The sequence below is a fragment of the Erithacus rubecula genome (genome assembly GCF_903797595.1).
Source record: "Erithacus rubecula genome assembly, chromosome: 3".
Classification (NCBI taxonomy): Eukaryota; Metazoa; Chordata; class Aves; order Passeriformes; family Muscicapidae; genus Erithacus; species Erithacus rubecula.
This window is the reverse complement of record NC_136689.1, coordinates 15,968,835-16,075,073: the sequence shown is the minus strand read 5'-3', so window position 1 is coordinate 16,075,073 and position 106,239 is coordinate 15,968,835. Positions and strand designations below refer to the sequence as shown.

Here is a 106,239-nt window from a genome sequence, read left to right as displayed (position 1 = left end):
AACACTAGCATTTCCATCCTAAATGGTTCTGTGGTTGTGTAATTTTGTGAAATATGCTGCAAGACTGACTACAGAACAGCATTTGTGGCTTTTTTCTGCTGTGAGTGATAAGAGATTATACAAAGATCTTTAAATTCAGTAGTCATGCTTTCTTAAAAGTCTTTTATTACTAATCATATGTATCTTCTGACCTTTAATCTGCACAAAGCAAATGGTGTTAAAACCAGTGTCTGTACAGAAGTACTATGTAAATCTGATTTAGAATCAAGACGCTGGCTGTATAGTGACGAGTCCCCTGGAAGAACTGCTTTTTTCTTGTTTATGCTATTCTGGCACTGTTTTTACATTGATGTGTTAGGGTCCTACTGGGAAATTTCTGAACTTCACCAGTTGCTGGCAACTTTCCTTGTAAAACTTCTTCCTGATCTCGAGCTCACACTCTCAGTCCCTAATTTGAAGGCACAACTCTCCTCCTTCTTGACAGTGGGAGAGACAGTGGGAGTCAGGTAGTTAAAGGGATTAAAGATCTTTTCCTTCCACTGAGGAAAGAAATCCTGCTACCTGTATTGTGTTGTATAAATGGGCATTGGAATATAAAGCCAATATGAATTTGGTAATGTTGAGTTGAAGCTGAAAGTTAGAAATCCCTTTTTTTTCGCTGTGTTTACTCTCCTCATCAAATTTTACTTCATTAATTGCAGTTTTGTATTTCAAAAGAAACAAAAATTAGCAGCTGAGGTCCAGCCACTAGGTTTTATTGTGTGCACTGTTTTCACTTGAAATCAAGTCACCTTCTTAGCCCATTAGGCTGAGGTGTAATTTGGTTCTGAGTGCATTCTGCAGTGGCAGTCTGTTGATGTGCTTGTGATTTCACCTTGCTGTCTGCTGAATGGGCAGTTGATACAGTTCAAAAAGGAAAGCTGATTACATTATGTCACGTTCTCAGGGTTTTTTGCAGAGAACCTTACACTCAGATCCAATCTTTGTGCACTGTGTGTGCTCAGGAAGGATGTGCAATCCCTAGGCACAGAGTGGAGCCCTCCTGAAGTCTCTCCATTGGCACTGTTGTTCCTGAGCTATTTTCTAACTCTGAGGAGTCATGAGGGCTCTCAGAACCTTCCCAGTGTTGTTTTTCTAGTGAAGAGGAACCAAGGCTGAGGTTCTGCATTGTACTTCATCCTCTCAAGAGATGGAAACAAGAGGAAGAGAGCTCACCAGCCATCTGACTAACCAGAAAAGTCTCAATTCACACTGATAAATCTTTAATCGGCAATGTGCTGCAGCCTGGCTCCAAATTTAATCAAAGTGATAGAAGATACCAGTGGTTTTTCAGTAGCCTTTGAGCAGTGTTCTAGCACTAGAAAATTTTGAGCTACTCAAAACTCCAAAAAGCATAAATACTAGCAATGAGCTTCATTAAAAATTCCACTTTTTTACTTTGAGTAAATGCAGTATATTTTTCTCTAAAATAATCTCTTTTTTTTTCATGCTAAAATTATCTATTTGCAGCTTAACCTTTCCTAGCTCAGAACTCAGGCTGAAATGACAATGGGAATAGCAGGAGAAAATATCCCTTGATACATTAATATTTTCTCATAGCATCCTGACTGTAACATCTTTAAAATCTGCTGCTGGGAATGATACATGAGCTATATATCAAATATGCTATATGAGATATGCTATATAGGATAAATTCATGTTAGAGAAGAGGTGAAGCAGGCAAAGTTGCATACTAAGTGCAGTTAATTTTGATGGGTTTTTTGTGAGAGTCACTTTCAGAACAGGGGCCCTAAGCTTGACAAAAGCTTTCAGTATAGCAGTATAGCTGTTAAAATTTATAATTAGTGATGAAAATAGTTATTAAAAATGAGCACTGCAGCATATACCCCAAAACAGTACTAAAAATACACTTCTTGCTCGGCCAAGAGAGGGAAAAAAATCCCTGCATTGTAAAGAATTTTACTCTGCAACAGAAATAGCTGTCTTTGAAACAACCTTCAGAACTGTCGCATCTACACCTGACAGTCAGGCTTGTAAGGCTTCTATCTTGAATTGTTTGGCTGTCTTTTTCTTGACTGCTTTTACAATGATCTCTGTAGAAATACACAGTGATTAGTACATTGTGTATTTCCCTGGAATTGTGAGTCATTCCAGAATGAGCTGTACATATGAGGGATATTCAGTGCACCTAGATTTCAGCATAAGACTCTAGCCCTCAGATTGAGAGTCATCTTTATATGCTCTCTGAGTAATTATGGGAAAGAGACCTCTTCTACTGCAAAATGATGCAAAGTTCTGAGTGAGTGGAATTCTTTTCCTGGGAGTTTGTCCTCCTGCATTGGCCGTATAGGGTTGGCACTGAAATTAGTAACAGAATACTAAACAATTGCTGTACTTAACTGTTTGGAAAGGCTGGGGAGGTAATTTCATAGACTTTTATGTACAATGTGCTCAAAGGTGGTTGTCAATTTATTGATCCCTATTAAAAGCAGTAGTACCATAAAGTTTCCTTTTGTTACTTTCCCTGATTGCACGGGCTTGTGTTGCTCATTTTCTGGGTGTTCACTCTGTCCCAGTCTCTCTGACTCATCCTGCCAGTGGAAAGCAGCTGACAGCAATCCTTCAAGCTCAGCTCTGCAGGGCAGGCTGTAGGAGAGAGTGGGAAATCCCCATGCTGACTTGAGAAAAACAGTATGAGGAGCAGTACAAGACAGTACCCCCAGTCCAGTGCTGCCTTGGCCAAGGTGCTCCAGATGACATCTGGATGGGAGTAGTGGTTTATATGGGAGGTTTTGGAGTTCCAGTTCCATCTTTTATCCCTTCAGGCCAGTTCTTCCTCTCCTGAAATTCAGTGTGTGCTTCATTATATCAAGAAGTGTGTGCTTCTGCATTGAGGACACTCCTACATGGGATGGCTCTGCTGCAAACTTCTCTCAGGCTGTAGAAGCAGTAGGGACATCTGGGAACAAAGGCCTTAGAATAAGCAGATCTCCAGTTCCATAGCTAATACACATCTTTATATCTGAATAATGTTCTTCATATTACACAATGTACAACAGCAATGCCTGAATGAAGAATAATTTACCTTCTGAAGAAAACATGAGGAAGATGTTCTCCTGTATTCAGAATTCCTCAGGAGAAATGCTCTACAAGTGGAACTTTACTTTTGTAGCAGTCCACTTGCTCAGCAACTCATTTTCCCTGAAGGTGGGACACTTCAGCAGGCATTTTGTACCCTTGGATCTTCTCCTTTATCATCTCACTATGGCTGTGAGCACAATGCCTGGGCCTGGCTCATGAGAAACTAATCCCAGAATGTCCTTTTAGAGATCTCCTATTTGCTCAGTTAAGAACACATACTTCCTCCTGACATTTGTCAGGGATGCAGCTGTTTCTTGAGGCTGTTGTGGAGGAATAATAATCAGCTTTGTTTACAGGTTATGGAAAAGCAGCACAAGCTTTGTCAAACAGATTGTGCAAAGCTGGGCACAGGCCACCTCTGAATCAAAATCCCATAGCTCTGCAGGGCAACAGTGTGCTCTCATAAACATTGAACAAGCTGCAGCACAGCTCCCTGAGACTGCAGCCTCTAGTCTCAGTGCTGTCAATCATTTAAGTACAGAGGGGAACTCAAGTTGGTCTGCAAAGCATTGTGCAGATGCAGCTGGAGGCTTATCACTGAAGTCTTACACTTTCTAAAGTCAGATTTTTCATAGATAGCAGACTGTGGTTTTAGTTAAGCAGATTTCACAAGATACGTTGGTGAAGAAAAAAATTTGATTTTAAGTGTGAACTAATATTGCTTTGTGCAGCCTCCAGAAAAATACAATCACTAGCAATGACAGATCCTGTAGAAGTTTCTCTATGTTGCTTCTTTGTCATTTTACTGCTGTTTGTAACTGCTAGGAGGTGTGCAGCTGTTTCCACCTTCACCTTATAACAACAGTTATTTTTAGTTTCTTCTTTACACTCAGACTAAGGCCAGCCCTTTACCTGTCACTTCTTAGTCTGTAGATGATTCTCCAACCAGTTTAGGCAGAGAGTTCAGCAGGGCATCATGAGTCACACTTTCCTTTTCATGGTATTTTTGGAACTATCAGAAATCTTTTAAATACATTCTGACAATTTGAAGAAGAAAAGCTGCAGTTGCCTCATTTTGATTTAACTGAATCTTGAAAGATAAGTTGGGGGAGGGGAGCATTGGTGTGAAAGAGAATGCACAGAAACAATGCTGCCTTAACTCATTTTCTTGTCCTTTACTGCATTGATGTTTCTGGCCTTTAGCTGCCTGAATTGCTTGTAAAATCCAATGCCTCCAACATATTTTTGAGCAGAACAAAGATACATGGTTATTTCAGTTCACAATGTCCATGTGCATGATCTTAATGAAACTTCAGCACTGATGTCAACAGCACTGATGTGTTTTTTTTAACTGGTTGGAGTGAAGCAGTATAAGTGCCCTTGAGGGGTCTGTGCCCTTTGACAGCAAAGTGGAAAAATATTGTGTTCTGCAAATCTGCCACTCTTATGTACTCTGGAGAATGTTGAATATAATCTGGTCCAACAAGCGCTAGTGTTCTCATAATGTCAGCTGAAGAGGATTACAGGAGGATCGATTTTATGTAATTAAACTTCCCTGGCATACACAGAGATCTGTTTCCTTAAAAGAAAAAGAACATAAAAAAGAATACAGAAAAAGAAAACTGTCCGTGACTGGAGAATTCTCCTCCCTTCCTGCAAGGCAATTGTTATTTCTTACATTAAATGAAAAATGGTAATTGAAACTAATCCTGGGAAATACCACTCTCTCACTGATATGCTGTAGCATATAAGAATCTAACATATTTTTAAAAATGTGTTCAATGTGTAACAGTTCCACAAGAAATGGAAAACAGAGCTTGACAAAGCTTGATGCTTTGTTTTGGGTCTTTCTTCAGCAGTGGAAAAAATAGAACAGTAGAGCTTGACACAGTCCTGAAACTCCCACATCTTTCCCTTGTGTACATATTGATAGCTTCTCTCTCAAAGTCACACTGATATTAGATGTGTCTTCTGAACACAAAATGATATTCATACAGGTACAAAGGAGAAATTATTTCATGTGTCCAAATCTAAATTTCTTCCAATGAAACTTTTAAAAAGAGGTATAAACATGAGTGCGAATTATAGAAAGGATGAATTTCTATTTCTATTGAGAGGGTAGGATATTGTCTACACCTCTGACTTTGGATTCAGTAATGTCCTTTAGCTGCTACATGCAAATCAAACAGCAGCAGATTATGCAAGACTGAGGAGTTAATTTAAATCATAGCATTTCCACATCCTATTTAATACAACCTGGGGGTACATGCTACCAAAAATTGTCTCATACTGTTATTGCAAGGATAGTACTATCAGGTACTCTCATGGTAAAACTGGATTCCAAAGGAAAGGGAAGAATAGGTGAAACCTAGGATAATGTAGATCCTGTCAATCCTTCAGTTCATTGTGCTTCCTAGTCACTTAGCCTCCTCACTGGATACTGTGCTGTGATTTTGACACAGAAACTTTGCAACTATGGTAGGTCTTGCAAAGAAGCCTTATGTGTTTATGTCTTGGTATTAAATTTGCAGGATTGGACCAAATTGCCTGACACCAGGATGGTGGTACCAGGATGAGGACAGGCCATTCTGTCCTCCTCAGGGAATGATTGTTAGAGACAAGAGAAATTGAAAGGAGTGATAGATGAAGTGCACTCCTGTCTGGATTTCCATCATCCAGATTGTGATTGCACTTACAGTTTGGGAGGGCATCATTTGTCCATTTCTTTCAGTCCCTTTTCAGTCCTGGCAGTTAGTTATTGCACCAAGCTGGTGCCTGCTTGAGTTTGTGCACTTAGACCTGTCATCAGTGCACAGCCAGCATGACCTGAAGCAGCACTCTTGAGCTAGGTGATGTTCATGCAGGTACAGCCCATTAAATATGCAATAAATTGGTGGGTGTTCAGCTTTTCTCATAAGTGTGATGTTCACTCACTCTAACTTTCCATCTTGGGGTTTACCACACTCTTTCTTCTGTCATTTTGTCACTGTATATCAAAATTCTTGCCTGTGTAGACACCTGTCTGCTTTTACCTATGCCATATATCCAAATATCAAAATGAAGTAAAGAATTTCCCTAGTCTTGTCTGGGATCCAGGTAAAAAGTGAGTGCTTCACACAATAGTTTCCTGGCTGTCTCAGTTTACCAAGGTAAATGTTCCTTGTGTTTGAGAGGTGCCTTCCCACCAGTGGCATCAAAAGGAGTGAGGTCATATCAGGAGATCAGATTTACTTAATATCTTTTCTGGGCTTGTGCCTTATTACACATCTGAGCTTGATTTAGTTTGTGAACTCTGCTGTTACTTATCCAGTTTCCCTTTCCCTTATTTCCCCTCATCTCATAAAATGAGTATAACTGATTTGAATTGCCAATTTTGCATTCTCTCCTGCATTTGCTCTATTTAGCAATGCCTTTACTCTTGGATAAAGAATGATCCAAGTCTCTGGGAATTTTCTTGCTAATTAAAATAAGACTGCATAAAGTTGGGTTTATGGTTTGATTGAAGGGGAAATCTGACTTTAAGACAAAGTTAAAGTTTAACCCAGATAAAAAGATATCTGAAATTTTGTTTCCTTCTCATATACAACTTTTTTTCCTAGTGGATCCAAGAAAATTTGGTCAATATGTATTTCACTAACCCCAGTGGTTCTGTAACACTTTGCTCTATAGTGTGGTCATTGCAGCCAGACTTTAGTGCACTGTTATTACTAAGCTAGAAATGTTTCCATCCTGAATGCTTTGTCTGCATCATCTTTGCCATACTATTTCATCATACACCCCTGGTTTTGTCCTATGCATAACTCTTAGCAGGATCTTTTTGCATATTGGTGCCAGTTTCACTGTTATATGCTTTATAAATACATTCTTTTCTTTGTTATTTGTTATTTTGTTATTTTATTTGTTATTGCCAGTGTTGCATCTGATGTAGGGGTGTGGTCTAAGCAGGGATCTATAGAGTGACAAAGTTCTTCATGGTAGCTGTTCTGGCACCAAATAGCTTTTGAACTGTCAGGTACAGGTGTGCTGTACCAAGAAATTGACTCCTGTCCTGCTATTCAAGCATTTGTGTGTTTAAATTCAGAACAATGGAAAGCTGGAATGTTTTGGCCTTCAAGATGGTTGCAGATGCAAGATCTGTTCTGTTTCCTTAGTCAGGAGATTGTATCTCTTTCTTTTCTAGATTCGAGCGTATTCACACAAAGAAAGGGAACTACAGTAAGTCACTAGTTTCAAACCAAGAAGAGGTAGATGATTTAGCAACCTTGGAGGTACTGGATGAGGTAAGAATCTCTTTTTTTGTGTTTTCCTGAAGAGGAGGAATCACATATTAAATCACAATGGTGTGCTGTTGATTTTCAAATTCAACTGTATTGTCACACTTCAGTTGTGTAAGTGTACTATACATTTCACCACTTTATACCAAATATTTTGGGACAGGATTTACTGTGTCAGAAAGGTTCCAATCCAAAGCTAAAACAACCTCTGGAGTTACAGCTGTAGGCCAAACAGTATTATAACACTATTGACTAAACTGGATTTATATCTCTGGATTTTATTACAGTTAAGTATCCAGTTTCCAATGCTATGTTAACCTGAAATTGGTCTAGGTCCAAGACCTTCCATCCCTGTTGCTTGAACACCGAGGGTTGTCTCCCAGACTGGGTTCTCACTGACTTATTTTGGTGTGGAAATGCATGAGGGTCACTTTATGTCAACTGAACCTCTCATCTGTTAATGCCTGCTGGTGAACCTTTGACCAAATTACTGATACAAATACCTCTGGTTTGTCAAAGTTCAAAAATTAGTCCACTGGGTGCAGGGGACATGGCATAAGGGAGGGAGGAAGTCTGCAGTGTTTATCCTTTCAGCTTCCTAACCAAAAAGAAGAATCAGGCTGCAGCACTGATTATCTGCAGGTCTTGGAGGCCATCAGTGGTTGTAAACAAACTGTCATTCTTCATCTGCTGGACTGGGCATAGACTATAATTCACATTCCCTTATCTGTAAAACTTCTCTGGTATATTGTATCTCTGTCAGTCCAGAATATTCATTTTGGCACTAGTGCTCGTAAACTGTATAATGCTGACAGCTCACAGAACATCTTCCATCCTCCCAAGTGCTTTGTTATGTTAATTGTAATTGTAATTGAGCTAACCCAAACTTCTTCTGCTGAACAAAGTTTATGTTTAAGCATATTTTTAGTATTGGGAAGAGTAAGGCTGTTGTGAGGTTTTTTATCTTTTACCATAACACATATTAACAACCCAAGCTACAATTCAACAGACAAACTTCAATATATCCCATCTCCTCGGAGGTGGAGAATTCTCATGGAAGTCCTCAGGAAGCCTCTATCTAAATGCATTGTTTGACTATGTAGCATTACTAAATCAAATGTAATTTAAAACCACTTTCACATATGAATGGCAGCTTCTTGGAACTGTATTCTTTCTTCTACTCAAATTTTTCTTCTAGTTTAGATAGCCCCATCATCAGAGCAAGACAAGACACCTTCTATTTGAGCAAGAAATAATTTCAAGAAGGGCAGAAGTTCCTCTAAAATAATTCCATAATGTGAATCTGGTTGTGGCCAAAAGGAAAGAGCATTGAAAATCAAAAAGTTTATCAAGGCAATGGAAAACCAAGATTTTCTCTTTATATTTTCTTATGAAGGAAATATAACCTCTACAACTGTTGGGAATTCAGCTTTTAAGTGTATTAATCAGGACAACACTCTGAATAGATAGATGAGGAGGGAAGGCAATTCCTTCTGTAGTCCTCTGCTGCCAGTTGGTCTGTTCCATGGGTGTGGGACCTAAATATTTTCACATGTACCTCAGATTAGTCTCTAGGCTGGTTTGAATTTCTTTATTCAGCTCTGTGGCCTGTTTTGATTGGAAACCTACCCAGGCACTTTCTATACCCAGCTGTGTATGCAGAAGAAGCTGAAGGAAATTGCATCAAGAAATTTGAATTCCACTAATGGGCTCTTCTTTTTTGGGGGGAACTGGCTCTGCAACAGCAAAGAACAATCACAGCAGACACTTCTTGTTAATAGGAAAAGAATCCTCATTGTTTACATTAATGGCAAGCAAACAGTTGAACATCTGTGGTGTATCATAACTGAGAGTGATGTTAGAGCAGCTGTAATGGCAGTTATGGACTCAATCAAATGGCTCTTGCTTGATAAGTTATATGAAACTTCAGTAGTAGAAATGTAGACAAGACTGTCTCATGGAAATCTCTGATGAACTGAATGAAAGCAGTACTTATTGACTCCTTTTTCTACAGGTACTTGAGGATCTGTAAGTATATATTGTTCAAAGTGTGTTTGGACACAAAAAAATAGAAATGCTTGTGTGTTTTAAAGTATTACTTACTTCTAATCATGATCCATTGTAGAAAATAGAAATGCTTGTGTGTTTTAAAGTATTACTTACTTTTAATCATGATCCATTGTACTCCTAACTATAAATACCTTCCCTTTGCATCTTCACTCATTGAAACAATAAAAATATTTTATGCATTTTCTTAATATTCTTTTTTTCCCCATGTGATTAGTTGTTCCTGTTCCTTCTCCATTAGAATACAGTAACAGAACAGCTGCAGAAGGGTTATGCCAAGGACCAGATCTATACCTATGTTGGGGACATTCTCATCGCTGTCAATCCATTTCGGAACATAGATATTTATTCTTCACAGGTGTGAAAATTTAGGTTTTATTTTAAAGTAGCATCGAATTGCAGTAAAATATAAATATTTGTGTCAAGTATGAGATTCATCTTAGCTTACTCTGAAAAGTAGAATAACCAGTAGAGATTTTCTTTCAAGTGCATATTGACATACATTCTTAACACTTGCTGAATTTCAGCACAGAAATGAGAAACTCCAAAAGAATTAATTTCTATTGTCTTTATGCCTACAGTGTAGATAATGCACAAAGCAATCCTGTAAAATGTTAACTTCTGTGAATCTGTCTCCTAATTATACAAAAGGGAATTTGTCTCCATATTATACAAAAGGGGAAAGATATTAAAGTTGGATCCTACAGTAATTTGGGGTTATTAATTATCAGATACTACAGGTATGGAAAAGGTCTCAAGTTTTAATATCAATATCATGCAGAGATACTAATAGGAAGGGAAGCACAAATAAATTTAAATAATTTGGAACTATGATGCAGTTCTTATAGTCCTAAGTACATACAGATTCATGGTATAGTGAGTGCAGTAACAGAGTAACATCTTCCTCAGAAAACATCGCTGCTGGAAACCTCAGCATGCTATACACTAATCTAAAAGTAAAAGCAAACTTCAATTAAAAAAGAAAAAAAGTTTTTAAAGGACAATGATATGTTTTTATTTCTCTTACACTTAGCATTCCAAACTGTACATTGGAGCCAAACGGACTGCCAACCCTCCTCACATTTTTGCAGTTGCTGACATTGGCTATCAGTCCATGGTGACGTACAACTCCGATCAGGTATAGATGAGGTGTCTAATTCATCCTCTGCCAGGCTGAGACATATGTGATGAGCTCAGTCTTGCTCTGTTCTCTGCAGTGTATTGTTATTTCTGGAGAAAGTGGAGCTGGCAAGACGCAAAGTGCCCATCTGCTGGTCCAGCAGCTCACTGTTCTGGGCAAGGTGAGTGGCAGAGGGGATGTCTCTGTAAGGCTTTGCTATCCTGGGCCTGAAGGGCTCAACCTATGCTCAGGGCATAGGTTGTGGGTGAGACTGTTACACATTTTCCAGAGAACATTGGAATGTGGTGCTGATCTATCTGCTCCTTTCTCCCTCCTGAACTAGGGTCACTTGAAAACATGCTAGGGTTTCCACAAGGAAAAGTACTCACTGCAGTGAGAACTGTCACTTAGTCAGATCCCTGTTTAATCGAGTGCCTTCAAGTCCTCCAAACAGTACCAAACAAAATCCCCTTCTAGCTTCTCATCCTTCCACAGCTAGATTGCTGTTAGTGGTACATAGTCATTCTGGGAAGTGGCCCATCGTAACTGTCTAAATAAAATGGGTTTTTTTGCATGCCCCAGGAGTGATGGAAGCAAACTAATGGATTGGTGGGGTGCAGTGGAGCAGTAACCAGATGCTAACAAGGATCGTAAAAGTAGATTGACCATCTCAGAATCACAGAAACCACAGAAATTCATTGATAGTATTGTTATCATTGTGTGTGCTATCTCTTCCAGATGGTCTTGCTTCTGAAGATAGCTATATTCTGACAGATTTCATTATATATATATATATATATATGTATACATATATATATATATATATATTTATTTATATATATATTTGCCTTTCTCTCCATATAATTCCCATGGGAATGGCTGCCCTGATTATGTCACACTTCACAATACCAATGAGAAGATCAAAGAAACACCTAAAAATGTAGGTATTTGAATAATTTCTCATAATTAGAAGGAATATCTTCTTCATATCCAGGCTAATAACAGGACTCTGCAGGAGAAGATTCTCCAGGTGAACAACCTTGTAGAAGCCTTTGGGAATGCAGGCACCATCATAAATGATAACTCAAGCAGATTTGGAAAATATTTGGAAATGAAATTCACTTGTGGTGGCACTGTAGTAGGAGCTCAGATTTCAGAGTACCTCCTTGAAAAATCCAGAGTTGTCCACCAGGCAGTGTAAGTATGAAAATTGTATTTGACCTAATTTGGGGGTTACAGAGTCAGCCTATGATGCAGGAAATCACCTTCATTCAAAACACAAAAATGAATAAGGTACCCGGAATTTTTTTTCTTAAAAATTATATATGAATAGCTTATGAATTTGTAAGCTACCTGAAAACTACTTCAGATTTTTTCAGATTTTTTTCAGATTTTTTTTTCATTGCCCCCTGGCTTATTTAAACAAATCTTATAAAAATGCCCATGTGATATATAAATGAAGAACGTGCAAAGAGTTAAAAACTTTCTAATAGTTCAGGTATACATTTCTTTGTGGGATTTTGGAGTACTATGTTAAGCATATCACTTATATTTACTTCCTCTAAATTTCCTCTAGTAATGTAGATTATTTCTTTGTTTGCTCATTTTCTGTTTTGGAACATCTAGTAGGATTTGTATATAGAGAGTTATGGGTCAAAGATTTCTGCCAAGGAGGACTTGGGGGTGGATGGGAGGCTGGACATGACCCAGCCATGTGCACTCCCAGTCCAGAAAGCCAGATGTGTCCTGGGCTGCATCCAAAGCAATGTGGGCAGCAGGATGAGGAGGGAAATCTGCCCCTGCTGTGGTGAGACTCCACCTGCAGTGCTGCATCCAGCTCTGGGGTCCTCCCTACAGGGAGTACGTAGACCTGTTGGAGAAATTCCAAAGAATGCCACCAAGATTATTAGAGGGATGGAGCACCTCTCCAGTAAGGAATGGCTGAGACAATTGGGGTTCTTCAGCCTGGAGAAGTCTTTGGGGTGACCAAATTGCTGCCTTCCACCTGAAGGGAGCCTGCGAGAAAGATGGAGAGAGACGTTTTGCAAGAACATGTAGTGACAGGACAAGGGGCAATGGATTTAAACTAAGAGAGAGTAGCTTCAGATTAAATATTAGAAAGAAATTCTTTAGTGTGGGGGTGGTGAGGCATTGGCACAGGTTGCCCAGAGGTGGTTGCCCCATCCCTGGAAGTATTCACGTCAGGCTGGATGGATCTGTGAGCAGCCCAGTCCCTGGGACTGGGCAGTGGCAGTGGCAGCTGTCCCTACTCATGACAGGGGAGTTGAAACTAGGTAATCCTTAAGGTCCCTCTCAACCCAAGACATTTTATGGTTCTATGATCTAATGGTGCCCCTGTGACATACATCTAAGCTCATGCACACAGCAGGAGTTTGAACACAATTCCTTTTTGCCCTTCAATAGTGACTGACTTGGGCATCTCAGGGATCAGTTGTGGTTGCAAATTTTCACCTAGTTCTTTTCTCATAAAGCAGCACAGAAACCTGGAATGTGTAATAAACCTCTGTCCTAAGTTTGGGCATCTAGCTTCTAGACAAAGGATGCCAAGTTATAAGACCTTTTTGCTGAATGTCTGCTTCTTGTTTCAAGGTTAAAGGACAAAGCATAGGACATACTGCATTTAGTGAACCAGGAGTGTATACCTCTCCCACAGTCAGAAGGTTTTTTGAAATAATTGGAGTTAAGCAGCCCATTCAGTGTGGGTGGGTGAGCATTGTGCAAGATCTCACACAGCATCTATCAACTGCATCAAGGGCAGAGCAGGACTGAGCTGCTTTAGCACCAAGCAGCCACCCTGGCAGTGTCAGGACAAACACACAATGAAAAGGGTGTTCACAGGAAGTTCTGTTATAAATCTTCTTTCAGAGTCCCCCATCAGTTTGTGTGAGTCTTGCCTGTCATTAAAATAGCATTTAGTAATACTATGTGCATCATCAGTTAATGTAGCATGGTTGGTTATATTACTAAATCAGTTTGTTGTTTCTGTTGTTTCAGAGGAGAGAAAAATTTCCATATTTTTTATTATATTTATGCTGGTCTCGCTGAAAAGAAAAAACTGGCACATTATAAACTGCCAGAATATAGACCTCCCAGGTAATGCAGTTTATTTTTGCTTAAATTGATTACTAAGAAATGCCATGTTGAATTCTCAGCCTCATTTACATTCTGACTCTGTATCCATCAATTCTTTCAGATATCTGCAAAATGATCATTTCAGAATAGTGCAAGATTTCATGAACAATAGCTTTTATAAGTCCCAGTTTGAATTAATAGAACAGTGCTTCAAGGTCATAGGTTTTACTCTGGAGGTGAGTGCTAATAAACCTTTACCTTTGTGAACTTTACTAGCTACCTCAGGAAAACTTATATAAAGCATTTAAATCTTCCTTTTTATTTCCTTTCTTTAGTATTGTGTTTATGTATTAGGATCTTGCACGGTCAACTTACTGTTGTATAGTAACATTTAAATTTTTAAGGTTTCAGTGCATTGACAAACCAATAAAATGGTATTAGTAAACAAGACTGAAATAGTGAACACAGCACAGCTGAGTAATTGGGTGGGGAGGAGATTTTAACAAATTTGATGCATAGAAAATGCTATTGTAACTGTTTATTATCCAATAATTCAATGCCTGTGATTATGAGCCTCATCTCAGTTTTAAGAGGAAGTCCATGGTGAGAGTTCTAAAAATTCATTGAGTTGATTTGAGTATTGATGAACTCAATACATTTTCACAACTCCAGGGATGAAGTTGAATGAAGTTCTTGAATCTCTTTGGAGATTAATCTCATCACTAAACATTAACTGAACCCATTCTTTCTTTATGATCTCATATCATTGCTCAGGCAGCTGTTAAACCCCTCTCCTCAGTCTGTCTTTGGTAGAATTAAAAAATAAGGACTGGATTTATGAAAGAAAAAAATTCCATCCCATGACCTAGTTTTACCTTAGTAGAAGTGGTGCATCACAGGTGACATTTATCTCGGACTTAATTATAAACAATATAAATAGATGTATGATCCATACAGTATCTGTGAAATATAGCACAATGCTGCAGAATGGAGGTATGTTTTAATTTCTCTGACAAAACTGTATGTGGTAAGGAGCTTTTCACAAATAATTGCTCACTTCAGTTGACTATTTCTGGCTTCTCTCTCTGTAAATATTTGAAATAGCTAGCAGAACAAGTTTATTCACCTATTTTGTTCCTCTATAGTCACTTTGCATTAGGTTGTAGTAGCAATGGCATTGACAGTCTCTTTCTCCTCTACATGTTATTCACAGCTGCATTTAGTAATATCACACCTGTACTATCATCCTTTCACTTGTGCTTTCACCTTTCCAGAAGCAGCATGAAAGGACATTCATGGTTCAGCGCTGATAGCAGTTTTGTCACAGCACCAGAGACCTTGATAAATCCTAATTTAAAGCATGAAAAGCAGCAAGGCTGTTTTTGTTCCTAGTTCTTTTGTTCACTTGGACGAGTGGAAACAATAATCCTGATCATCCAGAAGAGGCCTTCCATACACATTGAAGATGCAGTTAGAACCAGGTCACTGGCTGCATTGTGTAGTTCTAGCACGGATATTCACTTGATTAACTCAGCAAGGCACTGGGAGCTCAATCTGAAGAATTATCTACCTGTAGAACCCTGCAGTTTCTGAAGCAGGCTGAGTGCCATAGGCAATCTGCTTGTGGCTGCTTGTGAGCCCCAGCCATGTCAGCCTGCCTTGCATCCTCCTCAGGCTGAATTAGCCTGTCTGAGGCTGTGCTGCCAGGAGTGAAGGAAGAGTCTTCTTCCTCCACTGAGGTTCTGATATCAGATACACATGCAAATACAATGTGCTATCCCATAGGACATTGAATTCTTGACCTGAATTCACTTTTTAGTAATGCAGCCTTAAGCTCTGACATTCATCCCAGTGCACAGAGGAATTTCTATATAAGTGTGTTCAGTGTTTTATTAGCAGAAGGCCATGGACAGATGTTGCATTTTACGCTGTAGGTGAGCAGTGAAAATGATAATGCAACATAGTTCCTCCTGCAATGGAGAAGCAAAAGAGAGTTGTATTTAAAGAGACACTACACTTTATAGGGTAGTAAGTGCAAAACAGAATAGAAAAGACTCATTGGTCCAAGAAGGCAGCACCTCTTTGAGAACTTTCTGCAAAGTGCCACAAGACGCTCACACAGCTCTCACGCACCCTGCAGGTGCATAACCATTGTTGTAATTCCTTGACCTTTTTCCCTGGTTGCCAGCAGCATCCAACAACAGACAGAAAAAAACCTTCAGTTAAAATTGAGGCCTAAATAAAGCTTTATTTCTTTGAAATTTGTTTTTAACTGACTGACAGATTTTAAAAGTAACTACTGTCAGTACTCCCTGTCTTAAAATCACATTGTTTCATTTCAGGCTACACAGCCAAATTAGTAAGAAAGGACTGCCTGAGGGGAGCAATAATTATGCTGTATGAGGCAGATCAGGCCAGATTTCAAAAACACTGGAAGAGGGCACAAAAATGTCAGCAGATATACATATTGTACAGCAGAAGTATGATGGCAGAAGTTCAGCTATCCATTTCTTTGCATTTCAACTGTGTCCCTAAGCTTAAAATGAAAATGAGTGCTTAATCCTAAGTAAACTGTGTGCAAATTACCTTCAGCATAATTTTTTTAGAGTGAGCTTATTCAGTTTGTCTTGCTGTCACTGGAATCACTATTTATTAACTGCTAGACTAACTTCTGAAAGTGTTGAAAACAAGCTCAAATAGTCGAGAGCAATTAGAGATTTTATTTAAGTAAATGATGCCTGACATGGTACCAGCAAACTATTGAATAATATGGGTAAAATGCTGTGCATTATAAAAAGTTCATCATTATAAAGTACCAATCAGATTTGCAAAACTCTTTCATATAAAACTACTACAAAAGTTTTCAACCTACTATTTATAAAACATACTATTACTGTATTCCTCAAAATATACAGTGTCACAGATTCCTAGACTGCTTTATGGGTACACTTAGCATTTTCTGAGCAAAAAACACTCTGATCATCAGGTATAGTGAGAACATTTACCCTTCAGGTGAAAATTTGCAGTTAAAATCTAAATCCAATCTGTAATGAAAACATTATTTTACTAATTCCAAATATTATTTGGAATTTATGTATTCATGTATAGGTACTTAATTTACTCTTTATATCACTTCACTGTCCAGGGTAATAACAGCCTTTTTCAAGATAGAGTCCCTTTTCACAGAATCACAGAATGAACTAGGTTGGAAAAGACCTTTGAGATCATCAAGTCCAACTTATGAGCTAACACCACTTATCAACTAAACCATGGCTGAACCTCTTAAATAATGTGAAATCTAAATTTTTTTAAGCCAAGTCCATATTAAGATGCTTTGGTGAGTTCCTAACTGATATTTTGAAGGCTAAATGCTTTGCCAGATCAGAGATGTGAGGCCTCCCTCTTCTCCCAGTGAAACTTTTTTTGATAACATTGGTGGGAGATGATATAGACCTATTATTTGGAGTACCTTTGTTTCCATGATGCGAGAAACATAAATGCAGATTTTTTTATATTATTGTATATCTAAGTATTAAATCTTTAGACATGTTTGCACCTGCAGACACAGTGAAAGGTAAATGGAAATAACCTCTGAATTTTTTCTGTGTAAGAGGGTTTGCACACCACTGTTTTTGCTTTTCCTACTTCATGTCTATCCTGTCCTGTCAACAAGTATGGAAGAGAGGTTAGGCTATGGTTTGTTACCCTCTTTGACTGTCTTACTCTTGAAACACTTTCCTAAATACAGAATAGGAATAATTGTTGAGAACAGCACTCCTAAAAGTAGTGGGCACGTGGCAAACAGCAGGAAAAACACACACACATATGCCCATCACACAAACCGCAGAGGCAAATTACCTGGCTACTGATTACTGCATTTTTAATATACTTTTCAGGAACTTGGAAGTGTGTACAGTGTCCTGGCTGCCATTTTAAATGTGGGTAACATTGAATTTTCTGCAGTAGTATCTGAACATATGATTGACAAGAGCAACATTTCCAATCCAGTGGCCCTTGAGAACTGTGAGTAGTTTTTTCTTGATTTAATGTTTTTTTCTTTGCTGTTCTCAAGCAAATTTATTTTATTGTAAGAGAGGTATCAATGAAAACTGTTTTCACATGGAAATTTTGCGAGAATAATTAAAAACGGAAGATAGATTAGTTCTAAGCCCACCTGAATTCAAATGCAAAAAAGAAAAAAAATTTCCATATTATGCATTTATTTGACTAACCATTTCACTGGCATACAGGAAACATGACTAATAATGCAGATGCCTGAAAAAATCTTTGGAATTTTTCCAAAGTTATTTGAACATTTGATGGAGAACCTCATTAACACATTGAATAATTTTTCTCCCAGTTTCTTTCTCAGCTGCTCATTACTTGTTTTCCACAAGTGCCTGTGGAAATACAGCTCACTAATTCCTTGGAAGGGATGCCTTACATTATAAGCTGCTGGGAGGTACAGGAGGCAAAGGGGCAAAGATTATCCAGGAATTTGCTGCACTTTCTCAGTAATTACACCTGGGGAGATAACGAAGTCTTCACACAATCTTCTTGCATGTTTTCTAGCCATAGAAAAATATTGTGGGACTGGGAAAGAAGCACCCCTCTTTTGGAGCAAAAGGAGAACTGCAGTGACTTGAATGTTATAACTGAGAGGGGCATTCACACCTCACTACTTAGGTACTTCTTACAGAGTCACCTTCCAAAGTGTGTCTCTGAGCTATGCCTGTGACCTTGCTTCCCAGGTGCATCCCTGCTGTGTATTCAGGCAGATGAGCTGCAAGAAGCCCTCACCTCTCACTGTGTAGTGACTCGAGGAGAAACAATTATTCGTCCCAACACAGTGGAAAAAGCCACTGATGTCAGAGATGCCATGGCCAAAGCACTGTACGGGCGCCTCTTCAGCTGGATTGTCAATCGCATCAACACCTTACTCAAACCTGACAAACATCTGAGGTAAAAGGAGATTTTGCAGAATAAAGAGATATTTTTTCTGAGAGAATAATGACTATCTTACATTAGAGTGTTTAGTGTAGGCAAATTCTTTTTCTTTGCCGTGTTTTTGTTTATGATCCCACCATGTCAAAAATGGTTTGTGCTGTTCATAGTATAAAGTGAAAATACAGTAGGTATAGTTGGCAAAAGCATCTGCTGTTTTCCTGTTGCTCTGTACTCATTTAACCCTCACTTCTTCATTTGTATTTTTAACCCTTTTCACTTTTAACCCTTTTTCTTTTGTATTTTGATATAAACATTTTATATTCATCATGTTGATTACATAGGTCAAATTCTGCTCTTATTTACACTGATGCTGTTGCTTTTGTCACTGTTGTTATGAGCAAGGTTTCATGTATGTGTGGGAATAGTTTTCAAACACATTTACTGAAGGTATTGTCCACTTTCCACTTACAAGGTGACATTTTAAATGCCATATCAATAACAAATAGCTTTGGTTTGCAGATCTGAATTACCTGGAATTTTTCTTCTTAAACATCAGAGAGCAAAGGTTGCAATCCTGAAATTTGTATAAACTTTTAAGTATTTGGTTACAGCAGAGGAACAACAAACAGAACTTTAATCAGTAAATGATAGGATAAAATCCATGATAGTTGGGGCAGCATTTCTAGCCTGTGTGCCTCTCTCACCTGTCTGTCACAGAGCCCTTTTCAAACTGAATGCTTACTTACTATGATGGTGAGGAGGGAGAAAATTCATCCTGAAATGCTCACTTAAAAAAAAAAACAAACAACTTTTGTTTGATTTTGTGAAAGTAAAATAATTTGCATTTTCTATTTTATGTAGTTAGCTCTGAAAAGGAATCCTAAAAGGAATGCTAAAATAAATTCTAGCAGTCTAGTCATCAAAAATCTAATTTTGAGACAGATTAAATAGTCCCTAAATTCAGATCCCTCCACAATGAAACGCTTTCTTTTTTGAGATGTACTTCACAAAGAGGTTTAAGTACTATTCATACTATTCATGAGTGTCTTGAGTCTGATTCTTAATTTCTGATTTCCTAAATATTTATTTTTAAAATGGTTACAGATAGGTCACCAAATAAGTTTTATAGGAAAAATGGGATTTATATTTTACTTGCCTAGAAAAGACACTAATGTCAGCCTCAGTATTTTATAAAAATATATCCCTTTAAGTTCTTGCTTCAGCAAATAAATATTAGAGTTTTTTCCAGTTGCAGAAGTGATCACATATCTTCAGTATGCTCTACTTAAAATATCAAACCAAAGTTTTTCCAGTGCTTCTCTGGAATTTAATTGGTAATTTAAATTCATGCCACATCTCAGTGCATAAAGTAGTTATTCAGCTGCATAAAAGGTCTAGATAGTCATTCTTTTTACTTTAATGTTAAACGAAGAAATTTTAATTGTTATGAGTAAATTATATGAAGAAATAATACTTAATGACAACAGTCTTTAATTTCAGGATGCTGATGAGTAAAGCCTTTGTTATTACAAGAGAAACAAAAAAAACCCTGTTCTTTCTGTACTGTCGAGTGTTTCTTAAAATAATTACTTACAAATATTAGTGTAAGAATAAAATTGTAAATCCCATATTCACTTATCAGTTGACTTGGTTGTTGTGTGATTCAGTAGATCTGGTCTGCATTGCAGTAATCTTTGAATTGATCAGCATTTATGTATTTCAAACTAACAATTATTGTCATTTTAAGAGATATCTGGTACAGCAAAACTTATCCTGTGTAACTGGTGTACAGATTTGGCCCATGATTTCCTCTTGTGAAATAGTAATGAAGATAGTTAATGTAAAATAAAGATAGAACAGTGAAAAGTATATTTCATCTTTGCAGTGAAAATGATGATGGCTTGAATATTGGAATTCTCGACATCTTTGGCTTTGAGAATTTCAAAAAAAATTCTTTTGAACAACTGTGTATCAACATTGCCAATGAACAAATTCAGTTCTACTTCAATCAACATGTCTTTGCCTGGGAACAGGTATTTGCTGGTTATTTTGATGAACATTTAGTATTACTGAACATATAAAACCTTGTCTCAAGAAACTACATTGTTCCTTCTCCATAATAGCTTTTAAATAGCAGATTATAAAAAAGGTTTTTTGAGTATGTTTTCCATGAAGCAGTGCTTGCTATTTGCAAGTAAAATGCCTACATAAAATGCATTAAACTTGAAATTTACAGTAACTAAGCAACATAACACTGTGCTAATCTGATTGATGCAAATGCAATGTTGTTTTCTTGAGGAATAATGAGTTTTGTAAGGTATGGTTCTCTAGAAAAAAAAGTAAATGAGTGGCAACAAAATTTTGAAAGTGCAGTGTTCATAATAGTTTACTAATAAGCTTAATGAACACTGAGATTTCATTATTAAAACTGCAAATCTCACAATTATTTTGTTCTTCTTGAGAAACTAGATTATCTCAGCTAAATACAGGTTTAATCTAAATAATTGATTTTAAAGCAGAGAAAAGGAATAGCACTGTAAATATAAAGTTTATGAATTTGAAGAGAAGAGGGAAAAACCTCAAAAAAATCATCTCAACTTTGTAAATAATTCCAGGAGAATTAAATTAAATTAACCACCATTAAATCATTATTCAATATTTTTATTTGAAGAAATAACATGTCCAGGAAAAAAATATTATCTTACTGAAAATGGAAATATTTCAGAATTCTCTATGGCAGAACAGTTGGAGTGCAAACCATAGGTTTGAAATTATATTTTTTCTGTTTTGCTGAAATTATTGGTGTTTATGATGCATGGATGAAAATTCTCCTGAATGGTAATTTTAATTGTCAGTAGAAACAGTCTTTTGTCAGTGTTAATCACTGTTTGTTTTAAGGGCAAGGCAGATACAATTTTGGAATGTGTCCATGTATGCAGGTGTGTACATGCTTGTACATGCATGTGTCTGTCTAGAGGTGTATATATTTATGTGTAATATGACAATTTTTTTTATGGCTGAATGTTTTATCCTTCTCCCAATTATTACAGGAACTGTAGTCTTGCAGATTTGTATCTTGTAGTTGTTTTTATAAATATATGTTCAAGATTATCAACACAAGTGTTTCCTTGGTTTTAATATCATCTAAAAGCCAGAGAATATTTAGCTAGATCTACTATAATTACTTAGGCATCTTCTTTCCAAAGTACACAAATTCACAAAAGAAGGGCACTTCTGGGCTTCTGTTTCTAACAGTTGGGAGACAGAAATAGCACAGACTGCAGCAACAATATTTATTCTTGTCCAATTCAGGCACTGACCAGGTCTCATGGAATTGCATATGTCCTCTTTGCTTAAATGTTCACTAACTTAATCCTCCCATGCTAAATTTAAGTCTTTCTTGCTCCAGACTTCTCCCCTGGTCTCAGGGACCTGGGATTATCAGTCATGGCCACTGCAAAGAAGGCATTGAATATCTCAGCTTTTTCCATGTCATCCACAAACTTGTTCAGCAGCAGGATCACATTCTCCCTAGTTGCCTTTTGCTGCTGAGGGAGTGTCTTGGCTTCCCTAGCCCTATTCCTGTACACCCAAATATTGTCTTAATATTCCTCCTTTTTTAATTAGTCAAGTTCATTGTAATCTGTCTTTACTTGTTTCTAGGTATCCTATTACAGAACTTTTTGGCCAGATCTATATTAATGCAGGGGTTTGTGGTGTCATCAGGCAGTAGGAACAGTTTGCTCTCTAGCTTATGCCTTGCTGCACCATGGTGAGAGTGTGTTTATTCTGCTACTGAACAGATGAGACGAAAAATTATCTTCTTATTTTGACAATATACAGTTTGCCCATTTTCCCCTGTGGAAATTAGTGCAGACTCTGTGGAAGGGGAAGGTAATCTTTATTTACAGAATCTCTAAGTATATCAATTTTACCCATTTCCATTCTCTCTCTCATAGATTTCATTGACTCACAGATACATAGAATGCACCATGGCTTGTGTGGGTAGGTGGGTGTGTGTTCAAATGGTCTGGCCAAGAAAATTTGTGAGTGACATATAGAATAATAGACACCAGCTGGCAAGTCTTCATCGTGTCTATTAGGTTCTTCTTGCTGAAATAGCTTTTGGATATATATTTCGCAGCCTTTAGCAATTGTTCTTTGCCTCAAACCCTTATCTACTTCAGCATCTGCAATCTTTAGGCAAGGTCATTATCTGGCTTTTCTTGTTTGGAATATATACATTTTTTATGCCTACAGTCCATATCCTTGGTGGGCTCATAGAAAATTGTGTGTGATGTGCTATAACCTCACAGTCATGCTCCTGCTGTCGGGTTTACAGGGTGTTCTGCTCATTAACTCTCTGCACTGTGTTTTTAAGTAAGTGAAGGCCTTCTGTTCTTGATGCTAGAAACTCTTTCCTCAGTTTTATTGTTATCGTCAAATGTTCTTCATTCAAATTACAGGCCATAACACAGCTATTATTTTAAGACTATTTTTTTCTGGTGCTTATATGCACATTCCCATTCATATTTCATTTGTACCAGTCCTAATATTTCTATTACAAGTGTCCACATCCAGTCTGAAATACCAACCAAGTGGCTGTCTACCTTAATTTACATCAAACCACTACATCAGATTATATCAAACTCCATTATCTTGTAGCAGTCTCCAAAGATATTACTACAGCAGTGCAGAAGGAGTTATATAGATTAAGTTCATGTAAGTGTGGGTGTAAATCTCCTCCTTTCAGAGATGGCAAATGAGAATTGTGTTATTCTGCATTACGACCAATGGCACAGAATGATTTGTGGTATGATTCATAGTCATTGTAAGACATCACTTTTCACTTATTTATTACATGACTGTCCAAGTTTTACATCACAAAAACAGCCTTTGAGAAACCAGGTGGCTTCAGAATCTTTTCTGTTCACTGTAAGGACTCTCATGTGTTGACACCAGTAATGTACTTCAGTTGTAAATTAAAATAAAAATAATCACTTAGGTAAAAAACAAACATTAGGATGACTTCTGCCTTTTGCTGATGTAGCTGCCTGACATTACAAATGGTTTTATACACAAGGGTTTGTGTCATAGGCTCTAAAAGACCAAAGTTGTGTTTAGGAGAAGTCTCCAAGACCTTTCCAGTAGCCCTGACTGTTGTGCTGCTGGAGCTGTCCTGTCACTGGGGACCCAGACTAGTCTCTTCACAGCCCTGTGCAGTGCCAGACAGTCATCTCAGATTGCCCTGTGCTACCTTAGAAATCTGTAACACAGAACTGCATTGAGCCCTGTAGAGCTACCCAAGGAAGACTGAAGAACTTAAATTCTGTTACACTTCCCTTGAGAGATGTAAAATGCACAGATACATTGCTTTTCCATCCCTGTTTTGCCCTGTTCACATATCACATGCAATTTGATAAAATTTCACATATCTAGTGGGATGTTGAGGCCTAAATCAGTTGATAATAGTTTAGTTCATCATTAACTCATGTTCACCTACTAAGTAGTGATTATGTCATGAGAGAAGGTGAATCATATTTTGGCAACTTGACCAATGAACCAAGTAGTAAATACACTCAAAAGGTTGAATTGTACTTCCAGTGTTGCAGGTGACGTTGTTTTCTCATTGTCAGTGGTCCCTTTTCTGTATCTGAATCTGAAAAGTGTTCACAGTTTTGCTTTCCTTGGAAGTGTGGTCTACAAAAAAAAAAAAGGCCACAGCAGTGGCAGGGGTGTAAAAAAAGGAGCAATGGTACTTTCACAACCTGAGGCTCAGGGTGTCAGCTAGAGTGGAGTGTCTGTGGGCCAACATGGAGAACTCAAGTCAAAATTAGGAGAATTTCTTCTTTATTGTTGACTTAAGTTTGCATTTGAGAATAAAGAATTTTAGGCCTGGATGCCACCTCCTTTCACTAATTTAACAGAAAGACTGAAGTGGGTATATAGTTTAAGATACAGATAGTATAAATTCCCAATAGTCAATGGAGACAAATAGATATATCCCTATCTCTACTGACTGGGGAGAGAATGTGGCCTCTCAGCTTAGTCACTGCTTTTAGTTTTGCTAGCACAAGGGGGGGGGGGGTTTTTGGTTAATATAAAGTAAAGCAGAACTTTTGGACCTTCAGTCCTGTCCTTCAAGGTTTTCCTCTTGCCTGTTAGATACTGATGTAAGTTAATTTCTGTCAGCTCCATGATCTGCAGGTCATGTTGTCCAGCAAGACACCCTTCCCATTCCTTTCTCATTTGTCATTCCCCCATAAGAAGTAAAAAGTGTAATGGCAGATAGCTAAAACATTTTGGGAGGTAGCAAGTTTGCAGTCAGTTGGAAGGATGAAGCTTTTTGCATTAAATGTATGCAGTGTTTATTTTACATTCTCATGACAATTTAATCTTCTAGTTTCAGCTGGAAACAGCTCCTTCTGAATAAGTCTCTGGTGTCCCCATTTAAACCAAAGTGTCATCATAAAATGTACTGAGCAAGATGGCATTACTTTATTAAATGTGAAGACCATTTCTTAATGCATTTAGTAATTATTTTGTTACCATTGAAACCAAGTGGTACAAGCTAATGTTACATAGTTTTGATCATAGGAAAGATACCATGTAATACTAAGATGAGATGGGAACCCAATTAATAGTGTAACTCAATTACTCCTTTTGACATCCCATCCACAGGAATACTTTCTAATGGATTCTGCTTTAGAATTTCAATAAGTAGCTTTTTTGAGGAGCTTTCTTGTCATAAAACATCATGGGGGATTACAAAATCCTGTGGCTGATTCATCTTACTAATTCAAATAAGACCTATTTCATTTCATTTTTATGATGTCCATCGTTAAAGCTTTTATTTTTGCTGCTTGTGTCCTAATGATGCAATTGAAACCAGCAGTGCCTCAGAAAATGTAGTACAGTGTCATTTCTGAGTCATCTGTCACAGTGGTGCCTGGCTTGGTCATCAGTTGTCCTTCAGCAGCCCGTGGGAAGTGATGGAGTGAATTCCTCATATCCTGCTGGGGGGGTGGCAGCATTACCAAATGCCAGGGCTGACCCTCGTTCAGTTGTGGAGACAAAGGACACAAACTGAGGGGTCAATGCACTGCAGGTTGGAGCTCAGGCTCTGTGTGCTGCCAGGGCAGGGAGGGGAGCAGATGCTGCTCTTGTAGCACAGTAGTACAGTGACTAAGAGTTCCTTTCTTTTTCAAGGGGAGCACTTTTATCAGCTCTCTAACCCAGCCTCTCTCAGAAGCATTTGAAGCTGGAAAAGGTTTATGATCAGACAGGTTGGTTGTGAGAGCTTGTTTGAGGATCTCTGAATGCCACAGAAACATTGTCCTCTGATAGATCCATCCTGAGCAGTCTCTTCCCCTTGCTCCCTTGATAAGAGTACTCCAGATAATCCTAAGCAGTAACAGCTGGTTCCATGAACATCTGTGTGTCAGTGCAGCTGGAGCCCTCAGTTAAACTGTCCCTACTCCCATGTTATCTCTGGGAGATAACACAGACTTTCTGCCTTTCTGCCACCTGCTCCTACAGGTATATAATTAACTTCTCACCTATATCAGTGATACATTTATTACTCTCCTGTCTTATCCTGCTATTCAGGTCGTTGATTAAAATAAAAAGCAAAACTCCCCTGTCCACTGCTTCAGGGGAGACACAAACGAGGTTAATGTTACTTGTCTCAAATGAGGAGCCCTCATAGGGCTGTAGGCAAGATTCTTACTGATTGCACCCTTGTATGGCATATAAACTGAATTATAACCTGTCCTTAGTGTGAAGAGTGTCCTGGGAAATTACATCAATCTGGATACTGGAAGGGTTTAGGTATCTGTTTCATGTCCTCTTTCAAATGGATCAGCTGATTTTTATTTGTGCCATACTAGTCTTACTGATTTTATGACTTTTGCTGTTTTTCTGAGATTAAGAGGTATGAAATAGGTGCTTTTCTGTTGTATATGAAAGTGAACTTCTTTTTTAAATGCTCAATATGTTGCCTTCTTCACTCATTTAGACTCAAGTCAATGACACTTCAGGAGAGGTCTTCCAAGGTTAGAGGTCTGTGAACTCATTAATATTAGTCATCATTCATTTTTGTGACACTCTTCTCACAATGAATTCTAATGGCAAAACTGTGATGTTAACACCATACATGAATACAACACTTATAAAGTCCTATCCTTTGTCAGAAGGAGGATTTTTAAAGTAGACCAAAAGCTCTGTGTTTCCCAGTACAGCCTGCACAGGACAGAAGGCAGCCCTGGCACAAACAGGAGCATTGTGTAGTAGATAATTGCTACTGCTTTACCTAATGCAAGCAAAAAACTGGGGGGGTGGCAGTCCCTAGAGCAATCTTCTCTTGGTACTGCTGTCCTCTGCCTTGCTAAAGGATTAAGGGAGGTCATTCTTGTGTTCTCTGGCTATAATCTAAATTATATTCAAGATAAAACCATCGCAACACACTGTAGACACATTTGTTATTTGTTTTTTATTAGTCTGGGAGGAGTCCAGAGATATTTGCAGTCTTCAGGAGAAAACCAGACAGACCAAACCAAACAAAAAAAAAGCAAACAAAGAAGTCCACCTTACCAGCTTTTCTGTTGTTCTTAAATCTTGGGGAATACCTTTCCCTGGTTCCTTAAAAGGAGTGAAAATGTGTTAGAGGCAAATCAGAGGCAATTTATTTAATTCTTAGGAAGCACAAAGGAAAAATTCTTAAATTTTTAGGAAGTATTTGCACTTTTCTTCTCCACACAAGAATTTTTCCAGGTATTTGAGGAAGGTGATGAAACATGTAAAGCCAATGGAACCTGTAGTCACGTTTGTCAATCTTAGCTATCACTTATATCTGAGCAATGAATTGGGATGTAAATATAGATCTGAATGGTTAAGAAATTTTCTACATTTCAGTCCAAGAAAATAAATAGACCCCAAGGTCTCTATTTGCAAACAATATACTTTATCTTCTTTAACTCTGTTTCTTTAATTCTTGCTATTCCTGTAAAGTATCTTACTTTACCAGATATGCCATAGGAATATTGAACTTACATATTCAAAGCCAAAATCCCAGCTGACATTTGTTTCTGCAATACCTTGATGTCTTTAGCCCTGAGGCATACTTTCTCAATGTAGTTTTAATTTGTTACAATTGACAGTTTGTGTATTGTGTTCTGGAGTGGTTCTGTATACAAAGACAAAGCATGCCTTCTGTTTCTTGCTGCAGAATGAATACCTTTACGAAGGTGTTGATGCAAGAGTTATAGAATACGAGGACAACAGGCCCCTCCTGGATATGTTCCTGCAGAAACCAATGGGTTTGTTGTCTCTGCTGGATGAGGAAAGTCGATTCCCACAAGCAACAGATCAGACACTTGTAGGTAAGTAAATGATAAATTTCACAGTTTTACAGCTTGTCTTCTGTTTGGTTTCTGTGCGGCATGTAAAGTTATAACTACATGCTAGTTATGCTTTTAGTGAGCCCCCATTTCAGTTAGTATGTTTGAGGGAGACATGCATGCTGGGATGGTTGTGTCCTTGAAGATAACAGAGAAACATCAAGAGTACAAATGAACCTAAGCTGCTGATCCAAGTTTCAATTCTCCTGCCTTCAGGAATTTTTCACTCCAGAGCATGAAAAGTAAAGATGAAACTGAATCAAAACTCAAGGTTCATAGACGAAGAACACTTTGCAGAGTTTAGTCGTGTTGAGCTCTGAGATTTTTGATGAGCAGTATATCTGAGCAAGAAGTTTAATGCTTTTTAAGAATAATGATTGCAAACACACTTCAGTGCCTTTCAACAAATTATGCTCTCTGGGTGTTTTCTATTCACAAATTAAAATTAAAACACCTAACGTCATTGTTATTCAGATCCTGTATATTTCAGTACTGTTGAGTAGCTGTAATTACCATGGACTTCATCATTTCAGTGGTTTTTCTGTACAGATAAATCCTGGTTTTATTCATTTTTGTATGTGCAAAGTGTCAGACTAGAGTTTTAACCAATATCCAATCAGAAAACCTAATAGTGTCCAGTAACGATGCCCATGTGATGTTAAAGCAATTATATGAACTTGTTGTCCTTTTATCCTCATGCTTTTTAGTCTACAGTATGGAAGCACTCAATCAATCAATCAATCAATCAGTAAATGTTTCCTCACAACTCCTCAAGGAACCCTTAGGGAAGATTTCTGTATTGTTTCATATTTTTAGATCAAAAACTTGGAAAGGCAAGTCCTGGAAATGTTTAAATCACATGTGGATGTGGCACCTGGGGACATGGTTTGGTGGTAAACAAAGTGGCGCTGGGTTAAGGGTTGGTCTCAATTTTCCTAGACATCTTTTCCCACCTTAATGATTCTGTGGTTCCATGAGGTCACACATTAAAAAATTGGAACAAAGTAAGTAACTTGTTCAAAAACTCCCATATTCTCTATCCAGTGTCTTTTGTAACAAGACCATTATGGTATCTCTGTTCTTGAAAACATCAGTGTCTGTTTTGTGCCTCTGCATTTGCTGAGAGGTCAGGAAACATCCTAGAAGGGAGCTTCAGAAAAGAATAATTCTACAGTAACTCCAGTAAGATAAGCTATGTCTTTCCTTTCAGAAAAATTTGAAGATAATTTGAAATCAAAATATTTTTGGAGACCAAAAAGAGTAGATCTAACCTTTGGAATTTATCATTATGCAGGAAAGGTAAGACACCTGATGATGTTAGTTGGGGATTGTGGAATGGTAGGGCTGGAAGGAAGTAGAAGAGGTTAGCTGGGTTGGTTCTCAACAGTTGTCTCTTCAGGCCAGACATGAGAATGTTGGTAGTGCCTTACATACCAAAAGTAAAATGAAAAGTTACTATCCCTCATTAAAAAAAAAAAACAATAGCAGGAATGTATTTTTCTTAAATGTCACCAGGTAAATAAACTGACTGTATTCTAGAAGACCCAAAACATAACTGGATATGTAGTGCAACTCACTGCTCTTCCCTTTAGTTCCTCAAAGTCCTGCACCATGCCTGTTCTCACTTTTTCTAACCATTCTTTCTCTTGTGCACACCATCAGCCTTTCTTAGTTCTGTACTTTGTCATCAGCCAGACAGAGAGTGCAGGCCCTGCTTCATTCAGTGAGCAGCATCCTTCCTTCCCTCATGGGGTGACTGCCTGCACCTGCTGTGCAAGCACAGGAGGAGCTGCTGTTGCACTGCAGCAGGATGGCACTGCACTCCTGAACCTTCCCTTGGGAAAGCAGGAGCTCCCCTTCCTTCTGAGCTCTTTTAAAGGGTTCAGAGTGAGCACTGATATCTCACATGGGAAACCATGTTGGTCTGTGTGGTGCTAGAGCAGCTGGCCTGGGAATGGACAAATACTGCCCATCAGCTGATGGAAAATACCTTACCCCTTATGTAAGGCAGCCTACTGCAAAGACCCGCTTGTAACTCCTCTGAACCTCATCTCCAGCTGAGTTGCACCTTACCAACATAGGATAACACACTGCAAGGAGTGGAAAGCCAGTTCTCCCTCTACCATTCCTGTTACCAGCCACTGAAGATGGGGAATTACACCACTGCCCCATCAGTGTTCAACAAATTCTTTCATTAGGAAGTTTATTCTGCTGTCTAACTTATGTGTCTACTCTGCCATGTATTTTCATTATGCCTAGTCCAGTTTACTGTGGAACTGGAAAACAATTTATTTCTTCTTTCTTTACAAATCTTTTTCATAATTTAAGACAGTTGCTGAGTTGTTTTGTGATGGGTTTTTCTAAATTATGAGTCCAGTATCTTCTACCCTTCTGGACAGGCCAAGAATCCTTGTGAATGCTTTAGACTATCAAGATAGAACCCTGAACTTATATTTTGAATTAGGTACACCATTCCTGGAATTTTTAGAGAGATTTCAATTGCCAATATGCAGCTTGTGATTCTGCAAACTTTCTCTACGATTAATACAGAGATCCCTAGGAAGAGTGTTAAATCCTGGGTCCAATACAGCATAATATGAATAACACAGAAAGATTGTAGAGTCATGTGGATAATCCTGTGGGATGGGGTTGAAATCAAGTGCATTGTTAATTGTGGATGAGCACATGTATAGGTGTAAAGAAGGACTGCAATACACTTGTCCTGGTCATAGATCCACATGGGTTAAAACCACTACCTGCATTAGGAAAAATAAATGTCTTAAGTTCCTTTGGAATGATAGATTTTTCTTTTAGTGATTTGCATCATATCTCAGTATTGAAATGGTAGAACTTCCAGTGATCAAAAAAAAAGGGACTAGAAGTGGGAGTGAGACTCATGGCTGAAAAACTGTTTGTGTATCTTGAGACAGTAAAAGGCCTGTTCCAGAAAGCCTAAGTTTACAATTACTTTTCAAAACCCAAGAAGATGCATAAATGCACTTTTTAAACAGGTACTATATAATGCAAGTGGATTCCTAGCCAAAAATAGAGATACTCTGCCAGCTGATATTGTGCTGCTGCTGCGATCATCTGAAAACAACCTGACGCGACAGCTGGTAACTCACCCTCTCACAAAAACAGGTATTGCTTTGTGGTGATCTTCTTAGTTTTCTCCAGCCTTCATGGTGACCACTTCTAAGTTTCATATGACCACTTATTGATGACATTATACACCTTATGGCTTCACTTTCCAACATGGAATCTATGCTGAATGGAGCCACAGCCATCTCAAGCTGCAGGGGAGGGATTGGTCTGGTCAAGTACCAAGGAAGTGGCAGAGACTTGTTTTGGGGTCCTGTGTTCCGGGTAGGGCATCAAGACAGGGAGTGGAGTGCATCTCTTCAGTTGAGGACTGAACAGGAATGATCAGGTAAGTCACTGGCCTGTTTTGGACAGGGCATATGTAAATTGCCTCAGGTAATCTATCTCTAAGTGATAGAGAACAAAGGTTGGAGCTCCTAATATCTGCTGCAGAGACTGAGAAGTCACTCCTCTATTTTCAGTCTTAGGGTTCTTTACAATAGATAACTGATAGGGTCTTTGTAGTAAGCTCTTTATAAAAAATTCATAGGTAGAGGTGGAGGAATAAAACTAGCTCTACAGAAATTACTCCAAAATTTCACCTTATTTGGACTATGTTCTTGCAAAGTGTCCTACCTTTCACTACAGGATGATGGGTAAGTCTCCTTACAACCAGTTTGTTATTGTGTTGTAGTACTCCCTATGTGATGGCATTGATGCCATACAGTAAGTACTTTACAACATTACTTTCTTGTACAACTACATGGGAGACATATTTCTAGCAGAAGAGAAAAGCTAAATTGGAAGAGCCTAATAGAAATGAAAATGTTATCATGACTTACAGAGGCTGGGGTTTTGGCAAGGCTTTCGTTTTTACAAAGGGAGCTTTGCTAATAGAATGCAAAATTTGTTCTTGGAATTTTATTTTAAGTGAGTGTTCCTGGGAAAGCACAGAGCTCAATGCCCTTGCCTGAGCTTTTTGACTTGATGTCTGCTAATATACTAAACAATCATTTTCATAGGGTCCAAGTAAGCATCCAAATGGTTCCAAGAACTGATCCTTAGTCTTAATGTTTTGCAAGATAACTCTGAAGGCTGCTTTAATCTTCTTGTTAAATATTGTGAAGCACTTGTTCTAGCATTGCAAAACTGACCCAAACCATCCAGCTATAGCCAACTAAAAGTTAGGTTTCTGATCCTATTTATCTAGAATCAGAATAACTGTAGAAGTTTACCCAAAGTCCAATCCATCTTGCCTTTCTCAGGTGTTTCTCTTGGGATGGGAAAAATCTCTGAAGGTGTCTCTCTCCACTGAATATAGCAGGGATCCTATAAACACCTCATTTTCAGATAGCTAAAGTTAGCTGTTAGCTGTAATCCTCTCTTTTTCCTTCCCACCCTGTGATATTCAACTGAACCCCAGGGAAGCTTAGGCCTTGATATCATCACATAATACCAGATGCATTACCATGACACATATTTGCAGCTGTTATTCCAACTCTTATCCACCTCTTCCTGATAGCAGCTGAGCACAGATAGACTGTCCCTGTGGAGAGGGAGATCCCTGAGGTGTTATGTTGTTAGCAGAAGCAGTGGCAGCATGCAGAAATGGTTAGAGTTTATCAACACAGAGAGACATGATGGAAAGCTCATCAGAATTTTCATTTTTCCTTGAAAAGACCTGTGTAAAGCATGCCAATGCACCTAGTCCTTCAAAGTCATCATAATGAAGGTGTTTCTTGACTTAGAATTGCAGAGTTAGAGCCTTTAGATGTTGTCTGTGCTAGCAAACCAAACAGAGCCAGAGAACAGTAGCTGAAACATTCCTACAGGGCTGCTCATTCTGATTGATGGTTAGCATGCTTCCCTGGGACAGTTTGGTCCATGTCAGCTAGTAGCCTCCCAGGAATACCCAGCCACTCTTCAGAGAAAGGACAGGCCAGTGATGGTTTCCAGCAAACTCTGTGGAAAAGTACAAACTTATTTTTACCAGGGCATTGAAAGAGTAGTGAAGAGTAGAATTTAGGTGTATAATCTTGGGTTATGCCATGTCTCTTTTCCTCAGGGCCAGAGGATATTAGCACATTTTTCTTTAACTAATATGTAGCATTAGAACTAGAATAGTGCAATAAGATTCTTAGGGGAAAACCACATAGATGCTCTAATATTTATCTATCTTATCTTCTACAGCAGTCTGTTTATTTTTTTATCTAGTAGATGATGTATGAGCTGAAGGAGAAAAAAATAATAATGTTCATGCAACTTCTTCAGAGCTCCCAAGGGTTAATAGGGGAAATGAGGATGTGCTCTGAAAAGGTCAATGACCTTTATAATCATGTGGGGGCATGAATAAGGTGGTTCAGCATTGTTCTTAGTTTAGATGAGATGTAAGTTACTTTCTGTCATCTTCCAATAGGTAACCTGGCACACACCAAAAGCAAAACTACAATCAGTTATCAAATGTGGACCTCCCAAAAATCAATCAGTCATACAAAGGTAAGAAAACTGATTTTTTGATTCTGCATTGAAGCCTAACTTAAACTAGAAAGGCAGTAGTTGTTTTGGTATTGAAAGTAAGCAAGTAACCCCTCCTTGGTTTTTCTCCCTCTCCTATTTTCTTTTCTGTTTAGCTGGATATCTTTGTGTTGTGCAATTCATATTCCTTCCGTGAGGTAAAAACCTAACGTTTCCCTTCTTTCTGGCTATAGTTTTATAACAACTTCAGGGAAAAAAAAATACTATTTCCCACCTTTATTGTAGCAAAAAGAGAAATTGAAATATTGTTGTGAAGTATAGCCACATTTCTTAGAGAACTATCAAATTAGCAGTGATGAAATAACAGACAGGACCTCAGAAATTGTCTGGTTATTTGTGGCAGTTATTAGATGCTCTGTTACCAACTTGTGCCCTTTCTGTGAATGTTTGTGTATTGTGAAGCAAAGTATTGGTGTTACTGGCTTGTGCTAGTGATCATGCTGTAACTTTTGCTGTTTAGAATACTTTTTAAATTATTTATGTTCTCTAAGGGATGCTTTCTTGGGGCATTGCAAAAGGCACTACAGGCTAAGTAGAGATAAAAAGTGTAAATTTTTTTCCTTCATCTTTTTAGAATGAAGCAGGAGATACTGGGCATCATCCAAGAGAAACAACCAGCATGAAAACACAGACAGTTGCTTCTTATTTTAGAGTAAGATATCAGATCTTTTAATATTTCTGGAGTACAACAAATATTTATTATTTTACTTTTTGAAATGCACCTGTTGAGTCAGAGTCAGTAGTGATCTATTTAGAGTTTGTGAACTGCATATATGGTGCAGAAGTCTGTGCAGTACAAGTATCTTGAGGAGATTGTGATGTTTCGTGTTTAGCTGTACTTGATTACGCAGCCACATTGTTGTCATGATGATATATGATAATCAATATTAATCTTTCACTTCCTTGTTTTTCCACCAAAGAAGATAAAGGGAGATTGGGCATTAGTGGTGCAGCATTTCTTTAAGAATTTAAGAAAGAGGGCAAAGTTAATTGGAAGCAGGAGCTCCAGAGAAAGTTCTTGATGGTCACTGCACAGAGGCTGTCCAGAGTTCATGCCTGTGGCTCCTTCAGCAGTGCTCTGGACCTTCCCAAGCACTGGCTGTGCTGCTGGTCCTAAAATTGCAAATAGCACTGAAGAGCATCCTATCCTCTGCAGTGGCACACAGTCACAGAGTTGGTTCTGCTCTGAATTTCCAACTCTTGTTTAGTCATGTCTCCCAGCAAACCATAAAGTGGCTGAGGGGATGTCCATGATGAATTGGGTGCACAGCTCAAAGGAATACCAGGTTTGCTGATGACACTAAATTGGGAGGAGCTTTCAACTCCCTTGAGAGCAGAGAGGCCCTGCAGAGAGACCTCAACAAATCAGAGGGCTGGGCAATCACCAACTATATGATATTTCATAAAGACAATTGCCAAATTCTGCACCTGGGATGAGGCAACCCTGGTTGTGTGTAGAGACTGGGCAATGAGAGGTTGGTGAGCAGTGCCAGATGAAGGGACCTAGAGGTCCTGGTCCATGGCAAGTTGAACATGAGCCAGCAGTGCCCTGGCAGCCAGGAGGGCCAGCCCTGTCCTGGGGGGCATCAGGCATATCTGGGCAAGGGAGGGGATTGTCCTGCTCTGTTCTGTTCTGGGGCAGCCTCACCTCGAGGGCTGGGGGCAGTTCTGGGTGCCACAGTATGAAAAAAGACATTAAAGCAAGAAAGAGCATCCAAAGGAGGGCCATGAGGATGGTGAAGGGTCTGGGGGGTGGTCTGTGTGAGAAGCAGCTGAAGTCACTTGGTCTGTCCAGCCTGGAGGAGACTGAGAGGAGAGCTCACTGTGACCTTCAACAACCTCACAAGGAAGGAGAAGAGGCAGACACTGATCTCTTCACTCTCATGACCAGTGACAGGACATAAAGGAAGGGCACAAAGCTGAGTAGGGGAGATTTATGGTGGATATCAGGAAAAGGTTCTTCACCCAGAGGAGGGTTGGGCCCTGGAAACCACTCTCATAGGAAATGGTCACAGCAGCAAGCCTGACAGGATACCAGGAGCATTTGGACAATACTGTCAGGCACATGTTGTGATTCTTGGCGTGTCCTGCGCAGGGCCAGGAGTTGCACTTGACAGTCCTGATGAGTTCCTTCCAAGTCAGTATATTCTATGATTTTATGACATGTAAGAATTCATTTACATTTCTGTCAGAACAATGAGGAGCCAGTTCTCTCTAATTTTTTTTAGATATAGTTGCACAGCTTTGTGGACTGTGAAGGATGATTTTGGTTTAGGTATCGTGGTGGTCCAAAGCTATATACTGTTTGAATATTTGAGATGGAAAAAAATACTGAATTTCATTCAAATTATTGTCTCTAGTTCAGTGCATTATCAGCACTTCTAGCATCAGAGGCTGCAAATGAGTTAATTATGTTTACGCTTTCCTGATACTATTTTCTGTAGTGGAAATCCTTGCTCAGATCATGATAGCTAATGCTCTTAAATGAAAATGCACCTTCAGCCCCACTGGTTTATTCCTACACAGAAATCTATGGGTGACTGAGAAAAGCATATGTCACCTCAGACTGCATGGAAAAAAAGATATCCATTAGCGTGTCCTACTTGTTTGTGTTCAGTTGGCACACTGGTGATGGAGCTAATTAAGCACTTTGCTGCATGGTGCAGCTTCTGTCCAGAATGGAATTGCACATTTTAATAGGAAACATATGGCTCTTGACGTCCTACACTGGTTTCATGGAACCAACCTACTGCTGAGCTGCATTACCTCCTGGCTGCCTCTTTCTGTTGAGTCAGGTTGAATCTTGAGGAATGAGCCTCTTCATTTGTGTTTTAATAAGATCATCCTATGAAGCAATTTTTCAAAACACCAATCAAGATTGTTTACGGTCAGATTCCCCTCAGCTTGCACGGGGAGTGCAGGCTGCATCCCCTCTGCTAGCCTGGTACTCTGGTGAGGTAGAAAAAATGAAACTTTGGAGTTGTGATCTTCTAGCTTTGCCCTCCTCAGAAGTTTCCTCTTGGCAGGGCAGTTATGGTATCACCATCAGTCTGTACAATGAACAGGACACACCAAGGTCAGAGAGATTCAACCAGCCCTTCTTATGGGGTAGCCTTAGTTTCCTCCAGTCTAATGAAAAACTGAAATATTTACTGGCTTGTTGCTGTTCCACTTCCCATCCATAGATGGATGATTTACTCTCTGGGTCAACAAGGGTCTTCAAATAGATAACAACAATAAAAAGAAAAATGGCTGTAATTACCTAACAAAGCTCCAAGATAAACAAATAAAAGAAAGGAGTATAAGTGTTCTGTCATATGTTGGACACCATGGAAATCTGTGAGAATGTCCTGGATGAAATTTGGTACATTTATTTGGAATCAGTGTTTCCTTTAAGTAGTATATACTAGTAGGTTAGAAAAGCTAGCATTATTTTTGGGTCATTTACTGCACATACTCTTAAAGTACCAGCTTAAAGAAATGTAAATGGTTTTGGACATGATTCTGATCATGTGAAATGAAATTTCAACTACACATGGACCAACATACGAGTTTCATAAGTATCCTGGTGACAGATCTCATTACTTTTTTGCAGTATTCCCTGATGGATTTGTTATCCAAAATGGTTGTTGGCCAGCCTCATTTTGTCAGGTGCATCAAGCCAAACAACGACCGGCAGGCGAACAAGTTTGACAAGGAGAAGGTGTTGGTTCAGCTGCGCTACACGGGGATTCTGGAGACGGCGCGGATCCGAAGACAGGGCTATTCACATCGCATACTCTTCGCCAACTTCATAAAACGGTAACAGCCACCTGAGGAAGCTCCTTTCTCTCCTCCTATTGCCATGCAGTTCTGGTTAAGCACCAGCAGTGCTTTTGGCGTGGTCTTTGAAAAAAATTACAAAGACATTTCCTGTGACAAAGAAGGTTATAGACTGGATGACCAAGAGTAGTTCAGGCACAAGATTAGTGACCTGTTTATGGTGGGTGGGGAAAGATGATGAATCCCAAGACGATTTTTCAGGTTCTCCGAGCATTTGGGTAAAAATTTACTTGCTTATACTCTTCCAGTTTCCTCAAGGACTTGAGTTTTAGAAATACATGACTTCATATTAAAGCCAAGAATTTTCAGCCACAGCATCCCAGGAGCACCACAGTTCCTCTAGCTCCCACCCTTCAGCACAGTATAGCATCTGCTTGTGCAAGGTAGACATCTTGGGATTCTTAGTATAGGGCTGAAAAGTTCATTCAGTGCAAAGTGTGGTTTAAAATATAATTCCTTAGTATTAGTCACTTGTTAAGAAGCAGAGTAATGAACTCAGTGTGGTTTTATTATCCATTTAACTACCTTCCTCCTCCACCCCAAAAATCTGTACTTCTTATACTTACAAATAAAGACCTTGAGTATCTGCCTCAATCAGAACAGAGGTGTGTGGAATGGAGATCAAAACTGCGAAGAAACAAGCACCATCTATTCAGACAAAAATACTTAAAAGAAATAGTGCACTTGAAACAGAGAGCTAGCAGCAGAGTGCTGCAGGTGCATGAAATTAGAGGAGAACAACAAAGGCATGTTTTAATAGCCCTGTTTCTTGAAAAAATATCCTAGAACTGTTGCTCTTTTGGAAGAATGCAGCATGGAAAAAGATCGTTATCACTAGAAGATGTGCTGTAGCTTTTGGTGACATCTTTTTATGAAAAAAAAAAAAATAAACCAAACTTAACTGTTCAGGTAAAATAAATAAAAGTAGTAAACATAATGGAGTAGCTCTCTAGACAGCATGCCCCTGATTACAGTGGGAATGTGCAGATCTCTGGCTCTGAGGACCTGGACCTCAAAGGAGAAAGGATTTTTATTAAATTTATGTATTTTTTTGGGTTTGGATGTTTTTTAGTAGTTGAGTGTTATAGACAGACCTGAGATTATGGCTTGATTATTTGGTTATAATAAAAATAAGCCAATTTGTTGTGTTTTACGAAAAGGAGAAAAAAGGGAAACTGTAGGTGAAAAAGAAAAAATCAACATTGTCTCTTTCTTTCTTATTCCATGAGCAAACTGTTACCATCATTTAAAGCTGGTAAACCCAGGCTTTGTGTTTAAAGGCTGAATAACAAGAAAAAAAGCAGAATGTCCTGTCAGGAAGCACACATAATTCATGTAATTTTCTTAAATTCAAAAGACCCAAGATAGAAATGGTTCATTTTGTTATAGAGCATTTTGGAAAGTCCTGGAACAAACAAGTGTTTTCTACCCAGCAGCTGAACTGGTGTATCACAGGTAATTTTCATGAGTGAGCATCATGACCTCTTTTCCTAGTCAGAATTAATTCTGAGTAATGAGTTTGCCAGATTCAAAGCTTACAGATGATGTGTCACAATGGCACTTACATGTTCCAAGAGGATCTGCAAAACTGATTTCAAAGAGCTAACAAGGGCTGGGATGCATCTCAGATTATATTAAGTATGGTCTAGCACCATGAGATAAGATAGGAAATTTTCATGACATTTCTTAATATGAAATAATATAATTTAGGCAGAAAAGCTTTCAAAATACTTGTATTTTATTTTTCTATTACCTCTGAAATCACCTTCACAGAATGTAGTGAGCAGGAAAGGAATGGTGCACTACTGTACTCGACTTGACTTCTTTTTAAAAAACTTCTGGTGTTGGTATAGAATTAAAAAACCCTCCAGGATGTCCAATATGTCACTCATGCACTTTTGATTGTTTCATAGTACTGTGTATAAATAACTGCACTTTCTTTCATATGCTGTTTTGACTTTTTCAGTGCTATGTTTTCTTTCATGCAGTTTTTTTTTACTTAAAAGAATGGTTTAAATGTATTTGCATATATTACCCTCCATTATTCAAATAAAGAACCATGCATTTGTCTTTAGGTATTACCTCATCTGTTACAAAACAAATGATGATCCTCCAGTCAGCCCGGAGACCTGTGCTGCCATCTTGGAAAAAGCCCACCTTGACAACTGGGTTCTTGGGAAAACTAAAGTAATTTTTTAATACACTATGTCTTCATCATTCCTGTATGCCATTGTTAATTCATAAAACAATTTGTTTTCTCACCCATTTATAGTAGCTCTTGTTCTCTACTCTTTTTAAAAATCAAAGTCCTTACTATACACCAGGAATGTGTTGGTGATCCTTGTGCTGGGCTCATTTTTCAGGACTTATATGAGTTTCATGCTTGATAAAATCAAGTTAGTAAATAAACAATGTTTTAGGTTAAAACTGGGAAATGGAGAAATTGAAGGTTCCAGATTTGGATCATGTTTATGTAAGGTACTTTAGATTTGTGAGGTTAACAAAACTGTCAGCCTTGTAGTTTTGAAAACAGATTTATAGTTACAGACTGAAGGCTTGCACTGGAACTTTAAAAAAATCTTGCCATAAAAAAAACTACTGAGCAGGGACTGACTAAAGATGCTGAAGAGAAGAGTAAGGTTAACTAATATCCCAAGTAATGGAAATGCTATCTCTACAAACAATCCTTTAGGTACTACAGCTGAAGGGTCTGTTCATTTGAAACCAACTTGTAACTCTTGTTGATGTTAAAGGAATCAAGTGAATAATGGGCTGGGAAGGTAACTAAAACTTTTGTTTGTTTTTCTTTTTAAGGTATTCCTGAAATACTATCATGTGGAGCAGCTTAATTTAATGCGGAAGGAGACAGTTGACATGATTATTTTGATTCAAGCTTATGTCAGAGGGTGGCTGGGTTCAAGGAGATACAAAAAGATAAAGGAACAAAGGGAACAAAGTGCTATTAAAATACAGTCAGGTAATAGCTTTAATACATTTAACATTTTGCTTAAAGCTAGTGCATGTGTACAGTTGATAGATGAATGTGTACTGGATGTCGATTTTGCTCTTTTCCTGCTGTTAAATTTCACAAAATATCTTATACTTGGTCATATCTGTCCTTACGAAGAAAAATGTCTTTTAACCAGGTTATGACAATCTCTTTACTGAAATTACATTTATCAGTGTTACATTTAAAAGGCAATTTTAAGAATGAAAGGGTGTGATTGCACAGATAATACTCTTATTAATAATATTCTGGCATGCACTGACAAGGTTGTATAATGCAATAATGAAAATAAAATATATTAACTGTCGTAGATAATAAGGCAAATTACCCTGTTGATGAAGGCATCAACTGATTTTTTTAATACTTTCAAACATAATCTTATTTTACATTCTGATTATCTTGTGTTTTATATTAATTTATTTCATAATAACTTTATTCACCAGAAAATGTATTTTTTTATGTAGATTTACTATTTGTGCTTGTTTGCCATGTTTTTTGGAAGATAAAGCCTACAAAATGTTAATGAGTATTTTAATAGACATCTGTAATTCCAGAATATTTTTATTATTTTTTGTACCTAGTATATTACCTGTTTTTCTACATCTCTTTTCAGCTTACAGGGGGTTTGTTGCTCGTAAAGAATACAAAAATGCAAAGCATAATAAAAAAGTGGAAGAATATATTACCAAATTTCAAGCAAGTAAGAATTGTTTCTTGGCTTTTAATGTGCTATCCATAGACAATATATTGGTCCAGATTCTCACTTTACTGATTGACTATGCTCATTTGCATGTTCTGAGGTATAACTTTTATTTTGTACATCTATATACAGTGGCTGAAATGGGTCAGTGTATTCTGTTAGCTGTACCTCAGAGTGGTTTAGGCATTTTGGACTGCTTTGAAGTGAGATGCTCAAAGCAAACCTTGTCACTGCTAGTCTGAGATATTGAAGTACTACAGCTGCCCAGCTATGGGTGGTATTGAAACCCACACGGCACTGTCTGCACATTGTGTGTGTGGGTGCTGCTGATTAGGAATAGGTTTGCTGTGTATCAGTAATGGTTATATTTGGGAAGGCTGCAAGCTGTAAATTCACTCATGTCTCTTTTTCTTTTTTTGCCATTGCTTTGTTTCTCTTTTGCAGTCATAATGACCCTGGGTCCAGGTGTTGCTATGGGACTCCCTTTTTCCTCCCTGCCCTTTGGTCTCCCTGTCCCTGCAGAGACATCCCCAAGCTAGACACAGTCTAGGCAGCTCTGAAATGAGGTGCAGCACAGCTGGAGAGACACAGGACTGAAGGCCAGGTTGGATGGGGCTCTGAGCAGCCTGGTCTAGTGGAAGGTGGCCTTGCCCATGGCAGCAGGATTGGAACTGCTGATCTAGGTTGGAACTAGATGATCTTTAGGATCCCTTCCAACCCAAACCATTCTATGATTTTATGATTCTATAAAAACAGATGGCTCAAATATGCACAGCATTTTCAGTAATTTCAAAGGTGGCAACCCAAATACAAGCTAGTGTTGCCAGTACCCAGGCTATCTAGATTTAAGCAACCTCAGATACACCTTCATGAGCATATACCATCACCACTGTTGGTTTTAATCATTGTCAGATGTCTGTTAATTGCACTGGCCCAGTGTATACTGAAGATCACTGCAGCTGGTAGCTTCATCAGTGTAGAAAACAATCTAAAACCAGCATAAAATCCAGTAATCCAGTGCCAAAAAATATTACATCTGAATGCTGTCAATTATATTAGGATATTTAGCAAATGCAAAGGTGTAACACTTCTCTCCGTTATTGTTCCAAGTGTTTCTTTTGTCCACCTTCTCTGTTGTGTCTGCAGTTTCAACTTTTTCAGTGCACAAGAAGCCAAAACTAAAATGAACTCCATTTTTACTTTGCTCTCTCCATTTTTTCCTCCATTAATTTCTAAAGCAATACAAAACTCCTCTTCCAGTTTGAAAACAAAGCTTAGACAGCAACTATCTCATAATAAACTTCTCAGAGAACCTCAAAAGTGAACAGAATAGTCAAAAAATAACCAGATGCAGCTCATATTGGCATGTCCATTGATGATTTGTTTCAACACTACTCCTGTTGAGTTGTTTTTATATGAAAATGGAAAGAGAATTGTCTCAGAAGTCCAAGAAACTCAAGAAGTATTCCAAGTGCTTTTCAATTTCAACTTTTCTAAGACTCTGTCAGACAGCAATATAAAATCCAATTGTGCTACCTCCAATAAGTATTTGTGTTTCTTTATCCTATATCCAGTTATCAAAGTGTAATTTTTCCCATTTTATATGGTGCTTCTTACATTGCTGCACCTAGTGGTGCTCAAGCTGGTCTAAGTTATGAGTGGGGAATGCTAAAGCACATAAAACTTAGCACTAAGTTATATGAATGTGTTGGAACAGACTGCTAATTCTCCGTTGTTATTTTCAAGTGAGCTTGACCTTTTCACTGTGATGCAAAACACTCTCAGCAAAGCTGAAGAAGAAGTACCCTATTTACCATGTCCACAGAGTATTGAAATCACCTGAATCCACTATCCCCATACTCTTGGTACTGAATTTGGAATTAAAGTTCAACAGAACTATTTTGACAAAACACTGGGTTCTTTTTATTTTGCCAAGGATTAGCGGATTTGTGCTGAATCTCTGAAATTGCAGATTTGTCCAAATCACAGCACTGTGGAGACTGTGCCAACTCTCATTATGAAATTATTTGCAAGTTCAAAAATTTTTGAAGCAACATTCTGAATGTAATTCAGTTTCTGATTAGAACACTTCAGTGTAGATGTCTAAATATGATTTAGGTGTCTAAACTGCTGTTACAGTCAGTAGAGCCTAGGGTTTGAATAACTGTAATCAAAATCAGCAAATGCTCAGCTCATTTGCCCTTATATTGGTATCTCGTGTCATTTGAGGTGCCCTGGTTATCTTGTCTGGCCTCCAGCTTTCTTTCACCTGGTATACCCAACTTTTCCTGTCCAGAAAGTCCCATCTGTCCTGTTCTTCCCGCCAGCACCACATGGATGCCTTGCTATCCTGGAGCACTTCAGATGGTACCAGATACCAACGTGCTGGCAACTGCACCAGGGCCCCAGTGACCCATCAGCACCTACATGGCTCAGGGAAGGCTCAAGTTTGTGTCCTTATTTCTGGTTCAGACCAGAACATTCACCTTGTGCCTCCCACAAAGCACAAGTAGGGAGTTTCTCTGCCAGAGTGCACCTGGTTACTGTGGAGCACATCTTCCATGATGAGCCTTTTAATTTTGAATAATCAATCTTTGCAGAAGGAGCATGAGCTAAATCTTCTGTAACTGCTGAGCTATAAAATTCTCAGTTTCTCTCTGATCTGTTGAATGTTCAGCTAATTCCAAGCCTGTGCCAGTTGACAACCTGGTAATCTCTATAGGCTGATAATCAGGTATTTCCTATGGAAATGAAAGACAGAGTCAAATCAGTTGCCTGAATCAGGCAAAGCAGGTACATTAAGCTCAGAGTAGTGTGTTCTGGAGGCACTTCTCTAGCTCTGTTCTTCTGCATCTTCCTATATTTTCTTGAGTCCAACAAAATATGAGGGAAGAGCTGTTTGTGTCCTCATGTAGAATAGATACAGCTTTCTAAAATCTCAAAAAGGTTTTATGGGAACCATTTCAGGTGAAACATAATCCTAATAGGGACCCTGGTCTGTATTTCCTTATTAGCTTTTGTTTAATGCTGTTAGAATTTGACTGTCTGAAATGTGTGTGACACCCATTGCTTGTTGCCTAAGGTTGTTTTGCATTACAATTTGTATCAGTTGCCAGAGGATACTTATTCAGGAAGAAGATAAAAGAAGGAACTGAAACAAGAAACAAAGCAGCAATAACAATTCAGTCTCACTACAGGGGATATAAGGAGAGGAAGGTCTTCAAAAGCAGGAGGTAGTGTTATTTTCTCTTATGTCTCTCAAATGTGTCCCTTCCTAGTAATTACAGTACTGAATAACAACATTATAAAATATGAGTGAAGCAAATTAGGATTATTCTAGATATGTATGCAGAAGTAATGTACATTTATGTGAAAGTTTTTAATGGCAGTAGCCAATTTTCTCATCTTTTCAAGCCCAAGGAATAAAAGCACATTTAGGAGAAAGATCAACAATACTGTACCTACCTGTAATGTTAATGTAATCTATAGATTAGTCTCTTTTTTGAATTAGCTCATAATAAAAAATGTTCAGCCAAGAGTGAGTTATATATCTGCAAGGAACTGTTCTCATTTTAAGTCATTGTTCAAGATAAGCAAAGGTGATGACAGAAGTACAGAATACTTTTAGGATTGTGTATATTTATACATTCTTGAGATGCCAAAAGGTTTATGCCTTATGTTCTTTGTTAACATTTAAATTAATTCCTTACTGTTTTATCAGCTCTCACACAACCTACATTGTCTTCCTGGCAATTTTCCATGAAGTTTAACAGGGATGTCCCTTTGAACCTAAGAGATTATTATGTTGGTGATAATAATGTAATATCTTTTCACTTTAAGAGACAATAGTAATAATAATAATAACAATAACAACATAAATTGTTATCTTTAATTCCAGCTATGTGCACTAAATCTTTCCCATGTTGCAATGTATCAAATTGCCAGTTAGCATACGAAGACCACCAAAGGTAGTTGTAAAGTTGTCTCTATTCTTTATCTCCTTCAGCTGTAATTTTTGCCCAAAATTCTGTTCCATTCAGGGAATCACTTAGAAAGCAAGAAATTGAAAATGCAGCAACCATTAGCAAGAAGGAAGATGATGAAGAACTTCAAGATCCTGAGGAAAGTCCAACTGAAGTGGAGAGCACTGAACCTGGAACAGAAGAAGCAGCTACCATAGCAGAGGATGAATTATCTGCTGTGGAATTCCTTGAAGCACAACTGCAGCCAGCTCAAAATGATGCACTGGAAGAAGTAGCAAGTGAGGAGACTCAAGAGGAACCTGATACTGTCACTGACAGCAAGTACTCTGGGTACAGAGACATGGGGAATGTACAGGAGCAACAGCAAACATCTACTGAAGGAGAGGCAGTGTCTGTGAAGCAGAACCTGGCAGTAGAAGAGGTCAGTGAGGGTGAAGAACAGGACTCTTTGGAAGAGTTACCCAGCAAATCTTCTGTCAGAACCTCAGCTGAACCTAGACCCCAGCAAGAGCAAGATAATCGAGACACACTCAGTGCAGACTGGCAAAATCAAGAATCTGCTGTAGTCCAGCACAGAACTGACAGGGATGTGGAAAGAAACCACCTAAACCGTGAAGCAGTGATGCCTACAGGAGGCAAAGGAATCACAAGGAAAGAGTCGCTAAGAAGAGGCTCATGGAAGCAAGTTGAGGCAGAAAAACAAGGTTCAGAAGACAAAGAGAAGGCAGCAGTGGTAATTCAGAGCAATTACCGGGGTTACAGGAGGAGAGGACAACTCAGAAAAGAAGGGAAGCTACCTTGCAAAAGTCAAGAGAAAACAATAAAGGAGCCAACAGAAGCAAAACACGTTCAAAATAACAATCCCCAAACAACAAAAGGCAGGGAAAGCACCAGTACAGAGGCTGAAGACTCTAAGACACTGAAGGGAGACTCAGAGAAAGAGGCTTGTGATTTGGCAGCCTTTTCACGACAGGTAAGAAGCTTGTAAGCAATGTATGTGCAACATAATATCCTGAGCAGTGAGGGAATGGCCAAGTTATTTTACTGACTTTTATGACACTGAGGTTTTGCTCTCTAAAGTAAGGCAGAGATTTTATAATGTGTGTTTTACAAAAATGCATACTTTGATTTGCAAGAGAAAATAGCCTTTTCAGGAAGGAGGAAAAGTCAAAGAGTACTGGCAAAAACAATGTTAGTATGATTTAAGTTAAATGCAGTAACTTTGCTTTTCAAATGTTTGTTTACCCATCAAGCTCCCTAATTCAATACACTTGTGAAACGTCCCTGTAAATAAAACTAAACTTGTTGTGCCAATGTCAGAGACTTGCACATGTGCAGAGAAGTATTCCTACAGCTGTAGGAATACCTGCATCAGCAAGGCACCATCTCCCCACGTGTGTGAATCAGTAAGAAGTAGCTGTAGGACTGATCTGCAATGTTGAGTTTCCTGTGTGTATTTTTTTCTCCCATCTTTTTTCAAGAGATGAGGAGGTAAATGTGATAGGGGTGTGCACTGCAGTCGGTGAAGCAATACTTTTTAAATTAATTCTCTAGTCCGCTATTTTACCTTTGATTACCTTGGAACATGTATACTTATTTCTATAATAATGTATAAATATGTTTTTCAGATATCAAAATTATCTGAAGATTACTTAGCATTGCAGCAAAAACTGAATGAAATGATATTGTCCCATCAGCTGAGACCTGTGATGATGTCCAAAGATAAGCAAGCTAATGGCCGGCTTTCTTCTCATGTTTGCCAGTCAGGTAATGTTTAACATCACTCTTGGCAGAATTTTCATTTGTTAAACAGGACTTACAAGAAGCTACTCCTGGTCATGTCAGGGAACAAGTAGATGAGTTAATTCCAGCTGCTCATATTACTCTGGCTGCATATTTTCCTACTAAGCTCCATATCTGGAACATGTCTGGAACACAGTTTCCAGGGAAACACCCAAATCTGTTTGGGATTTATGTATTTGCTATTTTTCTTTGTATTTTGTTTCAGTGCTGCTTAGGATTGCTGAATGAATCTTTGTGAGACCTAGACACACGATCTCAAGAATGCTTTTATTTGGTAAAAAATTCTATATTGGCTCTTGTTAAATGAGGTGTCACTCAACTGTGTGTGTTATTGGTAGGATAAGGGACTATGCTTTCAAAACAAAACAAAAGTTTTTGAGGTAATACGTCAAACATTTTTCTAAAGTTTATGACATATGCTGAGTGAATTTTTAGCATCAAAATCTGTAACTCCTACCCATTTTGGTGGGTATGTCCTTAAAATTGCATGTAATGGTTTATTAATTCAGCATCTGTTTAACTCATGCACTTAAGAGGGTGTGATCTCTAGAGATGCAGTCCAGAGGTCCTGGGCTGGAGATTTGGAGGAAGATGAGGGCAGATGTGGCAGATAACTGTGGCTGTGTCTCCATTTGTGTGGCTGGGCTTGTGTGAACTCACTGCTCTGCCTCTGGGGAAGAGCTGGGATAAGATCTAGGACTGTCTCTCACTGCCTAGAGCTAGTTGTGCTATTTTCATTGTAACACTGTGGATTCAGTTGTCATGTGTGATGGAACTTCTTTCTGTTCACCTGACTACATTGAAAAGATCTTGAATGGGACTTCAGTCCCACTTTGGAGTCCTCTCAAAAGGGCAAGCTGCTAAAACAAGGTTTTGGTGTCTACACCTCTAAACTGGGTTGCTGGTAGGTAATCTGTGTAGTTCAGCCTGTTTACAAAGTCTGAAAAAAAAAAAAAGAATTGGGAAAGAGAAAACTAAGTGCTATGACCTTTCATTAAAGACAGAGCAAGGTTTGTGATTGTCATTAATAGTCTTGTATTGAGTTCTCTACTAAATGCTGCTGATTTTTTTGACAAGATAAACCTGAAAAATTAAAAATGTATGCTTTGGAAAATACCTCATGGTTTTCCAACAGAAGCTAGAGGAAAGAGGTAGATAGAGGGAAAGGGAATATACAAATCCCTGTTTTATCAGTTAAAGATCTCATCACTCACATAAGTGAACCAGGTGAAAATGTACCAGCATGTTCCTGCCATATGCAAAATGCAGTGAAGTCTACCCTTCACACTGCTGTTAATTTAAGTAGCTTTACAGGAGACAAAAGCTTGCCAGAGTTTGTCACCTGTGCACCCAGCCCTGCCAAAAGGGGTGACCAGTCATTCACTTCACTTCCCTTTATCTCTGAAAATGTTGTGCTCCTGCAGTGTCACAGTGAAGTTTTCCAGTAGTAAATTGTGCTAACCTGTCCCCTGAAAAACCTTTCTTGCTATGGAATGTGAACTCTCTTTCTACACTTGAATGTAATTCACATGATAGAAAAACTGTTTCTTTTCCATGCACAAGACAGTGAAGACAATACACTGCAGTAATTCCACAGTTTGCCTTTAAGCCAGTTGGAAACTGGCTTTATCACAAACCTGCATTGTCTTCAGTAGATATTTATTATAGCAAATGTGATCTAACTTGATGCAGAGAATATTGAAGTAACAATTTGCCTGTGTTCAGTTCATTTAAGCTGTGCTGTCTAAAACACAGGAGTTACCTACATTCTGGATATATTTTCTTCCTCTATACAATATAGTGAAATATCTACAAAACTCACAAAGATTCAAGGTAAGTCCTGCAGGTGGTCATGCTAAAGTGCAGCAGGTAGATGAGGTGATCCACTGCCTTATTAACAGGGAGGAACCTTCCTGTCTACCTGCCTACAATACCTGTTCCAGTAGGATTTATACATACTCATTTACAGAAGGATATGCTTTTACTGCAGCTTTCCCTCCATGGCTAGTTTTTTTCTCCTCCTCTTATGAAGGCAGGGATTGTTGAGCTTTAGGTGTTCTTTAAATCATGTGGTATTTGCCTATTTGTAATTACGTTGATAATTTACATTTATTTACACTTTTTCATCAGCTTCACTAGTTTTATATGTTGTTTTACAACTATAGCACATGAATTTTATTTTACAGCTAGATAGGAGAGTTTGGCTGCCTTTGTCTCTGGGTAGGTGGCCATTGTGCAATCACACAACTTACCACTTCCTCTGATAAAATATTTTATCACATTTGCTACCCACTGAAGGGGAGGAACTGAGGGACAGCTGATGGCATACTGTGATAAATGTTCAGATTTTTTAAATGCTTTGCTTATTTGTTTGTTTTTTAATAAAAATGCAAAGCTTGCAGTTCAAAGAACATCGGAGCAAAAGGTTAATTTAATCTTAAACCCACAAGGTTAAGTTGTTCCTAAATGAGTATTTATAAAATGCATAAAGCAAGCTGCACAAGGTTCCTGGAATAAACAAAGTTCCCTGTGGCTAGAATCTCTGAGTAGGTTATATTTGCTTCTTACATGCTTTCAGCCAAATGTGATGGCTGCACCCCTGAACTGCACTCTTGGACTGCTAGTGAGTTTGGGTTGCTGTAGTGTCAGAACAGATGCACAAATGGCTGCTGTCAAGTTTTTTGAGATCAAAGCCTGAAGTGAAGGGAATTTGGTCATTATGGGAGGAATTATTTTTTTTCTAGATGAATCATAGTGCTCATCCCTCTACTTATTAAATGACAGTTCAAGTACAAAATCTCAGGAAGAGAATTTTCTATATTTAGAATGAAATGTATGTGGTATGAGGAACCCCAATGCAGCTGAGGACATTTGCAACTAAATGAGGCAATGAGACAAGCAGGATTTTCATCCAGGATTCCTCCTGCTGTAGCCTGTCAAAGCACTATTTACAGGAATTTAATGGGCAGCCTTAGCAAGGAAAGAGGAGCCTGTGTAGCACTGGGTGAGCAGAGCAGTATTCACCAGCCAGACTTTCTTCCTTGCAAGTGAGTAGTCAGCCAGGGAGCACTGAGGCATGGGACTGGAGAAAAACAGGGTAAGCAGGCACTACTGGCTGGTGGTTCTTGGCTACAGGAATGCTCCTTTGAGCACCACGCAGCCAGGATGTAAAGATCTGTGTTAGGAGTTTCTCAGATCCATGGCAGAGCATAAGATCTGGGAGGTTGTGGAAATGGAATACAGCCATTTTCCTTAAATATCCTCCCTTAAAAAGCAGTAATCCCAGGTCACCAGAAATGAGAGGTGTTGGAGCAAGTCCAGAGAAGGGCAACAAAGCTGGTGAAGGGGCAGGAGCACAAGTCCAATGAGGAGCAGCTGAGGGAGCTGGGAGTGTTTAGTCTGGAGAAAGGAGACTCAGAGGTGACCATTGCTCTCTACAACTCCTGAAAGGAGGGTGCAGCCAGGTGGGGGTTGGCCTCTTCTGCCAGGCAGTCAGTGACAGGACAAGAGGACTGCACCAGGGGAGGTTCAGGCTGGACATCAGCAGGAATTTCTTCACCTAAAGGGTTGTTGGGAATTGGATTTCCCAGGCAAGTGGTGGAGTCACCATCCTTGGAAGTGTTTAAGAAACAGCTGGACATGACACTTCATTCCATGGTCTACCTGGCAAGGTGGTCAAGGCTGGACTTGATGATCTTAGAGGGCTTTTCCAATGCTTATTATTCTGTGATTCTGCATTAGTGTCAGCCAGAGTCTGAAACTGCTTCCCTCAGTGGGGCTGTGGTACTTAGGTGTGAGAGATTGAGCACTGTCAACCTCTGCTGTACACAATCTGAAAGTTATCAGCCTCTTGCAGTTTCTACTTCTAGATTTGTGCCAGAATAATCCCTCTGTTTTTTTCCAAATTGCTAAGAATTTACAGCCATCAGCTGTAATTTCCAAATCTGGCTGTGTTAAACATCCCATGAATTAAAAATACCTAAAAGTTATTAACCAGAATGTTGAAGAGCAGTGCTTTTCTCGGTGCAAATTCCAAACTTGAGTTACATCCTCATGCTGTCTATAATTAAAACAGTAAAAAGGTATGCACATAAATGTTGTAAGCAGTAATACCTGTTAGCTTCTCGTTATCAAGTCCTGAAATTCCAGTTGCTGTATTTCCATTTGTAATGATGACTTTCAACTCCTTCTACAAAACCTGTACAATTACTGCTTTTCCTCTTGTTTTCCTTCCTGCTTAATTCTGAGCCTGTCTTTGTACTTCTGTCTCCAAAAGATGTGGAACAGCTCTAAATCAAGCACGTAACATTTCACTTAAATGACCTAAAGTTGGCTTAGTCTGTTTCTCTGGGTGGCTTAATAAATAGAGACCTTTTGTCCCTTAGATATTTATCACAGCTGTACCCACACTGTTTCTCCAGTGTTCAGTATCAAATCTGTTGTAAGTCATCGTTAATTTACATGAGGCTCCACGGGTGTTGATTCCTCGAGGTTGCTGTCTTCCAAGCTTATCATTGTATGTCAGAATGTACAGACAGTTCAACCTAAAGGGCTGTTGATACTGACTCATCTTTATTCAAACATTTCTTGCTCATCCTTGAACGTTTCAAGCACATGCAGCTCTCCTCGGTTCCTGTAGTTTGTGGTGGTGTTCAGGATACACATACCTTACTGTGTAGTTTGGAGGCAAAACTCAGAAGTGCATTTTCAGCCCTATATTCAATTTTAAAAAGGAATTATGGAGGTCCAATCTTAGAAGGCTGCCTGCCCCAACGTAGTATTTCTTTCCCCTCAATTCTTTTGCATAGCTTACACATGTACAACACAAGAGCTGAGATGAAAAGCCTTTTTTTTATTGAAACTGCTATCATTGTCAAAATGGTATTTTTGAATGTGTAACGCAGTCTTCTTTGCAGAGCACACACACAAGAAGTATACAAGTAATTTCAGTTGGAATAATTGTAGTCTAGAATACAATAATGCTTTATCCATTTGACAATGATGAATTAAATCATGTAACAGCATACACAGTGATGAATTCTTGGGGACAGTAAAAAATCTTTAGGCATAATGAGAGTCTTTTTATTGGAATTTTCCTAGAGCCCCCAAAATGGGGGAGCCAAATTGGCTTCATTTCTTTTTTCATATTTTCTTGCAGTCATTATCTCTGACAAAATTTTTGCATGTTCTACAGACAGGGCATAAGGTGTTTCTATTCACCAGCACTGAATTTTAAGGGATTTTTTAAAGGTAGTGTTTCCACTTTGGACTCCTGTTGTGTTTAGATGTCCCTCTTCTCTCAAACAAATGGAAAGTCTGATAACTCCAGGTGGCCCATTTGAAATACAGCAAGGTGGCAGCAGTCCACATTAAGAGCCCAGTCAAGCCTGCTGTACCTACTAAAATCAAGGAATCTCACTTATATTTAATACAGGTTACTGAAATGAATTTATTGCATCTAGAAATCATTATTTAACGTGAGTTATCTGTAACTTGGCTTAGAAAAATACCATTGCTCTCTTAGGTACACAATGTTAAAAAGATAGTTGTTCATTCATTCACAGAAGAAGCAGTCTGCATTTCAGATAAGAAACTAAAACAGTAAATGTAATCATTATGCAACTACAATTTAAATTAACATTTTTCATTCTGGCTCCTCTGTATACCCATGACCTTTACAAGCCTTTATTTATCACACATAACAAAAAACTTAAACAGCTAATTTTGCAGGAGTCAACACTGATGTATTACTGATCTTCTCTCATTTTAAATTAATGTGCTACCTGCTTAATTTATAAGATGTCTGCTGTACCTAAGAGAGTTTTTATTTTTATCATGTAAAAGGGTTTCTGATGGTCATAGGGGAACAAAATAGTATTAAAGTCACTTCATATGGAAGTGGATTATATCAGCAAAACACACTTCAGTAATTCACTGGTATCTAGATCCCCATTCCAACCTCACACTATATTCATTTATGAACAAGGACATGTTTAGGGCAAGATCAAACCTCACTGGATAATGCAAGATACCTTAGCACTCAGTTCACTGTGCAGTGACTTCATTCACCACCCCATGTGTGTCTCTATGACCCATCTCTGCCATCAATGTTCTGCTGCTGTGCAACCCCCTTTTTCCTTCATCATGAAGGAATCACTGTCACTGTAAACTTTTTGTACAGGTGAACCTGAAGGGAAGGAGACCAGGCTGACCAGGCTGTACATTTGTGGTCTCTTGTCCCTCCAGAGCCAGTTCTGGGGTCTTCCTAGGCATTAGGAACCCTGCAGTCAGTGTTGTGACAAATGACCTATGAACCCAAGCAGCCCTGCATCTTAGCACTGTCAGAATTGCATATAGATTTTCAACAAGCAAATAACTAGTTCTCTATGTGCCAGCCAATGTAATCTGAAAGTCAGTATCTAACTCTGAATTGGAGGACTGCCAGGGGACAGTAGTTCCATTTTGTGTTAAAATCTTGATTTCATTTCTGTTATAGTGAAGGCATTTTATACATGTTTGCAGAAAGTTTTTGTAGAAATAGAGACCAGAATTTGAGTACATAACATAGACTACACTGGATGTGATGAACACGGCCATGCTGTGTTGCCCAGTGGCACATGATTTGGCTTGAAATTAAAAGCCTCAGCAGGACACCTGGAGGAAAACCTTCACTGTGATAAGGTAGAGGGCAACGTTTGAAACAGAGGTCTAATCCTAGTTCCCTCATTCAGGACCTTAAAAATTGACTTGAGTCTGAAAAATACATCACCCTTGCCACACAGGTCCCTGTTATGAGGCAATGGCCTCACAGTAGCCATTACCCCTCAGAACCCTTTTCTGAATATGGAGCATCAGCCCTTTTCAGAAGGAGAGGCCTGTGCCAGTCAGACCTCCAGGCTGTTCCAGCCTGGCATTCATTATGTGCCATTTGTCCCTATGGGCAGTCAGGACTCAAGTGGATAAACCCATTCTCTGCTGATGAAAATGTCCAAACCAGTTGCTTACTTGAATTACTGCGAGCAGTAAAAGTGGCAATGTGAATTTTTCTCTCTCTCTCTTTGGCAAAATTATCTCCTGTTTTTTCCAAAGGGTTCCAGTTCTGTGAAGAAGTAAGCATTACTATCTTCTGGTTTTTTACAGTTGTGGCCAAAGTAGAAGACTCTCGCCCAATGCAGAGACCCCCCAGAAGGCCACGGAAGCCCAAGACATTAAATAATCCGGAAGACTCTACCTACTATACTCTAATACATGTGAGTTTAAGAAGCTTTTCTGGGCTAAAACTTTCAGATAATTCCCTCCTAAACTATCTTTCTAATTGCCCAATTCCCATTATTCTTTTCCTATGCATCATAAAACCTGTGTCCTGCTGAAAGGAGGCAGGCCACAAACTCCACATTTCAAATGAGACTTGGAATGGAAGTACAGAGCTACCCAGACTGGGGAGCTCTGTCAGACCAGTATTTACTCCTGTAGCTAAATACTTTCACTGTGTGCATAAGTAGCATTTGCATTTTCAGTACCAAATCAAGTGCCCTGTCTCCATAGTTTCTTTGTAAGTCACAGGAGAGAACCAGGAGAGGCACCGGTTTGTTTGGAGCTATTTTGAGCATCTAAATTAGTGCTTGATCTTGCAGAGAGAGCAAATATTAAAATAAGTTGTATTAGTATGCACACTGTAACTTCCTTTACAAATGTGTCAGATAGTGATTATGAAGGCATTGGCAAATACCAGCAGCTCAGGAGACTAATGGATTTGAGTGTGGCTATATATAGCCTTTAGTCCAAGTTCAGATACTGAGTGCTGCTTTCCCCTCTTGACCTCAGTGCCCTTAAATATGGGGAAAAAGGCAGGAAAGTAAGCAGAGAGAGTGAAAATGTAAAAGCAGCTCAGAAAGCACTTCCAACAAAAAAAGAGCAATTAAACTGACTTGCTCGAGGTGCCTGAATCTTAGTGACCTATTTTAACAGCCGGTGAGAACCCAGCTAATAAACTAACCATGGCAATTGCTTCTCCTTTCAACAGAAGGTGTCACCAGGGCCTGTAGGGACGGTTGTGTCTGGCATACCAAAAAAAGACAAATGCAGCTATGCTTTATTCTGGGGCTTTGAAATAACACAGCTTTGGAACAGTGATATTCTGAAAAGAAATTAAATTCTTAAAAATAAATTTTCATGTAAAAATAAAATCCGTTTTGTGAAAGCAAGATTGGTGAGATAAAGGATGAAATGAAAGGCATGACACAGAATCTGTATTTGGAAATTTCTGAGAAGGGCAATTCTGAAGTAAATTACTGTTTAGGAAACTAAGACTGTAGGGTCAGGAACATAGTATTTTCTGAAAGCTGATTTGTTACATGGCCAGCTGCATACCAGATAACAGCCACAGCATCAGTGCAAACAAAAACTGCAGTAGTGCCAAGAGATTTTTAATCAATTTTTTAGCAACAGCTTTTGAAGGTATTAATCAATATTACCTTCAATGAGTTGTATTTTCAAGAGGCTGTGAAAAAGAGAAACCTGTCTTCCTGACATGAAGTTCACTGATCAGAGACAAGTTCTATGTAAATATCTGTGTACTGAAACTTAGAAAGGAAACCTACTAGTTGTTAAATTCTTAGACCTTAGCTAAGTCATTAAGCTCTAACTTTAGATGGCAGTCAGCTTTAGAGGGCAGTCAGCTTTCCCAGCTATTACAGATTTTCTACCTTATTAAAAATCTCTGTGACCTTCAGGAATTCACAGATTATTATCAATCCCAGATCATATGAAAGTGAAGAAACACAATATGAGTGCATTAAAAAAAATTTCTATCTTTTGCAAAGTCAGGTATTTCTCTCACATCATACTACAGACATTAATTAGACACCTTACATTCTCACACTTCTCTTTACATATCAGATGGCCTGAAGGGGTATACAGGTGTAAATGAAGCCTGACAATAGCCCATTATTCATATAAGGCAGAAGAATTTTATTTTGGGGTATATTTTTTAAAAATCAGCCTATGATTTTGAAATTGCGTCATACCGAAGTCTATCAGGATTTCTGATTCTCAGTGACTTTACAGTCCCTTTTCTTGTTTTTCTGTTCTGATCATCATTACTTTGGCTTTTTTTTCACAGTATGGCAACAAATTTGGGAGCAACAATCCTAATCTAATTCTCAGTCTCAAAGGTTCTTAAAAGAAGTTTCCCTGGAATATTTGCCTATTTTCTGTTATTTTTTTTACTGAAAAGTATACAACACACTCCTACCTAACACTGATGAATTTTACGTTTGCATAAGCTTTCCTTTTAGTATTTTTAATTACTTTTTATTTTCTTAGAAATCAATACAAGATGAAAAACGGAAACCAAGAAAAGAAAGGTAATTTTTTTCATTATCTCACTATTGTCACTCCAGTACTCTAGAATAGTCTTTAGCTGTACTTCAACCAGGAGAATAAAGCATTGAAAAAAGAACGGTAATTTGGTGATTCACAGGGGGACATATATACAAAGTTAAAATGCAGTTTTCATTGACTAAAATCCATTATAGAATTCAGCCATTCAGTTTTCCTAAAACATGGTCCTTTACCATGGTAACACAGGCAATTATAATAAGATAAGGTCCACATCAAAGATAGTTCTGACACAGAAAATAATTGAAGGCATTTAAAATTCTAGTCAAAGCAAAAGGGAAAACAGTTCTTTTTTGTCAGCAAAAATACAAAGACTGTCAAAATTTTCTCCTAAAAATATATGAGTGTCTGGAAATAGATAATAAAAAATTAAAACAATAAGTATGAATAACAGTTAAAGAAGAGTAGCCCTTGAAATTTGAACCAGAAGTGTTTTCTTCCCAGTGTAACTAACCTATTTTGATGGATCTCTGCAGAGAAGAAGGAAGCAATAGGTACATTCTGTCCTTCTGTATCTTAGATCCTTATGTTGCTGCAGACCTGGTTCACAGCTCCTGACATACATCATAGCTACATTTTATTTGTGTTTCTGTACTGAGGCTTTTCTGCTGCCCCCTCAGTGTCACTGCTTTGGCATCATGTGTGCAATGCCAGCCTGCCCATAGCTGCCAGATGAATGGGCTCCCTGCACTGTCCTCGGCTGAGGTTGCAGAATACAAACTCTGTGGCTAAAATATGTATCTTAGAGGATACATATGACATGACATCTATATAAAACGTGCTCACAGCATTGAGCTTCACTCAACTGCAATTTAAATTGCACTTGATTATGCTGCAGCTTAAAGGATTGACCTAACATCCAGGTCCCCCATGTTTGGTCTCTTTCAGCTTTTTTTTCTCATGTCATTTGGATCCTAAAAATTTCACACTTATTGACTTCAGTCTAGGAGGAAAAAATAACTAAGACTCCAAAATGTGGTGTTTTCCCTCATTGGCCTCATTTAGGTTTCACTCATCTTAAATCTAGTTAACCAGTTCCCTGACTGCATCTTCTTTCATGTGCTGACTCTGCATTAGTGGAACATAGCAAGTAAACAAATTAGTTACTTCTGGTTTCTAACAATGTGAGGATTGAAATCTGAACTTCTCTATTCAGATTCTTTTTTATGATATTATTTCTTTCCTTAGCCATACTAAAATGGATGTTTGGATTTATATTTTTCTGACAGTATTCACCTAACAAAATAAGAGATGTCTGCATTATTGATACTCATATCTGAGCTAGTTGCTTTAGACTCTCTTCTTGTACTCAGAGAAAAAAAATAGTCATCTTTAGGAAAATTATTAATCTCTTGCTCAAAGAGATATCTAAAACAGACCAGATAAATCATACCATAAAAATGCCTCTCCACAATACAATCCACAATACAATACACAATACAATACAAACAATTTCAGTAATCTATGTCTCCTTTATGAATATATAAAAGTATTTAGCATTTCAAAATTCTCAATATCTACATTTTGCAGCAGTCATACTTCAGAGACTGATATATTTTTTTTGTGCCTATATATTTCTCCTTAGATCCTCAGCACATAAACAGAACTAGTAATGATATTTTACTACCTTGGGTGTGTATGTTGAAAATAATACTGAAATTTTAAACTGTTAACTTAGTGTTCTTATTTCTTGACAGTCTGAGCAAAGTGCTAGATTTAGATATCTACTACCAAGAAATTTCATCTACTGACTCCAGCTCCAAGGACAGCAGTACTACCACAAGAAGGAAGAGATACCCGATTGAGCGCAGGACTTCCATTTTACGAGCTACTGAGCGGTAATTCATGCAAAATAGTGATAGAAAAAATAAATATTATACTTGTTGGCATATTCAAAATATTTATAACAATAAATGCGTTTTCAAATTACACATAAATATATTGGTTTAGATATGAAATTTTGCCAAATTATCCTGCAAAATATACAGCTAACATTTCCCATCTCAAAATGGGAATATTCCCCATTCAAGAGGGATAAATGCCAGTGTGATTTGTGCTCAGCCTACCTGCCAGTTTTTGGTTTCCCAAGGGCCAGATGGACAGACATTCTGCATCTCTGATCTAAAGTAAAATTAAACTGAAGCAGAACCTAAAAACTGTATTTCTGATTAGTTAGGTTTTAAATGGTGTGCCGGACTTTCTCCATGTTTTCTGCAGCTTGACTTCCTCCTTCTCCTGCTGTCCTGTAGCAGCACAGGTGCCTGTAGCCTGCATGCACCTCACCAAGGTGGACACCAGGAGAAACACCCCAAAGGGAGGGTTCACTCACCCTCCTCTCTTCCCAAATAGACTTCATAGAGGGTGACTAATGCCAGACTAAGGAATTCATATTCTCATTCTTGCCACTTCACTCATACACACTGCACATGCAAACACACTTCTATATATCTTAATATAATTGTATCTTCTTGCATGTTCCTAAATGTAAGAAAAGTTTGGAAAACTATCTAGGTCAAAGTCTTAAGGGAAATGCTAAGCCTGGGATGAGCCCTGAATTTGAAAATATATCTGTAGTAATAGAGGAAATGTTTGTAGAACATTTAGAATATAGAATGTTTTATGTGCCTTATGTAATTCATATCCAGCCTGTTTTTCATGTAGGATCTAAATTAGTTTCAGGAAAGTGAAGATGTGTAATTAAAAGTAATAAAATCAGGGAATTACCATATATTTTACAACCATTAGAAAATGTTGCATTTCTAAATCTCTCACCCTGAGGTCTGGTTCAGGTGAGTGAAAGTTTTGCTACTGAGCTTACTAAAAGGAATTTCTTGCCCTTTACTCTTTGCTGCTCTGATTGCAGCTTAAGTAGCCACAGTGAAACAAAATATGTGTAACTTCCAAATTTACAGTTACCTCAGAGGGCAGATACATGCAATTAATAAACATTTCTGCACTTCGGTATCTCTTGTATGGGGCCACCAGGATATAAAGACTGTGCAGCCATTTCAACCTACAGAAGTGAAACACTGAGTTCTTTTATTTAGCAGTTTACCTTTGACATTGGTATAGAACCAGTGGTGGAGGCACCTTAAGTGTAGAACACTACAGATTTTTGTAATTAGTTCAGAGTAATTTACCTTTTCAATAACTGTCTTTTATTTTTAATCTTGCTCCATGGTAACAGCTGATGCCACATCATCATTCCAGCCTGTCAGAGGTGGCATCCAAAATGCATCTTGCCATCTGAAAAAAAAAAAAAGGAGATGGACACTTACAGTGAACTCCACAGGCAGGTTAAATAGAGAGCAAACAAATTTATGCCAACTGAAAATCTGGTGCAGTAACCATCAGGCAAATGCTACTGCAAAGCATCTCCTTGCTCACAATGTTTTTATGTCCTTTTATTATGTCCCCTCCATAGAAGAACATGTTGTTCTTCTGTGTTCATCTGCTTCTAGCATATAATGTGTTTGTTCCGAGGTGCCTGTTTTGTGCAGCACAGGAAGAGGCCTGGCAAAGTCAGCTGGTTTTTTCTCTCCCTCCTTTTATTTTTCCCCTACAAGGGTGGAGGTTAAGCAGTCGATTAGGAGTGTTTGCCAAGGTAAATGTTTTGACTTTAATTTCTAAAACACTTCTGTGCATAATCCCTAGGTCGAGGGTTGCAGAAAGACCCCTGGAAGAGAGCAAAGCTGAAGATAATCCCTATGACTACAGACGGCTGCTGCGGAAGACCTCACAGCGCCGGCGCCTTATCCAGCAGTTCTAGCTGCTGCTGCTGTTCCTGCTGCCATTTGGCTTTTATTAGCATAATTTTTTTTTTTATCATTTTATACCATGTGTTTCCTTTTTTTTTTTTTTTTAATCCTCAATTTTTCAAGCTTATGTGTGTGTTCATGTGAATATGAATTACTGTGGTTTACAGCCCAACACTATTGCAAAGGGACACTGTCAGTCACAATCCATATTCTTCCCTAATATAAAGATTAGGGTTTTGTGTACCGTTGCTACATCCTAAAATTATTAAACAGCTTAAATCTAGTTTACTTTCCTCAGTGCATATTTATTTTTTTCTATTTCAACAGTCTCATCCAATCAAAATAATAATTTACTTTCTAGTTCCCTAGTTAAGCTTTCAAATTTTCATGTGCACCTTCAGAAAACCTTAGTTATTGTTTCTAACTGTTTTACAGGAAAAAAAATTACAGGAGCACCATGGAGGAATTTCTGCTTATTTTAGTTTACATTGTCTAAATTTTGGGATGACCTGTTTGTGGCAAGTGTCCCTCTAATGAAAATTAACGTATACGATTAATTGGATAGCATACTATGGCAGTTTATTTCATTATTGACTTTACTGTAAAGCTAGTAGCCAGTTTTAAAGGTCAATATTGTGTGTATAATCTTTATGTTGGAAATGTCCATTTATGGGAAGTATATCCAGCCCTCACCTCTGCCTCTGAGCTTTGTGACTAAGTGATGAACTTTTAAATCATGTTTGCTTTGTTCTCATTTGCATTAGATTTTTAGGAATCTTAATCTCTGGGGTACCAAGAAAGGAATAGACATACACTCTGGTTGGTTGCTGCTGAAATGTAATGATCATTCTTAATCAGTTCCACTAGAAATTAAATGAAAATAAAAGCAATAGCCACAGCGTTCAAATTTCCCCCTGATTCCTTATTCAAAAGACCTTATTTCACAGAAACCACACAGATAATTGCAGCACTTCCTTTCAGGACTCATAATTGCGTGTTCCCAGCTGCAAAGAAGAGAAGGCAAATTTCATGATGCGAGCATAAAGGCCTGATCCTACTCCATTCCACAGCTCTCCTAAACGTGACAATTGGCGGCAGCACTCAGCCACAGGGGCTGGGTTTTGTCCGTTCCCCACGCACATCTGGCCTTTTCCCCAGAGACAGATAACCATGGCTCCCTGATCTGTAACTAGTTACAAGGCTGTGCATCAGGTTAAATTGTACTGCGATGTAAAATTTGTGATAAATTGTTACAATTTTGAAATCTGTTTTAAAGTTGCTTCATCATGTATCATTAAAATGGTAAATAAAAATGTACAAAGCAGTAATATGCTTGGTTGTGTCTTCATTACACCCAGAATCGACAAAGCACTGTGGACTGGGGCATGAGTGAGCAAGGGAGGGAAGGGCTCACAGCAGCCTCTGGCCGTGGAAAGCTGGAGTTATTGTCTACGTGCAAGCCAGTGTGATGCAGCAACTGGAGCAGACTGCAATTCCACACAAAATGATGGCTGGACTGGTTTACTTCTGCTTTCCCACCACAGAGTGTTTTAAAGCATTGGGACATTTCTGCGAGGTCTGATGGCAGGACACTCCCCATAACCGTGTGGGTGCCTGCAGAAAGCAGAGATGCCCGGGCTGAGCACAGGGCCTGGCTGCGAGCAGCGTGGGGTCTCTTCGTGACCAGAGCTGTCGGCAGAGCCACATCCTGACCTGGTGTGGTCCCGCCTGCCTCCCTCCAAGGCCAGGGCTTGAAATCCCTGTGCCAGAGGAGAGGCAGCCGCGGCAGGGAAAGGTGCCCGCGGAGGCCCGGCTGGGTGGCAAAGGGAGGTTTGGTTGCCTTCAGAGACGTGAAGGGAATGGGAACAGTTGTTGTCGTGCTCCTCCCGTCTGGCCGCCGGGCCCTCTGCGTCCTCGGGGATGCAGCGGTTCCACCAGGGTCCCCAGCTCGGAATGTTGCGGGAATCCCCCGGGAGCGCCCCGGGGCTCCAGGGACAGGCGGGGGAGCCTCGGGGCAGCGCAAAGCTCCCCCCTCACGTCCTACGAGCCAGAATGCCCCTGCCAGTCCGGGAACAGGAGGGACAGCGGGACACCAGCTCCGTGCGGGCCCCTCCACCGGCGCCAGCCCCGCGGCGGCCCGGCCCGAGGGGGCGCCCGCCGGGCCTGTGGGGTGTGGGCTCGCCAGTGGGATGGCCGATGGGACAGCGGGGACTCGAGGGTGTCTCTTCCCCATCCCGGGACAGCCGGCGGCACGGGCTGTGCTGGCCTCGGCCCCGCGCCCAGGAGTGCCCTGCTCGCACCTGCGGAGATGCCCCGGTGCAGAAGTGACAGGTGTGGTGGGGTGATTTCCCTTCGCTTGCATCTTAAAGGGCTGAGGACACTTCCCCGTAGTCCCAACCTTCTCCTCGAGGTACCAAGCTGGACCACCGCGGCCGCCCGCACCAAGACCTGGAAAATTACCATTCCACTCCGCTCAGCGGCACCGGGCGGCTCAGCGCTCCCCGCCCGCCCCGCCGGGCTGCGGCCGCACGGACCGTCGGTGAAGACGGCGCAGGCACCCTCGCTCGCCTTCGTCCTCCAAGGCAGCAGCAGCCCCAGCTCAAGCAACGCCTCGGGTCTGCCCCGAGCCCTTTCGTCCTCCCACCGCCGCCCCTCGCTCCGCCGGCGCAGAGTGCGGACACCCCTTAGAACAGCCGTGGCCGCTGGCCGCCTCACGGGCACCTCTTCCCGCGGAGCCGCCCGCCCCGTCCCGGGCAGCAGCGCCTACGGGGAGCGGCAGCGGCGGCTCGGCGAGAGCGCCCCGGGGGCGCCCACGGGACACGCTCCCACCCACGGGACACGCTCCCACCCACGCGTGCCCGGGGCGCTCCCGCCCCTCCGCCCGCCGCCGCCTGGCGCAGCCGCGCACTTACACACCGCACACTCACACTCACGCACACTCGCTCAGGCCGCCTGGACTGCACATCGCCGCTCCTCGCCCGCCCCGCCGGTTCGCCTCCGCCATGGCAAGCCCCGGCTCCGGCTTCTGGCCCTTCGGAGCCGAGGAGGGCTCCGCAGCCGCTGAGACCCCCGGCACAGGTAGGGGGACGCCGAGCGGCCGGGCGGGATCGGCCCGACGGAGCCGCCGTGACAGCGCTGCCCGGTCGCCGGAGTCCCCTTTGTGACAGCTCGAGCGGCGGGACGAAGCGGTGCGGGCGGCGGGGACCGACGGCGATCGGAGCCCGGGCCAGCTCCGCGGGGCTTTGCGGGGCAGGGGGCTCTTGGGGAGCGGGGCGGGGGGCGGGCGAGACGCCCCCAGCCCGTGCCCGCTCCACGGACCCTTCGCTCGATTTTCTCTTACAGCCAGAGCTTGGTGTCAGGTTGCCCAGAAGTTCACGGGAGGGATCGGAAACAAACTCTGCGGTAAGGGCAGGATGCCCCGGCAGCCCGCGGCGGGGGCGCGCCGCGGGACCTGCCCCGGGCCGGGGGGGCGGGGGATGAGGGTCGATGCCCCGGTAACGAGGCCATGTGTCCGTGTCGCTGTCAAGCTCTGCTCTATGGAGATGCCGAGAAGCCCGTGGAAACCGGTGCCAGGGCAGCAGCCCCGGGGGTAGCGGAGCCGAGGCCGACCTGCACCTGCGACAAAAAACCCTGCAGTTGCCAAAAAGCGGACGTGAATTACGCCTTTCTGCACTCAACAGGTAACGGCGCTCCCGGGCGCGCTGCTTCTCTAAAACTAACAAAAAACCAGCGGTTCGGTCGGGAGATTGTCTCCGCTCGCCTTGCGCGGACGCGTGGCGGGTCCGGCGGTGCGCGGCGGAGCTCTGCGCCCTCAGCCCTGGCCCCCGCCGGGCATTTCTCAAATCTGCGAAAAATCACTCAAACAACAAAAAATCCCGAATAGAAAACCCCAAAGCAGTAAAATCCTTCGTACTGAAGCCCGCGGTTTTTTCTTTCTAAGGAGCACTGATAGTATCGACCTCCTCATCGAAGACCCTGCGATGTAATTAAGCTTGGAGGGGAGGAGGGAGATAGAGCGCTCTCCTACTCATTTGCTTTAATTCGAGATATTTTTGCACTTCATTTTTTCTGACCTTGGAGGCAGCGCCTCCGCCAGTGAGTAGATCCAGGTCCACGCCGATATGTTCTGGCCAGGAGCTCTCCCGATTGCTCGGCAGCCCGGGACTCCAAATTAGGGGCTTCCGCTACATTGTGGCTTTGACTGAGCCATCGCTCTTAAACAAAAAAGAGCTTTGTGTACACCGAGAGTCCGTGCAGCATTGCCTCAGAAAAAGGCGTTAAATTATCAACAAGTCACTCGCATAGGAAAGTCACCACCAAGGTATTTTATTGCAGGGCAAATGACAGTTTTTAAGATGTTGCTTGTAGCATTTGTTGCTCAGTCTTTATTTCCTACGAGATTCGTTTTCCGTTTCTTCTTGTTTCCCTGCTCTCACTGCCTTATAAATTGGTCTGAAATATACTGTGCACAGAATTGGCCAATTTGGATAGGATATTAAATCTTGTTATCTCTCAGAACATTCCTCGAAATACAACCTTGCCAATTTGCTTATTAAATGAAAACAAAACGTATTTTTATTGACTACAGTATAAAGGTTTTGTTGACATAAATAGGAGAAGGCTTTGTTCAAAATCTATGTATGTCGCCATAAAACGAAGTGAACTTTTAAATTTCTCCGTTCCCAGATCTTCTGCCGACATGTAATGGAGAAATAACTACTATGTCTTTCCTGCAAGACGTTGTGGACATTTTACTTCAGTATGTGGTGAAAAGTTTTGATAGATCAACAAAAGTTATTGATTTCCATTACCCAAATGAGCTGCTCCAGGAATATAACTGGGAACTGGCAGACCAGCCACAGACCTTGGAAGAAATCCTATTGAACTGCAGAACAACTCTGAAGTACGCAATTAAAACAGGTAATAGCGATGCTCGTTTTCTACCCTGTATGGTCTCATCCATTGATTAAAGGTGTCATTTCAATTTAGCTTGAAACGTTAAAGATTGAAGCAGCAACTGTATTTTGTCAGCTCCAAACAATTTCTAGCAGAGACAGAAATCGTTTTCCAAAATGATAAGCAGCTCCATCTCTGTAGCTGTCAGTGCAGCCTCGCACACCCTCTCCGATATAAAATTAATGTGTCTGGTGCATCGGAATTGCAGAGTGTGCCACAGAGCAGACGTGGCAGCACCTTCACCAGTTTCTGGCGTTCCTTTTCACCCATTTCACGCGTGGTGTCGGCGATGGCCCCTTGCTCCCTGCAGAGCGGGTGCGGCGGGCGCGGGGCAGAGGGGAGTCCCTGTGAGGGGACAGCAGGGACCAGCCCATTTAACAGCCGAAATCGCAGTAAACGGCCTGTGAATCCGAACTCTGAGCGGCCATTTGCCATGTCTCTCACTTCGCCTGCAGGACGTAAAATAAAAAGAGGATTTAGCTGAACCTTACGCAGAAATATCGAGGATTTTGTTTCAACTTTAGGCTCAAGCAGTAAACCCAAAGTCCGATTTGTTTTAGCAGCCATTTGTTGTTTTTCACTGGGGGAAGCAGGGATGGGTTGGCTCCTGCCTGCCTGGGATCCCCCGATGGTCGTGCCCCCCTGTGGGGTTTGTGGAGGGAAGGCAGCACGGGGCTCGTGGGGAAGCGCCCGATTCCGCACCGGGGCCACCTTAAATAAACTGCGGCGGAGCAGGCAGAAAGCGGAGCCGCAATTACCGCTGTCATTGGGAATAATAGCGAGTCCGGGGAGCTCTTAGTGGGAATTTGAATTACTGAGAAATTGCTTAAAAGTAAATGTGAAGCAATTACTGAAAGAGACAAAAGGCTGATTTGTGACTAGAGGTTGAGTGGAAAACAAAAATAATCGGGTTTTGAGAAGAGAACAGAACAGACCGATCCTGGTAAAGATTGTGAGGGATCTGTGTAATCCTCGTTTAGGGGTGGAATGACCATCCGCATGTTTTGATGCATGGTTCGGGCATTGTCAAGATGTTTGTAAAATATTGGATTTAATAGTTAGGTAAATGATATCCAGAGGAATAAAGTCGATCAGTGCAGTAATCTATGTGATGTGTCTGGATAGGGCATAGGAAACGTGTTTGCACAGAATGGTGTAGAAGGTGAGATCTATGATTCTGGGAAATCAAGAAGTAGGCTTTCTTAGATGATTTTCATTAATCGTTTCTTGTTACAGTCTGTGTTCACATAATAGACCTGTTTAATTTTGCACATTAAAAAAAAAAAAACCCTTTAAAACAATGTTACCATTTCTCTTCCTCTCTATAAATATCGGAGGCTTTCCCATCTTGGCATTTTATAACATATTTTAATGCTAGTAATGTTTTTGAAGTCTGCAAACGGGTGCTGGGCGGTTTTGTGAGATGTGGTGGCATGGCGGAATGCAGCCCAGGGGGTGCAGAGCCGCCTCGCTCGGCTGCTGCTGCTCCTCAGCACCCTGGGGTGGCAGCCCCAGCCTGGGGAGGGGTTCCCGAAACACGTGGGGTTTACACCTGGAGCCTTTCGGCATGTGCTTCGGAGTAGAACGCTGGAATTGCCCTCAGAGGAAGGACAGTGTGGGGAGGTTTCTGGCGGCAGCATCTGCCTCCTCTCCTGCAATAGAAGCCCCTCGGCCACGGCCCCTCCTGGGCGGCGTTTGGCTGCAGGGGCCCGGCAGGCTGATTGAAAAATAAATTGTATTGCATAGATTAGCCTCCCAGCTGGTCCAGGGATCGGGCGAGGCAGATGGCTGAGTTTTCGGCCGAGGGGCAGGTGTGGGCTGCTCCCAGGTGTTGTCTGCATGCCACGGCTCACTGGGAAAGCCAGACTTTCAGGCCCCGTACCAGCAGAGACGGGATTCTTGCTGAGAGGATGTAAAAGGCAGTGACCGCGCATGCAGGGAAAGATGAGTGTGAAATTCAGTAATTGTGCGCAGTACGATTGAAAATGGGCAGGGGGATTAAAATACGAGCGTTTGGAAATGGCTTGGGAACTCGGAGCCGTGCGAGGAGCCGGCTCTGGCCCAGCCTGGCAGCCCTGGTGGCGACCACGAGCGCAGCGAGGCTGCAGACACGGCCGGACCCGCTGCCAGCCGTGCCTTTATCCGTGCCTTTACCCGTGCCTTTTATCCCTGCTGTCTGGCCGTGCCCAGCCCTTCTCGTCCCGTCCCTGTGGGGCTGTGGAGGCCGAGTGTTCACGCTGGACACGCCCGTGCCTCAAAGCAGGAGCGTGTGTGACACGGTGTGTGGGGCAGAGGCGCGCCCTCTTAGGGAAAGCCACGTCTCGGGTGTCCCTGTGCCTCGGCCCTGGTTCTTGGCCATCATCTCCCGGTTTGCTCTGGGATATCTGTGAATACATTGTGTATTCTGTGAATACATTGTGTATTGCTAAACAAACCATTAAGTAATAATCGCCTATTTTCACCTCTCGACCAATTCTTCACCCTGTCACAGTCTCCTTTGTAGTATCTCTTTGTTAAGGAGCAGCTTCAACAAAGGATGTGTATTTCAGGCAGAGGCAGCCGGGTAGAGATTTTTGAGCGCCTCTCACAAACTCTTCTCACCTGGCCAATGAAGCCTGTATTCTAAGCAAATCCTCGATTTTCCATGGCCATCTAGCCCAGGGAAGAGTACTGAGTATTGAGTATTCATATATTGAGGTCGCACGGACAGACAAACCCCTGCAGCTGGGGCAGGGGTCAGGCTGGGGCAGCGCATCCCCTGCCTTTCGCTGTCACAGCCGTGCTGCAGGAGGGAAGGGCACGGAGTGGAGCGGGCTGTGTCTCAGGTGTGGGTGCTGGGGGCTCTCCCAGCAGCAGCAGCTGCTGCTCTCCGTGTCCTGACGTCTCTCGATGCAGCTCTGCTCCCTCCACCTCGCTGGCTCCAGGCTGCCAGACCCCCGCGAGTGCCCGGGTTTGTTCTTACGGCGGCTCTCAAAGCAGGTGGTGTGCTGGGAGGTTTGCTTGGAGAGACGAGCAGTGACAACAGGGCTGTCACCCGGGGCTGAGTGTGGGGCTGACAGAGAACTGCTAAGACACTGCAGCTGCAGATATGAATTCTGCTATTGCCCAGCTTTTCAGTGTGGATTTATTTTCAAAACAGGAAATTTTGTAACCTCCTTTGAGTCTTCTTGTAGCCCTGATCCACTAAAGGCTTTTAGCTTCTAATTTTCTGTTGCTTTCAGGTGAAATTTGTCATCCAGCTGTGATATGGAAATTAAGCTATAAATACGGAAATCTTCAAAATCCCTGCATCAGGGGAGGTGCAGTTCTCTGCAGGCAGATACCCTTGAGCAGGATGGCTGAGGCTGTGGTGATGGGGTGCATGTCTCTTAGGTCCACCAACCTCACTCAAGAGTGTGAAGAGCAGGGAGCAAGACCCAGTTCATTCTGCTGGATCTGAGTACCATTCCTTGGTGCTCAGGGGCTTTGTCTGCCTGTCTTTGGCAGCACAGACTGAGGAAAGGTGATGGTTCCTGTCAGCGAGCGGGGTGAGCTCTGTGTGAATGTGATCAGGCTGGATGGCAATAGCACAGGGCTGGTCTCAGGCTCAGGGCACAGGCAAGTGGAATTTGCACGTGTGTCTCCTGCCCCATAGCCTCAGCTCTGCTCTGCCTGCTCAGCTTGATTACTCTGCCTTTGTGTGCTGCAGGGTGAGAGCTGGGGAGCAATTCCCCGTGCTGCTCTGCCAGCCATGTGTCCACGCCTGATAAGAGGCCACAGGAGACCAAAGATAAGTTTTCTCTCAATGCTGGGTCTGCATTTCCTCAATCATCTTGCTCTATCTTTTATTTTCTCTGATGGCAATAACAGTACATCGTCTAAGGGTCAGGACAGGTGTTTTCCAAGCAAAGGCTCCCTTCCTTTGAGTTGGATGGCATTTAAGTAATTGTGGACCATCCATAATTTTTGCCAGTAATTATGCCACTTATCAGGGGCTTGCGGGAAGTAACTAGTAAAAATGGAATTTTAACGCTTCCTGTGTTTAATGGCTCTAGGCACGTTTTTAAGGAAATCTCCGGGAGGATTTTAGAAAAAAAAATAGGAGCCAATTAGATTAACAAAGTAAAAAGACTATCAGCTCACTGAATGTAGTCCTGTGCATCATTCTGCTGGGGCAGCAGTGCTGGTTTTCATGGCATTTGATTAAAATCATAATTGCAAGTAGCCGGGCTATTTGTAATTGCACTCTGACAGTGAAGAAATTACAAGGACCACCACCTTCCCTGCCATCTTTGTACAATCATCAGCCATTGAGTCATGTGCAAAGCAGTCACCAAAATACTCCATTTTCTCATTTCGCCCTGTCTATTACAATCATTAGCCATTCATCACTGATGTTATATGTCCTGGCAAGCTTTTCAGATGGTGTCTCATGTGTGCCTTTCAAACCTAGTCAGGCAAAACCATATCCAGTGACAACATGTGACACACTAACGGGAGCAAACAGCTATTTTTGTGAGGCAGCAATGTGCTAATTTTCAAGGCATATTGAAAGGATAATAGGGAATGCTGGAATTCATTATTCTGCTTTGAGTATAATTACTCTGATTTTACTGACTTTGGAATGAGAAAGAAGAGAAATTATCCTGCCTTTTTCAAGAAATGTATTTACTGCCGTTTGCTTTGTTTCATACCTTGAAAGCGCTTCCTTCTCTATAGAAATATGGAGGTAAATATACTGTTCAGCACTGAATAGTTTCATTCAGAGTCATCAGCCTTTTGATAACATTTTCCATCTTATACAGGGCACCCTAGATATTTTAATCAACTTTCAACTGGATTGGACATGGTTGGATTGGCAGCAGACTGGCTGACATCAGCAGCAAACACTAATATGTAAGTAGAAGATTTTTTATTTAATATATAGGTATTTATTATAATTTCACAGTTATACTCTAAAATGCTAGTTGCTGTATCTGAGTGAAATAAAAATTTTATGTTAAAATTGCTGGGGAAAAAATTACCTGCTTTTTAAAGGGTTACAGCAGTTATTTATAGAAAGATTTTCAACATTGTCCTGTAGGCTGTCATTTATAAAATTTCATAGTTGTGATATCATGTTGGTTGTGCTACCTCCCAAAAGCACACAAAAAATATATACAGATCAGCATTTTGCATGCATAAATATGTAAAATGAAAGGGGTGCTGAGTAGCAGTTGCATTCGTGTAGAGGGGTTATGTACAATCCATACCCAGAGCAGGCAAAGCCATTGCTTTCTGTAAGAAAGAGATGCAGAATTTATGGTGTGGGGTTTTATTGAGATTAGGACACATTTTTGTGTACTTGCTTAGCTTCACGCACTGTCTGGCCATTATGAATAGGACTGCTGACATGTGCCTCTGGACATGCACACGGGTTTGTGCAAGGCCAAGGGGCTCTGCCCAGCATCTCTTGGATAAAGGGCAAAGCCCTGAACCTGGAGGAGGTGGGCAAGATTTTATTCACTGAAGTGGGTGGAAATGGATTCTGAAGTGCTCCCTGCATTTCTCCTTCTAGACATTTGATGTCAAATCAGAAGGAAGACTGTGGAAAATACTGTGAAACAGAACACTGCCCAGTATAAGATAGAGTATATTGTATCTATAATGTAATGTAATATTGGAAAAAAGATGTGTTAGTATTGTAGATGAAAGCATTAAATATGGACATTACTACATTTCAGGTTCACCTATGAAATTGCTCCAGTGTTTGTACTTTTGGAATATGTCACACTAAGGAAAATGAGAGAGATGGTTGGCTGGCCAGGGGGCTGTGGCGATGGGATATTTTCACCTGGTACATGACATTTCAAGCTTTCTCTATATTTTCAGACTGTGGTATATGACATCCCCTGTAGCTAAAGAGTAAACATAATTAAATATGCATGTTTGAGAGGACACTTGCTAGTAAACACCAGTGGCCTCTTTGAGATAAAGTACTGCATGTTTATGAATTTCAGGGATGTGATTATGAGGGTCTGTTTGAGCAAATTGCACTGCATGATGAGCAGCTGTAATGGCACATGGGAAACATAATGAGAAGAGACATTTGCCTTGCAGTTTTGCTTTGTCCCCACATTTTATGGATTCCATGAAATAGAAACACTATTGTATTAATAACAGAGGAAAGAAACACAACAAAGCTCTGTATCACTGCTGGGGAAATTGGAGCAAACAGGGGAAGATGTAGTATGCCTTCCAGCAATTTTAGTAGAGTCAGTAAGACCCTGCCAGCATTTACAGCATGATGTTAGCTTTCCATGTGAAGCTGATCTGTTTTTCTCAGTGGGGTACTTGGGTGGCTACTTAATCTGAGTGCTTAAAGGCTAAGAAGCCTGGTTCCTTCAGGGCAAGTCAATAAGACAAAAAAGTGTAGAGAAATCATTGACAAACATTGTTAAGACTTCCTTCTTTTTTTAATCATTCCACTTAGTCTTTTGATTTATCCTCCTTGTCACCTCTTCTCCGACTCTGTAATTTCATTGCTCAAAAATTTTGGCCTGTCTGTCTTGCAAAATTGCAAAGAATTTCCATTGGGTGTAATATCTTGGCTTGTCAAAAGAGAACAGACTGTTAGCTGTTGCAGAAGGAGCCTTTCTGGAGGGGAAGTTAGCTGACCTATTGGAGAGAGATAGAGTGCACTCCTGAGTAGAGGAAAGGCCTCATTGATGAGAGCCCAGGACATTCAGCTCTCTGAGGCCATGAAGGTCTGGCAAGGCTCATCTTCAGCTTCTCACATCTGGATGTACTCTTGGGAAGTGGTGTGGGACTTTTATTCTGGCCCTTTCCACAGATGTAGAGAAATAGATGAGAAGACTTGTCATTGCTTTTTCATGAGTTCTTACTTAAAAAGCCTGAGAGCAAAAACTCTGACAGATTTTATTGTGGTTCTTAGAGATCCCCTGAAAACCTTGGCCTCCATCACACTGTTTATCTAAGCATGTGTCACGAGCCCAGGAACAAAGTGAAAGCTTTTGGAAACTGAGCAGTGGTTGGTTACCAGCCCTGACGTGTCTCAGTACAGCTGCTCTCAGTTCCTCACCTTCCCAGTGGGCTGGTCAGGGACCTGCAGGGTGAGAGCAGAGCTGCAGCAATGCTTCCCAGCCAGCTCTGGAGGGCAGAGCCAGTGTGGCAGCAGGCTGGGGAAGGGCTCAGTGATGTGCCAGGTCTGCTCTAGCCTGGCAGGTAGAGATGGTGTGAGCCAGGAAAGGTGTGTGCCTCAGGAGGAGCTGCCTGGCATGGGGCCAGGTCTGACACACCTGCTGGTGGGTCAGAGCTCACTTAATGGAGCTGAAACCTGTGTGGGGACAGGCTCTCTGGCAGGCAGGTACCTGCACTGGCACTGGCAGGATTGCCTCCTCTCATTCTTTCTTGCTCTCCAATTTCTGGTTTGTGTAAAGTGCATATTTCTAATTTTCTCCCTTAAGGCAGAAATACTCAGTGTGCAGGTTCTGCTTTTTTAGGCAATAATCAAAATAATTTCTGTGCTGTCTTCTCACTTCATGGCTTTAGCTGAAGACTTTACTGTTGTAAAGAAAAGGTTCTTTCTGCATTCTCTGGAATGAAATATACAGTATAAATACATGTGAAGCATGAAAGCCTGACTATTTTTTCAAAATTCTGTAGGTGTATTTTGTTAGTTGCAATTAACTTTGGATGTGAACACAACAATGAAATTAAAAAGCATAATGCAGGCTTATGAATAAACTTAAGGCTAAATCGCTGGGTAATAAATACTAATAGGAAAGCCTGGTACTGAAGAAACTTAGCATTTCAGTCTTGATTCTTTTGACACTGAGCCAATGACTTTGAATAAGATAGGCCAAATTACTTCAGCCTAGTTCAGTCACCTAAATCATCAAGAGCAGCTCTTCCATGACATCTGCAATTTTTAGGGACAGGTACCTCAGCATTTCCTCTTTATCTCTCCATTTTTTTTTTATCATTTCTGAAGAGAGGTGTTGAAATGCATTCATATATCTGAAGATAGTTGAAAGGGGAAGAAAAACCCTGAACTGTACTGACCTGTATGCCAGAAGTACCATTCTTCTGTGGCATTTTCCCTTGGGTTCACAGGAGGGCCAGTGGGGTCAGGGAAAGCCCACAGCAGGGCAGCCTCACTGCAAGAGCAGAGCTAGGATACTGATTAGAAATGAAGGGCACAGCTTGTGTGGGCTGTGGAACAGCATATATCTCCAGTGAGATTAAAACAAATCCTACAAAAGTCAAAACAATGTCAAATTTGCCAGCACAGATACCCACCAGTGCTTCCTTCATCTGCTCAGAGGGTGGATTGCATCTTATCTCACTTTGGCTGTCCAAGCACTGGGTGTCTATCCTGGGCTAATTACAGCAGCTCCCATGTATTTGAAGGAGAGTGGGGAATGCATCTGCATGACAAATTCCACCTGCCACAAACAGCTGCCATAGGATGAGCTGAACCATCCTCTGGAGGTGCACATTTTGAGCTCTTCATTATTAGATGGATGAGTGTTGCAATAGTTGAACTCTACCTCACCGACATTTCAACCTGTTCATTTAAAACCTTTGCTTTATATAAATATATGTGCATAAACATAGATATATAATCAATCTTTGTGTATATATACATATATATATATACACACACACACATATATATGCAGGATCAACCTGATGGATTTCATGTATACATGTCTGTCTGTGCTTGTGTGCATACAAATGTAAAAGTTCTCAGCTTCTGCCTCAGGTACTGTGTTATATTCCCATAGTGCTCATGCAGCATTAATGCAAAGCCAAATATTGCCCACTGTAGACACAGAGACTGTTTGTAAAAAATCTCAAAAAGGAAAAACAGACCACCGCAGAGCTGTAGATCTGACACCCAGCTTGAAGTGGGTTAAATACCCATCTTGAAATGGCTATTTTAAGTGAAAGTAAGCCTTGATTTTAAGGCAAATGTTAGAAGTATTAAACCTTTTCCCCTTGTTTCCATCAGAGGACAATTAAAATGAAAAAATGTTTGATAGAATGACCCTTTTTCCATTGGCTTCCCTCTTCCCACTCCAGTTATCCAGAAGATAGTGGCTGTTGGGTCTCAGTGGGTGGTTTTGCTCAAAGCTGGGGCATGAAACATCACCCTGATTTAGGAGGAGAGAGCACAGATTAGCTGGCACTTGAAAATCCCTTAGGAAGTTGCCTTGTGGGGGCATCTGCTTAGGAGATGGAATAGTGTGGGGATTATGTGTTGATGGCACATGGGAAGCTAAGACTGGGGACTGAAGGAGAGATGGTAGCTAGAATGAGGTGAAAGGAAGCACCAGTCATTTTTTTGCAGTGGTACTTTTTGCATAAGTTGTTATTTGTGTGTAGTAGATCCTGTTATTACACAGCCCAGCTGTGAGGAGCATCAGGAAGAATCTGTGTTTTTGCCATGAGGCAGAGACATTAGCATTGCAGTTAGAAAAGCTATAGCAAGACTTGTTTGTTCTGAAATGCTATTACAATGAATAGAAAAAGTAACAGTGTATTACTGTGGACTCCAGGTGGTGCCATATCTAACATGTATGCTATGTTGATTGCACGTTTCAAGATGTTCCCAGAAGTTAAAGAAAAAGGAATGGCAGCTATTCCCAGACTGGTTGCCTTCACATCAGAACATGTATGTGTTTATGTTTTTTCCTATCTGTTACATCTGCTTGTATGAATTTAAGATTAAGAAAATAGCTGAACAGAAATTTGTTGGCAACTGTCTTCATTTCTGTTATTCCTTCACTGGGAATAAAAACATGGGAAGAGGTTTTTTGATCTATAGAGGATGATCTCTCCACTTTTGTGTGGCTGAAATCCAGGCAGAGCAGTCTCTGCAAGCCACTGCCATTTCTTTGCTCTCCCTTGTGTCCATATAAATGTTGATGTGAGTGGTAAGGACCACATCAGACAAGGAGAGCTCGTCACTGGGCTCCAGCACTTTCTGCCAGGAATGTCATCTGTTTGGGTCACTCTGGGGCAACAGAAAATCCTTTTGAGTCAAATTCTTTCTCTGAAATCACTCCTGCTGTTATTTATTGAGAAGGTGATAACATACATGAAGACAGTCACATGGCAATGCTGTGTATGTGGGTGTGTGTGTACAGCAGAGCAGCTGCAGTATTTGTTGGGTAACAGGGCTTTGCTGTGAGTTTCTGCCTGTGAAAAAAAGCTTCAGCACCCAGGGGTCATCACAGGCACTGCTGGGACCTGGCAGTGCCAGAGGAAAGGTGGGCACAAGAGAAACAGGAGTAGTCCTTGAGAGAGAGTTCTTTGCTCTTTGTACAGCCAGACAGAAGTCTCTGTTGGGGGGATTGGTTTTGGCTTTACGACCATTTAAAACTCCTTAGAGTGGAGAATGTGGATGCAGGAGAAAAGGAAATAGGAGGGGTTATCCTCAGGAGGGGCTGTGAGCTGTTTTCAGGCTTTATTGTCCACTTTTGAATTTCTCTCCAGCTGTGTGGATTCATTTGTGGGCGAGGCTCAGCAGGACACTGTCCGTGTTAGGTAACAGTGTCCTCCTGGTGCCTATTTTGACTTGCCACAGCTTCCATTCTATGCAGTGTAAAGAACAAAATACTCTAACAATTGAGCACAAAAGTGAAGGAGGAAATCTCTCCAAGGATGTCTTTCATAGCAATAGGATGAAATGAGATGAGATGTGATGCACAGCTGTGGGCTCCATATTGCAGAATTACTGTCCCCATAGCAGTTAAAGAGGACAGTCTATAGCTGAGTAGCAACTTTCCAAAGCTGGATGTACAGCTAGAGATACATTATTCCTATGGAAGTAACAACTCTAAGTTGTGCAAATAAGGTTCAGCATGATTATTTAAAGTAACAAATCCTATTAATCATTAGAGAATTTAATTGTTTTACTAGCGATGGAGTGTTAAACAATGACCCAAATTGTGCTATCAGTCTCAAAATAATGAAATGAGCTTTAATAATTGTGTTTTCATGCCAGGGAAGAAGCAGCTCCCTTAGCAAATTAAACATTGAAAAGTCAAATATACTGGAGAATTCATAGGACAGCATCTAAAATCCATTACATTTTAAAATTATCTTGAAATTGCAGGTTTTTTTCTCTTCCTCAATCAAGCTCTATAAAAAGTATATTCTCATCTTCTAGAGAAGTTAAGAAGCTGCACTATGTGAAGACAGGACCCTTTAACCCTTAATTGCCCAAAGGATATGGAATCTGTTGTAGAAGGAAATCAGGTTTGACAAGCAGGACTTTCCCTCATGAAGTGATGCTGGCTCTGACCAATGACTGTGTTGTACTCCAGGTGTTGTGTTTCAGTACTTCCCAGAATAATCTTTTCTGTGAATTCACCAGCTACTGAAGTAAACTAACAGGCCTGTAGTTTCCAGGATCCTCCTTCTTGCCCTGCTTGGAAATTAGGATGACGTTCCTGATCTCCCAGTCAGTTGGGACCTCTCCAAATTCCCAAGACCACTCAAAAATCAGTGAGAGAGACTTTGGATTACTTCAGCAAGGTCTTTGAGAATTCAGGCCCAGTAGATTTGTAGGGATCAGGCCCTCATAGATTTGTAGGGATCTACCTGGAGCAGCAGATCCATAGTACTATTTCCCCATGCTCTGCATGCATGGTGTGAGAGTAAACAAACCTTAAAGTAACTGTATTTGCTGTATTTTAGTGGAATTGTTTAGAAACCCAGAGAGTTTGGTGTTGAAATTTTCAGTCAGATGCAAAGATTCCAGCAATTCTCAGCAAAGAATTTCAGCATCCCAGATGAGACTCTATTTTCATTACTACCAGTCTAGAGCTTCCTGTACTACAAATGAATGAAGCTGTGTCACAGTTGCCACCACTACTACTGCAATCAGAATCTGGCTCAGTCTGATGCTGTGATAGGTTCAGCAGCTAGTGGGGGAGAAGGGTAGGGAGGAGTAATTCACAGCTTTTAAGTAATTACCTCCCTAATTTAGGAGTGCATCATGTTCCAAAATTAGGAGCCTCATTCTCTGCACAACCAGTGAAGAGAAGCACCTCTGGAGAGAAACTCAGAGCATCCAAATTAGGAACCTAAATATTCCTTAATTTAAATGTTCTAAATCACCTCTGGGAGGGCTTCACCCACTTCTGTGCACTGACCATAAAGAGGCTCCCCATATACACAACCTACATTTGGTGCCTAAAATAGGTTATGTGATTATTCCAACTGTGCACATTCCCAGACAGCAAATCTTCCCCAAGCCACAACGTAGCACATTCTGCTTCTGTTTGTTTCTGTTTCACCAGTGATGGTGAGGAGCCCTGCAACCATTTGGGTCGGTCTTCCTCAGGTTTAATTTCTGTGAGACACACTTGCACTCAAATTTATTCAGTCCCCTCTATTCCTCAGGACATCATCAGTCTTCTTTCATTTGCACTGATGCAACAGCAGTGATGTCCTTCAGGGCAGCTGTTCTGGACTGCACATGATGCAAGAGCCCTTGACTCAGAGGGGAAAAAGTGATGGATGCCAGTTGTAAAAAGCTATTTCAGTCCATCATTTCAAACACAATGAAAAATCTAAAGTGAAGGCCTCCTCCTGTGTTCCCGCATATCAGCATTAGGCTGCTGAAACTGTTCAGAGGAATCCATCCTGTTTTCAGCATTGAGAAAGCTGCTGAAAGGGATAACTGCCTTCTCAGAATATTTTAATTGTTCCATTTGTGTACAAGGCAAGACCTGTTAAATTTTAACCCATTCTCTATTATGATTTTGACCTGCCCAACCAGCACTGCCTCACAGCATCTAATAGTAGCTGGAAATATTATGGATCAGGGATTACACCTAGCAGGCAAAAGGACAGAGTCATGCTCCCTTAGGAGGAAAAGTGTGCAAAGGGAAAGTTTAGCTGTAGACAACTAGGTGAGTTCAAATCACAACACAGCAGATGGCCCTTTTCATTGGAAAAGCAGGAAAATAGCCTAAAGAATTTCTGTGGACTTGATCCATTAGGGACTATATGGGCTTAATCTACAGTTCAGAGAATAAAAAAAAAAGACTGGTCATTATTGGAAAGACAGAATTTTTTCATTTTCTTTGTTCAGCAATACTGTTCTCATGTAGGTCACAACAGCTTTCTTACTTTTCCACTGATCTGGAAACCCCCTAAGAGGGAACATCTTGTCAGGTGCTCAGTGAGGGAGTAGCAACACTCTTCCTTACCATAGGTTTAGGAAACAAAATGCAGAGTTAAGAACTGGCAGGTGGTTGAGTCTGATCTGACAATAAGGGGCCTCCTCATCCAGTCAGAGACCACAGAGGGCACAGGGGAGGTTCTTTGCCTCTGACATCTCTCCATCTGCACTGCTCGTGTTGAAGTAGCTGCTGCTGAAGACTCCTCTAAGAGTGCAGCTCTGGCAAGTACCCACTGAGGGGGGGGGACTGTTGGCTCTCCAGGTATCAGCATTGCAGACAGCTGGACACACTTGGATCCTCTTGCTCTGGGTGAGCACTGGGAGAGGTGGCAGGTCTGGGGTGACAGGGGAGCACCCTCCCAGCAACAGTGCACTCAGCATCCACACAGCAGCCAGAGCAGATTCAGCAATAAATCACCTCTGCAGCTTCGTGCATGCTCCTTTCTCTTTGTGAATAAGCCCCATTATTTGCAGGGAATGTGTCAAACAATTCTAGTACCTGTGGGACAAAGTGGCTTTGGGAATTTTTATCTGAACAGTTTCAGAAGGTTACAGAAGCCGACTATGAAGCTAATTGGTGCTGATAGAGAAGGACATTAAAAAGTGACTTCTGTATCTGTAGCTTAGACCATGTCACACATGTGGAAGATTTTGGGTTGGTTTCTCCATAGAATTCATGAAAATCTGATCTCTAGCTTATCACTTCCATGATACATAGTGTTGCCCTCTGTCCCTGCTACTTAGGAGACACTTTGCAGAGCTGCCACCTGCCAGAAGCAGTCCAAGGGGTGTTGTGTGAGGTGCTGCTTCCAGAGAAAGATTTGAGGAGCCTGGAAGTCCTGTATTTTATTTGGTAGCATAGATTACAGGGCTGTAAATTACACTCTGGGCACACAGAGTAATTAGAAATTAGATTTGTTTCCACCTAAGGAAACTTAAAATCAAACTGATGGGTTCACACATTTTTTTCTTTGCATTACTTACTGCATAATAACTAGAAAATTATTTTTATGGTATTTGAAGCCGGGGGGAAGAGTGAAAACTTGGTCTTATTTGAGGAACAACTTAATTCAGGTAGCACCATTCAAATCAAAGTAAAATAATTTTCTAGAAAAGTAATGCTCTAATGCAATCTGTCCTAAAGGAGAAAAATCATCATTTGGGTCTAATCCTTCATCTGGTCAATACCTTGTGGCTTTTACATTGCCACAGTATTGCCCTGATCTCCATGCAACATTTCTTATCACATACAATGCTGCAAAACTGTCTGCACTAGAAAAAAACCAAATGAGTCTTTCTGATTAAAAAAGCAGCATGAAGTTGTGTGTTTCAAAAATGCCAAAGATACTAGAATGTTCAGAACCATTAATATCCTCATTTCTCTCCTGATACTAACAATTAACTTTAAAAAGGGAAGAGCAGTAGGTAAATGAAACCATAGTGAATATATCCCTCACTACAGTGTATTTAAAATTTTGATAGGACCCAGTGTTGTTCTTTTTGTAGGTAATTGAAGGAGAAGTTGTAGCTTGAAATTAGATGACAAAGATAGGATTCATGTTGCTTAACATTAACCACCTCAAGTGTAAACATTTAATCTGAGTTAGTCTATGCCTTTTTATGGCCAATAAAAAGTGCAAGATCTACAGAAGACAATTCATCTTAAGTCTAAAACAGTGCCAAAGCCTTAGAGATCAGTGCCTTCTGGAGGTACCTTTTTTCCCCACTTTTGTGGGAGCCCAAACAGCAAGCCTGGACTAGCCACACATTTTTAGATTATTAAGAGAGAAATAGCCCAACCTACACATCCAGGAATCACACAATGCTTAAAGCCCAGGAGAGGTGAAGATGAAAGTGTGTTCACCTTATTTGCTAGTGAATAGATGATGGAGTGAGGATGAGGGTCTGGATCTCCTGGGCACCAGGCTGCCAGTGATTGACCTCAGGGGAGTTTCAGCTGCAGGATGTCTTGAGCTTGCTCAGCATTTGGGACCTGTTTACTGATAAGCCACCTCCACAAAGCTCATTCTCCTCTGGATTTATGTAAGCAAGGGAAAACAGCAATCTGAAAAAACAGCCATGCCCTGTGGGGCTCATGGCATTAGGATGGTTCTTTGTGACAGCTTCAACCATGCCAGTGATGAGCAGTGAAAATAGAAACATCTGTATATTGAAGCACTTTAGATAACAATGCCGTACTTTTCAGCATCATAACATTTTTAATTATTCTAATTCTTAAGTTTTTCAGAGGGCCTATTTGTTATTGCATGTGTAATATGCAATGTTTACACTGTCTCTGCCTTACAAAGCTAACCATGTAAAAATGGCTATCTGGGGAACAAACCTATACCTAACAGTATTTGAAATTTTAGATAAAGGGAAAGGTCCCCCAGATCAGAATCACTAATTAGTTTTTTCTGTCCATCAATACTCTCTGAGTCACTGATATCCATTCTTTCTCCTTCACCACTGAATTTTACCACATTTTTTCCATACAGAAATTAGATTCCTCTCTATTGGGGATGTATTTTCAGTCTTCCATGCCCCCTTTGCAGTGCAGGAAGAGAGGGCAGGGGGAAGCCAGGAAGCTGAAGTGACAGCCCATTCCCACCTGTGTGTGCTCCTCTGTCTGCAAGCCCAGGACAGTGGTGAAACTCCAGACCTTTCAGCATCTCCAAGCCTGGCTTTTCCTTCAGGACTGGCATCAGGCAGCCTGCACCTGTCCTCCCTTTGTTCCCTGGTCCTCCCACCATAAGGTTTCAGATCTTGTGACTCTTACACAGCTGTGTTGTGAAAGGTGTTCAGGCTCCCTTCCTGAACCTTCCTCCAGTCCGTAGCCCTGGTATTTGCAAAGGGGTCACATTTAATGTCCTTCCTTGTTAGCCCAGTTAAATCATCTGTGAATAGTTCTGTCTGATCAGGTCTGCAAGGCTTTTAATCTCTTTGACCTTTATAGTTTTCTGTGTTTACCATTATATTACACAGACAGCACCATCACAGGAATATTAAATCAAAGTTTATTATCATTGTGAAAGTTTTCTTTGGTCCTACAATTATATTTTTTCTATTTTGCTTTCATTCTTGATCTTTCGGAGCCTCACAAGCTTGGAGTAATTTCTGTGGTGTTGCCCTAAAACATGAAAACATAACAGCAGTCATATATCTGTGACTGTGTACACAGATTGAGCCATTTCATATTCAGAGTTTGTTTAGAAACTGTAATAGCATTTGCCCTTCTGTGTGCACACTTCTGTATTTCTTCCCAATTTATCTGTAAACCAGTTTTGGTTCCTGACCACTGAATTCCCTTCAGTCTGTAAAAAGCCTTCAGGCAACAGAGCTATCAGTACTACATTCATTTTTTTTCCCCAGTGCTCTTTTAGGAGTGCCATGAGACTTCTCTTAGCAAGGCAGCAGAACTTGGCCATATTCCAGTAGATGCCTTTGAGCACATGGGCTTAATTTCCTTCCTCATAGTAGACCATTTAAATCTGTCTCTTCTTTTTTAAGACACTTTGAATAGTTCTGTTTTCTAGTAGAAAAACAAATTGCAACAGTAAATCTTTTTTTAACTAGAGTGAGTAAGGAGCAAAATTAATGAATGTAATGTCATCAACTCAAACTCCAGTGAAATATATCTGTGACTCTTCACTCCTAAATCTTACCTACATTTATATATTTATACCACCCAGTATGTGCCCATCAGTTTGTGTAATACATGAATAAAAAACAGATTAAATTTTTTTAAGTATATGAATTAAATTCTATCTTCGTATACCATATCAGTGAACTGTCATTGTGCTGGCAATATTTTTGCTCTGTTTTCAATTTTTGTGGAGTTCCAAGATACTTTCCTAAATTTGGGAATGTTTTATGAGCCTCCTCCTGCTGATAGCCATTTCATGGCCTCTTCTGCTCCCCACTCTCACAAAGTTGCACTGCTGGCCCACAGAGCTCAGGGAGGCCCAAAGGGCTGGGAACAGATTTTTGTACCTTTGATATTTAGAGGTTTGTGGATTGGTCACAGTCCAAGCCTTCATCTACAGTGCATTTGTGCTGGGGAAAAGTCCACTGAATTTAGTGAAGCTGATGAAACTCACGGAAGTGTGTTTGCTCAAAAATTCACTTTTGTTAAGTAAAGAACATGCCAAGAAAAATGTCAGTGTGATGGCTGAGCTGTGATGTTCAGTGTATAAATACTTCCTAGCACCTTGTGAGTTCCAGCTAGAAAAACAACAAACTCCCTCTCTAATGAACATACCAGTGACCAGTGGCTTTCTCAGGCTGGGGGATGTCTGGGAGTTAAACTCGTGCAGTGTCTGGAGCGCTGGTGGCTGCAGATGCTGTGCACTTCCCATTCTCACAGTAGATGTCACAGGACTTGGTTCAGAGAGAAGGGGTAGAAACCTCTTCACCTGATGTCATTCTGCACCCCCTCCAACCCAGCCACCCTTGTGCTGGGTGAATCTTTTCCTGGAGGTGCCTGTTTCCCCCAGGATGCAGAGGAAGCCTAGTTGATGATGTCAGGATACCTGCAAGGAACCAGCAGGTTCTGCTAGGACAGCAGAACACTTCACCACAGGCATAAATCCCCTGTGGCTCCTCTAAGTGATGAGTATGCCTTTCATTTATCATTCAGTTTATGTGAATCAGTCCAATGTGTGTATGTTTACCTTTCAGAGTGTGCTTAGCTGGGACTGGGGTGGTTTGCTGTACTAGCACTTCAAAAACTGATTTTACATCTAGGCTGCTCAATGCACGTTGTTTGTACATATCCCATGGGGAAAAGCTGTACCAACCCAGTGTATTTAAAAAAATTAATGAAGTACTAAAAATATTTACCTGAGGAAGTATTTTCAAATTGTCCATATATCATCAGTGAAACACGACTTAACATGATTTCTTCAAAATCTCTGGATATTGAAAAAGTCAGCAGACATCATGAAAATGTTAAGAATTTCAGCCAAAATGGGAGAATACAACATATAAAAAAAGGAATTTGTGCTGTAAACTCTTAACCATAGTAATCTTAAGCACAGTACTCAAGACTCAATGAAAATTTCTCCCTGAGCAATTTTTAAAACACAGAAGTTTTTACCTCTTAAGTTGGTGCTGCAGTTCTTCTACTCTTCTTCCTCTTTCATTAAGCTGGTTTAGAATTACTGTAATTTCAAAAGTGTTCATTATGTTTAGAGCCCTGCAGTGAATCTGTGCCCTCATGGCCTTTAAGTGAAGTCCACACATTAAATCTCGTGCCAGCCTCTTTCCCTGCAGCTCTCTGCTGCTTGCAAACACTCCCTTGACAAAGCAGAAGTGATTGCCTCTCCTTTGTGATCTGCAAACTAGGTCTTCCTTTCTTCTTTAACACTCTGGACACTGAAAAAATCCTTCTTAGGTTTTTAGCTTCTGGATCTTTCTTACAGTGTTACATCCTAAGCTAATGGCACTGTTGTATCTAAAGAATTTGCAGATTTTTAGTGTTTAATAATCTGTAGTTAAAATTACTTTGGACAATATTGTTAACAGATAGGTTTGAGTTAATACAAAATCAGATTCTTTGGGCTATAATTTGATACAAAACTGTTGCATTATCATAATCACTGGGATTACATTTAGAATTATACACCAACACTAATTTGGGAGTTAAGAGTGAGAGAAAATTAGGCCGACCTGCACTCCAATAACTTCCACATTTTATTTTGAACATATAAATTGACTAATAATCTTACTATAATACTAATACTAATAGCCTTATTCTGATTTTAAACTTCAGTAGCTCTGTTTGTTAGTAGGAATTATTACTGGCTTTCACTGGCATGAGATCACAATTAGGCTTCCTATATTCACTTCTCTCAGTGTATTATTTGGGCAGCAGATGCATTGTAGCACATGACTCTGGACATCACAAACTAAATTAATTCTCTAGGGAAGACGATTTTGTTTCAGTAAATGAAGATCATAGCTGAATCTGTACAAGCAATAGAAGCTGCAGGTATGCATCAAGGTCCAGCATTGGCCAATTGGGTATGTAATATTCCAGGAGTAAACCCAAATTAGAGTGATTGCTGTTTCTCCAGTTGATGGTAGTGACCTGCTTTGAAGCCTCAAATTACAATGATCAGTTTCCAAGAGGGCTCTGAATGTAATTACTGCCTTGTGGGACTTCTTGCTGAAGGGTTTGCAAGAGAGTAGTGTTTTATATTAAATTAGATAATAAACAATAAAACCAGTAAATAATAATCAATGTATTTTTTTCAGAGTCACTTTTCTGTGAAGAAGGGAGCTGCAGCCTTGGGTATTGGTACAGATAGTGTGATTTTGATTAGATGTGATGAAAGGTAAGTAAAGATGTCAAATACAGCTTTCTTTGTGGTGCATAACAGAGGATCATCAGGTGCTCATCTCAGAGACAGTATGTAGGATGTGGTCAGCAATTGGTATAATTTGTCAAAGCACTGTCACCTTCAGCAGCTTTACACTAATTCATCCCACTCAAGGAACTGGCTCTGTTAGTAGTTTCGTTATGGGTTCATTTTAGGGGTTCATAAAAAAAATCTTAAAAGTTCCTCTCCTCAGAGGTTTCTGGTATTTTTTTTCTTTTGTTCTGATGTGAAACAGGATATCAAACTAATATAATTTAAGTTCTGTGCTAAGAAACCAGAAGGAAGCTTGTTTTGGCTAAATCAGGCTCTCATGTTTTGATCCATTAAAATGAGATGAAGTGAGGCTTTTATAGGAATAAAATATTTAGGAGCATTTGCTAATATAATTCTGTTACTTCATGCCCCCAGCCATCTTTCTCAGCTGGATTGCATTTCCCTCCGTGCTCTTGACAGGGATAAGTTGTGATAGGATGAGAAGGATTTTGGCAGCATTGTGGGAAGCATGAGCTAAGGAGGATGGTGAACCTTGGAAACCAACAGCACAGGAGGCAGAAAATCTGCAGTTCACACAGGCTCTGAAAAAGGGTGATAGATAACTTCTTGCTTAACTCATCCAATTAAAAGGTTTCAATTCTCTGTGAAAACCCATTTTGTGAAAAAAGTATATTGACAAAATCAACATGTTGTGGTAAAATTTTTCTGGTTTCAGGAAAACACTTTCTATGTGACAAAAAATTATTAGAACAATTCTTACTGATTCTGTTGAGAGTCTTTCCAATAGAAAATGCAATTTGAGTCCCTCATTGTTACAAGGTATTGAATTAATTACGTCTCTAACAGAAATGGAAGACTTTGCTGCTATCAAAATAATCTGCTCCCACATTAAAAAACAAGCATCAAGTAAGCAATTTACAGTGCTAATCACAGTGCCTGCATATTGACTTATGGTCCTATTATCTCTTTATTAACAAAAGACTGAACACACCTTGAAGAGGATTTAATTACGTCAGAACAACCAACACACATCAAAATAAATTCCCAGATGTTTCTATTCACTAGAGATGGATGTGGATCAATGAAGCCTTGTCTTCCCTTTCTTCTTGTGCAAATTCAGCGTGGTGGTTTTCTGTGAAGACCACAATGGTTGGCCTGCCCAGCTGAAGGAAACAGCAGGATTCCTGTGTCTCACAGGGACAGAGCAGATTGTGTGCACAGGATCTGGGCTGGTGTGGTTAGAAGATATGGGGCTCTGGCAGGATGAAGGAGCACGTTGATATCTTTTTGATGTTTTCAGAATGACCAAGCATACTTCCTGGTGGCTCTTTCCCATTCTGACCCACACCTGCCAAGTTTGCCTTGTTTAGCTGGCAAACCTTGGCATTGCTTGGATATTCACTCTCCTGGCCATGAATTCCTGCATCTGCTTGATGTGACATGGGGCTGGATAATCACTTGCTTTGTTAAAAAAAAATTGGGCAGTGAAAGCATCTGCCCAGTTCTGTGTATGTTTCTATGCACAAGCCCACTAAATCAGAAACTATTGAAGATCAGCATCTAAATTATGTTTTGAGGAGGAACTCATTGCCCTTCTTTGACTTGTTTTTATTTTCCTTATTCCTCTAATGATCCCAGGTACATTTTTTGAAGATAAGACAACTACTCCTTTTCTGTGAACATGTACATATGTCTGGGAGGAAGAAACTGAATACTCTTTAGGCCTTCCTTGCATTTCTGCAAGAAAAATCTAGGTTAATTTTTTAGATTTTTAGAGCTTTTTACTTTTTAGTTATTCTTTCCATATTTTAGTGTTTTGAATATGCAGAAGAGATTTTGCAAAAAAACTCAGCAGTACAAACCCGCTTCTACTGAAATAAATACTGTCTTATTGTAAGCTACATGAGGATGAAAAGGTACAAAACCAAGAGCATCTTCTTAAGCATCATATTACAATAAATTAATAATTTTTTAAAAAGGACATGCATCCAAATGTCATGAAAACAGTTCAAGGGTTTTCATGCAAAATGAATCTACAAATTAATGAGTTTATTAGCTTCCATATAACTTCATTTTGAGCTTTAATTAAGGTTCTTTTTTTATAGCAGTGGGAAATGAGGGCCTACTTTAAGAAAAAATCTGAAAAAGTCTTTAAAAATGTATATCAATCTAAATGTACAACATTCAAAGCCAGTGAAGACTTTTTTTCTGAATCATGGGAATCTATCATGTTTGTATTGCTGTATTCATACTGCTCTTCCTCTATAGACTTGCTTGTGTCTAAAGCAGAGAAAACCAAAGCCTTAATATTGATATCAGCACTGTTTTACCTTGCACCCAGTTAATTTACAGGATTTCCTAAATTAGCCTTCAAGCCTTGCACGACTGAGTCTGAACCTGAGGTAGATGTTCATACTGGAGGAGTTGCAATCACAGTCAATGCAAAGAGCCTGGCATTGCATTTAGTGAGTCTAAACTGGCAGCTTCTCATATCCAGCAAATGCAAACATGTAATTCACTAAACCTGGGAAAAGTCATCCCTGGGAATGGAACACAGAGACTGCTCAAGGCTGTCCAGCTCAGCTGGCATTTTGTCTGCCTGCTGGGAGAGGACCATGGGATTTGGCACCCAGTGAACTTCTTGGGATGCTGGGCTGAGCCTCCCCCTGGGAGACTGAAGCTAATTCCCAGGACTGTAACTTCAGACAGGACCAAGAGGCTCCAAGGAACAGCATCAGTCTTTAGTGGAGGTGGCCACAAGATACTTTCTCTGTTACCATCACCATATTGATGGAAATATATTGACTAAATAATTAGTCAAAAAACTATTTTGGTAAAAACTCAGACTAATAGGCAGAGTCCTCTTGTGCTCTTCAATGTAGCATAACTCTTGGGCAAAAAGTCCCTTTGCTCCTTCTTTGGGTTTCCTATTTAGTGAAGAAGTAACAGCCAAAGTTGAATTCAAGATCAAGTTACTGATACAACTCTCTCTTGCTCCAGAGGGAAAATGATCCCATCAGACCTTGAAAGAAGAATTGTTGAAGCCAAACAAAAAGTAAGTTCACCAGCTTGTCTGCTTCCAAAGGGGAAAAAAACCCCAAAAAATGCAGAATAGTAAAGCCAGTTGTATTTTTTAGAAATGTGGCCTGCCAATTAATGAGGCAAGAGTTATTGAGAAGATAAGTTCAGAACTACTTTATAATATCCATGAGCTATTTGGCTTTCTTTTCATATGATATTTTGCATAACATCCTCCTCTTTTATGATGTCAGCCTATGATGCAGCTTCTCAGCTAAATATTGTCAAAAACAGAGTAATCATTTTGAGGAATTTGTTCTATTCTAATGCATTGAAAATGCTTTTCATAGACTCACCAAATTAATGGAATGTGAACTAAAATCCACATATCTCTAAAAATGCACAGACTTTTGTATTTCTTCACTAAGAGAAGCTAGAATTAAAACATCAGATTAAAGTATGCAATGAACTCAACCCTGTGTTTTTAGCATTTATATTCACTAGACACACAGCAGTCAAAGCTGATTAATAACAAAATCTTCATTAAAAGCACATTTTTTTCCAAGAAAATAAATACAGTCGATTTAAAAAAATGCAAAATGACAGTAGAGTACCACTCAAACCTACTGACTATTGCAGAAGGAAGTTTGGATTTTTCAAAGGTTTCAACCCCATTTCTGCCAAAAAAAAAAAAAAAAAAAAAAAAAAAGTGGCCACTCTTGACCTCTAAGTACTCCTTATGAGATCAACATAACTACAAATGAAATTAAAATTAAACACTGTTATAAATTCTAGCAGACCTCTGATCTCATGACACAATGCTCCCAGGGACAAAATTGAGGCACCACATGGCCAGACCCTCTCTGGGATAATTGCAATGCAGCCCAGCACACAGTCCAGCAGAAATGCTTCTCTCACTGTGGTGCCTGGTTGAGGTTTGTTTATGTGCCATCCTGCAGTGCAGACTTTTTTTGTTTCAGGCAGGTGGTGTGAAGCAGAATTGCTCTGTTGAGCCCTTACCTGTCTCATGCATCCTAATAAATGGAGGATATTGGTTTGGAAGTTTGCTGCCACCTTAAGGTAGAAACTGTAATATCGCTGGTATCTGAATGTGGAGAAAACCAGTGTAGCACAGCAGGGATGTCCTCTGGGAGACACCTGGGAGTCACTGTGGGGGCAGCACAGGGGGACTGGGGCTGCCATGGGATGAGGGGGCTGCAGCACTCTAACCATACATGATGTCCCTCTGCTTTCTTACAGGGATTTGTTCCTTTTCTGGTGAGTGCCACAGCTGGGACAACAGTGTACGGGGCATTTGACCCTCTCATAGCTATTGCAGACATCTGCAAGAAATACAAAATCTGGATGCATGTGGATGTAAGTACCATAGTACGTGGAGGGCTGGATTACAAGGTGTATTAATATTCATTTATTCATTTTGGAGAGTGTCCTTTTGTACAAAACCTGGTGTATTTAGTTCCTGTAATTAAGTCTAACATCCAAGTATTGACTTCCTCTGAAGGGCTCAGGTCAGGGGAATATTTTAGGAGCTGTGACTGTAGTTGGAACACTTAAGCTGACCTAGTTTGAGTGCTTTTGGCTTTCAGCTTTATCTTTAAATGCCATTAGTAAAGAAATACATAAGAAGCATACTGAGCACTGGCTCAGCTTCTGCAGCAGCTGCAAAATAAATACATAAGGAAAGGGATATATTTGTCTGGAATAAAGTAGTGCAAATTGCTGATCAGGTTAATGCAAGTGCTAGGGAAATTTATCAGATTGGCTACTTAGCTTTATCCAGGCTCTTGCCAAGAAATCTTCTGAAGGATCATCTTTCTGGAATATCTTCTATGTCATTTTTTGCAAATCCTTTCTCCAAAAAGGCTTGGTAATTGACTTCCCATAGATTTGGGAGTCTTGATTTTGTATTACTGTGTCAGCTAAAATCAATACATTCAAAGGACAAAAATTGTATTTACTTTACTTTCAGTCACATGAAGTGCCTGCTTGTCCCAGATCTCTGTGAGGAAAGCAAATGAGAACAGGGCAGGCAGCAGTGGGTCCAAAACATGATGGAAATCCCCCCAAGCAGCTGCTGAGATTGCAGCCTGGTTTGTTATTATAACTTAGCGACTCTCAGGGGAAAGGCAGCTGACCCAGAAGCAGCTCTGCAAGGGACGAATGACAGCATGGGGCAGCCCGATGTGGCAGTGCCAGAGCAGGGCGAGCGAGGGTGCACAGATGATGAGGGTGGCTGCCTGCATCGGGGGCTGTTAACTGCTGCTTCCAAGCTGCTGGAAGGAAATTGTTAGCACAGCTCCTGCCTCAGGCCCCGTCTGCCTGGTCATTTTGGAATGTGCCACATTAGCGAGACCAAAGCGTCCCAGCGTGTCGGGAGCGGCGCTGCGGCCGCGGAGCAGAGCGCGCTCTCGCTAAGATGATTTCTCTTGCCTTGCAGGGAGCCTGGGGTGGCGGGCTCCTGATGTCGAGGAAACACAAATGGAAGCTAAACGGCGTCGAAAGGTATGATTTATTAGTATCAATAAAGGATTTATTAATTGCATTTTAACATACTTGCGATTGCCATAGCAGCCTATAAAAATAAATGTTACCTGTGAGATACGGTTGGGAGAAATCCTATGAACTCTCCTTCCAGCTGAAGCAGCAATGTGGAGTGCCTTTGTGCTACAGTAGTGTGGCAATTTGTTTTGAAGTATAAACAGCAGATATTCCATACTTGCTTCACTGTTCTCCCACCATACATTCACAGGTCCAGAGTCGTTTCTGCAGAATTCTCTGATTCAGCATCCAAAAGGAGTTAGCAATTTCATTTCTCTAAGAAATGAATCTTGTAGGTCTTATATACTGAAGTATAAAATTGCAATACAAAACCTGCAGCTAGGACAGATATCCCCTGCTCTGTCACTTCTGGAGAGAATAGCCCTCTCCAGACTGTGTTATTGATGTCTTCAGGAAATCTGTTCCTGGATATATACACAGTTGTAGTCATGAGCTCATAAACGTTGCAAATAATGCAGATGAACATAAGTGATGCTAGTCCAGACTGGAAGGACTGAGCTTAAACTTAAAAACAGCTTCTTACTCAGAAACGTTTAGTTAAGCTGTGGAAATCCTTCCTGTAGGATGTTGGAATTTATCTACATTCAAGGAAATGCAAAAACCATTCAGGATTTCTATGAGCCACAAATGAGTAGAAGCTCAGAGAGTATTTAGAGAAAATTCATGGGGTGCTAGCCCTGTTATGTACTGTTCCCAGTCACCTATTTAGCCCACTTTAGGGACTTAGAGGCAATAGTATACTGGGCTAGATGGAGTCACTTGCATTTCTGAACTTACTGAAGCCCATGATGTTTGAGAATAAATCATTACTCCCTTCCTCCTTCTTTATCACTAAATCAAATGGCTGGTTTTTGCCAATTAAAATTATAAACAACTTCCTCATCCTGATCCTGGAGATTAGGAGGAGACCTTGATGATTCAGTTCTTTTCTCATGCAAAATTTGAAAAGCAGCCAATGATTCTATGAATTTCATTTAATTAAGGTTGCCTACAGCATTCAGACTTATATATCATGCATTAAAAGGACATATATCCAAATATCTGGCAAGCAAAAATCCACCTTGTTGCCTTTGAGGGCAGAGTATGAAACAAAGGGTTTGCCTTCCAAATTGTTGTCCAAACTGTGCTGGAATGAGAAGTTCAGGTTATATCCCCTTTGGAGCATTTTCCACATAATATGCTTTAGATCCAGAACTCCACTGGATTTTATTAAGTGTTTTGATAAGCACCATCTCAATATGTTTGGCAGTGAATTAAGGAAATTTATTATATTGAATGCTGTTCCTCTGCTTGCTGGACACAGCAACTCATTTCAGTTTGTCCAGATCTCAAATGTAGGAACCTTTAGAGCAGACCTTTTATGGACCTTTTTGTTTCATGGTAGATGATGGAGTCATCACAGGTCTGAGTAGAAGAGAACTGAAGCTGTTAGTCATGTTTGATAGGAGAGAGAAAATTTCCTGCAGCACACTGTGCTCTGAGTTCTCACATCCTTCTGCTTACAGTCAGACCAGCAGAAATACTCCTGTCACAGGAAAAGAGCTGCAGGAGTGTCCTTACCATGCCCTCCAGTCTCCCCATGGCAGATTTCAAGGTGCTGGAGGAGGCCTGAAGGCAGCATGAGCCCCAGTGTGTGGAGCAGAGAGGTCTGGCCAACATCAGGAGCTCCAGCCTGGTGTCCCCTGTCCAGAGGCTCAGGCAGGGGGTGACAGCCACATGAGAAAAACACGTGTGCAGTGAGTGAGTGCTCCCTTACAGGGTCTGGGCATCTTTCCCAGGGCTGTGGCTGGTCAGTGATTGCATCAGCTGTATTTAATGATGGCTCAGGACCATATTCTGCCAGTCATGAATCTCTCCCGTCATCTATTTGAAATCTCTAAAGAAAGAACTTTTTTTTTTTTTTTTTCCTTTGGTCCACAGCCAAAAAATCATACAGGTTCTAGGTGCTCAGTTATTTGGGCAAACATGAGATGCTTTTGGAAAACATCTGTGGATTCCTGTAGATTTTGTTACTCCACTGTTTGTCTTGGTCAGCAGTTTCTTCAAACAGATACTGATGACATGAGCCCAAAAAAACTGATAACAAATGAAAAATGGTGGACTTTTATTTTACATAATTGGGTAATTGGTATGTAATTAGGTAAATAAGTGACCATAGGGTAAATTAAATGTTTTAGACAGACAATTCACATCTGGCTGTTGTCAGTAAGTAACCTTTTTGCTTGAGAAAATGCATTCCACTTTTGTTACTTAGTTGTCTCTTAAAGAATTTCTGTCTGATTTTGCATAGGCAAATAAAATTTAAAAGTATCACATCAAGGGATATTCATAGACCTGAGTGGATGTTCAGAACCATTGGCTTTGGTGTTGTAATCAGATGACTGACTGAGCTGGTGAAGAGCTGCCAAATACTCAAACAGCCAAGCCAAGTGGCCAGATGTTGCCTGTGGAAGACTGTTCCCCACAGATTTTGCAGAGTCCCATTTAAATAGCAAAGAATAAAGCACAGAAGTACTGCCTGATGTCCATGTGAATTTTGAAGCTGCTTGCTTTGAAGGAGTGGAAGCAGTTTGGCAGGAGGTGCATAAACCTGTAGCACTGTCTCCAAGTCCTACAAAGGAAAACACTGCTAGATTTGAACTTGCTCACCTCTGTTCACATCTGTTATGTGAACATGTGTTACCTGCTAATGTGTCCTGAGTCCTTTAAGTTTCTTGACTGATTTGTACCAATTTATGCCATCAAAATACAAATCACTGCACTAGATGAAATCACATGCACTGTGTGTCCTTGACAGCTTGCCAAATAGGATGCAAATATATACATTTATCAGCTAATTCATCATATGTAACAATAGTAATTACAAAATAGCCAGTCAAGCATAACACAAAATTAAAATAATAAACAACTGGACGATCTTCCATTCAGCCCTCACCACAGTCCTAAATGCCCCTTCTCTAGATTCCATTGTGCCAGTTCTGTTTGTTCCCTAAACTTAGGCTGACAGCAGTTTTTCCAGCACATGTGTCCTGAAAGGAGGCAGGATCAGACTCTTTTCTGGAAAGATGGGTCAGTTCCATGCTTATTACTGCAGTTGTGTGGATTGCTGTAGCTAAGCAAAAATTAAGGGGCTATGAAAATTTGCCATCTTCAGACTAACAAGAAAAATTACTTTGGGCCAGGTTTTCCAGGTTACTCAGAGACTTAGTGATGCCCAGAAGTATTTCAAGGAATTTTTTTGAATGCCTGTGTGAGCTAATTACTAAACTCTTGCTGAAACTGGAATCAGAGGGAGGGAGATCTGATAGATTGCCAGCTTCCTATCTGTGCAATTAATTGACTGTGCAATTTTAGGAAGTTCATCAGTCAAGTGTGTGTTTTTAGGAAGTTTGCCCTATGTTTATAAAGTACAGATGACTCCCCTGGAAGTTTAATATTGATTAAATTTAGTGGATAGAGCAATTATCGTGTGGTAAATTGCCAGGATTGTCATCCAAAAGCCAACTGGAGTGGATTAGGTCCCCTGTGAAAACATTGCTTTCCTAATATCAGGCATGATTATTTTCAGCTTTGCTTGCTCAGAAAAAGAAAAAAAAAAATTAGTATTGCTACATTTGGTAGTATTCTAATAATTTCTAAATGCCTCTGGGGTTTCATCACATAGTACAATGTCTGAGTTCATTTGGTTTTCTGTCCCAGGGCTAACTCAGTAACCTGGAACCCTCACAAGATGATGGGAGTCCCACTGCAGTGTTCAGCCCTGCTAGTAAGAGAAGAGGTATGTCACAATATACATCCTTCTCTGCTTTTTTCTGGCATTTTACTTCTGAAAATCCTGGATATTTTCTTCATAGTGGTGCCATAGCCAAATTTGCTAATGTGATGAGGATTATAACAGAAACTAAGAAGAGACCTCTCTTTACATGCTTCAGGCATGATTGCAAAAGGAATTAAAGCAGATGTCTAGCAAAAAGGTGGAAATCAGTGGCAATATCTATACAGAGTTTTGTGACTTTCTGTTCTAAATGTTCATGGTTCAGTTGTGGCTACACAACTGTGTGACCCCACTAGTTGCTGTGTAGCATAAGATATAACTGCAGGCAAACTCTGGTCCTCTTGAGGTGAGTCATGGCTTACATGCAGCACTCCATTTGGTCCAGAATTGCACTTTCTAGACTTTTACAATATTTCTACCCAGCTTTGATCTATATATCCACTTGGGGGCACATGGAACAGTAAGTGCACTTGGAATAAAAAGTAGACATTTTATTTAGTGCTAGAATTTGAATCACCCTTCAAGCCTGTAATTTTCATATAACCATCAGTTACTGGGAGCTGCCTTACAGCCACCACTTAATAGACCAGCTATCAAAAAGCTGGCTGTTGTTTTGCTAATGGCTGTACAACAGATTTTATACAAAGTGATTGCACTTAGGAAGAGAGAAACTAGCTTTTATTTGCCCTCTGGATCAGTTATCCAAGACAAAGCCTGCCCATCTGAAGTCAGTACCATCCTTGACTTCTAGTGAGAGCAGATGGTTCAGATTAGGAGAAAATAAATTTTTTTCTCCCTCTCATTTTGCTATCTCAGTTTTGAGTTACACATAAAGATTAGACCTGATGATAAACAGCCATGTTATGATTCTTCTTGGACTGGAAATTGCCATTTTAGGCAACAGCCCTAAGGTATTCCATAAACTTGGTTGAGATCTTAACTAGAGCCAGAATGTGGCTCTCTGTATTTTACTTAAAAAGCTGAAAAGGAAGCCTCATGCTTTTGTGAGCCAGGTTTCCTCACCTTGTTGGCTTCTGTCCCTCCCACAAAGTTACCTCTTAGAATGGTATGTTGCAGCCCAGAAATAGCTCTAGCTGGGTTTTTAAAAGCCATATGCTCTTTTGTCTGTTCAAAGTTTTCTATACTACTTAAGCATCCAATCTACAGCTGAGGACTTTGCAGGAAAGAACTGTTCCTACAAAGAAAGAAAACAATAAAAATCAGAATTCTAGAGATCAAAGCAATTGAAAAGTGCTGTGATATTCTTTAGATTAGTCACCAATTGTCTTGGTCTGAGTCAGAAAAAAAGCCTTCAAAGGAAAGGAGGAAAAGGAACCAGAACAAAGAATAAAAGGAAAGATCCAAAAATGAAGTGAAGCATAAGAATGCTAGGAAGCACAATGTCCAGCATTTTAAAAAATATTATTTGTATCTGGGAGTGGATTACACATAGCTGGATCAGGTACCAAGGCATCTTGGGCACTGGTAGAGATTAGTCCATTGAGCAGCTAAGTCTAGTTTTGTGCTTTTTTTGATCTTCCTTTTGCACTTGGACATATATTCAACTCAATTCGAGTGTCGGTAATTTTTCACCCAAAGCAACCCTCAAAGCAGTAGCCAAATCTGTGCTGACATCCCTGTGCTTGTGTGTTTGTGCCCATAAGGGACTGATGCAGAGCTGCAATCAGATGCATGCTTCCTACCTCTTTCAACAAGACAAGCACTACGACCTGTCCTACGACACGGGAGACAAGGCTCTGCAGTGTGGGCGGCACGTGGATGTCTTCAAGCTATGGCTGATGTGGAGGGCAAAGGTAGGACTGCCTGCTGCACATTGGCTTGTATAAAAATAATGCACACCAGATAACACTTGAGGGGTTTCCTTTCTGTAATCATAATTTTCAGAAAATACCTGACCTGAATTTCACATATATAACATGAAAGAAAGAATATTATTATTTTCTGGGGGTTTTATACTTTTAACAACAGAGCTTCAAAGCAGCACACATGATTATGAAACTTGGACTGTATGACTTTGCATAGTATTTGCCTTGTGTAACTGTAGGAGTTTAACAGCATAAATCATATACCTAGAAATGTTGTTAGAAAGATTTCTACTTTAAAAAGATGTTTTAATTATATTCAGAAATTATAATGGCAAATCAAGACTGGAATACTTAGTTTTATGCTGTTGATATGAATAATCGTTTGAAGGAGCAGAGGAAATCTCATAAAATCTCTTCACTGGGAAATCTGTAAACACCAGCTCTAATGATTACTTTATCTATATTGCTAAATAAGTTCTTGTGTGTATTTATCTAATCTACTATGTCAGGTTGCCTAAGGTTGGTTCAGAGGAGATGACATCACTGTTTTCATTTCCAGAAAGCCTTAAAGATTGTCATTAAACCTCTGAGGAGGTGTGGGAGTCTGTAAAGGAGGATGCAATAGCTGTTATGCAGGGATATGTTTATAGGGGTCTGCAGAGTGGCAGGTGATTTCAGCCACATGTCTCTTTTACTCCAAGCCTTTCTCCTAGGGCTACCTCTAGTCTGTTTTGAAATCTCTATACACAGAGGCATAATGACATGGGCTTTTATGTCATTTCTGCACTGCCAGAACAGATTTAGCAGGGACATGCATCCATTACTCAGAGACATTTCTCCTAAAACCCATTTTTTCCATATTGCTTTTTCTCTTCTCACACTCTGCTTGTAATATTAACATTACAAAATAGGATGTGTGTTTCTTAAAGAGTTCCAGCTGTTTATTCCCCTTCCTCCCTCTTGAAGCTGTGTCCTTTGTTTGAGGTATCACAGTTGGTGATTGCAGGAACAATTATGATGTCACAGAGAGGATTATGACTTCTGCCAGAGAAGAAAAAGCAGAAGAAAAAGCTCTTAAAAGCACAGCTGCTGTGTTTGTATGGTATCTGTTAGAAGAGAGAGGAACTCTACAGAGACAGGGTAGTATCTAAACAAAGTGTGTATTTTCTCAGGCATCAGAGTGGGCTCTGAAAGTGTATCTACCCATTCTGCGCTTAACTAAAAAGGAAAAAATTATTCCTGGAAAGTCCCCAGCATATCATTCCTGGAAGATTAAAATCTGCTATCCTAATAATAGTGGGAGACTCCCTTTATCTGGAACTCAGCACCTCCTGAAGACCCCCTTCTGTACCAGTCCAAGCTGTCCAAAGCCATCCTCAGCCTCTCTGCAAAATTTACCAAACTCACCCTTTGAGGTGCTATTCAGGTTCTCAGTAAAATATTCCTGAGAACTAAGCAAGTACCTGATGCTTCTTTTGCAAAATTGGCTATAGCAGTGTCAGTGGCAAGAGCTAGAGACAAATTATCTCTGCTTATCAAAGTGCCCTGCATCACATAGAATCAGATCCTTCAGAGTCTTCTGGCAGGTGACTAGTGCTGATGTGTTGGCAAGTATTGCATGGTCCTTCTGCCCTTTTAATTCATGGAACAGATATTTACGTAACTTCTTTTCTTCATCTCTCTGTAAAGGGAACCACAGGATTTGAAGCACAAATTGATAAGTGCTTGGAACTTGCTGAATACCTATACAATAAAATTAAGAACAGAGAAGGGTATGAAATGGTGTTTGATGGAAAGGTATGTAGTGCAACTTCTTTTTCTCCGTTGGTCAACAGTGTTTGCTTCATCACCTATTGAAATGCTACCAACAGGTCAGATCAAACAGCATGAGACAGAAAGCAGGGACAAAATCTTGTAACAAAACCTGCTGTTGTGCCAGTTCCTCTCTTCCTCGGGGAATGCAGGGACAAGGGAGATGAGGCAGCTGTGCATAAGTGTTCGTTTTGCTCTGTTTAACCCTGCTGAAACAAAACACGGGTATCTCAGCCTAACACAACACACAAAGGCACAATGAGAACCAGCTCTTGTGTTATTAAAACAAGTTGCAGTTTCCTAATAGCAGGGTCTGTTAGGAGAGGGGGTACAGTACCCCACACAGCTCTGAAAGGATGGCTGTGCAGAGCAGTTCTATCAGCATTCTTAGGTGGGCAGTCACAGGGGAACTGGAATGCCCACCTGCACTGAGGTCCCTGCTGTGATGGGGTGCAGTCAGCAGGGCAGGGGCCAGTGCTGCTTGGGGGCCCAGCTGGCTCCTGGGACAGGCACTGGCACTGTCTGGGCTGCAGATTCACCAGGAAAGTTTTGTGGAAAGACTCCAGCTGTGATGGGAGCCCTGGGTACCAGCAGCTTGGCTGAAGCACAGTGCTCAGGGCAAGGCAGTGCAGTCTGGGTTGGGTGACTGTACCTCTGCTGTGCCCTGTCATTGCTGTGTGGGCAACCTCTCCAGCTGGAAGGGCTGGGAGAAACCTCTGTTGCAAAGTTAGCTGGTGCTCTGTCTGTAAGAGAGAGCAAGAATGAACATCACTAGGTTTCTTCAGAGATTACAGGCTCATATCCACATATCACTGTGGAATTTATTTCCCCCACTGCCCACATCATCACTGAATTTTGTCCTCTGGGTCTGATGATGAATAAAGGAACTGCAGCAGAAGGAGTTAGTGTAAAACACATTTAGCATCCGGCAAAGGGGAGCATAGCAAGGCAGGCAACTTTTGGGAGACTGGAAAAATGCACAAAATGCCAACTAGTTCTTGCTTTATGCGTTTCTGCTTAGTGGTTCGATAGATGTTAAATGAGCTAAGATGCTGTGGTGCATGCATATTAATCCAGCAGCTAGCTGAATCAAATTGAGAAGTAATAAATTTCATTAAATGTAAGAAAATCTTAGACTGTCTTATGCACCACCTGTGGCTCCTGTTTACAGAATCAGATTCTGTATTATTCTGTCATGTAATAGAAGTAAATGACACGGTCCTCACCTCTAAATTATCTGTAATAGACTCTTGCCTTAGCCACACGATCCCTTCAGCCCCTGGAGGGGACAGGAGGTGCAAAATCCAGATGTCTTTCAGGAAGGCATAAATATATTTGCCCAGCTGGATGATGTGTTTTTGCATCTGACACCCTGAGAATAAATTGCTTAAAATTATCTTTTCTGCATTAATAACGATGATGACTCTCAGTGGACCACAATAATGAAAACCATTGACTGCTGTCACAAGATGATGTATGAGAGGGAGAGAAGGCATGAACTTAATTGCAATTGAGATATTATGAACATTTCTTACAACATGAACTATTATTATTCTGTACTTAGCCTCAGCACACGAATGTCTGCTTCTGGTACATCCCCCCCAGCTTGCGTGGAATGGAGGACAGCGAAGAGAGAACGAGCCGCCTGATGAAGGTGAGCAGCTGTCCTGGCTTGAAGGACAGGTGTCTGCCAATAAAGGCAGAAGCTTCTCTTTGAAATGGAGAATGTAAACCCCCTTCCTCCAAATTATTATTATAATTTCTAAATTAAGGGGCTCTCAGGCAAAGATAGGGGAATTAGGAATAACAGTTATTTACTAGGAAAATTAAAATAGAAATACAGTATTGCGAAGTACAATCCCAACCCTGACAGAGTCAGAATACAACCTGATACCCTGTCAGTCAGGGTGTTGGCAGCAGTCCCATTAAATGGTGGCTACAGTCCTCCTGCAGTAGCAGATGTGGTTCAGCTGAAGCAGTGCTCCTGTAGAAGGTGCAGGCTTCCTCTGAAGGTCCAGAGATGATGTGGAAAGGTCTGGTGTTCCTCTGGAATCCAGTGGAAAGAAGGTAACTTGCTGTACAAAATCTCAGTTTTTATCTAGGTAGGAAAGGCTTGGCTCCCCCTGGCTGGAGCATCTCCCAGTGGGATGATGTAATTTTATCAGTCATACAGTGGGAATCAATGGCTCAGCAGCAGATGATATCTTCCAGGAGAGAGGATGGGTTGTGCAAAAGATAAAGATGATTGCCCCAGCTGGTTTAAAGATGGCCCATTAGCAGATGGTATATGCCACAGAGATAAGTAATCACTGCCCCACCCGGTTTTAACAGTTGGTGATAGAATACACATTTCTGGCCACATCAACCCTACACAGCAGTGAAACCCTTGCAGAAAGCAATCCCCAGCATGATCTCCCAGGGCATGGGGCAAGCTGAGGTTCTGGCAAATGACACCTCCATGGTCGTTTTACTGCAGGTCAGTCTGGCAGCACCTTGCTCTGGCCTCCAGGTGTGGTGTTCCCTGATCTCCAGAGCTCGTATTTGTTCCATGTTTAGGTACTGGAGCTACTGTGAACTGCAGTCACTAAATGCAGCAAGGGCAGAAAAGCTCAACAACACTACAGCACCCTGGTGTATGAAAACAATTGTAGCCGTGTTATGAACAGTACAACAAGCAGCTACTGTGTCCCTGTCAGCAGAATTGAGGAAGTAACAGAGGGAAATTTCCCCAGTCCTTTAAAGAGCAGGATAAAGAAAAGGCATAAATTGAATGTCTTTTCAATGAGATATTTATTCCTTACTGGGGATTAATGTAATGCCATTTCAGAAGCTTGAAGCTCTCTATCCTCTATAAGAAAAGGAAGAATACTCTGTTTTAATAATAAATGAGAGTGATGATAATAATGAAAATAATTATAACAATAGCAATAGTCCTCATCATCATCCCCTACTTTTTGTTGCTCTGCAGGTGGCCCCAGTGATAAAAGCCAGGATGATGGAGTATGGCACAACCATGGTGAGCTATCAGCCCCTGGGAGACAAAGTGAACTTCTTCCGGATGGTCATCTCCAACCCTGCGGCCACCCACCAGGACATTGATTTCCTGATTGATGAAATAGAACGCCTGGGACAAGATTTATAATAACTGGGTGTGAAAGTCTGTTCCTGGACCTCTAAGTAGACAATTAAGTTGTCACAAACTGTGCGAATGTATTTGTAGTTTGTTCCAAAGTAAATCTATTTCTATATTGTGGCGTTGGAGTAGAGTACAGTTTAAAATCAAGAAACATGGCTCCTTTAAAGTCCTTTCCTGAGTTTTAGAATGCCTCCTTAATAATTAGCTGCACTAAAAAGCTTCATTGAAACAAATAAGGAAGACCAAAAGTTACTTAAAATTTTACCCCAAATTTTAGCACAGTAATTACTTTAAATTAACAGCAATCAGACTGAATGATGCCAAAGCTGCCCAAAATTATGACAAAATCATATTGGAGGGAAGTGGGAGGTGGTAGTGAGATGCAGAATATATATGCTGTATGTTTAAAAATGAAAGGATTTTGCCTTTTTCGTAGTGTTAGAACAGAATTTCTAATTTACCTATAGCAACATTTCAAATGTATTTAAATAGGTATAGTTTTACAAAAGGAAATATATATATATATATAAAAATCCTATTTTGTAAACTATATATTTTTATTTTATATGGGTTATAAAACTGCAAGTACAGAAGCTGAAAATTAACCGGGATTTTTTTTCTTTTGATGGAGGTGCCTCGAATATTTATTATTGCTTATTTTAAAAGACAAGCCCATGTAATACATTCTTTCTCCATGTCATATGGATTGTACATCTCCAGGGTTGGTTACTGAAAAACCTCAAGAGGACTGCAGCTCTTACAACCACTTAATAAAATCAATTACAGTACAACAATAGGATGCTATTATTCCTAATTATGTTTCCCAAGTGGCCTGATCAGACGCACAATCAATATACAGTGCTAACCAAGACTGAAATAAGGTTGTATTTGGATGGTTTCTGTGTTTTGTGTTTTTAAAAACCTATTTTAAAAAAGGTCACGTCTGAGTAAATTCTTCTCTCAAAACTATTTCTGCTGTGAGCAGTCCCAGGCTCTATTGAAAACCTCACAGCTACATTAAGAAGGTGAAGACTTCTTACAGATGTACAGGTCTGCAAGCAAGTCCTAAATTAAATGTGGCTGTAATCTGAGTGACAGGGATGGAGTCTAAGTACAAACTGTTCTGTCAAAGTGTTTTCACAGTGCTGGACTCCATCCTTGTCTACAGTGAAGTCAAGATATGGCCACATCTGCCAAAGAACAGCCCCTACACAGCCTCAAAACCTTTTTAGAAACCATGGGCACAGCTCTTGCAGAAATTATTTGCTGCATCATTCCTTAGCTTTAGAGGTGTCTCTGGCATGGAAACTTAAATTTATCCTTTCTCCCTGCAACATCTGGAAGTGTTGGTAAGAGTTCTGCAGCTTAGACCTGTCTACTTATAACCCTACTAAAGTTTTGGTTTTAACTTTGCCTGAATGACCAACTTGTGTTTGTAAAGCAATATGGTTTTGCTGTCTCTAAAATACTTGAAGACAAAAAAAGAAGTGCAATGTGGGTTTAATTTCATCTAAAATAGATAAATGAAGTATTGATTCAATGTAATATGAGGACATGAAGTAAGAGGAAATAAATAGTGTCTGTAATTGTGTTGCCTTTATTATATTGATAGTACTGTTTTGTCACCTCAGATTGAGGCTGTGCACTTTAGATTTAAACTGTACAATGTTGCCAATCAACATGTGTTGCTGTATAAGCTTGTACAATATATTATTGATATGTCATTATTTGTGTGATAGTAGTATTATCTCTTGATATTGTAAGATCTGCATTCAGCCTGTCCCTCTGCTGTATCTTTGGTGTTAATCTCTCCTCGTCAGCTTCTGGGCACCCCTCACCTCACGTCAGTGGACTTCCATTGCTACCTGCATAGTGGCTCAAGCCAAGCTGTAGAGGAGATACCAATTCTATCAGAAAGGCCTCAATGTGACCTCTGCTAAACATCAAAATCAGCAGATTAATCACTGAAATACTGAGTAGAGCAGCAAATTATATTATTTTTTCTTGCTGAGAAAATGGCAAGCAAAGAACTTAAAAAGTAAAAATAGGATAGGGACAATGATGAAGGTGATCAGTAGCCTGGTTACATCTTGCATGTGCAATTACATTTTAAAGTGCTAAGTGCAAACAGCATATTTATTAGATGTATGTGCCAGTCCAAGATTTACATTTGGTGTTCCAGGAGAACCAGCACTTTTTTTTTTTTTTTTTTTTTTTTTACACATTACTGTACTTATTGCAGCCAGGAAGGAGCGGCATAGCAATCTGTTCTTGTGTTTGACCAAAGTATCTTATCTGTGGTGTTGATCTAAATCCAAATAAAAGTGTAACATGTGACTCTGGGTCTTTTCATTAGCAGCACTGATGAGCACTCTAAGCGTTTATCACTCGTGCCATTTTGGAGCAAGGCCCCAATAAAGAGAATGTTTCATTGGAACTCTTTATGTCTCCTGTTGGATTTTTTCACTACAACATGCATTCTGTTCACTACTGTAACATAAAAATGCCAACTCTACCACCAGACCTTTTCTGAGTCAGTGCTCCAGACCTTTTTTGGAGGCAATACTCAGCATCAGCATACAAGGATAAATCTGCCATCTGGCATTCCTGCACCTTATCTTTACAAGATGGATTTAGTTGCTTTTTTCTCCTCAGACAGACTCAATATTTTTATGCACTGTTTTGTCTTTTTATTTCAAAAGTACTTATCCCCAAATTAACCATAGACTCAAATCAGCCTTCTGGACAGCAGTGAAAGCAGTCAGGGCACTTGCCAGGACAGCACAGACTACACAATGGCTACAATTTAAAATGGCTATGAAGTAAAAAAGACAAAACAACTTATACAAAAACTTAAGATTTTAATCTTTATGTCTCTCCTGGCCCAAGGCCTCCTCTCTTCAAAATCTGCCACCAATCTGCTCTATTTCTCTTCCACCCTCTGCAATAGCAGCAACAGAGAAATAAAAATATGCTGTTAAAGCCACAGGAGTCTGAGAGCTCATGCCCAAAATGGGACTTTTGCTATCATTTCTTTAAGTCTCTAGCAGAATTGAAGATTAACACCTGTGCTGAATACCTGCACAGAGCCCAGCTAGGAGATCTGTAAGGAAATAGAGGGAGAACTTGTGGGGGTAAGGTACTGTCCTTTCCCAGTGAAGCTCTCCATTTGGCACTGAGAAGGGGAGCACTGCATTAGCCATTTTGAGCATCACCCTCACAGGAGTGGATGAAGCTTGGGCTTGTGGAAGTGACTGACTTGCCTCAATACCCAGTAGTTAATGGTTTCTGGGGGGTTAATGCAGAATAAAAAAGCAGTGTGAGTGGGCTCTTGTGCAGCTTCTGCAAGTCCTTGGCCCTGGTGCTGTATTGTCAGCCAACAGACTGGCTGAGGCAGGTGAGAAGCTGAAGAAGTTGTCAGCCCAGCTGAGTTGTTACTCTGATAGCACAATATGACTGGCCGAGGACATGGCTGATGTGGTCATTGGGTCTTGATGACTTTGGCTCTTTGTGGATGATGCTCCTTCTGCAAGTGGCCTCCAGGCAGGACCCAGAGAGAGCCCCTCACCTACCCAAAGCCCAGACTCCAGGGAAAGCTTGTTTAAATAGCAGGTTGCTGTGCTTCACTCGTGTCAGCATGGCAAGGAATGAACAAAGCAAGACAGAGCTCAAGAAAATGTGTGTCTTTTATCTGCCTTAGCCAGGCTTACTGCCAAGAAGAAATTCATTCTAGATAGAATGCAAGCCCCATACAAAGCCATGAAACTCTGTCTTTAATGTGCTGATGTCTGAATCCCACAATGTCTGAACCATCATGTTTCTACCTGACCAACCCAACTAAAGGGATTAATTCAACCATCAAGGGAAAATCAAGTGCTGCATCTGGAAGAATTACAGACCTGCCTTTGCTCTTCACTGAAAAGACAGAGCACCTACAGGTCATAGCACTGTTCATTACAGCACTGTGGGATGCAGGTGTATAGATTTTACACTGCACTTTGGAGCAAGAAATTTGGTCTGAGAATAGAAGGAAAAGAATATCTACTTCTTTTTTCTAATGGAATAAAAGCCTTGCTGCTGAAATTCTTGCATTGCAAGAGAAGATGAAAAAAACTCTGTTCTATAAATTCCCATTTCATGAACAGAGCAAGGCTGTTTGCTCCAGGCACAGAAAAGTCACAAGTCAAGCTAAGATGGGAACCCCTTGTTGTCCCACTACTCTGCAATAGCTGTCTCTGCACATGTTCTCACTCCAGCTGATGGATGATGCTGAGAATTCCAAAAGTATTCAAATATCTAACTTCCATCATGTTATCCTTAGGGATAATTTTCCATGGGCCTGTGACTCATGATCAGGGAGCGCAAGTTCAATGCATGGCTTTGCAGTATGTGAAATTTCTAAAGGAGTCCTCATCCTCCATAGAAAGAAATTGTTTATAAAACACTAGATTTCCCATTGGAGGTGACTGGATCTAGTGTATTACTGACATCTGACCTGCACTGGACAATAAAACCATGTCAGATTTTGATTCTGTAGCAACAGAAAGATAAAAACATTAAACTAACAAGCAGGATAGGGAGTATAAGAGTAGGTGTACTTAATTAGTCCCATTACTCTGGAAAATGTTGTTCTTTTATATAATTCTGTGTCAGTAAATTTCCATTTTCTCCCACTTATACATTCCCTGCATGATGGACTCTGTTTTCCTATCCATCCTCCTCTGTCTCAGTAATGAAAGTGATTCTGGAAGGAGAGATGTTTGAGACTTGATGTAAACGTTTTTGTTGCTCTGAGAAGCTAAAAGGAAATGGCTTGTGTTAAAAGAGTTGGCTGCAGCCTGCAGCTGTTTAAAAACAGTCCATAAAGAGGGATGGGGCCGTGTGGTTGGGAATTGCACACACCAGGACTGCCCAGCAGAGCTCCCAGGTGCTGCTCTGCTGGGAGGCAATGCCCACCATAGAAAGTGACTCCAGAGCAGCCCCTGCCAAAGAGCTCCAGGTAATTTCCCCATTCAAATGAGCCAGTGCTGTTTGTATTGCACTGCCAGCCATGCAAGCCCAAGCCTGACAGCAGTAAATGCTCTAACACTGTCAGCTCCAGACTGGAAAGTGGGGAAAGGACTTAGAGAACAGAGCTTTCCTCCTACAAGTTTATCATTATTTTCTGAAATAACTTTGGATAAAAATAAATTTGTTTCTTTCTTTAAGACTACAGACCAAATAAGCTGCTTCAGGAATTCATATCCTAAAGCAAATGACAAAGGGCAGGGTTATGATAAAGTGTAAGTGCTTTCATATCTCACTCTGTCTTTTTACCTTCAATACAAATAAGTAATCCTGACTACTGCAGAAGTGTTTTTGTTGCTTAACCAAACAGATTGCATCTCACATTTACTAAAATTTCAATAGACATCAGTAGTTGAAAGAAATTATCACATTGAAGTGAAATACAAAATACATACAATTAATGGTAGTGGTCAAAATTGTTATTCAGGCACACTAAGAACCTTG

The 106,239-nt window shown here is 40.4% G+C and overlaps 2 protein-coding genes across 2 annotated transcripts; both read left to right on the top strand.

The window, feature by feature from the left end:
* Positions 1 to 9,281: 9,281 nt before the first annotated feature.
* LOC306800081 (myosin-IIIa-like) lies at positions 9,282 to 60,079 on the top strand (the record flags this gene model as incomplete). The annotated part of the gene is made up of 24 exons (XM_079301880.1): positions 9,282 to 9,383; positions 9,664 to 9,780; positions 10,456 to 10,560; positions 10,640 to 10,723; positions 11,537 to 11,739; positions 13,558 to 13,656; positions 13,757 to 13,871; positions 17,532 to 17,658; positions 18,387 to 18,597; positions 20,468 to 20,615; positions 27,809 to 27,962; positions 29,191 to 29,279; positions 30,992 to 31,121; positions 33,478 to 33,557; positions 37,192 to 37,397; positions 39,494 to 39,605; positions 40,233 to 40,395; positions 41,039 to 41,125; positions 45,132 to 46,081; positions 46,737 to 46,875; positions 54,052 to 54,161; positions 56,236 to 56,276; positions 58,008 to 58,148; positions 59,965 to 60,079. The coding sequence occupies exons 3-24, from the start codon at positions 10,537 to 10,539 to the stop codon at positions 60,077 to 60,079; spliced, it is 3,528 nt and encodes a 1,175-aa protein (XP_079158006.1). The 5' UTR covers positions 9,282 to 9,383; positions 9,664 to 9,780; positions 10,456 to 10,536.
* A 2,792-nt stretch (positions 60,080 to 62,871) lies between these two features.
* GAD2 (glutamate decarboxylase 2) lies at positions 62,872 to 100,840 on the top strand. The gene is made up of 16 exons (XM_079300597.1): positions 62,872 to 63,146; positions 63,411 to 63,470; positions 63,596 to 63,748; positions 64,755 to 64,988; positions 69,809 to 69,899; positions 70,727 to 70,839; positions 74,567 to 74,682; positions 84,463 to 84,542; positions 87,582 to 87,636; positions 88,860 to 88,976; positions 90,058 to 90,122; positions 93,879 to 93,957; positions 95,619 to 95,768; positions 97,470 to 97,577; positions 99,157 to 99,246; positions 100,561 to 100,840. The coding sequence occupies exons 1-16, from the start codon at positions 63,071 to 63,073 to the stop codon at positions 100,732 to 100,734; spliced, it is 1,761 nt and encodes a 586-aa protein (XP_079156723.1). The 5' UTR covers positions 62,872 to 63,070; the 3' UTR covers positions 100,735 to 100,840.
* Positions 100,841 to 106,239: the final 5,399 nt, after the last annotated feature.

Excerpts from the sequence above, each read along its gene's own strand:
- GAD2 (XM_079300597.1), top strand. The coding sequence starts at position 63,071 with ATGGCAAGCCCCGGCTCCGGCTTCTGGCCCTTCGGAGCCGAGGAGGGC. Across the intron at positions 63,147-63,410 it reads CGCTGAGACCCCCGGCACAG|CCAGAGCTTGGTGTCAGGTT; the intron begins GTAGGGGGACGC and ends TTTCTCTTACAG. Across the intron at positions 95,769-97,469 it reads GGCTGATGTGGAGGGCAAAG|GGAACCACAGGATTTGAAGC; the intron begins GTAGGACTGCCT and ends CTCTCTGTAAAG.